The sequence below is a fragment of the Melanotaenia boesemani genome, chromosome 15, assembly GCF_017639745.1.
Source record: "Melanotaenia boesemani isolate fMelBoe1 chromosome 15, fMelBoe1.pri, whole genome shotgun sequence".
Taxonomy (NCBI): Eukaryota; Metazoa; Chordata; class Actinopteri; order Atheriniformes; family Melanotaeniidae; genus Melanotaenia; species Melanotaenia boesemani.
In genome coordinates, this window is record NC_055696.1 from 15,108,673 (window position 1) to 15,245,832 (window position 137,160).

The window sequence follows — 137,160 nt, forward strand, 5'->3', positions numbered from 1 at the left end:
CCAACCTCCACAATGTTGGAAAAACTCTCCCTTGAAAAGTGTACTTGCAAACATACATAATGTTGCTGTATTGCAGTCCAGAGACCATCCTGTCATCTGCAGCCACTGCCATAAAAACTATACCTCATTTAAACCAGTGGTGTGGAATTTATATAACTTACTTACAAATGACCCTTACTCTAAGGTCAGAGAAATGAGGCCCAAACACAAACACCTCCTTCCACCATCTTTATTCACACATTCTCACATACAGCTGCAGCAGCTGACAAAGGTGACAAATAAAGACAAATAATATTGTTTACATCTCCTAAAACATATTTTAGAATGAAAAAGGGAATGGGTATTTATTTTCTTTTTCCAGGTTAAAAGTGAAATAAACTTAAATATATTTGGGTTTTCAAAGAATTCTGATCTCTTTGGATTATTTTGATTAGATCTCAGTGGAATCAGAAAATATTTTATGGAACAAAATACATCAATATCTTAATTTCCACACTGGTAGTATAAGTATGCTATGATTTGAACATTTTCTTTTTCTTTTCTTTTCTTTTCTTTTAATCTCCTCTTGATAAATGGTTGCCCAGTTGTTCCCATTACAACTGTCAGACATCAGGTCAATGATAACTCCCTCAAGGCAGACTTTATTTTCTGCAGGAATGAAGTGGGGACGCATGCTGCAGAGCTGCTCCCCTTTTCCAGAACTTATCGTTGACATTTCTAATTCATGTACCTTGCTCCAGCCTCCCTCAGGACATCTTTCTTTCTCTCTTTTTATTGATATTTATTGTGTGATGCTGTCTGGGTGCGAGAACTGTGACAGCTCACTCTCTAAAACAGCACTTGGATTGTTTGCTGCTGTGCGCAAAGCAATAATGTATTTGTCACCCACTGCCAAATGCCATACGCTCCACTGTTCATCTTTTTGTGTTCCATTTTCTGTACAACAAAGCAAAAATATGTGGTACTTTCCAATGGTAGGTAAGGAGAATATGAGGATGTGAAAACTGAAGTGTTTCGTATAAGCGTGCAAATAATTAAATCAATATTTCGCTTTGCATTTTCATTAAATGATGTGCAAGAAAAGATATTAAACTATCAAAATGACATGAGATTGGAGAGAAAAGTGGGTCAACACTCCTATGCAATGAAGAATAATTCAATTTGTCACGTCAGCTTTCTTTTCATTGTTTCTGGGTCTTATTGTCAGTTCCTGCGGGTAACAATAACATTGTTAGGCTCTGTTCATATAGCGCATGTTTGGATGTGTCGTGCAAAGGACTAGAAGTCTTGTAAGTATTACTTGAAAATGTGCTCTTTTATATGCTTAAATATTTCTTCTGGAATTATTTAAACAGGAGGTAAAGATTTACGTGCAACTATCTTGCATGTAACAAATAAACATCTTGAAACATGAATAACTGTGAGAAGAGTTGACTGACGTGTTGGTAATGTCAGTAGCATACCTTGAAGAAACAAAATGTCTTCACAATGAGACAAACGACTAGGCATGCAAGGGCAAGCAAACTTTAATCCTCGTGTCTTGAAAAACGTGACTGGAGAGTCAGAAAAAATGTCTAAACAGAATCCAACCTTAAGACAGGAAGTAGAATAGCATTGGTTTAAATTACAAAATTGAAAGTTGACAAATTGAAGTTTGACAAAAAAAAAAAAAAAAAAAAAAAAAGCTCAAATTGTACAATTGCTATATTTTTCTTGTTCTTTCCCTCTTCCAAATTCAGCTTAAAGGTAGGGTAGAAGATTATAAAAAACAGTACAAACATACACAATTCAAAAGTCCAAAACCCTTTTTTCAGACTTGCCCCTGAAGCCACGCCTTCTACGCACTTGTACCTGGGCAGCACTATTCACTTTGCCGACATTTTCCTCATGTAGACATGTGTATTTTAATTGCATTTTAATTTGAATAAAATTTTAAATTTTTTAACTGCACACACTATGAGATACCTTGAAAAATTGAGAGAAGTTTGAAATACTGTGACTGCAGTCGGGAATGGTCTGTTCACCCCACACATTTGCCAATTTGAGTCTGAATCCCATCACACACTAACAGATTTCTGCGACATTTTGTCATACCGACAGCCCGCAACTAGCGCCAACTAGAGCTGACAACGCACAACTAGAAATTGAGGAGAAATATGGCAAAAAGTGGTATAGTCCGTCCACAGCGTTACTTTACAAAGCAAACTTCCATCCATTATCTATACCGCTTAGTCCAATAAAGGGTAGTGGGGCAACTGGAGCCTGACCCAACATTTAGCAGGTGAGAGGCAGGGTACACCCTGGACAGGTCACCAGTCCATCGCAGTAGCAAACTTAGCCCAGTAAAAACAAATACTACGGTATTACTAACAGTGCAGTTTGTCCAATTTGTTTTCAAATTCAAATTCAAATTCAAATTCAAATTTTATTCGTCACGCACAAATTATACACAGTACAAAATGCAGTGAAATGCTTAGTACGACTGTCCAAGATGTAAGAAAGATGTAAGAAATATACTATTAATAATGAGTAAAAACTTTGAAGGATTTTAGATTACGGGGGGGGGGGGTGGTAGAAATAGTAAAATAAAATAAAATATGCATATAGCAAAAATATAGGATTCCAAAAAAATAAATAAAATAAAATAAAATATATAAAAATATATAATGTATATGAAATGTAAAGAAAAAATGTAAACCATGTATAAACATATCTGCAACGTAGAGAATGTAAAACATGTCAAATATAAAGTATAAATGTGCAAGGCTTGAGAGTCCGAAAGTGTCTGTGTGCAGAGGAAAAGTGACAATGTCTGTAAAAATGCCAACGTGTTGTGTGCAACAGTCAGCCGAGGTAGATGTTGTGTGAATGGAGTCTACAGTGTCCAGGTACTGGCGTTCTGGTTCAGGGCCCGAACCGCCTGCGGGAAGAAGCTCCTCCTCATTCGCTCAGTGCTTACTTTCAAGGAACGGAAACGTTTCCCTGACCGCAACAGAGAGAAGAGTCCATTGTTGGGATGGCTGAGGTCCTTCACTATCTTCCTGGCTCTGGTCCAGCACCGCTTGCTGTATACAGTGTCTAGGTCAGGAAGCTCCATACGGATGGTACGCTCTGCTGATCGTACCACCCTCTGGAGAGCTCGCCTGTCCTGTTTGGTGCTGTTCCCGAACCAGGCTGTGATATTTCCCGCCAGGGTGCTCTCAATGGTGCAGGTGTAGAAAGTCCTTAGCACCCTTGAAGGCAGTTTAAAGTCCTTCAGGCGTCTGAGATGAAAGAGACGCTGTCGGGCCTTCTTCACCACGGTGTTAACATGACAGGACCATGTCAGATCCTGCGTGATGTGAACACCTAAGTACCGGAAACTGTCCACTCTCTCCACTGGGGTCCCGTTGATGTTCAGGGGCTGGTAATTCCTCTCCTGCTTAGTACTGAAGTCCACTATCAGTTTTACCCTCTAACTGGCTGGATGCTTAAAATGACAATACCAAAAATCACAGAATATTCTTCAAAAGTCATAAAGACATAATCTTATCTTACCTATCAAGAAGTAGAGCTCTTGCTCAGTTCTCCTTCAGCTTTTTGTCTTGGAAGTAGCCCTTTCTGACTTATAGGCACCTTCTTTGCCACAAAGTCCAGTATGTTTAAGTGTGTATTGTAATTTGATCTAGTAAGCTTGCCAAGCTCTGCCACTCACTTTGTTGCCTCTAAAAGAAAGTCAAGCCTCTGAGACTATGTAATAAATGCACAAAGAGGGGTATGCATAGAGGGGCTTAGGGGGGAGGGACAAATGGCAGTTGCATTTGATAGACATGTCACAATCCATTTTTTTATTTATTTATTTTTTGTGTTAGAGCATTTAATTAATTGGCTTCAATCGGGGTGTGAAGAGGATAGCAATATAGTAAAAAAATGGTCCTGGAAAACATCTCTATACACTACCTTTAAATTTTGATTCCTCAGCATGCTGACATCCGTCATCCCCATCATTAATTCTTTTGTAATGACGCCCACTTTTCAGGTATTTTTATTTTGGCTACAAATTCCTATTAAGAGGAAAATAGGGATGGTGAAATACATTAATCCATTGTGCTAACCCTTATGCAAGATGGTCTAAACAATGTTTTATACTTTCTTTCCACTTTTATGCTTCTCCTCCCATTACCATTCCTTACTTTTCTACTGTGTGATTCCTGTCATATCACATGGATGGTAACAGAAAGAATCAGCTTAAGAATGCTTTGATATCTCACAATCTACAGCTATGGACTGTGAAATTAATATATTTTGGACCAGCAAGCAAACATACCTGTTTTTTTTTTTTCTTCTTCTTTTAGGAAGCCTGGACTGCAAAAGAAGACCCACAACAATTTCCATCGATTTTTAGATAAAACAGTCCAAAAGATACAGTGCATGCCACACACCACCAGTCTATAAACAGATTTGCTTAGAATTTGAGGAACTTTAGATCAAACATTTATTTTGGTTTAAGATCAGGATTTGATTTGACTGTTCCAAAATTTCAAAGTAATTCTTTTAATTTTCTTTTGACAGACGCGTCCTGGTATTTTTGTTTACAATCTCGATCTGTAGATGTGCAGAAATGTTCTTTCTGTAAAATGAAATAGAAAAATACTGTATTAATAAAATAAAGCTGAATCTTTCTTCTTGCAGCCCAGTCATGTACACCACCGATGTTCATTAAGGTTTTGAAATGCTCTTGAATTCGCTGTATTTGTGTCTTTCTGAAACTTGTTTGGGGATGAATTGCATCTTACTTTAAGACAACAGCTCCTGGTTGTTGCCCCGTGATTTTACCAAAAAGGTGATTTTAATATGGCTGAAACTGTCAGATTCATTTACTTTGGGTGCATGTGTGCACTTTTCACAGCCGGATGTAATTAATGTGGTTGAAAGTAGATTTCTACTCTACTTAATCAATGAAATCTTGGATAGACTGAGCAGGAGTCTATTTATAGTGCAGTATTAGAAGGGGCTATTCTTCGTGCGGCATGGTGCATTGGTCTGAACAATAGTTGAAAAGAGATGATTTGCTGGAGCAGAAAGATTGAAATTTCCTCTATGATGGCTTGAAATTGTAACCGTAACAATGATGTCATGGCAGTGGGGACTCGGGCATTTGGATGGAGATCATGGGGTAAGCTTAATTAGAATGAGGTCAACAAAATGTGTCTCATTCATTCCTGTCTCTTCAGGGTATGGGCCTAATCACTGAATATATTAAATATGATTGGCTGAATTTTATGTGGATGCATCTAACCTCTCATTCCTGACTGAGCCAATTTAATTGGGTGGATGAAAGGAAGAGTTTTCCACAGTATCCTAATAGTTAACGTTATTATGTCTGGTTTGTCACCCACCGGCAGCAAGAAAGGGTCACATGTTAAACATGCCGGGTTGTTTTTTCTATTAAAAAAAAAAAGAAAAAAGGCTTCCTTTGTTTGAGGTTTTATGTATGTGCCTCTGTAAGTCCATACATATGCATTTTTAAATAAATCTTATCACAGATAATTGCAACACTTGCTCATTTTAATTTAATTTTTGTTAAACACTTTAACAACTCTCATGGCACTTTTTTTCTACTCAAAACAATTGTCTGTTTTCAAGTGTTTTTTTCAGTCTGGGTGGCCTTGGGATTTTATGTGACATTTTACAGTCCGAATATTATATTATATTGTGTAAAAGATGTTTCTTTATTGTTTGCCATTTCTTCGTTGCCTGGTAGGGCTTTTTTGGTGCTGAAAGGATTTGATTGCCTTTTGCAACTACTGCACTCTTAGCACAGATTTTGTCTTAGTTAAAGGGGAAAATGCAAGATCGTTTTACCACAAGGTTTGCTGTTGTGCACTGCCTGTAGACCAAAACAAAGTGTGCCATGAGCCACACATCCATCTATCTCCTCCCCCACTCACCTCGTCTGCAAACGAATGTGCAAAGTGCAAACACACCTAGCAAAACAATATCACTATTTTGTAGAACATGTCAAAGTAAAAACATTTATGTTTTTTGTTACTGGCCAGGAGAAGAGCTAGTGCCGAATCAAATTGTAGCTTCTTTTGCTCTCGCAGTGCTCGCCACTTTGGAAATATCAGGCCATTCTTAATCCAGGTTATGTCCTTACCAAATAATGGTATTGTTTTTTAGAGGTAATGTCGGATCCAGGTGGTCAGTAGGTGACCACTTTGTTCCACTCGCCATTACCGAGCTGCCATTACTCGTTTGCTGTAGCCTTTTATAGGGAAGAGGGCAAAGGGATGCGAGAGGAGAGAGGAGATGGAGATTGACATGAACGTGGGCCGGACCAACTGGTAAGTGAAGTAAGTAAAGTGAAGTTTATTTATAGAGCACTTTTCACGGATAAAAATCACAGTGCTGTACATAAAATGGGGGCAATAAAAGAACATAATAATTGCATTAAATAAATAACAAGCATAAACCAAAGACTTTCCTGAATAAAATAGTCTTCAACTGCTTTTTAAAAGAGTCCATGGAGTCGACCACGTGTAAAGACACGGGCAAGTTATTTCAAAATCTGAGGGCTACAGACTGAAAAGCCAGGTCCCCCCAAGTTTTAAATCCGATTTAAATCAGATTTGTATGAACGATTCAAATGCCCTGTGTGCTCCAAGTTTAATGATAATGCAAATTAAATTAATAAGTAAATTTATGCCTCCACCACTCTGTTGAGTGGTTTCCCCAGAGTGGTGGGGAAAAATCAGTCTACAAAAGACTACTGTTTATCTTTCTACAAAGTTTTTATATATATATTTCTAGATCTTTTCATTTCCTCTCTCCTGTTCTCATTTGCCTTCTTCAATCCTTTCATATTTTCTCTTCATCGGTAACCTTTTTAAAACTCATAAACCTCATTTCTCAGTAACTTTGAACATCTTTTAGCTATTTTTTCTCCTTTCCTTTGCACTTTATTTTTTAGTTTTTCTTTCTCTTTTGCTCATAAATATAACAGATATTATCTTTTTTCTGTTCTGTCCTGCTCCTTAAATCTCTTTCAGGTATTTACTTCTCCATGTTTTCACCTTATTCCCCATTTTGATATATATTTTTTCTTTTCTAACATCCTTCTTTTCACTTCTTTCATTTTGTCTAGTCTTTGTACTTTCTAGTCATTTTGAGAGATGATCCTTAGACTCTATTCAAGATTCTCCCCTCCCCCACAGTTTAAAAAAATTCTGGAGGAAACCCTGCCCTTCTTTCATTTCTGTACTTGTTTGTTCCAGAGCACAGAGGGCTGGAGTCCATCCCAGCAGCTACAGACTAGGCCCAGAGATAAATCTTCATTCACACAGAAAGGGGGAGGCTCAAACCAGGACATATCCATGATACCCTGAACTTGTATCTTGTAATGATATTGCAATGTAAATTTTGAATTGTTCTTAATAAATAAGATGATTTTCAAGGGTTATTTGAATTCTCTAATACAGACTTCATTGACTACATGGTGGTGGGGTGGTTAGCACTGTTGTCTCACTGCAAGTTTTCACTGTTGGTCTTTCTGTGTGGAGTTTGCGTGTGTGAGCATGAATGAGTGTTTGTCTCACTAAGACTTGAGACTACTATTCAAATAATACAATTAAGTTGGGGCATCCTGTGAACATAAGTCGCCTCAACTTTTAAAGCGATATTTCCAACTTAACAACATTCCTCCCACTATCTGAAGACATGCATGTTAGGTGGTCACTCTAAATTCTCCCTATAGGAGGGATTGTGAGGGAATGGTTGTTTATCTCTCTGTGATGGCCCTGTGATGGACTGACCAGGCTGTACACCACTTCTCACAGATACTGGGATAGGCTTCAGCTGCCCCGTGACCCTAAATTGGACTATGTGGTATTGAAAATGGATGGATGGATGGACATGAGCAGACCTTAATACACACAACACCCTTTGTTGAGTTTACTCAAAAAAGCTTTGCAGCTAGTTGCTTAATTTTCTTTTAGCGCAATGTTTTTTTGTAAAGTGTTACTGTCAAGCATGCTCTACCTCCCAGTGGCAGAGCAAGACTTGCAATTGAATTAACTTGATTAACTTGTAACTTTATGTAAAACTTGGACTCTTCCAGTCAGTTTTTTATCATCTTATCCATGACCTAACTTCTTTTGTTGCTGCCCCAAGGAACCTAGCATTTTAAAAGATGTCCAACCAGTTAATGCTCACCTTGGTTGTGGATAAAACTATGTGGATAAGAATCTGTTCACTCTCTTCTTATTTCATTGTCAACACTGATAAATTTAACACATTACTTCTCAATATTTTCTGTAACCTATTTAAAGAAAGAAGAGTGGAAGCTAAATAAGAGCTGCATATTTGTAAAGTGCAACAAAGAATTAATAAACTGATTAAATTTGCTGAATAATGCAGACATGGAAAGTGGAAAACTATGAAATAGCTCTTGAATGACATTAACATAAAAAAAAATACACACAATCTAATCTCCTGAACAAAGAAACTCCAATATCAAAAAGCATCCTTCCTTTTAAATCTTTAAAATACTTTGATTTAAACCAGTATGTGCAACAAGCATTCATGCTGTGAATATAATTTGTAAGGATTTGAACTGACATTAATTTTAGATTTTATGTTGCTGTATTATGGGTTATGGAAAAAAAACTGGACTAATAAACTCTGTGCATTAAAAAGCATCTCATTTATCTGCTTGCACCTGCTTGCCCTGAGCTGCTGACCCTCGTTTGATGCTCGGGGAGTTGAGTGTCTCTTAATCTCAACAGCATTCACCTTGCCAACCTAACACAGACCCCTAACGCTTTTCACAGAGCCACACTCACCCTTCAGGTTTCACACACCTAAATAATTGAACTGCTATATTGGCAGTTACTATTGTTCCTCACCATCAAAATCCCTGCTGGCCTCTTTGGTGGCAGTTATCAGGCATCCACATAAAGAACAGGCTGTTTCCAGTTCTCTCCAACAATCAGACTCTCCCTTTTTTTTGGTTAAATGCCGGCTTTCAGGCTTTAGACTTTGTAATCATTGCCTAGGCCTAAATTTAATGTTCCTGTCACTCTGCCCAGAAATGAGAAAATGGGCTATTTCAGAGTTTTGGACCTTTTTTTTTTTTTTTTTTTTGCGTCCTCCGGAACTGGGAACAATGCAATGTGACTTTAGGCCCAGTAATTATTTGGGTACCAATATATCTTTCATAACGACGTTAACTGTAGGTATTTTAAATTTAGTATTCAAATTTAATTTTAAAGCCTATGTAGTCACAAGTATTTGTAAATGGCATTTTTTGAATGTTTATTTAGCTATCAGTTGTAGTCCTAGCATCTATGATCTTGCTCCCTGATAATATTTACTATTATAGCAGAGCAGCCTGGCCAATACATTAACAAAGTGCAACAAAACTGGGCCATTCAGCATAGAAAAAACTGAAGCAGCTGGTAGTAAATCTATATTGCATATAATTACTATAAGTCGGTCCACACAGAACAAATGGAGAGTTTCAGATCCTCTCATTTTTATCAGGTTTTTTTCTTTCAGACTTTTCTTATAATGGGTTAGTTTATTTTACTTCTTATCAAGCTATACAAAACACTGCACAGTGAGGAAAAGCTTTCTTTGCTGGAGTGTCAAAGATATGGCTGAAATAAAAATTAAATAAGCTTTCAGACACCCTTTATCCTGACATTTACGATTGGGCTCAAGTACATCCTGCTTTAATGAATGGTCCTTGAGATATTTCAACAACCTGTGTGGAGTCCACATGTACCTAACTGAATTTATTGTGCCTAATTAAAAATGCACTCATCTGTCTATTTAAAGTTTCATAAGTTATAAATGTCAGACCAAGTTAGGAGGTTGAAAAAAGAAAAAAAAAAACACTCCTGTAAAATAGAAATACTTTGTAACCTAAACTTTTTTTTATTTTTTAGATCTGGCAGTTTAGTCACACTAAGCAGTCCGGGATGAAGGTCGTTGATCAAACAGGTAGCCAGTGTGGTCACGGGCACAAATAACATCTATTTAGAAAATGGATAACGGATAACGGATATGTGATTTTTAAACCATGTAAACCATTTTGCAGATAACATTGGGTACAAATGTGTTTTCTAAAGCAAACACACATATCGAGACATTACCACAAAATAAAATGTACACATACACACAAATTACAAAAATGGGCAAACATTAACATTATATATATATTTATGTTCAACCTCAAAAATCAAAGTTTTGTGCTCAAAAACGCTCATATGCATACAAATCATTAAATACATGTGCACAAATCCCCTGATATGCACAGACAAAACCGTGTTTTTAAGGGACTTGCTGAGGGACACAGAGTGAATCACCTCCAGACCTCTAAATCCATCCATTCATCCATCCATCCATCCATCCATCCATTCGTCTGATTGATCAAGTGTCCTTTCAACTTTGAAATAACTATAGAAGAAAATCCAGATGACCCAGTTTCTCACAAGCACTTAAATGCACCATGTATGCACAAAAATACTGATGCTCCAGGAAGTTTGGAATAACTTTAAAATCCTTTTTCACTTGTAAACTGATCTGTGCACAAACTGTATTTTCTTTTTTTCTTTTTTTTTTCTTGTGTGTATGAGGTGATTCATTAACACACATTTAAGGACTTGTATGCATAAGAGCCTGTTTGAACAGAAAACTATCAGCTTTATGAGGTTAAAGGTATGTGTGTGTGAAACATTGTTTGTGGATCCATTGATCCATCAGTACAGCACTATGCTGCCTCAGCTTTTATAGTAGATAAGAGAAACAGAAGCCCATTCCTTACTATAACACGTGACCGCCCACTGATAATTCACAAAAGTTGCCTGAATGACTCGCAGATCATAAGCTCCAGAATCCTGTGACCAACCATTTAATATTCTGCCAACAATTCTCATTCAAATTTATGAATGAAAGCACAATAGACATTGAGCATTACCTCATTAGTACCATTTCCAAGATCAAACATTTTGATGGCAACATATGCTTTGCTTAAACTGGGAGTGTTAAACCAGTCCAAATAGAGGGAAAGATAGATGCAGAAAAATACAGAGGAAACAAGAGTAAAAGCCTTTTCCAGAACAGTAAAGAGCTCAAGCTGAGCCAGAGGCTTACAGTCAACAAGACAACAACCTACAGCATAACGCCAAAGATCAAAGGAGAGACTTGGGAAACACTCAGCCAAAATCTGTAGATAGATGGATGAGCATCGATGCTCATTAAACCTGGCTGACTGAATAATTCTGACAAGCATCCAAAGGAAAGGTGTCACAAACTGGTTTCTGGTAGCACTGAGGTTGCTGTTGCTGCCAAAGGTGCTTTAACCACTAGCTAAGGGTCTTAATACTTTCTCAAACTGGACATTTCCCTTTATATTACTAACAACATAAAACTAATCATTTCCCTTCTTGATTTTCTTTGTCAATGTATTAAACCTAATGCAGTCTGCTAAGTAAAACTATCCATCTGCTCTCTATGGGCCACACTACAGACCCATGAGGTCAGTAGATATGCTCAGTGGACTGAAAATTACCAAAAATCCAGTAACCCCACAATAAAAAAATAACTAGATCAGTTACAGTATGTTTTCAGTTATGTTTCATTTATTGTTTTTACTCATTTTAACACAGAACATGTTTTAGATTAGAATAAAAATACTACATTAAAGGTAGTTTCATAAAACATCAGACTATGCAGGTTAAATGGAAAATATATAAGCTTCAGCAACACAAATATAACATGATTTATTGAGCAAAACAAGCCTGCATGTTATGTGTGATACAGTATTTGTTTTCCAGCTATGCCATGCATAGCACAATTAATTACCTTCCTTGTATTAATAAGCATTCTTTATTAAGTCAAGGAGTTGTAACATAAATAGTCACAGCCTTTTAGCGTAGCTCACAGGGTGTGATCCCAATGTGTAAAACTAACACTGGATTTATCATTCAATAATGCACGTACACTATGACTGTCACACATGCTCCTAAAGGCAAGCGTGCACGGACCGTGTTAAGAGATGGTGATTTTGCACCAAGTTGATGAAGCATGCAAGATTCTTGTCCCACAGGGCATTTTAATTAACACATTAAGTATTACAACATGGTGCAATAATAATGTCTCACACATTGTGCTGCCCCCTTTCCTTTCTTTGTGCTAGTAAAAAAGGCTTTAACTGCGTGTGTGTGTGTGTTTTTGCATGCATACGGTATGTGTTTAGGTGCGTACCCAAGTGCTTTTGAAGCTTTCTTTTAAAGATAGAACTAATAAAATGTTGGCTATTTAGTTAGAGCCAACTGCCAAAAGTGCTAAAGATATGGTGGCAGATTTTTGTTTTCACTTCTGTTTTGGCACTTGTATAGATTGGCCTTCTTTCTTGGGACTGAATAATAGGCACGTCTGGAACTCACTCTGTGGAATAACAATTCTCTCCAGTTATCCAAGACCTTCAAACAGCTCTGATGACACATTTTTTCTGATTGAGCAGATTGGCTTCATTGCTCTGGTATCATCTGCAAAGCTACACAAGCTGTTGACATCATAGGCAGCCACATATTGTGAGTCAACATATCTAAAAATATAATCAGGTCAACAATGGGACAAAAATAGATACTAGTTTGAAATATGAAAATGACTGTACTCTCATTTTTTTTTTTTTTTTTCATTTCTGTGGCAGTGATTGATTAATTTCTTTGGTTAACTTTTTCTTTAATTTAAGAAACACAATTAAACCTGAATTCCACTGTTATGGAGATGACAGTTATATGTAAAAGTTATATGAAATGCTGTATTAATTTTGTTGAAGCATTACAACAGTCTAGATTTTCATGGGGATTGTATTTTGTGTTTAGTTTGAAAGTGGCGCAACATGAATAAGTGAATTTACTCAAATGGACCTGGTATACAAATTGTGCCTATTTTATTGAAAAGTTATATTTTTACTTTGAAATTCACAGAAGTAAATATTTTTCTTCATTCCACTGAACTTGTTTTGGGAATTAGTTACAGTGGCATTGTCAAGTTTACAAAGTGATTTAGTGCAACCTGTTGTCAAAAAGTAGAACGTGATGTCGGAGGTGAAATCAATCTTTGTTTTTACTATTACGATAAAATAATAAAAAAAATTGATAAAATACAAAATTTTCATTTTCTACACCATATACAAATTTCAGTATGCTTACTGTTTACAGCAGTTGTTATAGAGTGGTGACTAAGCAAACTAACGTGGTGTCAGCAGTTTGTTGAACCACCATTTGGAGCAATAACTTGAAGAAATTGTTTTCTTTATGATTTTCTTTTTCAGTTTCATAAATATCTGTAAAGGGATTCCTGCTCACTCTTCATTACAACATTGCTACACTTTAATGAGGCTTGCAAGCAGCTTACACACCTCTCTCTTGTGTTCTTATGCTGTACAGAGGAGTTGACTCTCAATTCAATGATAGCAAGGTGACTTGAGATTCCAAAACAAGCCCAAATCACTACCCCTCCACCATCATGTTTGACAACTGGTGAGGCATTTGTGCTGGTGGCCTGCAGTTTCTTGCCAAATGTGTTGCCGTGTGTTCTCACCAAACATCTCCACTTTGATTTAATCTCAACAAATAAACACTTATATGTCCTTTGGACCAAAGAGATGTTCTTTTACTTTACCATGTAACCTCTTCATCTGTCACTTGTACATCAGTCTAAGTCTAAGGTTGTGCTTCCTGTTACGGAAATTGCATTCCTTTTATTTCAGAGAACATGCAAACACTTTACAGTTAATGTTCTAGCTGACAGTCTAAAGTATTCCTCCTGAACCTGCACACGGACCTTTTGATTTTCATAAATGTGCTAATTGATTAAAATTACATATTAATCACAGATCAACTCCAACTAAAACTCGCATCCACAGTGTCCCGACTAAAAATTAAACCTCCAGTCTGCAACAATATGTTGCTTTTATGTGTTTATTCACTTCATTGGCTTTTTTGTATTTCCATGTGTTCCTATAAGATATATCCTAATAGCAAGCAAGAGGTAGTCAGGGATGAGAGAAAACCAGCAAATAAAACAAAACATATCTGATTTTTCAGGCTCCATGAAATTATCTCTGCCTTCAAAGGCAGGATTTTACCCCACACTAAAAATACTTGTGAAATGTTCATATAATAGATTGTTTCTTTCAGTGTCTGTGCCCTCAAATGTTTGGGCAATATGGAGCACCAGAGGTACATAGCATACATAATTAACTTTAGTCCCACAGTAGACATAAAAGTCATATGAATGGTTCTCTGTGGACTTACCCTGTAAACAAACTCTGTTTTTGCATTAAAGTTTTACATTATGCATTGTGGGTTAACAACAAAACTTAATGTATTTTCTCTGTGGTGAAATGTTTTCAACACCCCTTTATTAAGAAACTTATTTTTACTCTGCCTTTTAAAGTTCTAACAACGATATACAATCATTCTTAACTGATGGATGTCATGTGTTTATTTGTTTGTATTTTGTTCATAAAGTGTTTTATTTATTTATTTTTCCATCTTCCAAAGATAACACGAGCTCAAAAAGTCCAGCACAAACAGCATGTACTCATCTCTCTGTCGATTAATAAAATGTACTACAATAGTAAAAAACAGGAAAAAAACATTTCTGTTAAGAAGTGGATGTGGTTCTGTGGCAGATAATATAAATTCTAATTTTCTCTGTGGGCCTGTGAATTGGTTTGTTGGCATTTTTAATTTGTCATATATATTGCCACTACACTTTGTTAACGTGCATTCACAATGGTGCCATCTGGGCCGCTTTAAACACACCTTGGTCCTGCTGCTCGCTGGGCAGCTTCCTGTAACACCAAAGGAAAAAAAAAAAAAAAAACAAGACTGTTAAAATTTGGTCTTATTTTATAGTTTTCTTCTGGATTAGGGCCTGGCTGAAGGTGAAGGATTTTCGTGTTCAGTCCTATAAGCTAGGCTTTTTTTTCTTCATTTAAGTTTTTGTTTTGTTGACCAGTAAGTGCTGTGGCCAATACTGCCCCAAATAAGCAGTTGTTATAACTGTCTGACGGTTTGGTCAGCATGTGTAGTATGAAATGTGCAAGCCAACCAAAATATAGTGTGACATTACTTGGCATTCACTGCCGAATCCACAGGCTGCGTGAAAGCACCCTTGGTGTTGGAGCATGTTCTTGATCCTTTCAATACTCAGCAAGAAGAAGTCAGTACAGCACTATGCTTATTTTGCAAAATGGTATTGGAATGGTTACCTCGTTCGTCTTCTTATATTGCTTCTTTGTGTTACACATTTTAAGAATGTTATGTGTTCATGTAATGCAATATGCAGGTGGCAGGAAGGGTCAGTAAAAGGGCAAATGTGGCTTAATTTAAATTCCTTAAGTATTGTGTTTTTTTCTGTCTTTGTTTTAACATCAATCGAATACTAACTTCCATTGTCACAATTTTTTTATTCTATACATCCTGCAAATCTGAAAGGTATAAAAATGTTAGGAGTGCATTCTAATAAATAATTTTCTTCATTTAAGTTTTTTAAAGTGCAGAATACTTATAGTAGGTACATCATTTCAGTTACATCTATGATATCTCAAAGATTACTAAAATGCTCCTTATATCTTGTAAATCTACATGTTATCAGTACTGTTCTTTTCCCTTTGCCAAATGCCTGCTCTAAAGCATATTAATAAGTGCACTTGCTTGTGTGATTTTCAAGTAATCTTAGGCTTGGTTCAGTTCACAAAGAAAAGGAGATAAGGGATTAAATGTGCTTTTACTAATCTTGTCAGTGTGATTGTGGCTGCAGGACACAGCTGAAGCTGGATCAGCCGTTTGTGCACAAAGGCTTGTTCCATTGTTTGCTCCACAAGGCCTTGCAATGCGTGCACCATTCAGCAGCGTTGCTGAGAAAATCAGCCCGACTAGTCACAACAATAGCAATACACAGAGCTGATCTGATTGCAGTGCGAGAGCACATGCTTTCATCTCTAATGCAGGAAAACAGATCATGTAGCAGCAGCTCTTATCTTGGAGATGGATGCTGACAGCCAGCACGGGCTTGTAGTGCTACCTTCAGTTTTTTTTCTCCTACCATGTAATCCCTTCTTTCCTTATGCTTTTTCCCCTCAGTACTGCATTTGCTCTCTACTTTCCTAACTCTTTCCTCCACCTGTCTCAACGCCAGTATTCTCTCAAGTTTATGCAAATGAATTTTTTTCTTAGTTATTTCTTTCATTTTCCTTCCCTTGTCAATACAATTCCTTCAATCTGCCCAGCCTTCTTTTAATTTTTTCCATCCCATAACCTCCCCCTCCGTCTACCCTTTACCTTGGCCTCATTTTCCACCCTTTCTCACCTTTCATCCTAATTCAATACCTTCCCTCTTTCAGCACCCTTTATCACCTCTCCCTTACACTTTTATCCCCTCATCCAGCCATTTCTCTCTTTATCAGACTCTTCATTGCAGGCTCCAGCCAGCTCTGAGAACCACATGCAGCCTCCTCATTTGCTGATCTTGAGAAGATAGCTGATCCCACTGATGCTATTTTAAGCCTGTCATGCATACTCTCCCTCTGCTTCCCTTCCATGGAGAGCTGGCAGCCACAAAGAGAGACATGAAACATGCATTCTTCCCTCACAACCAGACTTTCTCCTTCTGATTGTGACTTTGAAATTCGTATAATTAACAGTATTGTCCAGGGATGAACGAGTCTGGCAGCAGATTTCTCTCCATATGCCGATGCTAAATAGATGATTTAATAGCCTTGAAGTTTTTTTTTCTTTCAGAGGACTTGCAGAAGGTAAAGACAAGCTTGTTATAATTTGCCCATTTTTTTTTTTTCAAACCTGTATATATGCGTCATTCACTGGATGGTAAAGGTCACCCTCATTCATGTGCAGTTCTCATTTAATTTCTGCTAAGGTCCCCGTAGTCACTAAAAGAATGGATTCCTCATAGACTTTAATAGTATCATATGCATAAACAGCAAAACTTTCTAAAATGGAAGAAGTCTCTGTGAAGACTAAGGCATTTTGACAGTTTTGTATAAATGAGGACAGAAGTGTTTCTCAGGCCTGTTTTGTACACATTTTCCATTATTCAGTGCTGTAGCACAGGTTAATAATAGTAAATGATTCAACAAATAATTAAATATCTAATTTTATTAATCGTTTATAAGAACTGTAACCCTAATTTATCATTTATAAAATTATTTAATATAAATAAATGAATAAAAAGGGACGTGGGGTGGGAGGCAACACCTGAGGCCTTACAAGATAATAACTGTTAAATCAGTCTTCATGGTAGTTTTTGGCCAACATGTGTCAGATTTGTGTGGCACCACAGAACAAGAAGTGGATTCAGGAACTGATCAGTAATGATGAGATGTACTGTGCTGAAGCTTCACAGCATGCATTGAGTAATCCAGAAAGTACTCCTAAAATGTGCATATTGAGGCTTGAAACAGATGTTACTGATTACATCTGAAGCTTCATTGACCAGCTGTACTACATAACTGGTTCAGGAAGTGGTTCAAATCCTGGTGTGTGCCTCTTCTGTGCCATGTGAAAGGGGGAGCCCACAGAATATGCTGGAGAAATTTTATCTGGAGAAAAATACACACTAGTTATACAGATAGTGACATGGAACATAGGGGCAGCATATATTTCATACACCATGAAAAGTAGATTTATTTAATTCAATTAAAGTATGCAGAAACCCCATCATGTCAACTTAACAGCTTAATACACTACCAGTCAAAAGTTTAAGACTGGATACAATGGAAAACTGTGTGCAAACTTTTGACTAGTAGTGTATATTTAATCAATCTGTCCAGTAGATGGCTCTGTAGAGCAAACGAAGACTCAAGAAGGTTTGCACATGAGTGAACCAATTTGATGAAAAGCTTCAATGCTTCATAAGATTTCACTACATGTTACACCATAAAAAAGACAAAAAAAGACAAAGAAGACAAAGTTCTGCTTTTGTGAAAAGATAAAACAAAAGAACAAGAAATGTTAAAAGCAATTATGATTGGCCAGTGCAGCTATTGCTGTTGTTCTTCTTCTGTGTTGCGTCATTATTTACTGATTTTCACAATTTTCCCTCATGACATTTGTTGTTGCCACCACAATTCCAGCTCCAGTTAACTTTAAACCGATCAGCACACAATGTATGTGTTGTTTTATCTCTGCTGGCTACACTTTAGCTGCATGCTAGCATGTTTCATTTTACTGTATATCAAAAGCATTGGGATGAGACATCCCAGTGCTGTAAATTATGCATTTGGGGTGAAATGGAGTGAAGGTTCTGGGATCTTTCAAGTTCTGGGATTTGGTGGGTCTGAATAGTCCTTATATTGGCATTTATGCTGCATGTAGCCGGTTTCTTTTAGAATCCAAAACATTTTGATAAATGTGCAGTTCATGTCTATACCAGCAAGCTGAGGGACTGAAAATGAAGGCTGAACTGATTTTAAATAAAAGACAGGCAAACAGTGTACCTCCTGCTAGTGGCAAAGTGGCTGTGGAGCCAGTAAGGTGAACGGTGCAGGGATTATAACCTGGCTGAGGTCCATACATCAGGGGTGAAGCCCTGGAGAGTCAGGCTCCTTTTCCAATGGAAAAACAATGTTTTGGCTTCTTGCAGCTTCACACAGATATAAAGTGCAAAGCCTTCTGGGACTTGATGGCCCACCTCCAGTTTCTTTGTTTAAGGGCATGCGATGAGGCTTCAGGAATCCCACGCAGGACCCTCACTGTCTCATATGCATAGTCTGCCATAGCAGGAGATTGCATGATTCATATTTCAATATTTGCTAATCTGCTGAATTTAGTCTTTTTTAATGTTAAAAATAAATAGAATTACATTTTAGAATGAATATGGCATCCAGTAGCTATGTATAATAGATTCTTCTAATTTGTCTTTAATTTCCAAAGAGCACAGGGACTCTTAACAAACAGGTATTTTATATAAAGAAGAGTGAAAAAGTGACACTAGAATGACACCAAAGCAGAATAATCCAAGGTCTAGACAGTCTGAGCAACATTGGGCCTGTCCCTCTGTGTCTTTATCCAATATGACATCCTGTAGAGCACTCATTTTAATTATTTTAGTCACATTCTGAGTTTATGATGTGTTCAAAGTAGAAAAGAAAGAAAAAAAGAAAGAAACAAACAAAAGAAATCAGTAAAGAGGGCCAAAACTGCTAATTAAAAAAATACAGAAATATAAGAATGGCCCAAAAAACAATTGATATCCAGATAACTTATACAATAAATAATAAAAATAATTTGTCTATTAAGAAACTTATAGAATTTGAAAAAAATGCATTTTCTAATGGCATTTTAAAGAGTTTAATGTAACTTTGTATTAATCCTCATTTTTTATTTCAGCCCTCATATGTTTTTATGCCTATATTGACTTCTGTATATGTAAAACATAAAAAAGGCTAAATTCAGCAGACAAGCAAATACTGAAACATGAACCATGCAATTTTTTTGCTATGGGAAACTATACACACACACACAGACATATATATATATATATATACACTACTGTTCAAAAGTTTGGGGTCACTTCCCTATTGAATCCCATGGCAAAGTGACCCCAAACTTTTGAACAGTAGTGTATATATATATATATATATATAGTGTATATAGTGTATATATAAATGACCAAAATAAGGTCACTTCTGACGGCAAAGGACCAAGATGCTGATGTTGTCTAAATGCAAACTTAAGGTTTCAAAACTGATAAGGCTACGATGGCTTCATCCACTTTATATTTAGTTATATAACCAGTGATGAGTGGAGAACATAAAAGTGTGACTCCAAGGCAGCAGAATATGTGGAGAATTCAAAAGATCTTTTTAGCTTAGCTGATATTTGCAGTGAAGCAAAATATTACAACAGTGGTGAGCTTGATCCATGTTTTTTAGGTAAAAGGTCAAGGTTGTAAACTTTGCAAGATTATTTTATTATTTTTTTGGTATATGTACATTTATATATTTTTTTATTTTTAAGAGCATAATATAAAGCCTCATATTACTGGACTCACCCTAACCAGCTGTCATGAAGTACTGTAGACAGCAGTGGAAAGCAGTGTGCATACTGCGTTTATGGGTAGTGTGGGTATTTATTTTTTACATTAATAATAGTAAAATGCCTCATTACATATGACAACCAATAACTGATGTATTGCTTTATTATTTTTTTTCATTAGAAAATTAGGAAAACCTGATGAAACTTGTTCTTTCTTTTAGTGCACCATTCTCATTGTTTTTCTCGTTTCCAGTAGACGTCACCCCAGGCCCATAAAGATGCAGCACACTATTTAATTAACTTCTCATCATTTATACAAGTTGTCTGCTTATTGTTAAAAAAACTTACTTTAGTGTTTTAGCTGCCAACTTTTCCCTGTGATTACCTCACCGTGTCTTATCTTTGGTCTTTGAGGTGGTAACTGTCAGATTATTGGTTACCACTTTTATCTGAACTTTTCATAGATTATTCAACTTACATAGTTTCTTGTCCTTCCAGATGTTTTATCATGTTTGAATGCATTAAAAACAGGCTGACAGGAAGCTTATATGCCATGGGGACTTACAATTTTATTTTTATTCAATTATTTCTGAGACTGTCCGAGTTAATAACAATATCATGAATAGGAAACAGTGGTTTCTAATTGATGCAATTATGACTGTAAAGTTATTTCACATTATTAAACTCTGGAGTTCCACCTTCAGTATCCAAAACATGAGGACTACGGCCACAACAACCAATCAGTTGGCCTTGTTTTCTTTTTCCATAATATTGGTTTATCACAGACAAAGCTCTACATACAGGTAACAGATGGACAACAAAGTCAACATCAGGAGAACATAGGGGTGGTAGAATGAGTTTTTCAGTTTTGAAACCTGGTCTTGCTTTCTGTTTAAGATTTTGTTTCACCCTTAGAAACTGTCATTCTAGTCCCTCTGAGTCCTTGCTAATACCTACTGATAGGCTATTTCTAGACTCTAAAACTAATTCGATGTGAAATAAACACCAGTGGGATTTTTTTCACTAAACTATTTGGTTAGGTTTAGGAAAAGAACATGGTTTAGTTTTAAACACACTTTTTCATGCATACAAACACACATACATATCATATATGGAACATTAATGCGACACATGGGTCAATGTACAGAATGTCTTGTTTATTGGTTGTACTCATACATTTTCAAAATGACTATATGCCTTGTATCTAAAGACTCTCAGAGGAATTATACTGTCTCTAAAGGCAGACATAGAAACAGGACGTCACACCTTAAAATACAGAGCAACTCTCACCACTGATGTCAAGCTCTTGGGAATTCAGATTCAGTTTGATTAGTCATATTTCCATGTATGATCCATTAGTGGTAAGGTCCTGATGAGAGTTGCTTTGTTTTACAGGAGTTTGGTCACATTGAAGAGCTGATTTTGTAATTTATAATGTAACACACCTGTGGAGAAACAGCAACTGTTGACATAATTGTGCTTATCTTTTTTTCTCAAGTTTTCTTTTTTTTCTGTCAAATATCAATTTTTAACATAATCTTTTATCACAAGAACAGACTAAGTTAAATCTGTTATAAGTTTTATACCAACATGCTCACAATGTTTTTGTTGTTTTTTTTTTTTTACTTTTTCTTTTTTTTTCTTTGTGTGTATGTGTGTCACATCAACATACATCAAACAGTCACCCTTTGTCTCTAACAGCAAGTTTTCAGTCTGCCATGGTGTGATCAGAATAATCAGATTTTCTTTGTGGTTTTGCAGACTCCTCAAAGACAGGAGGAAAATAACAAGGGCTCCAGTTATGTACATTAGTTTTACTTGAAGGCCATGTATATAACTCCTGGACAGAAAATCAGTCACAGACTGTAAGAGGGGCACTCCAAAATAACAAAAACTTAACATCAGTTTAGTCTCTCTTCCTTTTAAAACATCACATTGGACTTAAAACAAAATTACAGCCATTCACTGAGAACATTTACATCATCTGTTGTTCATTTCAGGCCAAAAGAACTGAAAGTCATCTTGTGTGCTTTGTGGGAGAAAACTGGTCAGCTCAGTCCACAATACAACATATGTAGACATGTAGACAAACACATTATTTGTTGCTGAGCTGTGCATGTAAAGTGACTGATAAATTTATTTAATTTTTTCAAATACTTCCTTGTTTGTATATCTTTAACTTTATACATTGTGCAAAAGCAGCTGTAGTCTACTCTAGAAGGCCACCAGGTGTCTTGGTTTTTATCTTCCTATTTCTGTTCAACAGCCTCTTTGAAAATGCTTCTAGATAGATTGGAGTGATCAAGCATATGATGAATCTGCTGACTCTTTCTGAAGTAAACAAACCCAATACATTTTAAAAATGGCAAGCACAGTAAAGCAAACACGATCCACAGTATTAGCTTATGTCCCTGCCTAAACTGAGCTTTAAAAGAGCAGCATGACACTGAAAAATCACTTCACAATATGATAACAAATGCAACAGTTCTCTCTAAGACAGAGAGCTTCACCCAACATGTGAGTCATGTTTGGAGACATATTTTTCTCAGATATTTAATGTAGAAGTAACAGAAAACACATATTTTTGGGGTTAAAGGAAAAAATATTAATATAGTCTAAAATAAAGAAAAAAAAAATATTTGAAAGCAAATGGTTATCTGGCTATATTTGCAGTATTTTAACAGGTTCAGACCAAACCAACTCATTGGAAATTTATCTCCACCTCTACAAAGATTGTTTTATAGTACAGTCATGTTTTTCTGGCTTTACACTGAACCAGTTAAGTGACGTGAAATAAGAGACTGACATTAGCTCTGATGTAAATCTCAGCTTCAATTGAAAAGGTATTGAAATGAGCACTGTTAGAAATGTGTTTCTCCACTTTGTGCATGTTACATGTCCGTGCAAAGGATTTGCAGCCAGTGTTGTATTCTTTTCTGGATATTTATATGGGTAATGTTCGCCTCATTCTAGTCCTCAGTCTCGTTTTTATGAGTGACTAGAACATCATCATCAGTTGGATTTAGCACAAATGGCGAAAGATTTATCAAGAGTTTTAAGGTGTTTGTTTGAAAGGGACAACTTTGAGCTGTAAAGTCAGAATCAATGCTTCCATAAAGATGGACAGATAAATACTGCCCAGCAAATATGGATGTGGACACTTTCAAACAAGTTTTAAGTCTGTGCTTTGAACTTATTGTTGATGTTTCAAGTCCAAATTCTGAGGTACAGAGTCAAAGTAATAAAAACAATAGGTTCAACAATCACAGTTTCACAATTTCCATTTATTTAATCTGGATTTTTTTTTCTTTCTTTTCATTGTTTTGATCTTTTCTTCTACAGAGTTCCATGTTTTGGTTGTCCTCAGTTTGTTATAAATATGTATGGTCTTCCTATTGTGTCTCAGGGGTATTCTTGTATCGTTAAATATTATTTAAATATATACACTACTGTTCAAAAGTTTGGGGTCACTTCCCTATTGAATCGCATGGCAAAGTGACCCCAAACTTTTGAACGGTAGTGTATTTTGTCATTTAAGTGTGCTTAAGCCGAGAGACTCCTCAGCATTTTGTTATGCTTCTGTAATTACAAGAAAGATCTTGAATCTCGTTGTGAGGCTAGCATTTTCTCTCCAATTTACAGTTTTGATTTAGCCGAATTGCAGAAATCTATGAAAAGTCTTTCATATAATGCCCAGTGTTGGATGTATAGTTTAGCTTTACAGTTTACAATATTTTTCGGGTCAAAATTTAAATTGGATACTTTAGGATTTAAGGCCTTTAAGCTCTGATTGGCTGTGATTAGGCTTGCCATCAGTGGCTGCTTCAGCAGTACTGTGACACAAATGTGTTGTCCATTTATGACTGTTATCTCAAAAAAATCACAGATATGCATATGAAATATGTGTGTGTTGTATTTACTTTCATCTCTGATGGCCTCATAAGAAATCATAAAACAAGACAGGGCTTAAGACACTAGCATAGAACTACTGGGTAGCAGCAATGCCTCAAGGATTTGCATCTTATATACACAGAATATAATACATGTTTCTGTTTGATTTTTGCTGTTTATTTACATATGATATGTAGATTTGATTAACGTAATTGAGTTTCAACTAATATGACACATGACTTAAAAGTGAAAATGTAATATGCCAACCATTTAGAAAAATAAGTATTGTCACGAGGAAAACAGTTGGTTTATATCTAGCACCTAAAGCAACCATTTCATTCTACACCATAACAAACCATAATAGACAATTGGATTTTAATGAATTTAACTGTCTATTAAAATATTTTAAAGAAAATACATTATGGACAACATAAGGGCTTTTGATAATATATTAGACTAAAGGTTTTTGGATAGAAAAATAACTATAATAAAATTGTTTAATCATCCTTTTTATTCACATATGGATTTGTTAAATAGATGGTTCTTTGAATAATATATGCAGATTTCCTTCTTATATGGGTGTGCTTATAAATTTAACTTGGCAAAAACCTGTGGTTGTTTAAAAACTGTACTTTTCTGTATTTTTAGTCATATTTTTTTTAATTACAAAGGGAATTTTCTATTTTAGCACAAGTATATTTGAAGTTATATACACATGCTGCGGTTTTTACCTGAAGTTGGGTTCAAAGTACACATAACTGAAAGCAGAGAAAGTTACCAGTCTTCCAACTTCTAACAGCACCTACATCATCTGCACTTTGTCTACAGTGCTTGTAGTATTACCTTCCATTGCTTTTGCAAGAGTTCATTTTTTTTCTATTTTTAATTTTTGTTTGTTTTGCTGTTGAAATATTTTGTTTTTTTTGTTTTTTTTATTTTCTATAACAGTTTTAGGTGGCTTGTTAAATTCTTCTCTATGAAAAAAAACATTTGCTTTACCTTTGTAACTTTTTAATCGTCACTCCCTAAAGTACAGTATGTGGGATTTAATGACACCTAGTGGCAAAGATGTATAATGCATCTAAATGAATGCAGTTATTAACCAAGTGTATTGTGAATGGTTTCTTCTAAGGTATTGGAACCGAAATTCTAATTTTTATTGGGATTTACATGAATGAAAATAGATTTATAAATATTTAATATATCTGGCAATACATTGCCTTTACTGTTAAACAAGGGAACAATTAAAGTATCTAATTTGGCAACAATGTCTTTTTTAAATGTTCCCTATCATGAAAAGGAATTTGTTATGATTCATATATCAGTGGTTTTGTTTTGTATTTTTGCTATTATAACATTTTAATTTGCACCATGGAATAATTTGAAACTCTTTTGTCACTGATATATTTTACAGCAATCACCTCAAAGTAATAACAATTTACCTACTGAGAAAATAAAACTGTGTACTTAAAGTGTGCTCCCATAAAATATGTTTTCCACCTTAGTTTCTGCACCCACAGTGTAAAACATCACTTTGACTCTGACAAATAAATTACACAATATATAAACATATGTGGATACTGCCTAATTCACTAAATACATAAACTTGTCTTCTTTGGCAAGCCACGTGCTTTATTAGTAACTGTAAACAAGAACTACATAAATCAGCTCTATCACCAGACCCATGATCAGTAACTATGGATTAGTTGGCCAATGTTAAGTACAGAAAGCATCCGTCTGTGCTGACAGCAAATGCAACAATCCTGCCTCATTTTGACTTAAATGACCTTTTTACTGATCACAATGTGAGCTTGTATGTGTGAAAGAATGTTGGTGAGAGTTCTGTTAAGGTGAATAGGAGAAAATGTTGATGATTTTCAGCGGATAAAAGGGTGTATGCATCTTTGTGCTTTATCTTTGTCAAAGTTTATTGAGCCCACTCATTTCCCTATAGTTTGACAATTTCTTTAAGCGAAACCTCACACCTGGGTGTTGCTCCATATCTAGTCAGCAGAATAAAAATCAAAGCTATGCACAGCAGTTTGACACTCACGGGCCACATTTTCAACATAAGCAAAAGCTGACAAATGGAATTAATAGAGATGTCCCGGAAATGATACTTTGTCCTGCCTCAGAAGTTGTCATTTTACCAAAAAGTAGAATAATCAACCCAGCTGTTTATGCCTCAGTGGCAGGAGAGATCTCTGAGTGTAGTTATGGTGAGAGCACTGTTGGAACTGCATGAATTATTAATGGGTCCTGATGCAGATTCATCTGTAACCTCCAAGCCACCTGGGCGCAAACACACACACACACACACACACACACACACACACACACACACACACACACAAACACACATACGAACACACATTCACATAATAAATATATATTTTCCTTTTTGGACACAAAATGTGGCATGTGTAAGGTTTTTCTCATTGAGGTGATGGCAGTCCATTAGCCATCAGCAACAAGAAGTGCAGTCATCGACATGCCTTCAGTTGATTGATCAGTTAGCCCACTTGCATTGGTCCAATGGGATAAATTATTCAAAGCTCTGAAGCATTCAGCATATTACAGCACATACTTACAGATTGCAGTAGGTCTAAACTACACACACACACACACACACACACACACACACACACACATACTACATAAACCAGTAGGAGAATTATCAGTGTTTATATGATTATTTCTAGCTTCTGTGAAGACATTCAGCTTCCTGGCATGAGTTTTCTCCAAGAAACATGACTTTGTTGCAAAAGTCACACTAAAAACAAAAACGAAAACAAACAAACAAAAAAGGAAAACACATAAATTCATCCTTGGCCTTGTTTTTGCTCCATCCTTCCTTCTAATTTCCATGCTCAAAGCCGGTATTTTCTCAGCAGGTCGGCCTGCCACATGTACTTCCTCTCAGGAAATCTCTCTGGGATCTTGATCTTTCGGAAGTCTTGAATGCATTTTTCTAGCTCCTCCTCAACTGTTAGCTTCTCTTTTACAGGCCTTTTCTTGCACATGCTAGTGTCGCGGGAGCTGGCCGTAAGAGTGCGCAGCAAGTCACTCTTCCGTCGCTGATCAGACTGTTGGAGCATGGGAACCGGGCCCTTTTTTGGTGGCCTGTCCAGTGTTTGGACCTTGGCATGGGGGTGTGACTGACGGCTTACTGGACCACAGATCACTGTTCCCTGCGGAGAGCTGGCCTCTGAATGGCTCTCTGAGCTGGAGGTGGAGAGCTCGTTGAAAGAGGTGCCGCTCTCGCCTTCACCATCACCCTTGTGATTCTTGCAGCAGCAATCACATGGAGGGGAGGACCAACGTGATGGACCACCTGGGGAGAGAGAGACAAGCAGGGAGTTAATTTTAGATTCTACGCAGAGCTCCATTTTCTACCTTTTCTTTAATTTTCCAGTCATTGTGAAAAAGAAAACTTGAAGGCAGCACAAAGAGAAGCACAAATTAACCAGACAGGAGAACAGAGGCAAAATAAGAAGCACTTAAAGAAAGACAAAAAGAGAAAGTCACTCATAGCCAAGTGGCTATCATCTAGAACAAAGTGACATGACATTAGGAATAACTGGCTTGCCTCCAGCCTAATCATAAAGGTGAGCTGGGTGAGTGTGTGACAAGCCTGCATTGTTCAGAGAACAACCCTCATACATCCATACTGTCACATGAGACAATTGGAAGAGCTGAAACCTTTTGGAAAAGGACAGTGGGAGTTCAGCTTTACACTCTGCACATAAATTTACAAAAAAAAAAAAAACAAAAAAAAAAAAAAAAACACCAGATGCAATTATGTCTGAATGTAATAGAAGGGAGGTCAAAGCAGAGTTTCTCTAGCATTTTAAAATATTTTCAGCAATAATATTATGAGGGTTTTATCTATAATGCATTTAAAAGCTCATTCAAGATATATTTTAATGCTTTGTGCCTCCATGCCAGTGAGACTGCAGTGTTTCATGCCTATAAGCTTTGCTATAAGATTTAAAGCTGGATTATAAAGGTTTTCTGTGGTGAATCTGTTGGGGCAAACAAACCAGCAGAAAAAGGCACACTTAAAAAAAATCCTGCTGTGGAACTTTATTGATCCACGGACTTTACAGTCAAAGATTAAACAGATGACCCGAGGATTTGGTGGTTCTCAGTGTGGAATATATAACTGCTAGTAAATCATTGATTGGAGTGGTGGAGTTTAAGTCCACTTAAGAAATAATATCTCTGAGAAACACACTTGATCCACAAATCTGTCAATGAAGCAATTCGCAACCATGTCCCAACTCAGAGCACAATGTATCACGCTATAACCTGAGGATCAACTACTGCTGTGGGAGTCTTTGATTTTTGACTGTGAGACTGCACTCTTTTCCCCAAAACCAACTCTAACATATCAGCTCCTGCAGGCATTTGGAGCCTACATCCTCATCTTTGGCTGGCAATTGACAGTTGCCAGACATCTCCTATAATCCTTATCCCAGTCTGCTTCCCACACTCAGTTTAGATGAGCTTTTAAATACTAAAACAGTGGCCTTTGGAATTAACCAAACTGGTGGGGTTGATTTCTAGATTTGTGGATAAAAAAAGTCTACACTGAGTCAGGTTTGATTTAAGATGGTAAAAGTCATAGTACATGATTGTTTTTTTTAGCTTTTATGTTTATTCCAGTTTATTTGCTGCTGTTTTGGGCTTTTTTGATTTACTCCTTTTAGTTTTACCTTTTGCCCTTTATACTCTTCGTTTAGCATCTGTCAAACATGTCTTTGTTATTCAGTCAGCATCAGATTTATCTGTGTTGATTGCTCTCTTGTTGCTGGGACATATAAGTTGTGGGAAATTATGAGACAGCCCGAATATATTTCTTTACATGAAATTTAGAGCCTTTAATAATGCTTTCTTCAAACGAGGTAAATATTATGAAGAATAAGTCTGAAAAAGTTAAGTTTTTTCTTTAGTCCACGGCATGTGGTACATAGTACTATAAGACAAATGCTTAGCAGTGTTTATGTGTGACTGGAGCTGAGAATGGGCAATTATTGTCAGGAGAGATGAATTTACACAAATTTAATTTTCCCTAAAATCTCTAGCTCTAATAATCTTACATCTATGTTACATAATAGTAGGATTTTACATGAAGTTTTCAGTTTATTGAGATTTGTATCATTTGCTACTTTTATAAATACCTCAAATCTTATAGAACTTGATTATTTTTTTCAGCTTGTCATGTTACAAATATCTTGGCTTTTCTTAAAAGAAAAGAAATTTAAACAAATAAATCTGTGAATTTGATTAGTTGATGCACAAATTAATTTAAAAACATGTGTTAATGACATCACAAAACTTTCCTCAACTCTCAACTCAACTTTATTTATAAAGCCCTTTAAAACAACTACAGCTGAAACAAAGTGCAGTACATAAATGTCGAATAACACAAAAAACACGAGAATCAACAGGGAAATAAATAATATAGTAAAATAATTATTCATTGTTTTTAAAACAGTTTAAAAACAAGAAGCAATTTTAAAAGAATTAAAAACAATTAAAACCCATAAATAAAACAAAGCATAGCACACTAATACAGGAACATGCTCATACTGGGCTGAAAGCCAAAGAATAAAAATGGGTTTTAAGATGAGTTTTAAAAATGGACAATGAGCTTAAAACTCTGCTTTCCAGACAAGTTTGATAGCACAGTAACATTTATTATGAGCATTTCTGAAGCAGTTGCATATACTTTTACATCTGCCACGTGATGTTGCAGCTGAGTTTCACTTTACAAACAGACATAAATACACAGGCCATTTTTAATGCTCACCATGGCTGATTCAACAAAGAAACACAAGAACACATTATGGAGGAAGAGAGGAAAAAAGAAAATCTGTGAAAGTTCTGTAGTGCATCTTTAAAGTGTTGCCTTCAGGAACAAACTCACTTGTATCCTAAGAAACATTTACTTGGAAAACAAGTTGATGTAATCGTGCAACACTTAAAACCCTTTTCTTTTTTAACATGTTAAAGTGCTTCCTGTTAACCTCTAAAATGTTTCCTTTGAAATTCTGTGAACTGAAGTGGTACAGATTGACTCTCCGCCGAGGCGGAGGTTGTGTTTTCAGCCGCATATGTCTGTTTGTTAGCAACATGACTCAAAAAGTTAAGGACAGATTTTGATCAAATTTTCAGGAAATCTCCAAAATGCAATAAGGAGCAAGTGATTACATTTTGGGGGTGATCTGGATGACTGCCTGGATCCAGGAATTTTTTTGAGGATTCTTTACTGTTGGGAGATGGGGATAAATTTGAAATTACAGTTTCTAATTCAACAGATAATGCCCAGAATCATTGGCAAAAAAAAACACCATGGTAGATGCTATAATACAACATTGTTTCACCCAGATTATGTTGATATTCTAGATTGGGTCTTTTGGTATTTTTCTCAGGTGAGTGACCCTATTATTGGAGGTTACAATACTGCTGAGCGGAAGCAGTTGCCCAGCCTGACATCTGTGCGATCACACACTAACCTGAAAGACTCAGGAAGTGGAGCAGGCCCACATATCACCACAGGAAGCAGCCATTTATTTTTTATACTAACCTCTTGAATAATTGAGGGGGTATCTGTTGCTGATGGACTCCTCTGTGTTTAGTGAGGAGAGAAATCAAAACCATTGAGGCAAGCACAACGATGCCTCACCCTACTCTCCGCTTTTGAGACCCACCTCTCTCCAACTACATTTCCACACATTTGCTAATAAGCACTTAGTTTTCCATGCATCTTACGTTCATCAAGTTCAAAAGTACTGTACAATTGTTTCTTGTCATGTGCTCCTGAGCAGTTTACTTCAAACAAGATTATAAATAACCTGCTTAAACAAAAGTCTGTCTGCATTTAATTCCCTTTATCCTCAGCAGCATATTTGGCTTGTTCATGTAGAGACAGCACAATAAACCAACATTTTCTTCCACGCAGTTTCCTTACTAAACAGCTACCACACATCATAACTACATTTATGTGTGTTTATAAATAGTAGATCTGTTTTGTGGACAGCTTGACACCAACTTCATATCACATGCTCATACACACACCCTGCTGCCTTCAGCATACGAAGTAAACCTCACCCTTCAAAGGTATTGACAGAAATGGAACGCCACTCCCTTTTTCATCCATACCAGCTCTGGATCTCTTTAATTACCGCTGGCATTTACACTTCTGAGCTTCTACATGCACTGATTCCCAGTCAGGGGCCCAATGCTCCTCACGAGGGGGACCAAAGATCACAAGGGGATATAGAAGTCTTTGACTGACCTGAATTCTGAGGTTGAGACAGTAAATGGATACAGGGTCCTAATTCAAGAAGAACATCGTGGAAAAACATGTAGGTTTTTTGTAGATAAAAGAAAAACTATTACGATACACTGAGAAAACAATTGAAATGTCTTCTGCAGCCCCACACTTACTTGCAAATGTATACTAAGAAAGATGCACTCATACAGTTTCAAGATGCAATCGCTAATCACTTCATTTTTGTGGCTTGAAGGAATAGTGGGACCCTTGATTGATGAGGTGCACACTCATTACTGGTGGTTTGAAAAATGGACCCAGACTCTGGACAACAGTTTGAAGACAATCTGCTTGTCCACACAAAATCAACACAATGTGTATCTCTTTTATAATAAATGTCTTAAACAGCCTTGTCAAATGCTTAAAGAGTGTACCCGGCTTTGCGTCTGTACGTTTGATAGATGATTTTCTGATGAAACTTTGACATTAAGTAATTATAATCACCTTGTCGTAGTTCTTCATCCTGTAAGCTGTGACAGTAGTACGCTACTTTAATTTGCAGGCAGTGTGAGTGGTTATTAGCTTTGCTAGCTTTAAGAAATATACACCAAGAAGGGGTTTTGATTTATTATTTTGACCTGTTCCTTTACATGTCAAACCTTGAGCCCCATGACAAATTAGTAGGAAAAAAAAGAACACTTCTTGTTGGAACTGTGAAAAGCAAGGACTAAGATCTGTAGCATTAGTGAATGGTTCCTCCATAATTTTCACACTGATACTGTAATTATGTTCCCAAAAGGATATTTCAGAATGCAGTGTTGATGAGTTGAAGCACACCAAGTCATGGTAGTTGTAAAACCATTTCTTCTTGCTAACTGAAGTAAAAAGTGTAAATGTGTAGACTAGCATGTACTTATTAGTGCCCACACTCTGAAGTTATAATTTCATGCTAATTAAGGTGATAATTAAACTGATGTTTATGCTATTTTTCATTTAATTTTCTTATGCATGAATTCATTTCTCTTTAAAGCTGCTTTTTCTATCAATACTGTTGCCTATACAAGATTCATTTACCTGCATGAAAACACAAAAAAAACTGATTGAGGCCTAAGGTGAGGCTGAATTCATTTATGACAGGAAACATTGAAAAAAGACCTCTAATTTTATTTTCACAACAATGCATTATTTTTTCACAGCTAGCTTAAGTGACATTTAAGGGTCACGATACATTTGCTTCAGACTTTGTGACTCAAACAAGCCTTGTCCAATTTTCCCATGCAGAGATGAATGATGCATTTTGACAGTGTGTTGTGGAGCATCAAATTTGACGCTGATGGAGGTGCCATCATTAAAGGTCAAGGTATCAGAAAAGCTACACAAATTATTAGATTTGAACCCTTTAGGCACTGGAGTCTTTTTATTTTTTTAAAGGAATCCTGTAAATGAGGAAAAAATATTGAATATGAGCCAGAGTTTATGATGGCAGGACTTATTGTGATGCATTTCTTCATTGTTCAAATACGCCCAACCATCATCATGGATATTAATAGCACTATTTGGACTTATGCTGCTCTTCCAGAATTTTTAGTGCTTCGTTTTCCACATCCAGAAACTTGTCTAAATATTTAAAGTCGGGCTTATTAAGGTAAAGACTTACTGTGTGTCATCTCCCACATGTGCTGCTTCAGGTATTTATTGATATAATGGAAGGACTCACCACAATTTTCAACAAAAGCAACTTCACTGTTCCTAGATGACTCATCGTCATTCTCAGGAGGCAAATATTCTCCTCCAGAATCAGAGATGGCTAATAGCTGAGAAAGTCCTTCATCAACAGTGATATCGAACGTGCATTTCGATATGTTGCATGGTTTCTCTGTAATCCATTCTGCATCACCAGCTATGAGGGCTTCCTCATTACCTCTGCATGGTGTCTTTCAAACACAATTTCTTCGTAAACTTTGAATAGACCCTCTCCCTTTCCTCCCCTCCCTTGTCTACCACTTGTTTTCCACTGAAGATTTACATATCTGCCATCCAGCAGTGGAAAGTGGTAACAGGTTTAAGCTCTCTTTCTAGAGATATGGCCTAGTGCTTGACCCAATTTTACGACTTTGGACTAGGGTTAATTATACTGGAGAAGAACGGTGCACGTTGCGACTGATCACCCAGGAGGAAATTTGTAACGCAAGGCTAATATTCATGTGCAGCATCTCTTTTTCTTCCCATGGAAAAGACATACGCAATTACTACGCAGTCATTTTCTACTTGATGTGTGATTGATTGTGATCCTAGTTAACGAAAATGACAACTGCAACTCTTAAATAACTCTTGCTATCTTTAAAACATCATGATTAATGATCCCAGTCAGGACACTCTCATATCAATACAGTCTCACACCAGAATGCATCGTTCCTACATTTCTTCCATGGTTAAAGAAACATGGTTATGCATATATATCGCCCCTTGAAATCATGCCTTTGTTTTTATAACATGAGTCTGCTGTATGTGCTCAAAAATATTAATCCAGTTTCAAGGTTCTAAACAATAAACTGAATGTTTATGCTCTCCTTTACATATTGTTATTGGTTACATTTTGGATTATGTCAAACTGTCACTGTCAGAAACGTTTACAATAATAATATGCTCAAAGTACATAGTAACATGTAGCTGTTGATTAAAAATATATGGTTAGAATCAGGGATATTGAAAAAACAAACAAAATAATGGTACAGATGATTAGACTCAAACATTAAGAAAGGAAGGAAATTGGTGGATATTTTCTTTGGTGTAACAATGCTTTCTGGCAAAAAATTATATCTTGAAAACCTTTATTATTTCTCTTTTAAATAGTGCCACATTTGAAAGTAAATTGCATTTGTGGGATGAGCAGTAGAGTTGACTATGTTGGTTGCATCCATGAAACACTTGCCAAATATTCTGTCATTGTCAAACAGCTTATTCTACTATTGACTCCTGATTGGTGTTGTTTATTGGACTGGAAGGCTGAAGTCAATGGAAACAATTGTTAATTTAATGATGTATTAACCTAAGAAACAGGGACCTCAGTGGCACATGAAAGAATCATACACAGTCACAGCAGCCTGGCACCTCTTCCCTATACTGGTCACCAGTTTGGTCACACACTGCCTTCCATTGCAATCCCAAGTAACACTGTACATTGAAGTGTAATCCATTTAAAATATATGTTAATTTAAAATCACGTACCGTTTTGCGTTTTCAGCTAGTAAACCTTTCTACATGAATTATCAGGTGAACAAATTCATCTGCTCGCTCATCATCCTGTTCATCTAGCTGATACTTTCTAAATGCAGCCATTTTTACTTCTGCACACATAAAATCCAGACTGTTCTTTATATCCAAACCACATCCTGCCAGAAGCTCATCAAGTTTCTGCAGAAGTTAACTGTTTTTTGGGATGTCTCCAAGACAGAAACAGAGAATGAAAATCTGCTGGTTAATTTCCTTTTTGTGTGCTGTTCACAAAGCTGCTTCTGCAGCTGAGGACACAAAAAATGATAAATGAAATATTCAGAATAAGACAGATATTAAGAATGCGCGTTTCACTAAAATGGCAAATCAATCCTGCAGTTCTGTGCATTGGTGGCGTTGCTGCACATTCTCTATGAGTTTGACGTATCTCTCTATCATCTCTTTAAGGTATTGATATTTCTCTGCATCTAAAATGGATTTTCATAAGTATAAAACTTCTTGCCAAGAAGCATTGTTTCAACAAAGAAATAATCTGCCAAACACAAATTTCTTTAATTTTCATGCTAAGTTTCAATAATTATTTACAGTTTACTTCATGCTGTCTGAATACTTCCTTATACAAAAGAACAGGCAATAAAATACATTATCATCTCACAATATATGTGGCTTCATTGCAACACTACTACATTTTTTACATGTAAATAAATGCAGCTGCATGTTTTCTTATCAGACTGGGCTGCCTGTATGCATGACGGCACTTTTAGAAAGAAAAAAAAAATTTCTCTAATCTAGTCTCATACATGATCATAAAAAATATCATCTTTGAAACATGGTCTCCCTGACTTTGTAAGGTAAATGACATAGATAGTGCTTTGTGTTACATCTCCCAAATGTTAATATCTGTTATGTATTTATGTATGTGTGACATGATCTGCTGTAATGTGAGTGCAGGGTCATGGTTTTCTTCAGGGCTGAGTGCATGGCTGCATGGGTGTCTGTGTAAGAGAACACATTTGTGCACATTCTCAAGTACAACACGTGAGAACCTGATAGAATAGAATAGAAATACTTTATTAATCCCTTCGGAGAGCCCTCGGGGAAATTTGGGATGATGTGGTATAGTTTGTTTGCGTCACTGAAACGCTTTTGCTTCCATATATCATACATAATAACTGTGTACAAATGAGTATGTGTATGAAAGAAAGATGTGCAGCAATATGCTGTGTGCATGCCTTTAGTGCTCCGTCAGTGTGTAAGTGACATTGGCCTTGGAACTATTTGTATGCTGCTGAGCAGAAAGAGGGATTCTGGTGTCAGGTGGGGTTCCCATTAATGTCATCAGAGATGTCAAACTGTGGACCATGCCTCTGGTCAGCATCATTCAGCACACGCACCTTTGCTTTGTGTGACTTTGTGTGAAATGTATAATTTGTGCCGCAGATGATTCATGTGAACTCGTGTCTTTTTCAGGCAGGTGGGCAGGAGGTCTGACTGAAGCCTAATGACTGTCACATGATATTACACACACACGTAAACACACACAGCCACTTGACAGGTGCTCCCTGCACTAATGCATTGATCTTAGCAGGGGCTTCCACAACTTCTGTCAGCTTTGGTCAAATAAACTGATTCACACCACACTCAGTAAAGTAAATGAAATACGATTCACACATACACACAGTTAATTTTCTTTTCACATACCTAATCAGTTTATTATCAAAGATCTGCTTATTTTTTGCCTTTGCATTCTCAACCAATTCATTGTATTGCCTATTTCAGTTAAACATTCAAAACGGTATTTTGTGAATTACAGTCCATATTCGAAACATCACATCATGTCTATTATGTAAGGCATCAGACATTTTGCAGAACTGTGAATTCTCAATGGTAAATTTCATTCACTAACCACAAAATTAGAGGACAACAAAACTGCTGTATTACAAGGCTGCTTCACATCCTGTTTCCTTGTTGTTGTAGGAAAATGAGTCATGCCTCTGGGATGGATTCAGTTTATACTTTTATGTAACAATAACTGACAAAGTCTGATAAATAACTGACTATGTTAACAGGCAAAACATTCACTCAGCTGGTCAAGTTGTTCCTCACATCCATAGAGGAGACAATTCAGACATCTGGTATTACGAAGATGACAAGCTTTTCTCCTCTGGCAGAAAACAGTTCACTATAAACTCACTTGTTTTAAAATCTCCATTGTTCTTTCCTCCATTCAACTTCTGAATAAAACTGAGAGAAAAGGAATTGTACAATAATTTAGCAACATTTAATAGTATTTTAATATTTAGTATGAGCAAAATGTTTAAAATTGTAATAGCTATGTGAGATTCTGCATGTACACAGGGAGTTGTAAGTTTCCACACATGATCATGTTCTACTGCAAATGTAAAGAAATCTATGTGTGCAGCATTTGAGTCCAGAACAAATTTTTCTACCAGGTCAATTGTCTATCAAATCATGTATATAATTTTGCATTGTGTCATACCATACCGTAATGCATCATACTGCCGTACCATATCGTATCGTATCGTATCACATCGTATCGTATCGTATCACATTGTATCGTATCGTATCACGTTGTATCGTATTTCCGCAAAGTTGGTGCAACTGCCTCAACAGAGAACTTTAATATGGAGGCAGCATTCTTCATACTTATGTTTTGTAAAGGATGTAACAGAAAAATTAGATTTCCAAGTTTGACATTTGGAGTTTTCAATTGGTTTCTTTAATTACACAATTATTTAATGAACTAACTCATATGAACGTGATTATTGTAAATTGGCCTTATGTGAAACATAATTTTTTTTTTTGGATTATTAATGGATTACAACAAATTGTATTGACTTGGACTATGTCTACAAAAGTGCCTTAAGATGACTTCATTGTGAACTGGCCCTATACAAAAAAAGCTGAAGTGAATTGTAATGAAGTGAATAGACACCAGTCAGCAGCTTCTGAAAGCCTTTCTGTGCAGTCTTCTTTAGCTTTCTCAGTTATGGGATCATTCTGCGGCTTTAGTGAGATTAAAAAGAAAAAAAGAATCAACAGATTTGTACAAATACTTGTTTGCAAGTGAAATCCCTGCATATTTTAAAGTTGTAATAAATCAGTCTAAGCAGGGTTTAAAAAATCAATTTAAAATTCTTTCAGGAGGCATATTTACGACTTTAATGGCCACAGACTCTAGAACCTCTAGAACTTCGTACAGCCAATGCAGACATTTATTGCTGTTTTATTTAACTTTTGTGGAGAGAAATGTCAGTGAAAATGTTAAATATTTTCAAACACGACGTTTTGCTGTCCATGGCATAAAAGGTGAGTGATGTTATTTGTTTACTATGCTCTCAGAATCATAAAGCAAATAATTATGTTTTAGTATTACATATAAGTAGTCTTAAAAGTTCATTAGCAGCTGTCTGCTATTATTGGTCATTCAATTTTTCATCTACCAAACACAATGGAGGGTAAATAATTGAACAAGTGGACAATCCAAATGCAGCATCAATTACAATTGGTTGTTTATCATCCTGATCTTGGACAGTTATTAAGCTTTGTATATATTCTGGCTTTTTGACAAAAATAAGGAGGTCCACAACTTCTACTCTGATACTTCTTCATGGTAGCTTTGACTAACTTTTATTGTCTCCACTTGAATGCCCAGTTTGGGAAATCAAAGCAGACAGCACTACAAAAGCTCATTAAAATCTATTAAATGTCTTTAAACAACTCATGTGGCATGATTCAACTTTGCTCTTTCAAAAATAGTACATCGGGAGACCAAATGGATTCAGTTATTAACCTCATTAGGTTTGTTTGTTTCAGAGAAAAAGAAAAATCCAGTTTTTCGAAATAGAGATGTAAGTAAAGAAAGTCTAAAGCATCTGTTAGAGTTTTTTGTGGTCATAGAAACATGAAAGGGCTTTTTAATGAGTCATGAATGAGTTGATAACAACATGCCCACCATTTGTTCTGATTAATTTAATTGTTCAATTTATCTGTTTTTGCCTTCATTTTAGAAGGAATTTTTAATGCAATATTTACTATATAGTATATTAACTAATATGCAAACATATGAAAAGAGTAAAACTAAATATATATGACTACATTTCAATATTTATATGTTGGAGATGATGGAAAGACATCTAACAGAAAAGTAGGAGTCTGTAATGAACAAAATCTCCAAAACATTGTTAAATGTCCCTGTTTAAAGCTGCTGTAGAAACATAGCAGACAACTGTCGAGAGAAGAGCATATACAAATCTTTCAAGGATTACCAACAATATTCTGGATGAGTCCTCACCTATGTTACGACCTGGCTTGGCTAGGGAAAGAGAATTAAATTAAAATCTCCAGATGTAAGGTGGAGTAACGGTGAGTATGTCCCAAGTGGCAGGTGGAATTCAGTCAAACAGAAACAAACAGAAGAGATGAGCAGGTGTCTCTGCTCATATTACAAAAACTGAATGAGACTAAATGGAAAGAAATTATTCTAATTAACTAATTAAAGTTTTAATTAATTAATTAATTAATTAAAACATTAAAGTTCAATGCAAGAAAACAAAACCTGGCTGATTGCACTGAATACAAACAAAACAAACAAGAAGCAGTACAGCAAACTAATAATTCAACAAAGAAAACTAATGTGATGTGGTAGCAAATCTAAAACTGCTCCCAATCTTCACACAACAACAGTTAACAATTCAAAGCAACACAAAACACAGCCTTAAAGCTGCAAGCTAAGACCTCAGCAAGACTTAGAGGTAGGTACAATACAACACGTTTCAAATAATAAACAACTGGAGTCTCTAGAAAGTGGGGCATGCTGTCTAACAAAGGAACATGACTGTGCCTTTTATTCCTGGACTGCAGCAGCTCCAGCAATGATTGGTGTAGCAAGGTGGAGTCAACCCGAACCAGGTGATGGAACATGTTAATTTACATACAAGATAAGAGGCAAATATTAGACCAACGTTTAACAGAACTATCAAAATAATGTATAATCCATTTTTTTTTCTCTCTCTGTTGGTTTTGTTCTTGTGGTTCTTTTGATTGTACCCGTGAGTGTCCTGTTACCCCATTTACCCCAAGTTACATGTTTCAGCATTTTTCCTTTCTCAGTGTTTGGTTTCCTCATTTCAGTCTTTGAGTGTTCAAAAACTGAACCATGTTTTATCAATAATAATTCTTTAGAATGTCAAGATTTAAAAGATGAGTTCAATGTGCAACAAACACCTTTACTTTTATACAAATAGCATATTTTGCTCCTAATATTTACATACTTGGCTGAGATCGATAATGTATGTTAGGACTGTTATTTGTAACTGAGTATTTTGAATATAGGGTAGTGGTAGGGAAACCCCGGTCACTGGTCCCACAAACCTGCAGGTTTTTAGATTTATTTTACTACACAAGACATCAGAGCAATTCTTTCACCTTTCTCTCTTCCTCTTCCCAAATCCCTGTCCTCTACTCTGCCTGTATCGATGGGTTGGCACATTAGTGGCCGTGAATGGACGATTGGCTTCTGACTGATTTCTGTTATACAGCCTCTCTGCACTCACAGGCTGTTCCGCAGAGATAAATGATGTTCTTTCTACCTCCTTCTCAGTCTTTCTTTTACAACTCTTGTTCTTTCTGAGTTGTTTCCCTTCTTTTTCCATCCAATTTTTTCCATTGTTTACTCACTCCTACTTGTTTTCCTCGTTTTGAGTCAGGCATCTTCATTGTGTCTCATTTTAGAGATTTTGATGCAGCACTTCAGTGCACTGTCACAGTGAAATTACTAAGCAGAGACCAGATCAGTTATTTATAATATAAAAAAGGTAAAAAAAAAAAAAAGAAAAAGAAAAAAAAAACATAACAAAGCCAGAGCAGTTCTTAACAAAATATACAGACAGACTTGCAGAGTGGAACAAATTAGTCCTTTCTGCATTTGGTTTGACAGCTTTTCACATGTGGACTTAGATAAAGCTTTTTCTTTTCTAATGAAAAAAAAAGTGAGCCAACCAGTTAAAAATGTCATCAATTAATCCTTTAATTCTCTGTCATTATGGACTATGTTTAAGTTGGATGCTGGTTCCAAAAAGGAGGCAATGTCAATTTTGCAACCAGTTCAATTTTTAGATATTTTTTCTATTTCCAACCAGTATTTTTACTGAAAATAAAATATTGTTATTATTATTATTGTAATTGTATTAAATACTAGTTTGAATATGTGCAGAACTGGACATCAGGCTGTTACACTCCTTAGATTTGAATCAGGTATGTTGTAGCGAGAAAGTTCATAAAGACTGCCGAGCAGTGGCCCTCAAGGACCGGAGTTTGAGATCCCTGGTTTACAAGTTTAAAATGGCATGGTTAATCATAAAGGAAAACAATATTGCTTACCTTTAAAGTAAGCAACATTGTTTTCCTTTATGCATTACCTAACTTTCTGATCTTAAAACTCTGCGTTTCGGACTCGTTTCATGGCACAGTGATGTGTATTATGTGCATGTTGCTGCCCAGTGGCAAAGAGCACTATAGAACTTTTTCATCAAGGATGCCACATGACGTTGCAGCCCCGCAAACGGGCATTTTGAATGTGCACCGTGACTAATTCAGCAAAGAAACACAAGAAAGACATCAGAGAAAGAGAGGAAAGGAGCCAGGAAAAGAAATAAGTCAAGATTCAAGATTATACTCTTATATAAGATTTTACTTATAGATTACTTACTTCCAACTCTGGCCTCCATGTGGCCAATCGGCATGCACCTCATTAACATTAGTCAAAAGCTTGCTTGAACTCTCACGAGACAAAGTTGTGGTATGAGCAAAGTGTCAGAACAAGCTCTATGTTTGATTGTTTTTTTTTTTTGTTTTTTTTTAATTAAAGACACTTAGAGGACAGTGGATACATGAAAAGACAAGGTGACGATATCTTTAATAATTCTGAGATTTGCAGTGTCTACTGTACTTCACTATATAAAGACAAATAGTTAAAAATGATGCTATTACACAAGACACTACAGCTTAAATCTGAATTACATGTCTTATCTAAAATGCTGTATTACCTGTAAAGTTGAGATTTATCAACATTATAAAAAAGAGAATTTGGTAATCAGATTTGATCCCTTTCTGCCTTTGCTTTGTAGTCCAGTTCCAATGCTCACATGATCATTTTAGCTTCGTTTTAGTCTGGGCACGGGTCAGATTGTCACTTTCCTATCAAAACCACCATTAGCTTTATCAGCTATCTAAGCTACTGTAATATTTCTTTTGGATCAGACTACATTGACCAACCTTCCCTCCCCCATGTGCATCATTTACTGTCTTTCTATTACCCAAAGAATTCTGCAAAACCTAAATATTGCAATAAAAAACTGGTAATGGAAACACTTTGAAAAACCTTCCTAATATCACTTATAAGTTTTCCCACTCTTATGAGGTCGTTTTTCAGACGTGTCGATATAGAAGTAGATTGCAAAAGTGTAATGGAAATATTTTTTTTTGCATTTACATGTCACTGGATGTGACATAGTGGGACACGTGACCAGTTCATTTCAAGTAAAGATGAATGCTGGAGGAGATGAAAATCTGTTTACAAATAATTAAAGAAAAAAACATAACTGCCATCCTTGATAGCAAACAACAGCAAAATGCAGAGTTTTACAAAGAATTAGAAACCTCCATCCTCCTCAAAGTGAAGTCTCGCGGGACGAGATGTTGCGTAAATAACGTTTATGCGTTACAACACCGGTTCAATTATTACCACAGTTTGGCCTTTGACAAAGTGACTCATATCTCTACAACTGCCCACTTTTTTCTGTTTCTAACATCAGCTACAAAGAAAGAAAGTTTACTGGCTGCCTAACATAACTGTCAGGTAAATTTATAACAAGATAATCAGTTCTTTTCACTTGAGCTGTCAGTGGTGATAATGTTACGGCATTTTGGCAAATTTTAAACAGATTCGCTAAGTTTCACTGTGTGCTACATCTTTCTTTCTCATTCCCTCTTTCATTCAGAGGTCAACAGAAGAGCAATTAAAGTTGACAGTGATTTAGCATCTTACCCAAGGACACTTTAGAGCGACACATGTTGTTCAAGTTGGGAGTGAGAACCAGCAGAAGCCTGCTTCACATCTTGGCTGTCTAGAATTTAGCTGTTGGAAGAAAAGCTTGGTTGGTCAGATATTGATTAAACTGTCCATGGCCCTGTAATGGAGTTCTGGGCAAAGATCTCAGCTGTCAAATGAAAATGCAGCTTATTCAGAATGCAGGACGTGTTTATTTCTAGCAGATTCTTGGTTTAAACTATTTTTTGCAAGGTTGGGATAATAGATGGCAAAAATATGGTATTCCCCTCCCCTTCCGTCTTTCCTCCTCTGCCTGGCTTTCTTGTAATGTTAAATTAGTCCCATGCAAAGCACTGTGAAATGATGCATTTCATTTCTTTCATGCCAGCGTTTTCTCACCTCTGCATTTAGAGACTCTGCATTTGTATTTTCTGAACTCTTGCATGTTTTGTTTCCTTCATCTTCTGAGTGAAAGTGCCCGTCTTGTCTACAAGCAGGTGTTACATTTGGTGGAGAGAGTGACACTGCATGGAGACAGGAGTTTTTATATCCAGCTGCACTTTTTGTTTCACCCTACGGTTTCTTTTTTTCTGTTTCAGTCTTACAGTTGAGTTTGGCTTTTTTCTTCTTTTAAACTGCCACAGTAATTTGAGCATTATGCTTTAGAACATATGTAACATATGCAGGTGCATGTCCTTTATAATTCACTTTGTTAGATGAGCATACAGACAGGCTTTTTGTTTTTAAGATTCAATAAGCACTTTTGCAAAATGGTGCAACTTTTCTTATATTGTTGATCTCTTTTATTTAGCTTTCTAGTTGGATTTCTAATAAATAATACAAAGCTATGGAAAGGAAAGTGAAGGACATACTAATGTATTGGAGGAAGGGGATAACAATACATGGAGAATTGGTAATTTTTTTAATCAATGGTGGTTTTGCATAGTTAACATGACTGAAAGTTATCAACACAGACCAGCAGTGCCCTGTCCTTAAATTCTGAAAACCTAATCTTCATAATGGGGTGGTTTAAAATGCGCCAAAGTGGACACAGTGGATCCATCTCTTGAAGACCATTCTGATTATTCATCAGTCCTCCTCTCCAAATGTTAATATGTCCCATCTCCCTTTTAGAGTTATTTCTGACAGATACCAGCATCTGTTAGCATTCATTAATAATCCTTGTTTAAATTAGCACTTTCACACTGTCAAATCCAGACTGCTTGCTTCAACATTCATCATAATGCAAATGAAAGATTATTTTCTCAAACTACTAAATTGAGCTGTCTTTCTCAGCTCACACTGGCCGCCAGAAATACTTCCTTTTTCACCTACTCTTCCTGCAATCATCTTCCAGGTGTATGATGTTCTTGAAAAAACTAAGACCCACTGCTCTTCTGAGGTCTGTCAGAGTACATTGCGTATGTTTGGATGCCTCGTTAAGCAGCAGATTTCTTTCATTTAAAAAAACAAACAAACAAACAAACCAAAAAAAAAAAAAAAGATAATATGCTGTTTGCTTCTAGAATTTGGTGGCATTTAAATGATAACCGCTATCCCCATTCCACTGGGATATTTCTTCTGGAAGTAGCTGCAACACTAGACAAACACTTCATCAATCCTCCTTCATGTTTAATGTTTCAAGAGGTTTAAATCACCCTTCAAACCATGCTGAACTACCTGAAGCATCCTGGCAACTATGCAAGATCACTCTTCATAGACTATAGCTCAGTGTTCAATACCATCACACCGGACATTCTGATAGCAAAACTACTGAACCTAGACCTTCCATCTTCCACCTGTGCCCGGATTAAAGACTTCCTCACAAACAGATGTGTGAAGCTCAGCCGTCTCTCCTCCCCCTTCTTGCTCAGCACAAGCTCTCCACAGGGCTGTACACCCATGACTGCATCCCCCATCACTCCACAAACAGTATAATCAGGTTAATGGACGACTCTGCAGTGACTGGACTCATCTCAAGGGGAGATGAGACTGCCCGCAGAGAGGAGGTTCAATACCTGTCAGAGTGGTGTCAAGCCAACAACCTGCTGCTGTACACCACTAAGACAAAAGAGGCCATTATAGACTTCAAGAGTAGGCAGATGGACTATACCCCTCTCTACATAAACGAAGACCTAGTGGAGATGGTGTCGTCCTTCAGGCTTCTGGGAGTCCACATCCAAGAACAGCTCTCCTGGCTGTGGTAAAAACAAAAGGCCCAGCAACGGCTGCACTTTCTAAGGATCCTGAGGAAGAAGAGACTACAGCAAAAGCTGCTGGTGTCCTTCTATCGCGCTGCCATCGAGAGCGTAATGATATACTGGGTCGGACAGAAAGGCTTTACAGCGGGTGATCAATACTGCCCAAAAAAATCATCGGCTGCTCCCTGCCCTACCTTGAGGATATAGCCTTAGTTTACCTGGAAAAATTTACTACACCATAATCTGTGGAAGTAGCTCCCTGAAAACACTTTGTTACCCTGCTTTGGTCAACTATTACTGTAATTTTCAGTGTTAGGCAGCTGCTTAGAACAGCTGATGACATTTTTTTATTTATTTATTTTTTTTAAAAAGTCATTAGGAGCTGACACTTAAAGACCCACTCCAATTCTTATTTGGAACTATTTAAAATGTTCTCAGTGGACTTTAAATTGTGATTATGGAGTTTTTGGCAAAAATCACAAAACTTGTGTCCTTTTCCAGGACTCTGCTTCTGAGTAGTAGTTCAGAGAACCAGCAGCTTATTATCAATTTGCCTCTGAGTTGTGGGCGGAGTCAGTGTAACATGGGAGCAACGCTGACCCATGTCTTCCTTGAAGTGTTGACTGCAAACCAACGTGTGGTTTGTTATATTGTGATGACTGAGAAACCTAATCCATTGCTCTCTCACAGCAAAGTTCTTCAGTAAATAATGAAAGCTAACATGATTAGCAACCCGATACTGCACATACGTGTCGATCCGTCATCACTTCTCAGAGTCAGAACGGGCGGAGAGGGCGGGGTAGGAGCTTGTGGCCTCGCCATGTGGGGTTATGACGTGTAAATGAGGGTCTGTCTAAGCTCGCCTTTTTCTGCTCGCCATTGATTCACAATAACTTAAATGCATAAATATTCATTAAAGCCATTTTGATCAAATTTTTCAGAAGATATGTCCTCTATGTGAACAACATGAAAAAGCATGATTTTCCTTGGAGTGGGTCTTTAACACTTACCTTTAGGCTCAGATTTCCAAGGATATCCCAAATTTTACCACAATACTCTTTTCTGTTTCTTCCTACTTAATTGAAAAATCTTACAAAATAAAAATGTTAAGAACATTTTATATCTTTATACACATGTTCAGCTTTATGTGTATATATTTATATTTGCACAGTAAAAAAAACATACCAAAAGGATATTTGATTGAGATTGTTTTATAGTGTAAAGGAAGCGACTCATTTCTCTTATTAACTTTCTTAATCAGTAGTTCTAACAGCCCATTTGATAAGTTGTCACTTCTTTATAATACCAACAGCAACAAAAACCAAGGAAAATTGGTGTCAGTTTTTCCACAGCATCACTTTAAGTTGTGCTTTATGTACTTGTGTGTGGTTGTGTGTGTGTGAGTAAGGGGTGCCTGCCTATTAAAAAAGCATAAATCTCACAATGTGATGGGTAGATGAAGTAGAAACTGAGAGACACCATATGGAGCTTTGTCAGTGAGCTGTGGAAGAGTTAAATGTAGGGTGTCGAAACACAGCCTGCCTCTGGTATATACAGACACACACACAATCATATTCAAAAGCATATGCACAATCACGTGTATACTGAGCAATACACACGCTCCGCAGCTTTGTGAGAAGACAAGTGCCTTAATGACACTTAGCTTGAGATTGACACTGGCGACACTCTAAAAGTCACTATGAGCCAAAGCTGTTATAGCTAATGACCCAACACACTTACAAATCCATACACGTGATGCAAAAAGGAAATCAATTAACTAAACTGACAAAATAGCAACAGAACACTGTTTTCTTTCTTTTTCCCTCCACCTGGCACAATAGGGTTGTCAAGGAAAATCACATATGAATCAACATAACCATTGAGTATCTAAATAGAGATAAATTTCCAACAGCATCAATATGTTGCCATCATCTATGGTTGACAGGCAGCTTCTAGCAACTTCAGATTGCAACTACTAAGTCATATTTGGTAACATGGTGGCCATATTGAAGAAAATGCAACATGTCTGGAAATATGCATTTTTTTCATAATTATACATCTTATGAGACACAAGGAAGGAAAGAGGATCTGTTTGAGTGTCTTGTGTAAGTGGGACACAAGACAGTTTCTCTGAGTCGTCATCAAAAAATGGACTGCTGATCTCATTTGACTCAGCTCCTTAAACTACAGCAATATTTTCAAAGAAACTAGCATTCAGATCCTCATGGAACACAGCAGTAATGGTAAGGATGTGATCGAACTTGCAGCAGGTGGAACCAGCAGACTGAAACCTCTGCCTGACATGAAATGATGATGCAGTTTATTGGGTCAGTACACTGCAAAGAAAGAAATACTTTGCATTTCTTAAACTGCTATTGTTGTGGCTCAATGTTTGAAGAGAAAATTTGTTTTCAGGTTTGACTTCAAACTTTAAACATGGATCACTGGTGAAGTGCTGACGAGCAGAATGGTGAACTGAAGCAGGTCTGTCAGCAGCAGTTTAAAGGCAGGAATCAACTAATCAGTCTGCAAGAGAGCCTGAAATAAAAATATAATTCAGAACACCCAAACACATTGTAAAGGAAGCTCTGCAGTATTTTACATTTATAATTATTTGAAATTCAATTCAGCTCACTTGAAGTGATATTTCAACTAAATAGTGTCATTAAATTCACAAATCCATGTTAATATCACTACTATTAGATAGTTTAGTAATTATCGAACTGTTTAAACCACAAGATACCGAAATGATGTTAATATATTTGTTGTTTCTTTGATATAAAAGCTGCCTTTGTTTTTTCCTTAGCTTTTCTCCGCCACCCCCTGCACACTCAGGACAGAGGATTGAATCGAAGAAAAAATATCATGCAATCAAATGGTTTTACTTAGCTAAGAATTGGCTTGTATGAACATATTTATTATAAACTGGACTAATGCAGATTTGTTTTAATTGGAACACAATGAATTGGCATGAATTGATTATGTCTATAAAAGACCTGAAATGACTTTGTTGTAAATTTGCGCTAAACAAATAAAGCTCAGTCGCACTAAATGTTTTATAAACTATGAATTTACTTGCATTTTTCTATTAAATTGACACAAGAATTTGGTCATTTCTGTACGTTGCCAATTTATGAATGAATGATTTATTAGACATGCAGTTAAATTTGAGAAAGAGAAAATCAAAGTAAAGTTAAAATGCGGTTTTCCTAAATTTTGTGTTGGTGCTGGTATTTTCAGGTAGGAGAACCTTTGCTGCAGGTGTTTTAAAAGCATTTAATGTTGCTTTAATTGTATTTTTCTCCCTCCGCAGTATCAAAAATGGCATTGAATGGAGTTTTTTTTTTTTTTTTTACCAGTTTGGTATATTTTTAGTATTAGAAATGTTAGTATTGAGTTTGAAGTTCTCACATTATGACAAGCCGAGTCCTGACGCATCACTTTACTGCCAATTACTTTTGTGCTCTGTCAAGCCGTCTCAGGTCTTCTTGGGCTGCCCACATGTATGAATGTGTGTGGGGGTAAAAGAGAGAGAGATGTGATTTTGTGCTGTCTCTATGTGTTTGGCTGCTGTGTCCTACTTCCTCCACCAACCCATCATACATGGTCCCTAATGAGGCCCCTGGGAAGCTGTCCAGAGCTTGTGCTTCTTCAAAACAGCCCCAGCTCCAAATCTATATCAAAGCTGCTGCCTTAAAGGCAGCACAGCCTTTGAACTGCCATGTTTGGTAACCGGCAGTCCAGTTTGTCACCGTCCTTACAGACATTAACACCAGATTTGGCCTGTACACCCGGATGATATTTGAAATAACATTGAGCATCCATTTGTTCGCACACATTTGCACAAACCGACAAACAGCCCTGACAGGCAACCCAACACTCACACACCATCTGGTTACAAGCCCTTGCATGATGTGGGCTGTTTCACATTTGTGTGTCTCTCTTTTCTTGTCAGCTTGTCAGTGTCATCATGACTGGCATTAGAATCAGTGGTTACTTGAAATAAAGTTGCCACACACAGAGAAAAATAAAGCTTCCACCTCCAATAAAATGTGTGAAAATGAGCATCACAGTGGATAACTTGACCAGAGCCCAAAAGGAAAAGCTGAAAAGAAAAATAACATGAGTGGACATTCAGGGATTTACAGTAGGTTATGTTAAAATAAATAAATAAAAGTTATGTCCCCTGAGGGAAAATCTGATTCCTTTTGGTTCACCAGCCATGCTTTTTATTGCACATCCTGCCTTGTGCTGTTTTCCTGAAATCCTCCCTGCTGAGAATACTCCAGATGAAATGGAGCCACTGTGATGAGCCATTTAAAGATGATGCTCCAGAGTGCGGCTCTTAACATGGAATAGATGCTTGAAGTGGAGTGTAAAGAGGGAAAAGCAATTCTCAAGTTCATGTAGTGTTTTGTTTTCAGAGAATTTGTGGAGATAAAATGTTGAACTCTCATAAACATGCACTCTTGTGGCCACCTGTGTGGATGTCTGACACAAAAGGGTGATATTCATAACACTTTAAGATAGTGTTACAGTAAAGCCCGGCTTAAATGGCTAGATTGAAAATGACTTTTGCTGGTCTCAATACAAAATCTCCCCCAGCGATAATCACATCTCCTTCTTCTTTTATCTCTATAAAGAAAAATAATTCTGGACCATGTGGCTGCCTGCTTAAAAAAAGTCAAACAAATCGAGTAAAATAGAAGGCAGAATGATGGAGTGAAAGATTAAGAGGTCTGAAGGAACGTGAAAGGATTTAACAGCACGGATGTATTGATCAGTCGGTGTACCTTTCAGAGCCAACAACAGACTTTCTAAATCTTTCAATTTCTCTAGTTTAGTTGAGAAATTGATTGCTTTAGCCATTTATCCTGAAGCCCCACACTGATACCGAAATACATCATTGCTTATATTCATTTTAATCTCTGGTCTTTGGATTATTTGTCATTCAGAGATGTGACAGGAGTGTTTTTGGATTTTGTTTGCTGAACTTGTTTCAACAAAAAATTGCAGATATTTTGTATTTTAATTCTGCAGGATTAGTCAGCTGTGATTGTTCCTGACAGTTCACCACTTCACACACATTCACGCACATTTTTAACCACAAAATGAACAACACATTTGCAACCTTAACATTTCAAATGTCTGTCTGCACACTGCTTAGGGAAAGTCAGTGCCAGTTCCAGGAATTCTTAAATCCAAATGATAAAGCGGGTGCTCACTAGCACATAACAGAAATATTTTAACACAAAACATGCCTTTACTAGCACAAAAACATACTTTCATAAATATAATGCCTGGCTTTATTTGAAGGAGTGCTAACATGTTTGACCAGTTAACTGCATACATGAAAGTAAAGCTTCACCAAGTCTTTATCTGCCACATCTGACATTGTCAAGACTTTCTGTTGCATTTCAGCAGACAAGATGTGTGACTTAATTGACTCAGCATCGTATCATTGCTGCTAAGGAACAGCCAGCACCTTGGGATCTACCCACACTAGAGTGTCTTCAACCTCCTGAGACTGACAATAAACAAAGACAGCTGCAGTCGGTGGCAGGCTTGGGGATAAAAACATCTTAAGAATGAGAAATGTCAGACTGGGAAGTCATGATTATAGCAGAATATTTCCTGCACACTGATGAATCAAAGCTGCAGAAAGTGCTGTGGGTTAAAAAAAAATGGCCCATCTTTAACCAAATGGGCACAGCTGATGTACACGGGAAAAGACATGACTGTTTTATAAAGTGAGGTGGGTTGGTATGTAACTAACGTGTTGCATAGTGTATTGACTCTATTGGACACTTTCGCATTGGTCTTGAGGGGCGGGCAAAGGCTGATGCTCATTATTGTGGACACCCAAAGGGACTGTCACACTGCTGCATCCAGCATCGCAGCAAAACTGCCACTGACACACTATCATCACAGAGAACAGTTAGACTTATCAGGCCAAATACAAGCGAAGCAAGTGACAGTGAAATACAGAAACAATGCTAAAAAAAAAGATTTTAAGAAAAAAGGGGGAACTTTTTGACAGAAAAATGACACAGAATGATACTATTATTCCGATTTAAAAAAAAAAGAAAATCATAAGGGTCAGTTGATAGATTTATGAAGTAGGAGACAGAATAAGAACACATGAAACAAGCGGATAGAATCTCAGGATCAAAACACATGATTTGACGTTGCTAACGATAATTAAAAATTAAAATGAATCTTTAATGTGATGAAAAATGAGAAATCATTCTTGCAAATGGGGATACTAGTGGAAATAAAATGCAATGAAGCATCTTTTAACTGTCAGTTTACCAGCAGAGTTGTCCAGATTTAACTAAAACAATCAGTTTATTGTCAGGATCACTGGCGACATGATGAAACACTGACTAATCCACAAATAAATAGATTTTAAAAGTAACCTTTTCAACCTCTCTCTCTCTCTCTCTCTCTGTGTGTGTGTGTGTGTGTGTGTTAGAAAGAGTTTAACAGATATATAATGAGAGAATGTGTGTGACAGAGCTACACAGATTGTGGGCTGCTGAGTGCTCTGCTGAGCTGTGATAATGCTCATGCAGCTGTTTGCAGATTACAGCCAGTTTGTTTGTCCTGACATCATCTGCAGATAATTCATCACCGGACATTTCTGTTTGTCAGCAGAGGTATGCAGAGTGCACTTTTATTTCCCCCAAAAAATGTTTAATCAGACAGTACACAGCATAAGAGTTGTTTATTGTGTCCACACAATACGTTTGTTGTTTCCCACATACCCAAACACATTTTTGTTTGATTTAATTATCACTTCTGAGACAGATTAAGTGAACTGGGTTGATTTGCTTTGTCTCTCGTAACATTGGCTCATTGGACCCATTCACTGTAGACTTTTTATTCCCAGATTAGTCATTTTGTGTATTGTTAGCGCAGAACTCAGCTGTACTGACTCCGTTCCTCTATGCTCTGTGTTTGCTGCAACATTTTCTGCTGCTTCAGGCTGCTTACTTGGATACTTTCAGATCAAAACACATTTTTTTTCATAGGCTCCCATTTATCACCTGCATTGCAGAAGGCCATCAGGGACCTTAAAGTCACAATCATATAGGAAAATATGCTCAGTGGGGAGTGGGATGGACCTGGAGGTAACCTTTATCTGATTTTGAGGGATGCGCCTACATTGTGTATTCATTGTTTTGTTTACAATATTTGTTTTTTTTAGGACTGGTTTTACAGAAATATTTGAAATGGGTCTTAGAATGATGTGGAGGAATGTAAAGTGGTAGATTGATGAGGAGGTAGATGAAGAAAAGCAGCTTGGTTTTTCTTCATAGACCATATGATCAGAAGAACCGGTGCTGATTTTACACATAGAGGAAAACCTTTTTGGTTACCAAGGTGACAAGCAAAACATCAGATTATGAGACCCCAGACCACCACTTTATTAAAAAAGAAAGATATTCATTCATTCATTCATTCATTCATTCATTCATTCATTTATTCATTACTGATATATTATTATTATTTCTGATTTTGTATATCTGATTTTGTTGGGAAAGAAGGACAAGAATTCCTCACAAAACTACTGTGGAGGACTTAAATTCACTGGAGGGAGCAATTATACTTCAGGTAATAATGCCAAGGAGCAGCTGAATTCTCTTGATAATGTTATAGTTTGCTTAAGAATTATTGCTTTTTTTGCTAAGTTGTTGCATCTTTAGACATTGAAGGTGTGTATTTATTCATCATCCATTTGCATTTTAAGTTTAGATGGCATCTTCTTAGTGAATGGATATTGGAAGGGCTTAGAAGCTCTTTTAGGCTAAATTAGCTTAAGAGGCATAATTCTGTCCACGATGATGGAACAGGTGCTGTTAAAGACATTTAACCATGTCACCGGTACCCTCTGAAGAGCATAGCTTGGGATAAGAAGATGCTAAATCTGCCAAAATTGTTTCTATGAAGCCAACATGCAGTTTTGAGACATTATTCCACCATCAAGTAATGTGTTTTTTAAAGTAATGTAAGTACATAAAATGAGACTGATGGATAATTTGATGACAAATTTATGCATCAACCTAAGGTACAGTACTGATGAAAAATGATAAATAAAGGGTTGACAGATAACTGTGCATTTGGGAATAAATCTAGAGATTATATAAATGCCCTTCAGAAATGCAATAATCTAAGTGGGAGTATTTCACATATGGCATGTTCCAACACTGTACAGCAACTCCGGTCCTTGTGAGCTACTGTCCTGCAGGTTTTGGATGTCTCCTACTACAACAACCCTGTGCACAAGCCTGTTAATGACCTCAGTGAATTGAGTCAGGTGTGTTACATCAGGGTAAAATCCAAAACCTACAGGACAGTAGCTCACGGGGAGTTGGAGAGCCCTGCTGTAAAGTAATAGAATAATAACATGGATGTCAAAGTCTTCATATTCTTTTAATGTGTGACCTTCATGTGGGAAGCAAGAGGGCACTGATTTATCTTTTTATGTGACTGAAAGAAATTTACCATCCGTCCTTTAAATATTTCATCCTTGACAGTTTACTGCATGTATAAGCTACATTAAAAAAAAAACTTGCTATAGTCTGTGAACTTTCACATTCTTTTTTTAAGCTCTAAAACAATGAAATAGAAATGAAATGTTTGACCTAATATGAAAGAAATGTGCAATGCTGAAATATATGCCTTGTGCAAGTTAGATAATCTTTATAAATCAGATTTTCTTAGTGAAAAATGAGTTGCTTAGATTCTTGTAAACTGCCTGATGTTTGACAGTGCCCAATATTTCCATTGCTCCCTTAAAACACTGTGAAGAATGAATGTTGAAAATGGTTTTTCTAAGCAGACTGTGATGAGAGAAAATAGCACAGAGGTAATTCATTCCTTTAAGCTACTTATGTAGCTAGAAAAAAATGTTGCATCAAATCAGATCTGCACTGTAAATGCACTCACATGTGTATTTTGTATGTGTAAATAATGCAACACATATATACAACAGTCGTTTTCAGCACAAAACACACACATCACTGGATTTGTTTGTCCGTGTCCCTGCTGTTCAACCACATATAAAAAGTGTCATTCAGCCAGAAAGGCACAATAGGACTATTCTTTGAATTCCCATCAGGAGTAAAGGCATTTACAGTATGTCATGCTTGCCCTGATATGTTGGCAGTGACAGCATACTCTTCACGAAGTAGAGAAGCAAAACAGCTTTTCTCTGTTTATATAAAATGGAAGTAATGACACATGACAGACACTGACATTTTTGACTAGCTCTCTGTTAAATAGATGATTTTACTAAACCATGTTCTTCTTCAATGATTTCGTAACACCAGAAAGGAAAATTAAAGCTAAAGACTGTTTATCTTATTGCAGACCAAGGGCTTATAATTACATTGAAGTAGAAGTCAGAAATGTTTCATTTTCTGTCTATTTATCTGTTGCCTATTTTCTGGAAATTCATGTCATGTTTGCTGTTCAAGCTCCCTGCAGTGTCATGTCCACCTCCAGTTAACTTCACTTTTTCAGTCTGTCTCACCTGCATATTGTCAGTGCCTTTCATCACCCCTTCCTGTCATTGGAGACCCTCCAACTCCTATTTCTTCTGCAGTTAACTCAGCATTCCTGCCACCTCTTGCCCTCATACACCAGGACAGTCAGTGTCTAATTAATCCAGCATATAAGCACTGTTGCACTTGTCATTTGGCAAACTGCCTTAGACAAAATCTTAGTGCTCCAACCTGAATTAATTTTGTAACCCTAAGGCTGACTTCTTATTATTTGACTTGGGTGCTACCTGTCTGACTCACCAGGCCTGATCATAGAAAACATGCTAAAGTAATTGCATGTTTGAGGAGCCTCATATGGCTGATGTGGGGTTTGGGGTAAAAATTCTAAAACTAGTTTTTGTTCATTAAATATATTTAAAGGAGAGAAATATGTGCAAAAGGTCAGATATCGAGATCATAAAAATTCCCAATTCTTTTGGTCAAAATTGGTTAAATGAATGGATTTAGTATAATTTCAGTCTGTTCAAGTCATATTTAAAATATTAAATAACCAGATAACATTCAGAAAATAGTCACTGAGGAACGGGGTTGTAATTTAAAGGCCAAAGAAAACATCAAATCTTTCCCAAAACAAGGTTTTTTCAGTTTGTGGAATTACACTGTGAAATGAATGTGGACTTAAAAGAATACACAAACCCTCGAACAGTTTAAAGTAAAATATAAAGATTTTTTTTTAATCAAATTGTTATCTTTGATAATTGTTGCCTTCTAAATGTTAATGCATGTATGCATGCGCATGTGTATCTGTATGTTTATGTGTAATATGGGAATGGTGGGTGGGAATAAATAAGACTCCCATTTCTTTTCAAACAGGACATGAAATGAGACATATGATGTTAGTTATCATTATTACTGATATTTGCATGTGGTGGAATGTCCATCTGGTAGTTTTCTTTTGCCTGTTGCTGTTTTTGTTTTTATTTCTTTACATTTTTTTAATAGTGTAAATCATGAATAGACGTCTACAAATATATCAAACTCCAAATCACAGTGATTACAAACAACACACATACTCTACCTCTTGTTGATGCTGCCAGCTTAAAAAATGAATCAAAGTTAAAGTGGTAGCAGCTACTGGAAGGCTTTGTGTATTCTTATATGTAGCACAAAGTCCATAAAAGTGAATCCGTTTTTCAAACAATGTCATAAATCCAGTGGAGGGAAATGAAGCCATTTGGCAAATGAGAATAATGATGAGTAAGTGTTGGAAATCAAAATGGGCCACATGCACATTCCAGCAGGTGTTCAGGGTATAAAAAAAAACTGAGCCAGACATGAGCAATTAAATGGACAGATAATTTTATTAGTCCCTCTTATGAGGATTTATTCATTTTGTGTTTATTATACAAACAACTCAGCTCTGGTCTCAAGCAAATCAACATTTTCTTTTTACTTAATCTACTGTTATAACTCTTGTTTAAAGTTTTAACTGTTTCTCAATATTTAATGCTCTGTTGCCATCAAATCTTCAGCCTTGCTTGTAAAAATACAACAAACACACACACTTTTATTAGACAAACATTCAAATTTTTATAATTCTAAGATATGTTGAGGGTGTTTGAAGTCACATACTTCTTTGTCACATACTAAAATGTACAATTTTAAGTGACTGCATTGCCGGATTATTTCTAAATCTGAATTTACTGTGTCCAAAAAATAAATAAATAAATAAATAAATTATGTCTGTTTAGATTTACTCTCTGTCTCACCCCTTCTCTGAATTGGCAGTGGATTAGATGATTTAAAATCCACTCCTTTTGCAATTTCTCTGCAATGTAACTATAAGCCCTTTAAGAGAAAACTGCAGCCCAAGGCTCATCAAAGAAATGCAGCATGAATGTTGATTTTCAGAAGCAGTTGTTGGTGGATTTGTTTGCATGTGTGCTTAAAGACGGGGACGGAGCTCCCTGTGGCAATACTCAGCAAGTCAACGCAGAGAACAACTATCTCTCTGATTCACTCGTCTTTAACTATTACGCTCTGTTAACCATGTGCTGCTTTTCATGTATTATTGGATTTTAAAGACTCTCTCACAGCTCTCCCTCTGTCCCACTCCATCAATCCAGCTGCCCTTGTGAGATATAGCACAACCCTAATCTTCTAATTGGTAAGTAGTCCTCTCAGCAATGACAGGGGGGGATCGATAAGAGGCACAAAGCTAAACGATGTGTCCTGCTGTTTTTTCTCTTTATTCCTCTCAGACTCTTTCTCAGTCCTGGCCCGTCATTGCGTTCACTGTCACCCTTTCTGTTTAAATTCCCAGTATCCAAGGCAACAGCCATCAATCTCAACACAGCAGTGAAATGAACACTGCTTTAATTTGTCTTTATTACCACCCCTTTTTTTCCATATTTTGCACAGGCTCAAAATGAAATAGTGAACATGTTTCTCCATGCTTCGTCAGCTTAAAGCTAATCAATGAAAACCTGGTTCTCAATCAGTGCCAATAATGTACCCACAGCAGCCCCCTCTCTGAAATGACAGTTTTATCACCAAACGATGAAGGAGCATCTTTAATGATCAGACTTTGATGACTGGTGTAAATATAGGGAACATCATATTTGAAAAAGGGTGAGGAAGGTCAGAAACTTCTTGCCTATTTGGCAAAATGAGGATTTTGGGGTTTATTATTAAATGGAGAGGTCACAGAGTCTCAACATCTACACCCCCCACCCTCTCTCTTTCTCTTTCTCTGTGTAAACAAATTAGTATCATCATCATCACTGTCATCACCAGACAGTTCATTGGCATTCATTTTGAAGCAAATGGAAACACACTCACAGCAGCACCACAAACATGTATCTGACTTTTAAGGAATGCACCTACATTTTAAGTGCGTGGACCATTATCACGTCTGAGCTTCTGGAAGATGTGCATGCATACAGAGCAGAAAATGAATAAATTCCAGAGGGAGAATTGTGTTGGGATGAAAATTTTATTTGAAGCCTGCAGTGAGCGACGTCTCCAGATTATTCTTCTAAGCAGAGGCAGAAAATGGTAACAATCTGTGATTTCTAGAGCAACGCAAAACTTCATAAAGCTCCGTCACAGTCAGCCAAATTCCAGTAAACAAAAAACACAAAAGAAAAAAAAAAAGGGGGAGATGATGGATGTTCTCTTTCACAGCAGAAAATGAAAAATACAGATTAAGTCATGCACAGAAAAAAGAGGTTGATAGCTAGAGTGAATTTCAGTTTATCAAATGTTTTTTATCTCTTGATCAATATCAGTTGATGCCATCTGTCCATCTGTCTGTAACCTCTAATGTTTAACACAGAAAAAAACATCCTCTTTATCCAGGGATGACTTTCACTTCTATAAGTTTTATCTGACAAATTGTCATTTAAATGTCAGAAGTGACACGGAAATAAAGGTAGACAGGTCCAAGCCTCTGAGCCTCAGAACAGGAATCAATATAATGCTCCCAGCTTACTGAACACAAGAGTTTGTCAATCAGTCTCCTGCATGAAACAGTGCCAAATCCTTGAATATAGATTGTACTCTCTCCTCTGAGAAGGAAAGGTCAAAAACAGTGTAATGTTCCTTGCTTCCAAAAAAGAGAACAAATAAATAAATAAATAAATAAAAAAAGAGAGGTTACAACAAAAGAATAATGGGTAGATTTCTCCCTCATTTAAACCACCTGTAGTATCTTTGAAAGCTAATAATAGACGCTCTTTATCTGGAGCAAGCTGCTGATACTCCAGCTTGTATGTTGTCTTTTAATTAGGGCATTGTCTGAGATTTAGCCTGGTAATCTGTGAATATTCCTGAAAAGCTCTCACTGTTCTCTAGACCAATTAAAATACACTGTACAAAACAGCCTCAAAAGGCTCTTTGAATACTTCTCGCCTTGTGCTTGACAGGCTCTTTGTCAAAACTTGTCAGACAAATGGTATTTGCATAAAAAGCCACATTGAGGAGTGTGGATGATAAATTGATGACTGAAATTTGATCAGTTATGGTAACCAACAAAAGCCCGCTGCTCCATTTCCAAAGCAATGCCAGTTTTTACCAGTAGTGCACAGGCGGGGTTTTTTTTTTTTTAGTTTCAGAGCAGACAGGAACTGATGTTCAGTCATGAAGACTTGCGTTAATTGAGCTTTAATCATCTTGTCAAAACTTATAGATGTTGAGCTGGGTGGTGAACTGGCACGTACACTGTAGTACAGTCTGCTTTTGTACATTAAGAATTCAAGCTTTGATCATTTCTGGTCTAAATCACTTATGCTGTTATCTTCATTTTACAGTCTCCAGCAATAAGACGGCATAAATTCAGTAATGAATATTCTACATTGTGTTTTGAAAGGCTTTTTTTTTTTAACAAATATCAATATTTGGCATTTAATCGTGTGTCTGTCAATCATCTCTGTGAATGCTGTAAAGTTAAGGTTAATTTTTAGCATTATTGTACTATATTGCATAATAGTTTAAATTATAGTTAAATATCCCACTTTTGCACATTTTTTAACTGTTATTGTGGGTAACCAATAACAATGAACAACTGTCATTTTTCAGCATAAGACACCATTTCCTGTCAGGCTGCGCCCTGATAAACACACATACTCAAACTCTCTCTCTTTCACTTTCTCTCTCTCTCTCTCTTTTACTGACACCTGGAGTGCAGTAGGTTGCTGGATTGATGACATTCCCCTTTTCAACACAGATGGGTGTATGTAAAGTGGTTCGTTGCTCCTGAGTGAATGATGGGTTGTGAAGCAGAACAGAACCTGCTGAGCAAACTTAATTCAGTGGGAGACTTTACTTCTGCAACACTGACTGTAAGCAAGAGAACTATAATGCTGTAGTTTTGATTGCAATATTTTTTAAAAAAATGAAGTGACTAGATTGCTCATTGCTAACCAAAGCAGTGGTGTTAGATCAGAAGTTTGTTTTTAGTGTGTTATTGTCAAAACAGTCTTCATCTTTTATTTTAGAATAACTTAATTGAGGTGGTTTGCATTGATCAATGGAAAATGTGAAAGCAAATAAACAGTAACATGTTTGTAAATACTGTAAATTTACATGAAAACTGTACTTCAATGTATAAAATTATACTGTTAAAATATAGACAATAGAGATTGCAACGATAGTACAACATGTGCATATATACCTGTGTTTATTGTACTGTTATTTTTACAGTGCATTTCAAACCAGAGATGATTCCCACAAGGTCTAATCCAGCCCAGGTATTACAGACAGGAAGGGGTTGAGAGTTGTGATGTAGAATATGTAAACAGGCCATCTACACACAATCAGGCTTTCCATGCTGATGGATGAAATGACTTACAGAGGACACAAGCTCTGTGACACTGATGGACAGTCTGATATCGCCTCCCTAATCTTGCCTTCTCTCAGGCACACACACACACATTTCTCAGCATCACTCTCATTGCTTCATCTCACTCATTTCTTTCAGTTTTCTCCTCTTGCTCTGACTCACACTTTTCCTCTCTACTTTTTCTGTTGCTTCTGTTTTCTCTTCCTATTATTTTGCTCGCTCATCTCTTCTTTCATTGCGTCCTGATGGGCTCTGATCTTGTCTAATTTCTTTGTTTTCTGACTGAGCCGCATCTCCATCAGACTGTCTTGCTCTGCCTCTCACTGTCACTCTGTTGCTGCTCTCTCTGTCCTTGTTTGTGCACAGTAACATTCAAATTCCTATAATCTTTCAAGAAAGTCAAACAACCACTACATTGAGTAAAGGACACAGGGGGGATATGAAACCTAAAAATCCAACACAAGACCTAAAATTGCTGCTGTAGAAGTAACTGATTGTTCCTTTATTTAATCGACGATGCAGCACCAGATGACAGGCGTGAACAGTCATGTGGCTGTTGTGCATAAAATCATGTCTCTCCTGTCTGTCTTCCATCCCAGCTGTCTTTTTTCTTTGCTTATCATCTTGCTATGTCAATGCATTAATTTTAAGTGATAATATACTTAATCTGGAAGACATCACTTCCATCCCATTTCCATGAATTGCATTTGCTAGTATTGTTTTGCAACATACTATATTTATATGTATTTGATGTATACAATGAATATGAGCAAACACCAGCCAGTTGCTCCAAATGAAATGGCAAGAGATAGAAGAGATGAGTGAGATGCAGTCAGTAATTGTTACCTAATCTTTTTAGTCCAAAGGAAAAAGTAACTGTGAGCACAGATTTTTGAGACACTTATATATATATAAAAAACAACCTAAAAAATGGGTGCATCCTGCACACCACATGTACTGTTTCAAACGAAGCTATCTGCAAACAAAACATAATGATATTTACAGTATATTACATTAAACACATGTTGTTTTTATTAATATAGGCATGAAAAAAATGAATACTTCAGATTTTACTGTGTTCATGAATTTATTTTTGCCACATTTTTGGGGTCATCATTATTATTGCATGGAAGAGTACTGTTTGTTCCCCTTTACTAGATAAAGGCAGCAAAAAAGCCCTTCGTTTTCCTAAACATAACCAAATATCTTTGTATTTTCATAGTTTTAAAAATGTGCCAAAGATGTCTGTCTGCTGCTAAGCACCTTGCAGATTTTTAATCCCTGTCTGTTGCCTGTCTGCTTCCTTGCCTCTTTCCCAGCCAGTTAACACTGTCACCTGATTCTTCACACAAGTAAATAATCTTTCTTGTTTTCTAAGAAGATGCATCATTACATTATGTGGTTGGGTGAAATAAGTACTTCTGTCATTTCGTCCATGCCCCTGATATACTCAAGCACTATTTTAGCAGTATTTTTTTTCTGTTTTCACAACATAAATGGTGTGTCTTTTTTTTGTTTGCCTTTGTTTTCCCTCTTACCTGTGACCCTTTTTTCTGTATGAACTGCTAGTACGGAAATTGGGAATATTCCTTCCCCTCGATCTGTTAGGGAAGTGGAAAATAGTGTGGCACTCTCTCATATAACCTAACTGACTTCCACTGTTTGATCACAGCAATCAATCCAGAAACTGAGGAGAAGGGAGTGTGCATTCATGTGTAGGCCTGGAGATATAGGTCTGACAAAGCAGAACAGACAATTGCAGAGAACCCTCAAGCACACTTTACTCTTGTTCTCATCTTAAGAAAGTGTAGGATGAATAGCATGAAAAACTCTGGATTTTCTCAAAAGAAGTTAAAAAGAATTAACCATAAACATGGATCACAGTCTGTGTCCCTGATTTTTGGTTTCTTCTCGTTTGGAGGTCAGTCGGTGTGGGTGGTTTTGGTCTAAACTTAATATGCTCCAGTTCTCTCTGCTGGGATATGTGAGGTTCCCAGTGATCCATGGCTGTCCCACTCCAATAACAGCTAAAATCTGGAGCACAGGTCAGGTTAACCACCTAGATATTTGAATCACACCCAGTATTAAGATGCCAGAGTGTACAACATGCATGTCTGTGTTTGTGTTTACAATTTTTAAAAAAGGAAAAACATGAATTAATTAATGACATACCCTCTATATAAACATTTCAAAAATCAGATCCATGCCTCCCATCCCAACGGTTGCCAAAGTCCAAGGCTGGATATTACCCAAGAGTTTTTTCAAAGGCAGCCCTAGTATCTCTACAGCCAGCTGAAAATAAATCAACAGACTTATTTAAAATGCACTGATTCAACTAAATGACTTTGTGAAGCGTAATGATGCAACTCGAGTTTTAGAGGTGAGATACGCTACACATGTGTGCTAGAAATAGTCTTTCTGGAATCAGCCCCAGAATCCCAATGACTGGATAATGATCTCAGAGACAGAGAGATTGATCCAGTCTTCCATCATTGTAATGAGAGATTATAAGACACCCGAAACACTCTGATTGGGCTCCCTGAAGAACTGGCAGCAAACACAGAGCAATCCTTCCTGCTGACTGTAACGGAGATTTTTAAGGCTCCCAGCAGAGGTTTTGAAATGAAGGGGCCCATCACATTAAACAACAAATATTGGCATAATTTCTTCTCATCTTCTGAGAAGCAGCAGTTGGCTGTGAGGAAGGAACAGGGTTTTTCAAGTCAAACAGCTGGATCATCAGGGATGTAGATTAAACCTGTAAACACAGACAGGCAACGTTGTAAAAAGATAAGCTGCAGATGATTCAAACAACAACCTTTATCATTATTGATGTAGCTATTGCTAGATATATATTTTAATCAATATTAAACTAATGATTTCAAAAGTCAGTCTCCATGAGAACATTAGTAATGCTTAATACAGCAGCACAAAGTTACTGTATTTGTTCTGTGCAGATATGCAGCCACTCTCCCTTTGCGCATCTCCTAATCTGTGCTCATGTGTGCTCTGTTGTGGCAAGCCGTCCGGCTGTGCTTGCAGATTAGTTCATGTGAGCATTCAGTTGAAACCTCCAGATTTGTCATCAATGCATTAACTACATGCTTGGGCTAAAAAGTCTTTCACAAAGAGGGAGAAGAGTCCACATTGCTCTGATTTCCCTACAATAGGGAAAATCTATGAGCTACTTCAAGGGCTCAAAGTTACAGTCTGCTTTATGTATTGGTTTGGATTGTTTAGGACTAAGACTTGAAATGAAATGAAACAGCCAGATTTCACATCAACCTGAAGTATGTTAATAACATCACACTAATATTTCACAGTAGACTGGTGAGTACTTATTTAAAAGGTAGTTTGCTTACCCTGTGTAACCATGAGCCATTCTATTTGCATGGATCGCCTTCCTCTCTTACCTTTCAGCATAGTTAGCATCTAGATTATAAATAAGTTCCTCATAAATGACCTTTTGTAAGAGACGGCAAAGTGATGCATTGTATTTTACATTTAAACTCAGCAATGAATATCAATGTGATACATTAGCATTGCATTATTTGTAAAAAGTCTCATGTTTGTTTGCAAAGACAGGTCTCCCTGTCAAAGGTAGAAAAGCTACAACTTTTGAAACATTGACTATTTACAGTTTCTGTAAAAAAAACTGTCATCAACCCCATGAAATAACATTTAGTCTAAAGGCCAAGATGACTGTAACCTCAATAAATTTTCAGCACTCATGTCTTTGGTTTATCACAGCAAATGCTCAAACCTCTATTGACTGGAGACTGAATAGAAAATTCTCACTGGGGCATCTATTTGCCTTACAGCAAACTGTGTACTTTTCTTTTCTGTGTTTGGGTTGAAATCATGGCAGTCTTGCACTTCTCCCATCTGCCATTATGTTGGGGTTGATTTGCAATGTAAATTACTGTAGAGTTCAAGGACTCAATCAGACATCAAAGACATGTCCAAAGTGCTCTCTTCTGGGAAAGATGAAGGTGCATTTGCCCTCCACATTCTCTTGTAATCAATACCTTTCATTAGATACTTCGCAGCAACAAAGGTAAGTGGTCTCCATATCCATCTCCATCTTGTCCTGCATTTATTGTTTTTATGTTATCCCTTGACAATGTTAGATGTTCATGAGGGCATCTGCATTATTAGTTCACATCAGTCTGGCGATGAAGGCCTGGCATCAATCTAAAGTGGTCACAACCTTTTAATGTTTAAAACCCAAATTGTTAATTTTATTTATTTATTAGGGGGCAGGTAGGAATTGTTGATTGCCTCATAACGGGCATATTTTGTGTTATATATTCCAGTTATAAACCCATGTTTTGGGTGCAGGGTGTGCATTTGCAATGTGCCGCTGCAAACATCACACAGAAACAAATGTTTTGGCAGAATTAAAAGAATTGATTCTAACATGTTTATACATTCATTCACTAAGGCTGCAGTATAGTCATAAAAATAAAAAATAAGTTGATGTTTATATAAATATCTATATCTTTAATGAATATTATACTTGTCCTAAAAATTTCAGAGTATGATTGCTTTATCCCATCTTCTATTAAACATCTCTACCAAGAAGATACTGTATTGACTTCTTATTTTTCATTAAAGTATATTGTGGGTTAGAGTGAACATTCCTAATTCCTGCTTTTAATTTTATATATTTGACTAGAAACAAAGAGAGGAATACTGAACACTCATCCAAATGACTAAACCTTGTTTACCATCCATCTATCCATTCAGTCTTTTCTACTATTTATTAAGGGCATGGTGCACCAGTCCGAATACTTATTCTCAAAGATCCCTCATCAACACCTCCTGTGATGCAGCGGAATTTCCAGTCAGTTTAGAGACATGATCTGTCCAGTGAACCTAGAGTCTGCCCTCAGGTGTCCCCCAAACCAGAGAGCCTCACCTTGAGATATCCTGGAGGTATTCTAGACCAAGACCCAAACTTCTGAACTGTTTTTTTTTTAATGCAAAGAAAAGTAGCTTTACTAGGACTTTTTGGTAACCCTGATAACTTATTATCTATATATGAAGTCCAACCATGAAAGCAATCCAGTTACTCTGGAATTTGATGCAAAATCAATAACTCAAAAGATAAACTGCATTTGAAAGTTGAACAAACAGCCTTATTGAGCCTCCTTCTTTTCTTATTCTAACCTTCATCCATCCCTCTACTGTATCTCCACATAGCATTTTCTATTCCTCCCCGTTCCCATTCCTCTCTATCACTACAAGCCTACACATTGCCTATCCCTGATTCCCCTGGACTGCAGTTTATTCAAAGGGAACCCTATAAATCATTTCCACCTGACCAGCATGTGATTTCTTCTGAAGAAAGGAGAAAATAAGCATAAATGTAAAAGAAATTGCTCCAGCACTGACACCTGGGCTCTTAGCTTCAATGTTGAGTTAACGAATGCTGAAAAGCAAGAGGGCCAATATAAAAGTTGTGGGATTTGTACAATGCATACTGATGACACAAGGCTGCTCATTTTTATGTACAGTAAGGGATGCAAAGATGTCTTAGACCGTATATTGATTTAAAATATTGTATTTACTATAATAAAGTAGACAAAAGAAAAGGTGAGAAAAGGAGATGAAAAGGCAAAGAGGAAGATTTAATTTAAATCTGCTTTAGAAAAGCAAAAATATTAGACAATGAATTTTTAATCAAAGATGCAAGTGTTTGATAATTAAAGGACTACATCAATCAAAATCAGAACTGAAAACAAACGCACCACGCCAGTGTCCGTTTTAAGTCTTGTATGCAACAGCAGCAAGAAAACAGCCCCTGTGCTCAGGTGGGGTTACTTTATTTATTGCAATGATGAGATTTTACTTAGATTTAGCTTTTACTTTAACTCAGGATGCTGCAGTGAACTGCTGTCCATCAGTCATAAATTACAAATTACTTGTTCTTGGACATTTAATTCATTTTTAATAAATTATTTCATATTTTAATAAATTTAAATATTATTTTGGGTAGAATTTCACTGCTGATTAAATTGTATCATCATCATCATCATCATCATCATCAATGTATTTATAAATCACTTCCACACCAGCCACAGCTAAATAAAATGTAATTCTAAGGTACATTAAATAAAGCATAAAAATGCATAGAAATAACAACATAAAACAATTAAAATGAATGAAATACAATAAAAGTAAAATATAAAAATATTAAATCCAGATATTTGTATGTGTATTTCAATTGCTAACGTATCTATTAAGGTAAATTTGTAATTATATAAATAGTTAGCTTTTTTTTTTTTTTTTGTTTGGTTGGTATTTTTTTACATTGTGGTATATTTAAGCTATAGCAGCAGGTTTGGTTCACCCAATGTAAAATGTAATCTCATTCACACACAAATACATGGAAAACAATACTTAAGCTACATCCACACAGAGACAGAACATATTTTGTTTAAAAAAAAAAAAGTTTTCTGAAAAGACAAAATTGTTTCAAGAGGTGCATCCACACAAAACCACTAGAACTCTGTAGTATGTATGTATGTATGTATGTATGTATGTATGTATGTATGTATGTATGTATGTATGCATGCATGCATGTATGTATGTATGTATGTATGTATATTTTCCTTCTTCAGCCATGGTGCCTGTAAAGAAATGGCCAGTGTAGTGATAGTGACATGGATCTATTAAGCAAATCACAGCTGTCACAAATGAGGTTTTGCCTGCAACTCAAGCTGCTGATGCATCCCATGTCATGTGCCTCAAATGTTCGTATCAAACATATCAATCCAAGCTTGGTGGCAGTGTTGGGATAGTAAGGCATTACTGTAACACCATTACTTTTGTCAATAACTAATTACTCTTTAAATAAAGTACCTCAATCACCGTATGGTTCGCTCCTCGATTACTAGCTAAATAATACATGCTCCCAGCATCTGGGAGCTTCTTCCTGTTTACAGCATGATGCAGCTTGATATGGACAGTGCTGCAAAGTCCACTTGTAAGGCTTATTTTTCTGTGAAGTTTTTTCTAAATATCGTCAGTCACAGGTTGAGGCTTCCTCTACTCCGGGTGTGCCCAAGTCCGGACCTCGGGATCTACTATCCTGCAACTTTTAAATACAACCCTTCTCTAACACACCTAAATCAAATAAATGGCTCGTTAACAGGTGTCTGCAGAGCTGAATGACATGAGGATGAAAGAATTCAGCCATTTGATTCAGGTGTGTTAGAGAAGGTTGCATCTAAAAGTTGCAGGGTAGTAGATTATGAGGACTGGACTTGGGTGTGCCTGCTCTGCTCTCTCCTGATTCGCTCACAGTAGTCCACAAAGCAATAACCAATGAAGGCGAAACGGAAACATAAACGCGACAGTCTGTTTTTTCAGGAGCTATGTGTCCACAGCCACGTTTCTAGTTTCTAGTAACTTGGTTTCCACGGACGTCCGAACTGGCTCACCACTACACCAGGCCTGTAAGTGGTGTTCTAGCACCACCAGTAATCTTCCAAAGGCAGAGAATAATACACAGGAACACACACATAAACTTGTCGATGTAAACAAATGTAAGAAAATGGAGGAGAATCAAGCTAAAGAGGAGACATTTGTGTGGACTGAAGGGGCGAAGAAGATTTTGCTGTAAAAGCCATATCATGCTCAGTATCTTCTGCAGTACCAGTGCATGTCTGCAGCCCACCATTGTTGTAGACTAGTTGTTGTTGAGAATTACACATGAAGGTTAAGGAATACATATGAATACATATACAGACATGGACAAAATTGCTGGTACCCTTCGGTTAATGAAAGAAAAATTCACAATGGTCACAGAAATAACTTGAATCTAACAAAAGTAATAATAAATAAAAATTCTATGAAATTTAACCAATGAAAATCAGACATTGCTTTTCACCCATGCTTCAACAGAATTATTTAAAAAAATAAATTCATGAAACAGGCCTGGACAAAAATGATGGTACCCCTAGAAAAGATTGAAAATAATGTGACCAAAGGAACATGTTAACCCAAGGTGTGTCCACTAATTAGCATCACAGGTGTGTACAATCTTGTAATCAGTCAGTGGGCCTATATATAGGGCTACAGGTAGTCACTGTGCTGTTCGGTGACATGGTGTGTATCACACTCAACATGGACCAGAGGAAGCAAAGGAAAGAGTTGTCTCCGGAGATTAGAAAGAAAATTATAGACAAGCATGTTAAAGGTAAAGGCTATAAGAACATTTCCAAGCAGTTCATGTTCCTGAGACTACAGTTGCACATATTATTCAGAAATTTAAGATCCTTGGGACTGTAGCCAACCTCCCTGGACGTGGCCGCAGGAGGAAAATTGATGACAAATTAAAGAGACGGATAATAAGAATGGTAACAAAAGAGCCCAGAAAAACTTCTAAAGAGATTAAAGGTGAACTTCAAGCTAAAGGAACATCAGTGTCAGATCGCATCATCCGTCGTTGTTTGAGCCAAAGTGAACTTAATGGGAGACGACCAAGGAGGACACCATTGTTGAAAACAAATCATAAAAAAGCCAAACTACATGTTGACAAGCCACAAAGGTTCTGGGAGAATGTCCTATGGACAGATGAGACAAAAATGGAACTTTTTGCCAAGGCACATCAGCTCTGTGTTTACAGATGGAAAAATGAAGCATATCAAGAAAAGAAGACTGTCCTTACTGTGAAACATGGAGGAGGCTCTGTTATGTTCTGGGGCTGCTTTGCTGCATCTGGCACAGGGTGTCTGGAGTCTGTGCCGGTACAATAAAATCTCAAGACTATCAAGGGATTCTAGAGAGAAATGTGCTGGCCAGTGTCAGAAAGCTTGGTCTCTGTTGCAGGTCATAGGTCTTGCAACAGGACAATGACCCAAAACACAGCTAAAACACCCAAGAATGGCTAAGAGGAAAACACTGGACTATTCTAAAGTGGCTTTCTATGAGCCCTGACCTAAATCCTATTGAGCATCTTTGGAAGGAGCTGAAACATGCCGTTTGGAAAAGGCACCCTTCAAACCTGCGACAACTGAAGCAGTTTGCTTATGAGGAGTGGGCCAAATTACCTGCTGAGAGGTGCAGAAGCCTCATTGACAGGCATCGTTTGATTACAGTGATTGCCTCAAAAGGTTGTGCAACAAAATATTAAGTTAAAGGTACCATCATTTTTGTCCAGGCCTGTTTCATGAGTTTATTTTTTTAAATATTTCTGTTAAAGCGTGGTTAAAAAGCAATGTCTGGCTTTCATTGGTTAAATTTAATAGAATTTTTATTTATTATTACTTTTGTCAGACTGAAGTTATTTTTGTGAACATTGTGAATTTTTCTTTCATTTATTAAAGGGTACCAACAATTTTATCCACATCTGTAAATACAGATGACTGAAACAAAACAGATGTTTCAGATTTATTTACGCCGCTTCCTTGAGGATGAAATGTCTAAATAATATTTTGTAGCTGTGTAGTTTTCAAAGTTAAAATAAAAACAACCTTTTTTCAGAATAATTGTATCTAGATTTTTCTACCAAATTGTTTTTTAAAGTTTTGAACAAGCACAGCAGAGATGTCAAACACTCAGCCAGGTCATGAATTATGTCAGTGCATGTTTCATCTGATTAGTGACGCGCGCTTGGGATATTTTTCACTGCAGTGGCAATGTGTGTCAGCGTGGCTATAGCAAAAATGAGATAACATAGATCCCCCCTCCTCACTTGTCTGCACAGACAGAGATGGTAAAACAGACTGATAGGGATGTAGACAAAGTAAGAAATGGAAAGACTGGCTATATAGGGATAAGGTTGTTTTCTTTCAAAGTGAGTTATTCATAAATAAAAAATAATAATAAAAAAAAGACAGTGAAGGAGGCAGAGCGATAGAAAGGGGAGTGACTTTGAACAAATAAGAACCTTGCATACAAATATAAATAAACACATATATATATATATATATATATATATAGAGAGAGAGAGAGAGAGAGAGAGAGAGAGAGAGAGAGAGAGAGAGAGAGAGAGACATTGCAGTCATTATTATCATTAGTCATGTAGTCAGATACACTTGGCTCACATATATTCCCCACAGTCTTGCCAGCCTTCACAATACCCCTAAAATAGGCCTGTTTTAAATTATGCATGCTGAAAGAACATTCTCTTCCTTCTCGCTGGTAGACTGCGGCTTAAAAAGTTTGAAAATTGTTAAGGAAAAATAAGGGATCTTTTTTTTAGATTAAACATTCTTATAACAATATCTACACACAAGAAAATAACAGGGGTGATCTACATACAGACCATTATCAGACTCATTCAGTGGAAGACATATTTTATTTACTGCAATTAAAGGAGTTCTGTATGGGCAAATGAAAGAAAAACTCTTGACTTTTTCTTCTTCAGTAATTTATTGTGCAGCTGATGAGGACTGGAATATGTTATTTATTAGGAATTGCTCGTTTGACCAGAAGAATGTCGCAATCCTCAACTAAACCAAATCCCCACTCATACCAGTGGTCAATGCACCTGAAGACCAGTAAGGGGCGTATGTTGCTCCAGTACAGCACCCAGTTTGTTATTGATGTTGCACTGTAGCAATTCAAGTTTAAAATTGTAGGTAACTCATAAATGAGATTCTAAAAAGGTTTTGTCAGAATCCAGGTTGTCATATAAAATCTCTTTTTATGAGAATCTATCATTAGAAAAAAAAACAAAAAAACATGGACAACAAAAACAAATTACAAATACAACTTTACCTTTTTCAGTTCTGATTTTATAAACAAATCTGAATAGTGATGTTTCATGTTGGCTGGGTTTCTTGATATTAAGAGGTTAGACTAGTGGGCAGTAAAACTTAAGATGGATTAATAATATATATGTATATGTATTTTGAAATCATACCAATGCTAAGGAAAAATAGCTAGTGAAATAAAAATGACTTGCTCATGGCGCAATGGTTAGCTGTTGGACTTTGAGGATTTTTTTCACAAAACCCAAGCCACAAGATAGTGGAACTGCAGAGTCGACTAGAATGACTGTAATAAAGAAAGATTACAGCTTAACAATGAGGAAATGACCCAAATCTACAAGAAAGGTAACAAGGAGTTACACTAATTATTTTTGGGAAAGGACTGTGGTCAGATTTTTAACACTAACATTCATCTTACATTCCAAATGGCAATATAGCATTTTACATAATGTAACCATATATGGATAATGATGCATTGAGGAAACACAAAGACTGTGCAAAAACTTGATTTTAGGTTTAACGATTAGAATAAAAATATATAAAGCATTTATTCTCTTTCTCTCTGTATTGTGTCGTCCAATCACCCTAATGAACTAGCCGCCTATGTGAGTGACACTAAAGGCAATCTTCAGTACTTGTTATCCATGCTAGGGGGGATGATGCCATCGGTGTGAAAAAGAGTTGGGTCTTGTGCTGAAGTTGAATCAGATATTTTTTCTCTCTCTAATCATCTCCTCTAGCTGGCTGCCAAGACCCATCTTCATATTTCTTTTAATAATTCAGATTAATGTACGACATCTGTTAAATAATTCTTTCCAAGAAATTTATGATGGTGACTGAGATACAGATAAGCTTTGAAGGAAGATAAATTGAGATCTTAGAATGTTGTTTACCACTCAGTGAGGTGTATGTTGTCTGCTCTTGCATATGACTCACACGGTTTTCTTTGCTAGGGGTTTCCCCGAGGACAATGCAAACATTTTTCATATTGCGTTTTCCAAGTTCATCATTTCACCCTCTCCAGCTCTCTCTGCAAAGGGTATTCCACTATAAATAAAGGGTTTGGATATTGTTATGGGGGAAAAATGAACTGAGATTATATTAAGTGCACTTTTTCAATAAGTGATTTGCATTATTAATCAAGCATGAGCATCTTGGAGCAGCTGCTTCCTTCACTGACTTGCTATCTCATTTTAGATGACTTTCTTTCAAAGACCGACCTATGTATGTTTTTGTTTATATTGTATTTTTATTGCCTCGGCCTGTGCTAGTTGCATTAGAGTGCCTTTCAAAGAGCACTTATTAAGAATGCAAATGATGTTAGGTTCACTTTAGTAGCTGCAGAGGCCAGAGAATTAGAGTGGGGGAGGGTGGCGAGGTTTTTGTATTCACTCAAAACAGAGGGGTGTGCAGAAATTGAAAGACAGAAGGAAAGAACAGGAGAAAATGTGCAAACTGAAATAGAAAAGGGAGAGGGATAAAAGAGGGAAACAATCAAATAAAGAAAAAAAGGGCTGCCCACACAGACACCATTCAATTTGTTCACTGAAAAGGGAAGTGGCTCGGAGGCAGAGAGTAGATATTATGTTCGTTAAAAAATGCAGCGGTACTATTATGATGCTTAAGCTAATTTCCATTTAGATTGTAAATTCATGTGTTCTGTCTAGCTGTCAGTTCTATAAGTCTGTTCGTTCTTCTCTGAGGTTTTGTGCATTCTCGCAATCATATGATTTTATGATGACTGTTGTTTCATTAGTGCTGCTTCAAAGAACAATTAGGTCCTCATATACTGAAAGCATTAAAGGATGTTAGTAGGCATCCCATGTTTTAGTGGCATGATGTAACCACTCAACCAGACTGGCCATGGCTCCACCGCACAATAATAACTGAGTCAACGTTCATGGCATTTATGTGTTCCTTTAAAGATAATTGTGATGTGTATCATTAAAATCCATTTCTAAAAAGTAATTGTCATTCCCAAAAATAAGTTTATTTCACTGCTGAAAGTTTGTATTTGTCTGAGAATTAGATTATCTGATTTAAAAAGAGAAGAAAGATGATTTCCAAAAATTCTGTTTGTCATTTAATAACAAAAGATTATCTTCAGTTTTCTTTTGGGGACAGTCTGAACTGCTAAATGAATCCTGTGTTGTCTAGTTTTAAAACAGCATCTATGTTTTATTTGCTTTAAACAAGCCCCATCGATTATAGAACTGCATCTGATGGATCCGCATGTAGATATGGTCAAGCTGCTGATTAGATGGCACAGTGAAAAGATGAAAGCTATTCTTCAAGCAGATCCTTGGATAAGTGTTGATCACATTTGTCACCAGCATAACAGTCCATCTCCTGCCTTGCAGAACACCTGAATTAGATCATCTCTGCAGGTAGTAGTTAAATTCTGCAAGCTGGACATAGCCATGTTAATTGTTTGAAAGAAGCATTTAAACCAAACCAAAGCAATGTGGGGATTGACATCCTTTTACTTTGCTGCATTTCTTATCACAGTGATGTCTTCCTGTCATTTACCATTTGCTTTGTGATCCAACTACATGAATGTTTAATCTACAGTATTTTTCAATCCTTCCTAATTTTTAAATACAACTACAAATATTGACCATTCATTGACACATAGTACTATTCTTTGCATTCAACCTGTTTTTTCAGAGAATAATTGTTGTTTGTCTTGTGTCCTTTGTCTTCCCTGAGCTTCCTGCAGGCAGTAAAAGTCAGTCCATTGTTGACTCTTGTCTTATCTCTTATGGCCACGTTTACATGAGAGTTTAAATTTCTCTTTAATTCTGAATAAAATTAAATGCTGAGAATCCTGAAAATTACCTAATTAAGTGGCTGGTTTATTCAGATTTCAAATTCGACCCTCAATCATATATATGTTCATTCCACTTTAACCCATAAGAGCCCAATGTGACATATTTGTTACATACAGTTTCTAAGACATTTTGCTTCGATTTATGGTATAAACTTTGCTTAAAATCCTGCTGAACACAATCTGATACTTGTCTTCTGTCCCCTAATAGATACCCAGAAGCAGAAAACCACATTATAATATTTTTAAATTATCACATGGTAATAAATGGTAGATTACCCCCCCCCCCCCCCAAAAAAAAAAGAAATTTTGATTTTTTTTTTTTTTTTTTAACATTTTATTAAAGGGCCGAATAAAGACCTCAAATCAAAAAAAATTTACTTTTCTTACCATTTTTTCATGGGTTGGGCCTTTATTGATTAAATTAATTCCAGTCATTGTGCACATCCTCGTTCTCTTGTCCTGTCACGATGACACACATATGGTATTCTATCTCCCTTCTTCAGCCATGGTGCATGTAAAGAAATGGCCAGTGTGGTGATAGTGACGTGGTTCCATTAAGCAAATCACAGCTGTCACAAATGAAGCTTTGCCTGCAACTCAAGCTGCTGATCAATCCCATGTCATGTGCCTCAAATGTTCATATCAAACATTTCAATCCAAGCTTGGTGGCAGTGTTGGGATAGTAAGGCGTTACTGTAACACCATTACTTTTGTCACTAATTAATTACTCTTTCAATTGAGTAACTCAGTTACCGTTACTCTATGGTTCATTCCTCCATTACTAGCTAAATTAATACATATTGGCCAGCATCTGTGAGCTTCTTCCTGTTTACAGCAGTGATGCAGCTTGATATAAGCAATGCTGCAAAGTCCACTTGTTGGGCTTATTTTTCTGTGAAGTTGTGAAGTTGAATATCGTCAGTCGCAGGTTGAGGCTTCCTCTGTTCCCTTTGTGAAGCCCTCCTGATTCTCTCACAGCTGTCCACAAAGCAATAACCAATGGAAGCGAAACAGAAACATGAACGCATCAGTCTCTTTTTCAGAAACTAGTGTCCACAGCCACTTTTCTAGTTTCTAGTAACTTGGTGACCACGGGCTTCCGAACAGGCTCGCCACCACCCACACACACGCTCAAGACAGTAATAATGCCCCAAATAACTAAGGAAATATGTCAGTATAATAGATATAACAAAGAGTAGGAGAAAAATGCATTAGAGGGCTCAAAATGAAGCACAGATTTGATTTTTAAGCAGCTGTTAAATTACTTTTTATTTCTTTGTTTTAAATAGGCTAATCTGCTGGCTTGACTTATTTACATTAATGTTGAAATATTATTTTGTGTTTGAGTTTGTTTTATATTTCATACAACCCTGTAATTAAGTTATAAGGAGCCTATTGGGGGAATATTTAAGAATGTTCTTTTACAAAAGTAACTAAAAAATTACTTTTAACAATAATGCATTACTTTTTGGTGTAAGTAATCAGCAAAGTAATTGAGTTACTTTTACTGTAACTAGTTACTTTGTTTCAGTAACTAGCACAACACTGCTTGGTGGTCTATTAAAACTGCACATTTCGGCCCTGGGTGTTTGCTTCATGCTTGCTGTCACTACCATCATTGGCCTTCACCTCAGCATCCACCTGCAGGCTCCAGTTAAAAGAGAAAATATTGTTCAGCAGCTCAGCAATATGAAATTGATTAAAGCACATGCATATGTAAGGAGTGATGGAGTCTGAGCCTTCCTGCCATGCTACTATGCTCGATAAATGTTTTATCCATCAATTTGGGAATTGTCTGACTGAAATCTGTGTTTTATGCTGGGACGCTGCAGGAGATGACGGCTCCAGGGATGTGTTTTATGAATGCCAGTGTGCCATCAAAATGAATCAGAAGCACTTGTAATGCTGGAAACTTCCGTAGTATTGCTTTAAAAAATAAGGTCAATATCAGATGCTAAATGTTTGTGTAAAAAACACAAATTTATGGAGGACAAATGGAGGTTTTTTTTATATGTTGCTGTTTTACAATTGCAATATATTGACTTTCAATAAACTGTTCTTCCAGTACTTGACTACATTCTGTAGCTGAAAGGAGCTTAACGTGTGCATTTTGTGTGTGTGTGTAAACACAGAGGCCATTTATCAAAATGTAGACAAAACCAAGATCAATAATAAGAACTATTAGGAAATGGAGTGAGATGCTCCTTCACAAGCTTAAATGAGAAATGTTTTTTTTTGTTTTTTTTACTGCAGTAAAGAAGTATAGAAACTGTGTTTGTGTGCACGTGTGTGTGTGTGTGTGTGTGTGTGAGAGAGAGAGAGAGAGAGAGAGAGCGAGAGAGAGAGAGAGAGAGAAAGCAAGGCCACTGCTTAAAACTGCCACAGAGAACTCGTTTTTCTGAGTCGTCTTCTACTTTACCTCTCCAAAGCCCTGCCAAGTACTGGGCCCAGGGCTCATCTGTAACACAGAGCACCTGGAGTGTGGCCATAAATGCAAACTCCACTGCAAGCACAACATCCGCCTTGACCTCAATATGCTGCCCTCAAGAAGCTATCAGCGTGCCTAGGGAAGCTGGGTTGCTGCGATAATAGTAAGTCTTCAGATGTCACACCTGCAGGTTTGCTGGTGGCGATTCAACGAGGCATGTAGGATTTTTAGTGCCTTTGTGTCTCCCTCTGTCTTTTTATCATTCTCATGTTTTGCCATCTTTTAGTTCACTGTCAGTCTTCCATGTCTCTTTTGCTCCCCCGGTTGTCTCTTTAATTTGAATCTTTGACCTTCTCTTTTTTTCTTATTTTCCTTCTGGTCCTGCATATCAATACAAGATACAGAATTTTAAAAATGAATTTATGAGATACTTGACCTTCTTCATTTCCTGTTTTTTTTTTGGAATGCAACATATGAGGAGGTACATAAAACAACTACAGTGAGCATATTCAGCTGCTCCTGCTAAGCTAGATACCAGTGTTCATAATTGGAAGTGTGTTTCTTTGTCATTGGGTTGCTTTTCATGGAATATTTGAAGGAAAAAAAAAGTGACATACAAAGAGAAAGTAATTGGACTGTTCCTATTAATTATATTTTCGTGTAACAAATGCATTTTATGACTTTAATGTATGTACAGAATTTGCCGCTATTATCCAATACAATCTATCCACAGTTTATTATCAGCGCAAAAAGTCTTAAAGAAATCATTGTTAAGAAAAATATATTTATAAAGAAATATTGATAAGTTTGCATGGGTCCAGACAAAACAATAACTTAAGTTTATTTACTGGGCCACAGAGGAGGACCCCGGTTATGAGTTGCAGGAATAATTTAGCTACTTTACAGTTATACTTTGTTGAATTTCAGTTTAAAGAGAAAGAAAATTGTGGGCTTTGCAAGCTCTCATTGAACCATTAGAGTCACACTCAGAGTCTGTAAAAAGGCCTCTGTTACAAACTTGGCTCATCTTTGTAACAACAAACCAAGATGAGTCTAAACAATAAAATTCTCGTGTACAATTTCTTTTATTTATATAGCAAGAAAAATAAAGTGTGGAAGTGCTGTATAAAGATGTAAAAACAAATGAAACAAGTTGTGGTTGCCACTTAGAGGAAAGAAGGCTGAGACAAAGTGAGAGTGAGACCAACTTCTCAGGTGCAGCATACTCAGTTCAGATCCACCCAAACAATTTTGGGACAACAAGACCAAAGAAAATCCAAGTGGTGGACCATTAAAAGCAACTACAATAATATTGTATTTATTGTGCTTATAGTTGCAAAAGTTATTGAACCCCTTATATTGCTTATATCATGAAGGTAGGCATACATTTGGGTGGGGGGTTGGAGGGGGGCAGTGTTGAAAACGTAAAAATAATAAACACCATATGGAATTCTTATCCTGGGTGGTATCAGATGCCTCAGTTCACCTTATGTGCTTCATCTTTGCTCTCTATACACGAAAAGCTGCTGAGTCCTTTGGTGTGCATTAGCATTCAGATATCCACCTTTCACCTTATCTGTTGTCAAAACAGCCACCTCTAACTTCCACAAACACTTTGACAACGCATCAATAACAAGTGCTCTTATGAATGGCCTAAACAAGCTCAGTGCACATCAAATTCAAAGACAGCAAGAGCTGCAAGAAAAGGAATGGGAAATATGCCTCTGCAGAGAAGTAGACAAACACACTGAAGAGAAAGCAGTGAGCGTGTCTGACACAGTGCTGGTATTTTGCTGAGCGACACCTTAAGGGAGAGGAATTGGAGAAGACTCCCATCTCTCTTTAACATTTGTTTTGGGCATCTTTGCAGTGACTTGCTTGGACCAGTAAAGCATGTAGAGGGGTGAGGACTTGTCATAAAATGGCCCAGAAATGCAGACTGAGCAAGACAGAAAAGAAAATGTGAAAAGGAAGGAGATAAAAGACAAAACAAGTTATGGCAGAACTATTTTAAAGGTCAAAAGGCTTGTCATGATGATCCATATATCACACATTGCTGCAGGAGGTACTACCAGGGTTGGAAGATTTGCATCCCTGCCACTGATAGACAATAAACTTTGTTGAAGGAAACTTAGAGAAGTAGTTTGAACACTGTGTCATTACAAGATGCCTCACAGCATAACACACTGGCTGTAAAAACGAGCAAGGAGTCCTCTTCTGCTGTGTGACCGGCTATTCTCCAATGTTCTACTAAAATATTTTTTTAATTTTAAATATTTTTGTTGTCCTTTGAACCCCAGGATTTTTAAGCATCATTCAGCATCTTTACCAAAGTAGGTAGTAATGCAACAACTCCAAAACAGGATATCCTGACAGTGTCACGCTGTCTCGCCGATCTTGTAATAATGCCACTATGAAAATATTATTGCTACAGCAAAACCGAAAACACTCTGTAATAATCCACTTGATACACTAGAAATCAAATATTGTCTTTGTGTAGAGGAAACTTGGGGACTTCTGATTAAAATGGTATAAGAATCTCTGAAGAATTTATTTTGAGCACGTCAGCTTTGTTTCATAAGATTTTACTGAGGGAACTGTAAACAAGTGCAGCAGCTCAGCTGCTTTCTGTCTAAAAACCATTTAGTTTAATTATACTGACTCAATCAAATGTGATGATCAAGCTCCAACAACACTGGATCCTACATTTCTTTATTGCTAATTTCTATTCATTAATTTATTTTTTGTTAGAAGTTGTCAAGGAACATAAAATAAAATACCTCCTTTTGGTGATGCAGACTTACTGTATTAATTTGTAGACTACCCAGTCAAGCTTTTATTTATCCTCTATGTTAAATTCACATATGCATACAGATGCATAAGCTTTCTGTCCTTCTTCTGCATCCTCTATGTCTGTATTTCAGCCCATTTTTAGAGAGTTATTGGATGTGTATCCAGACATAGTAAATAGAGTAGTACCACCAGAAACCATGCGGGCCATGTTTCCCAGTATAGTTCACGTGTGACCAGCAGAAGCGAAGAAGAGGAAGAAGCTATGATGTGTTTATTGGCCGCACGGACTGCTGCCATCTACTGCGCTGCCTCTTTTTATGTATCTTTCCTGTCACCATGATTGCTAGTCTGAAAATGATGTCGGAGGTGAAGTTGGAACTCTGTACTGCCCCCTACTGGATGTATTGGCTTACAACCATGCCAAAGTAAAGACCACATGGAAGTTTACAGACAGTGACATTTGAAAATGTTTGAAATGAACATGCCTGTTTAGTTTTGCAAAAGGGAGCATAAATGAGACCTAAGCAAAACCATATGAAACCAAACTGTTTTTTCCCAACGGATTTCTACCACAATCCTCTTGTTTTCTGGATGCAAATGTTTAGCTACATGTGGTCTATTAATCTGAAACTTTACATTGCCCTGTACCCTGCTGTATCTACATCTAAATGTTTGTGCTTTTCAGACCAGTTATGGAGAATAGAGAACAAATACAGGTGGAGCAAGAAAGTTTTCATGTTTCAGTTTAAATTGAAAAAAAAAATGTTACTGCCTTGACAACGACATGTGCAATAGGGAACTTAGAGCAGTTCTAGATAAGTTAAATCATTAAGACCTCCTGGAGCCGTCACTGCCCTGCAGCCCCCAAAGGGTGAGAAACTGCAGTTTTCAGCTTGGTTTTCTAGCTTGGAGCATCACGTGACAGCTGCATTTTGCTTTACTGCACTGTGTCACAGACCATCAACTGGATATCAATACACTCGCCATTTTGACTACACACCATGGCGGATTCAGCAAACAAAGGCTAGAAGACATTATCAGAAGAAGCGAGGAAAAGAAAAAAGAGAGAAAGTGAGTTTCAACATCAGACTGACTTTTGTCAGTCAGTAGGTGCCAAATTAGCCAAAGATCAGTAGTACCCCTTTAATATAAAATCAGCTGAAAACAAACTGATTAAAACTATTTTTTAAAAAAGCATGAAAACAGAACTTATGTTGACAATCCTGTACTTGAACATTTTGTTTTACAAGTTTTATTTCTATTGCTGCTTAGTTGACATACTATCATATCAACAAACTGCTGACAGTGATAACTTGGTGTGACATGAAATTGCCCTTACCAAACCTTTGCCACCCACCCTTCTTTTTATTTCTATACTTACTTCCACTCTGTCTGTATATTTGTTCTATCAGCAGAATAAATATGCCAGTGGTGACTGAGAGTGTAAAGGTCATGTACAGGCCTCAGAGAGACAGGGGTGGGCAACTGAGGGCTAAATGTCATTCTCAGTCTGGCCAATGTAGTTCACTGCCAGAGGGGAGGTCACAAGGTCTGATGAAAACAAATCCATCACTTTGCTGTCCAGGTAACAGATCAGAGAGCTGAAGGCTTACAGGGACACACTAGAGCCCTACATTTTAGAAGCAGGGAGAATGTTGGATGGGAATAAATGGGAGTTGTGTCTGTTTTCGCTGTAGAGAGATAACACTGAACAACATGATGCTGAGCTGATGATGGCTGAAGTAGGAGATGGAGAGAGAAGGATATTTACCCTCCTCTTATTGTATTTATGGCTCTTTGTGATAATTATGATGATGATGATTACTTTTTAATTAGATGTCTAACTCTATAAAGTATATCTTGTCATTTTTTAACATAGTCTAAGATATAATATGAACGTTAATCATAAATACTGTAAGTAAGTCATAGTGTTTTGCATTTTTCAGAATTACAATCACATATAAACTCATTTTTTGATTCTTTACACCTCAACAGACACCATAGAATTACAAACAGAATAGGCATCCATAAAGCCTACTTCCCAAGATTTTAGAGCCTGTTTCCCTTTCACAGACAAAATGTTGAAAGTTGCAGATAATTAGCCAAGATCTGAGACAAGTGGGCAGTTCAATCAGCGGTCACTAACTGCTTTGTGTGACCGCTTCAAAGATGTGAATTGAGAGGCTGGCTGACTTTTACCGGCCTCTGGCTGAAAACAAGATGTTTGTTGTTTGATATTTTGGAGAAGCTGGAGAAGCAAGGAGCTGACCAATGAAAGTTCAAGAGACAGGGTCAGATGACATGAGGTCAGGGAAAACATGGAAAAGAAAAAAAAAACAAAACACAACAATATGAAAGACAGTATGATAAAATAAACTTTGCTCGGGAAATTTAGCGGAGTGTGGCTATATGTGGGTCAGAAAGCTTGTGGTTAAGTGTAGTGAAAAATCCTGAACCGTGTATGGCCTTGCAAAAAAAACCAAACAATTGGAACAATAGCACAATTTGATGGGGATGAAAATGTCATAGTCAAAACTTAGCTTTATGAGGTGCATCCTAATGTCTGTCTCCTGAACCAAAACCCAAACAGTTTAGTACTTTTGCAGCATAGATGATTGATTAAATTGCAGCTGACATAAAATAAGCTATGTCTCAAACCCCTGTGGTGCAATCATTCCAGAAATTTTGAGTTGAACAGGTTAATGCAAATGGCGTTGAGCATGGCGTTAAAAATTGTATGTTATTTTCATTCCTTGCAGCTTTAATTGGAAATGAAGGGGAATATTTAGAAGTGGATGCTTGCATGCTTGCATTACCCCTGTCTCTGACCTTGCTAAAGGATGCCATTGAGAGCCCCTAAGGTATTCATCAAGGTTTCATGTTGGATTATGTCTTGTTTTATTAGCTTTTTAAATGTCCATTCTTCCTTATTCTACCTAAAATTCTACTCAACATCTGCAATTTATGTGGAAATGCTGTCCAACCATCTACCTACTATCCTTTTTGTTAGGCTACAATGGGAGCCAAAATCTGTACCATCTAAGGAATGGCTAGAGTCAAGGTTTGATCTGTATTTTCCAAGTCCTTGAAATCTCTAAAGAGATTTATTGAAAAAAAAAAAAAAAAGGAAAATGGCACAGGCACAAGCTAACAAAAATTTTTAAAAAGCAATGATAAGCAGTAAGAAATGTGTACACATATTAACTGGAGAGGAATATACTTGTTGGGACAAAACATCACATTTAGCAAAGAATGGCTCTTTCAGAAATATCCAGGTAGGCTTTATTATTACTTTAATCCTTCATGGCAAAACAATCTATGGGGGAAAAAAAAGTATAATACAGGGAATCATCTGACTGTTAATGCACATACTGGCACGCAGTGCCTTGGAAGTTATTGCAGCAGCATACAACAGTTTGCAATATAAGGAGGTTTAGATGATGTAATGATATTCTAATTATAAAGCATAGTCTCTTTTGCTCTGTGAGTTATGAGCTCACAAGCTTATGAGTTCAATTCAATTCCTTTGCAGGTTCAGCTGTGAATGGCAGTGCAGGGTGTCCTTTAGAAAACACTCTGCAGTCCAGCATACCCTTAAAATTGGAATCTGGCCAAATTAAACATTTCTCCTGTTTTCCTTCAATAGAGACCCTTACAAGTTGCTTCAATGGACCCAAATTAGGCTCCACTTCTGATTTAGGCTCCTTTTAATTTGGAGTGAGTCTACTGCACTACAGCAGACCAGATCACATCATTGCTAGCATGCTGTGTTTGTGTCAGCCAAATGAGGTGGCTTTACACATTGCTCTCTCCTCCTTAGTTTAGCATCAGATGAGACTGCTGCTATCATCACAGTCTGCTTCATGCAGGTAATTCAGAGCTGTAAATTAATATAAAATTCCTATCGTTGTAGGCGCTGGTGAACTCACAGAGAGCAAAAGTTAGTATACTTCACACCTAAGTGTCCCGGCTGCCTGGTGAATTCAAACCTGGAATGCTCTTTCTGATTAAACTACTACATTTAATGTGTTTTTAAGTGTGTGAAGTTTGTACATTCATTTTGCTCCTCTTCAATTAGAAAACTGTGCATTTCTTCAGAGAAATTATGATTTGTATTTACTGTAAAAGAAACAATTCTGTCTAAGATGTACGCCTACACTTAGCTTTCAAACAAGGTAATGTCTAACATCAAATTATTCTCCTAAGGGGAAAATATCTTCATTCTTATATCTGGTAGAAAAAGACTGCTGACTCCATCTACTCCCAGGAAGTTTAGCCAGACAGGGTAATTGCTAATCGTTGAAGCCTGAGACACACCTAACAAGGCATGCTGGAACCCTCGCCTTCAGTGCACGCCATTCTCTGCGGCTCTCCGTGTGAAAGTGATAGGCTGTCCCTTAAGACCAGAATAATGTACATTTTGCTGCAGCATCTAATGGGCTAATGGGGTGCGCGTGGAAAAGAAAGGAGCACAGCTTCCACTTTGGCTGTTGTGGATAAAGAGAAGAGGAGGTGGTGAGGAGAAAAAGATGGAGAAGACTGGTAGTAAATTTAAGAAACAAAGAAATAAAGGGTAAAGAAAGAGAGTATGAGCCCCATGAGGTGGCATAAAATTGAAAACTTCTGAAGGAAAAAGTAAGTGAGACGAGCTGCAGTATCAGTCAGTATAGTTGTAGTAAGCGAGTGAGATGGATAAGCAGAGGAAAGGAAAGACACAGAAAGACTAACAGTAATTATAAAGATTGAAGATGAGGCAGACAGAAAAGAAAAATGGTGTAAGGAAACTAAGATATGGTGTTAGGGCAGACTGAAACTGTTAAAGCACTAAGAGGTTCAGCGGAAAAGCAATTTAGAGCTCTAATCAGATTGCAATTGAATGTGGGGGAATTAGACTTTGGCCCCAAAGCTGTCTTGGCTGCAAGCAGACACACTCAGCATCCTGTGCTCTTTAACCTCTGTGAGCCAGAGACACCAGATAAAAACCACACAACTCTGTCAGTGGGTATGAAGATGTAACTTATATGTAGGAATAAATGAAATCATGACAGATTAAATTACAGTATTGAACTGAGCTGTGAATTTTTATAATGCTTGGAGAACAATATTGTCCATAAATATACATTAAATCACTACAGTTACATAGAATTTTATTTGTTTTATTACTATCACTTTATTAATATTACAGAAATATTGACTAATTAAAAAATATGCAGGTCCAAATATGTCTGGATACTGACTTATATTTAGGTTTTTTAGCCGTTTGTCCAAACACATTTAAATCTTATAATCAATAGTTTTAAACTGAGTAGTTACAGCTTTGTTTCAGAGTATTTCTACCTGCATCAGAGAATGGCTTTATGTGTAGCTGCTTAATATGTAGACCATTCTTCTACAGGGGCTCCTATTAATTGGAGAAGTTAACTAAAGCATGAAGCTAATAAGAAAATGTCCAGTTTTGATACTTCACTGTATTTTTTTCACAGACAATGACTTCCTGATGTCTGAACTGGTTTTCCCCCGTGTGATACTTTGTCAGGCTCTTATAGTAGCTGTCTTACAATAAGTTGTGGTTTATTCATGGGTTTTGTCTGCCTATGCTTTTGTAAAATGCAGCTCAGTCAGTTTGAGCGCATGTGATCCACTCATCCATTGCAGAAGGTTCCACCTTTTATCCTCAAAAACTCCCGGGTGGCATCCCCAACTTGTTGTGAATCATTATCCATCTGCAGTGTGATGTGCTATATCTGAGCAGACTGTACATCTCTATAAACTTCAGAATGAATCCAGCTATTTCAGTCTTCTGTCACATCATCAAGAACCATTTAGCCGTTTGTTTTTGCTTTTGCAATGATTTGTTTTACATGCACTAAGAGCACTTTCAACGGCACATTGTGGGTTCACAGCTTTTGAATTAAATAATTATGCTTGGAATAATTTATCAATCCATTTGTCCACCCACCCATCCATCAGAGGCTCAGTACACCCTGGACAGGTCATTAGTCCATCACAGAGCTACAAATAACTAAAATAACAAATTTCTTTAGCATCCAAATCCAGTATTAAGCCTTATAACCTTCACCAAGCTATATATATATATATATATATATATATATATATATATATATATATATATATATATATATATATATATAAATCTAAAATTTTATTTAGGTCCATAACTTGGTTGGCCATTGCTTCACTTGATATAAAAATGAAACTCGTGCATTGTAAGACCCCTTTAACTGAAGATGTGCTGGTCTCTGTGTTTTTCCAATGACCACACATTTCAGTTCTGACAGCCTTCCTAATCATGTTCTAGCTTACTGAACCTTCAGAATAGGCTGCTTACCAAAGGGAATAATTTTCTACACAAATTGCTGTCAGGGCAAATTGGTGCAGTGGGCTGAACTTGAGTATTGTAGGTGATGGAGACAGAGAAATGATAACGAGGAAGGAGATAGAGAAAAAGCCAGGCCAAGAAAAGTATACAGGGAAGATGATGGGGCAACAGGGAGCTAGCTGGGATGGATGAGGTAATGCAGGTAGCAATGAAGGATATGCAGATGGATAGGGAGCAAAAAATAAATGAATGTTGAATGTGTGAAAGTAAAAGACAAATAATTGCAGGTGAGTCTGCAGCTGGTTTGCAGGATTATCTTAATAGGTAAAAATCCCTTTAGCCAGATGAAAATGCAACCTCTCACTCAACCATCGTTCCACAACTCTCCTGATACAGTGACATTCTTTTATATAATTGTGCCATTGTGTATAGGTGTAATCATGTGTGTGGAATGAAGAGGCGGTGCACAATGCCTCTGAATTTAAGTGAAAGTGGAAACTGAAATATATCCAACTGAAAACTACACACACACACACACAAAAAAAACTCTCTTACCTTCTTTCCGTTACTGTTTTTTTTTTTTTTTTTTACTCAGACGTCTTCTGTCTTTGTGTAACCTGACTATTTTGATGTGCATGAGACTTCTTTCCAAAGGCCCCAAACAGAGGAGGAAGCATTTGAAGAGAGAAGCAAACTTCCTTAATGGTATGTGGGTGGGTGGAAAGCACAGATCATCGCTATACCAGTGCAATGAATTTTATTCTGTAATATAAACGGAGTGAACTCCATAATATAATTCGATGGTACATGTGAAGCCCAGTTTTATTTCATGTTTAGATAGATAGATAGATAGATAGATAGATAGATAGATAGATAGATAGATAGATAGATAGATAGATAGATAGATAGATAGATAGATAGATAGATAGATAGATAGATAGATAGATAGATAGATAGATAGAGTATGTGTATATGATCAAATGTGAGAAGACTACATTTAAACATTTCAGCAGCACAGAGACAGACTGAATATTTCAGAAATATGGAGAAAGGCAGACAGAGACAAAGACCCAATTCCAAATTCATTTCAAATAGGGTTTTAGAGCAAGTAGTAAAACTTAGTTATAAACTATCTGGTGAAGTAACATAACCCACCTTCAAGCAGATTCATCTGATATTACCAGAAGTCTCTCTAATGTAATTAATAACAAGGCGACAAGTAGCGATTGTTCTGACATTTTTATTTAGCATGTACGAACTTCTACAAAATACACTGATGGCCAAAAACATATAATTCATTTCAAAGCTATTGGCCTAGTCAGCTTTTTTTCCACCAAAGAAAGCACTGTCCAAGTTGCTATCCTTTCACTCAGTCTTTTTATTCTATAATATCATCATAGTAACCAGCAACTCAGAGGGCTCTTGGGCGATCGTAGGCTCCCTCTTCTCTGTCCAGAAACAATAATCATTGCCTTCATGGGTCATTTCAACTGTCCTTTTTGAGCATTACATATTGTAGCAGCAGCACTTTTGTTCAAAACTTGTTTTCAATTTATTATATTCTATTGATGTAGTGAAGTACCATCAGATACTTCTCTTCTCTTCTCTTACATGTTCAAATTTTCAATTTAGGGACTGATTGAAGAGTTAACATGCATTTCAGTATTAGTAAAGCATATTTAATCACGTAGGTCTAGTCTAGTATTAAAGAGGTCTAGTACCTCAAAAGTTGACCCCAGCCAAGCGCTGAAACATGAATAAACAGCAAAGGAAAGCCGTTGTGATCGAACTATTCCAAACAATGGCAATATCAAGATAAAGGAACACTAGAACATGGAGAACATGGATGGTTCAAGAAAGAGCTGGCAAAAGCCTGGAACATGGAGATAACAGTTGTACCCGTAGTCATTGCATCACTGGGGTCCATGTCCCCCACACTGGAGAAGTGGCTCCTACAGATACCTGGAGAAACATCAGACATCTCCATCCAGAAGAGCACAGGCCTAGGAACAGCTAAGATACTGTGATGGACCCTCAAGCCCCAGGTTTCTGGTAGAGGACCCAAGCTCGAGATGAACAGCCGCCCACACTACCCAAGGGAGATGGGGGGTGGCTGAGGGAAGAAGGTTTTGTTTGTTTGTTTGTTTGTTTTAATGCATATTTATAATTTTAATACAAATATATTATTTATGATAAAATATTTCATATTAAAATCTCTACAAAGACAATAGGAAACACAGTAATGTAAACCAAGACTTACTTTTACAACTCCAGAAAGACTTTAGTGAACGCAACAAGAATACGTCACTATCCAAAGACAGAATGAACCTGTTCTGGTATATAGTAAATTAGGCATATCTCTGGACGTAGCACGCAGTTTCCCCATACAATGACAAATATGGTTTATAGTCCATGTTTTCACCACAAACAGCTCCACGCTTTCATAGATCCTCTTCAACTGACTTATCCCTTATTTTCTTCCTACTTAACTAGTTCAGAACTTTCCCATAGAAGTTGTTCTATGTTTTACCTGTTCATACATGTTTTCGGTAATTTATTAATTTATTCTGGACATGTCTGTATCTTGTCCCTGTGGGGATTAAACATACTTTTCTATTGTTTGGGTTTGCTTAGTAATACTTGTGTTATCATCCAATCTCCTTTGGCTCAGTTGACATCTGCTTAGAGGCAGCATCCCACAGAGCTCTGAACTGTCAGAGAAATGCTTTGCATAATCTGCATCCCTGTCGATCAGTATGGGACTCTGAACCCCTCAAAACCACTTCAGTTAATCACCCTGGCAACTCACCATGGCAACATACTCCAGACATTTACTAGTGGCCTAAAAGAGGTTGTAATCCAACGACATATATTGACTTGAGATCCATAAGCATGATACACAGAGACCCTTCAATGGGCTTGTGATCGCTTTTACTTAAGAAAAGATGATCAAAGATTTTATTAAACAAATCAAAAATTCCAAGAAGCAAATTCAAAATTTGTGATACCTATTTCATAATATGGGAATTATAGAAAATGTAAGGAGCTACAGTAGCAATTCAGAAGTTATTGTGGGAACCTGCGTTTGCCGCCTTCTTTTTATGTGCAGGCATGTTTCGCTTAAACCAGACAAGAAACAAAAATGTGAGTTAATGTTTAGTAAGCATACACTAATAAATAAAATGACTTGTACTCTACCCTTTCTGTTTATTTATGCATTTCTCTTTGATCCTTCGACAATGACTCATTCCACTTTAGATGGAAAAATTATTTTTTAATGTACACATTCACACGCATGCAAATGTAAATTATTCATAGTAGCTATATAACTTTCTTACTTTCTTTCTTTGATTATCATAGCAAAATATTAAAAGTTCCATTAACTGGAAATACATAGATTCTTCCTTGAATCATAATTATGCTCTTTCTTTTCACAGTGAGTATTGCTTTGTATTTGTTGGCCCTGAGATGTTAAATATGTTGAATAACAACAAAACCAAAACATCGATATTTTAAACTAAGAGAAAAAAAAATACGCCAAGAAACAAAGAAACATTTTAGTGTAAAACAAAATAGAAAATATGAACATATTACCAAGTACGACAACAAAACAGAAAATGTACTATTTTAGAAAACCAAACATTAAAACACACAACCTGACAAAAAACAACTAAATACTGTGTTTTCTGATCTGTACTGTTTTCAGTGTTAAAGCACTGACATCATCGTTGTTTTAGTCCAGCCAATTCCTCACAAAGCATGGCCAACAAAGGATAGAAAAGTTCATTCACCCACAATATATTATTCCACATCCAACTGCAACTATTTCTTCTGGGTTGTAAGTTTGACACAAACACATCCAAAGATGTGTTACATATCAAATTAAACCTCAAGTCTTTCAAGTCATTTTCTTTGATGTTTTCTCATTTTGATTTTGTGACAAAGACAAGTTAATGTAAAAAGACTTTCCTGTCATCCAAGAAAAAGAGGTGACTGGCCTTGGTCAAAACTGGAAGAAATTCAGTAACATGAATCTTCTTTTCTCCACCACTCTGCTCATACTTTTCTTAACAGATTATCACTTGGTTTAACTTTTCTGTGACCACATTGACACCCAACCGGTTGGCATTTATCAAACAGTTTGCATCTTCTGGTCTGTGAGATACTTTTGTGTAAAACACAGAGCTTCCAATTGCTCTGGTGAAGCTGTTCAGCAGTGACTTGTTGTTCTGAAACCCTCCCTGAGGTGGTGACATGAATATAAATTATATTGCTTTAAAGAGCATGCCTGAGGAGGCAAATTAAGATTAATTTCCTGGATAGCTGATTATAAAAGGACAACAGCCTCACTCAGTCTAGAGAGAGGATTCACCCTCCAGGCACAAAGGCTATCAGTGGCATTTTACTTTGAAAAAAAAAAAATAAAAGAAAGCTTACTTTCACTCTCTGCCATTGTGTGTCTCTCTCCTTTTCACTGAGGACAGCCTCTAATTAATTAATAGCCTGCAACTGTAAAATTACCTCCGCCCAGAGTTCTCCATTATGTGAAGAAGCCAAGTAAATGTTCTGTGGGATTGTCAAAGAAATTCATGAGCTTTAGCTACATCGTTATTAGGTTATCTTCACAGCATTCAAATTGTATTATGCAATGCACTAAGAGTCCCTGCATGCATATATTTGGATGCATAACACAACATGCATATGTGAATGTCTGTGCTGTAGAGATCCATGCTTGTCATGTCATTGTTTAATAAAGTTAACAGAGTGAAGCTGTTCAACATATTACTTTAGATCTATTAGCTGTTGTTGTCTCTAAATGAGAGATGTAGTTCCAGGGTCCACTGTTTTCTACCCACTCCTAAAGAAAAAGCTCTAAAGCGGCTAAATTCTTATGCTCTTCTTGTTTTGATTACTTGATTCATTTTTATATAGGTTTATTATTCTGAAGATCACAATGAGTTTATCACAGATGTTTTCCTAAAAGTAGCTGCAGAAAACTGAATGAATAGATGAGACTTGACAAAAACTTTGCTGGTAGTAAAGCAACAAGTTGAAAGATCCATAAAATCTCAGTGTAACCAACAGGTGATTTCACATAGTCATAGTGTTGACATAATACAAGACGTTAAAATGTTCCAATGGATCACCTGTATAGTAAAATAAATGCAGTTTAAATATATTTCCATATTCCAAGTTACATTTAATACTGATGACACCCAGCTCTATATAACTGTCTCACCAGGGGACTCAGGTAAAGCTTGAGTGTGTGCCTTAGTCAAATCAATACATGGTTGTACTAGAATTTTTTTTTTTTCATTTAAATCAAAACTGATCTTAAATCATTTTGTTTGAAACCAAAGAAGGGCCTCAGAGGGTCAGTGCCCTGCTTCATTTAGCAATAATTAAAAAAAAACAAAAAAAAAAAACAGATCAAGCTAGAACAATCTGTGTTACTTTGGATTTGAAGAATGTGTCTATAATAAGGGGGCTGGTGGCTCACATGATTTAGAAAAACCTATTCAATCATGTGTTTTCAACAGGCTTACAGACAACTGTGTTTTTTCCACGTCACTAAAAATTTGCTAAAATACTGCAACTAATCCAGACTGCTGCTGCTTGTGTCTTTGGGTCTGAAAAGGTTTCACACAGCTTTTAATTAGGATTTCTTCTGTAATCTATTTTCTTTTAATATGAACACTGATGATGATGATGATGATGATGATGATGATTATGATTATGATGATGATAGTAATGATGATGATGATCACAATGGTCACAATAATATATTTTTCACTGGCATTTGTTTGTTGCCTGTAACTCACTGTATGTATTTTCTTGTCTGTTCCTTTTGACAACATACAGCACATTGGGTGGCTTTGGTTACTAAATGTGCTTTATAAATAAATGTCCCTTCCCTGTAATGTAAATACTGTATACAGATGCTGCATGGCTGCTCTACTGTATTGTCAGTCTGAGAACCTAATAAAAATTAACCTTGTAAAATACAATGAGTTGATATAATATATATTAAATTAAGTTACCTGAATGAAAATGTACAAAATCACCTCATCAGTTGCAATATTAAAACCTACTTTTATGCTTATGTGTTCTTATTTTTATATTCATCTTATTCAATTTACATCTAGTTTATTAACGGTAAATTACCTGCAGATGTGATTTGGGGGACTAATGAATACTTTTTGTACATTTTGCTAATAATTTCTTTCAAGTTAGTCCACAAATGTTGGACTTTTGGGTGTAACCATGTGTATGTTGCTAATATTTGTTACTTAAGTAATTCATAGGTGGACACACGAAAAGTCAGCTGGATCAGTTAAAATTAAACTTCCACTCAACTTCATTGTTTATAAGGCTCAGATTTTTTTCCCTTTAGAAACACATTTGTGTGGATCATGAACAAATGAGTCAATAAACATAACATTATAAAATGATATATTAACTACATCAGGGAATATGATACTTCCAGTTGTTCAGATGTTAATGTAGAGCTTAGCTTTCACTTGTATTTCACCTGACTATGTCTGTCAGCTCTGCCCCCATAGGAGTGATCTCAAGAGCTTTTACTGAGACATCTGCCAATTTTTGGGAAATTGATATTGAACTTCTTTTTTCCAGACCAAATGTACCCCTAAATGTCTTTGACAAGTTCTTTGATTATTTTTTTTTTTTTTTTTTTTTGCTGCAGAGTGCAGAAGAAAGGCAGATCAGATTGTGATCAATGATTTACTCGGCCAGCAGCCACGAGTTAGATATTTTTATTTGTCTGGAAGTTCATGTCAGATTTATATTTGTAGCCTGAGAATATAAAAAGATAAGAAGCAAAGCTAATCTGAAAAAGAAAAAAAGAAAGTAAAAGACATGAGAGACAGCCCTGCAAAAAGCATGATGACAGAGTGCACCTTTGAGATTGAGTTTCTCCCGTAATGTTTTTTTTTTTTTTTTTTTTTTTTTTCTAGCATGGCTAGACAGCAATTTAAGGGACTTTGAAGCCCTTTTTTACTGAGCTACAGACCAACATGCTCAAGTAATTGCAGAAGAAGTCTGAGTCATACCCTTTGACCTAACCTACATTCTGAACAAACATTCACCAAACATTACCTTTCAGACACTTGACACCAGGCTTAAGGCCGGTGGACCATAAATCATTTATGTACATGCATACTAGTTTGTGCACTGGTGGGATTCGATTGTGTAATTGTGGGCTTTGATGCAAATATACTAAGCATACATTCATGAATTAAACCAAATTAAGCCAAACGTTTCACGCAAACATTACATGACTACCAACCAGTTAGAAGTGCAAACAGCTTGACTAAATCTTTTGCAAATTCCACATAAAAAATTATGTTAAAAGATAAAGGAATTATAAGAGCACACCCATGAAAACATCTGATTTTACCCTTACTACAACTGTATATTTTAGGATTAAGTTGCTCTTTTACTAGGTTTTAAAATGGATCAAAGCCATTTTCATCTTGATGTGTGATTTATTGACTAGCCGGAAACCATGCTGTGAAACTCCTGCAGCAGATGGTTCATGTTGAGCAACAGTATTTGTTTACTTTAAATGTACAACCACTTTGACTTTGTAGTAGTTTATGTCTTTTCTCATAGTTTTTATGGTGGTATTTGTTTCAAATAAGGATGATTTTGAATAAGTAAAATAAGAATTGATACGTTTTAGGATCTGCACTTCAAGCACTCAAAGTCAAGTAATGGATCAGTGGAGATTCAGTGGAGTGTATTAAGTATTAATTCAAATGCATCAATTTCATCAAAATTACATCAAAAGTCATCCTAATAAATTGTAGTGTTTTTATTTCAAGGGCCACACTTTCTATTCCAATCGTCTTCTAAACTCTCCCAAATGATCTACAAGACAAGTCAGCCTAATATTAATATAGTGTGTTTACAGCTCAAACATCCCATTACACAGTCATGGACACACTGGTGCTTCCTTCCTTTCACTGGCAACCCCGTATGTTTTAGACTTGATTTTAAAGTTTTGCTCTCGGCTCATAAAGCACTCTAACCAACATGTGTGCCTACATGGACACTCAGGACAAATGACCTTTGCTTTAAGATGGCTGAGCCTTTGTAGTTGTCCACATAAGTGCGGCAGGCTCAAAATCTGCTTGGTTTCAAGTACAGGTCTTTTTATTCATTTGCTTTTAATCATTATAAGAACCTTTGTCAATAGTGTAACTTTATAACTTTAAATTTGGTCTTTTATATGTTTTTGCTGTACAGTGGTCCCTCATTAATTGCGGGAGTTACTTTCTAAAAACAACCCACAATGGGCGAAATCCGCAAAGTAGTCAGCTTTATTTTTTTACAATTTTTATAAATGTTTTAAGGCTGTAAAACTACACACCCAATACACTTTTCTTAGACCAGCATTAACATTTTCACACTTTTCTCTCTTGTTTTAACTCCCTCAAAGTTCAAACCTTCGTAGAAAAATAAGTCCAGTATTATAGAATGAACACAGAACACAATGCGCTGTAAAGAAAAGCATGCAAAACTGCATTAAAACAAATCTGTGAAACTGGTGAAAAGGTGAAGCGATTAGTCTGATTTACTTGTTTTAAATGTGTGTTGTACATAAATTTGACTTGAAAACAAGTAATGTGTTTTCAAGTCAAATTTATATTCACCCATAATCAGGCACAATCATAATCCTGTGTGATCTGACCACTGAGACACTCTGAAATTAGTAAAAGTTGGATTTGCCCAGTAACTCTGTGATTATTTTGTTTCCAAAATTACATATGTAGCCTTCAGGCAGGACTGCCCTCTCCAAGTACCCCTATATTAATATAGAAAACCATTTACTTGAATTAGTAATCTCCATAAATTACACATAACCTTGAGGAAAATGTTTTTTTCAAGCTGGTGTGTATCCATAACATGGTACTTGTGTGTAAAATGATCACAATTAATACTACAGGAATAAAAAAAAGTTTAAATTACATTTAAAATCTCCATCTCTAGCTGTTTCTAACAACCTACTTCTTTTTGTTTACAAAGATCCAGGGCTCTTCTAGCTGGGCATTTCCAAAATCAGGATGAATAATCCATGCACATTTAATTTTCTACTGTATGCTGTGAAGTTTGTATTCCCCGAAGCATGCTGGCAGATATATGAACTGAATTCAATAGAGCATCCCATTTGAGACCAGACATTTCCCGAAGCCATCAGCATTGGTATCTTAATCTACAAGACATGGTACACATTTCATTAGAACAATCACAACTTCAAAGGCCTCCATCCTGGATGTCACTGTAAGAAATTTTTAGGGAAAACCTTACAGTCATGTTATTGTAAGATGTTCTACACAGCAGAGTTTCTTTTGGTTTTTCTCAGGCTGCCGCAAAATGAACACCGATGAAAATTGGGATAATTTGCTCTTTCATCTTGCCTTTTCACAATGTCTCGCTGGATTTCTGATCATGTGGCAAGTCCTCGGAGAGTTAGAAGGAGAGACACATTTTAGTTGCCTTTAGGGGCTTTGTGATGGTGTGTGGTGTATGAAATGATACTGTAATTTTCAAGCTTTGTGAGTTTCCCTTCAGTTAATCCGGTTGTTTCCAGTCAGATGTTGTACAGTAAATTTTTGACTAAATTTAATTTTTCGGGATGCTTGGCATGCACATGAATTACTATATACACTACATATATATATATATATAAGTTTGGGGTCACTTCCCTATGGAATCCCATGGCAAAGTGACCCCAAACTTATATATATATATATATATATATATATATATAAACAAAAACAAACCAATAAATGAATATAGCTTCTCTGCTTTTTATTAGATTTTTATCAGTCACTAAAAGAGATGATACATCTTTTCAAAGGGAAGCAAAGCTCTATATTACTGTCTCACCATTGCAAATATATACTGCAGCGTTGATCATTGAGCAATTAAGTTATTTTCAGTATTAAGAAAGAGTGTGCAAAAGCACTAGATGTGGATATATGTGAGATGTGTTGCTGCACAGCACAATAATTGTCATCTTCAGCTTTACTAAAAGAGATGGTCCAGTTCTGTTCTGTAATTTAAGTAATTTTCTATACTTATTGAGTATTTTCTTTTTATTTAAGCCTAAATATTGTCTTTGTTTTCTTAGAAGGGATAATGATCGTAAATATTTTAATTGACTTTGTGAATCTTTTGTTGACTACTTAAATATTGGGGATTTTCACTGTATCGAGTTTGTCCGATGCCACCTTGTTTGACCACCCCCATGTAAAATGTTCAAGATCTGCCAGTGTGTTGGCATAAAAGGGTATGTATATGGTATGCATGCCATTTTGCTGGCAGTGGGAGCTGTGGATTCTCTCGAGGCCCACGACTGCTAACGGCTTCCCTGTCAGAGCGCCGCTTTATCTGATGATCCAGGAGCAAGTGAAGCAATGGTGAAACCTAGCCCACAGAGTAGAAATATCACTTGATAATACTAGATCACACACCTCTTTTATAGCACATGACCTTACAATTTATGGTGCATATAATATGGGTGATACACATGGGAAACTTCCAAGGGAGACAGAGATTATGGTCTAGCTTGGATAAATTTGTGACAGTTGGAAAACAAACTAAGGGATATGAGTGAATGAGTAATTTGCTCTCCCACAGCTGAGGTGCCTTTGAGAAATGTTTTCAACTTAAACAGTTATTGCTCTGATGGATTTCTTTAGACAAAAGCAACAGAAGACTGTTTGCTCTCAAGAGCTGATAAAACAAGGCAATCCTGAAAAAAGCTGGTCTTAGTGAAAAAAGAAAATCAAAGAAAGTAAAACAAGCATAACAATCCCTTTTTTTAAAATCTCATTGCAGATCCTGATTAACCATTCATCTGTTTCTTGGAATTTTGGCATCACTCACCAACCCCTCCCTCAGTCAAAGTGGGGATCTATAGATATATAACTGAGCTCTATCCACCATCCAGTCTCTCAGCACTTTCTTGAAGTCTCCTTTAACCCTGCAAAAATGTACTTTGCTTCACTCATTTACTCATTTACTATCTACTTTTCACTATAGTGAAAAGTAGATATGGTAATATGTTAATAGTCTAAGCTGCTAGCTCACTTAGTAAGCATCATGCCCCTTTCAAATAAGATGCAGCAACCACTTGCACTTAGATCATTTTCAAGCATGCATCAGCACGACTGCACAGGACTCATTGACTTTCTGCCGGGGATTCATTGCTTAAGGGGTGACTGTGTGCAAAGTCAAACAGGGTGCAGCCACGGCTGTGAAAACCCTGCTTCCACAGAGGCAATGGCTGTCTGGACAAAACAGCACAGTGAAAATTTAGAAAGATTCAAAAATCAAGAAAAGAATATAAGGATAAATTAAGCAATATTTATTTAATTAATCTTTTTCTCATTTGTTTTTTCAAATTTTAACAGATAATTTCTCCTTTCACATGCAAATCCTGTCTAGTGTTTAATTGGGACCTATTACATGAGTGGGTATGAATAAAGCATTTAATGGGGCTTTCCTACCCTAACAACCAACTGAGAGTAATTTAGTGGTGCTTCTTGAGAAAGGCTTCAATTCTTCAAAGTTGGAATGAACAAGGACTTGAAGACCCTGGCATTTCTTTGAGTGTTTCTCCAGAGACACGCAGTCACCTGAACTTAACCGAGAAACAACTGAACTACTGCCTGTAGCAGAAACCTGCATCTACTCAGTTGCTCTAAACTGTTATTCAAAGATGGAGTCATGATATCCTGCACCATAGGTCTCCAGCACCTTGCTTCCCCCAAAATGAAGTCGTTGTGACTCACATTCATCACACCATAACCAAGTTGATCACAGGAAGCCCTCCGCTCAGCATGAATGCACAAAGTCATCACTTCAGTTGACTGGTAGCTACGTGCAATATATGAGAGGCATCCATTCACATTAACACCCCATCCACTCACACCACATCACTCACTCTCTCTGGGTTGCTCCATATTGATAATGGATTCCTGTTTTACCATCAGCATCACAGTGAGAGAGTGTTGCTGTTTGTCTGTAGTGTAAAAATGTGTGAAAAAAATCCCTGTCTCATTTTCTGGATGTTTAGAAGACAGTGCTTTGATTTCATTATCTAAATGACACTAACTTACATTTCAGTCATTCAGAGTCTGGCAGGGATGAACAGACATATGAACACACCCAAGCATGGAGACAGATATAAAGTGCAAATGGGGTGAATATGAACAGAAAGGCTTGAAACATGACTGACATAAACCCCGAGCACTGACTTAATTAATGTGACAGGCAAAGTTTGATGATTTCATTAAAGTTAAAGCTTAAAGTTAAGTTAAAACTCATAATGTGAAGTATTTTTGTTAGCAATAGGAAAGGAATTAATCAATGCAGAGAGAGGACAAATAAATAGTCTTTTAAAGAGAAGCAATCCGAAAGTCACATGAGTCATTTTTAAAACAAAATGGAAAAATTGAACCCAGAAATACGAATTTGTTCACCAGAAAAAAAGAAAAATACAAAGAGGGGTAAATTGTTCCAGAGCCACCCAGTGTTTTCAATATGATAATCAAAGTTGAAATGTTTTTGCATTCTTTCTGATTAATCAAGTGCACTCATGTAAAAAGGTATCACCTTGACTGCAACTACACCTGAAAAACAGTTGAAATGAACAGTGATTACCCACTAAGTTCAACAGCCAGCATGTTTACATGGCACTGCAAAACAATGATAATATTGTGTTATTCCAGCTAATATTGAACTGTGAAAATGCATGTGAACAAAATCAGATCAAATTATGGCTAACATAGCCAGAAACTGGGGTGAAGGTTAATTAACTCCTGCTTGTATGTGCTCAACTAGACTCAGATGGGCCTGGGCACAGCACATCTACTCCAGACCTTGTTTTTGCATCCCTTTGTAAAAAAACAGTAAAGAGTAATTGTCCCAGTATAGTTGCTCTCATTCATAGTGTCCTGTTTATTTTTCCAGATGGAGAGACATGTCAGAAAATTCAGACTGAAAAGCAACTTTTCAAGGGTCCATGTCTTTCTGTTCCTACTTTAGTCTTCATTTGTTTATGTTAAAATGCAAAGATGACTATTTAAGTAATCTTGTTGTTTAGTATTGAAAAACAAAATACCAAATAAAGTCTTTTTTCACCAAACCAATGAAAATAGCAAATTGTTTTACATTAATTTTAGGAATTTTTTTAATATAAATAAAATAACATATTAAGGATATGTATTGTTTATTCTGCACCGATTACATCCAAAAGTGCCCTGCTGCAACCTCTTACCACTGCTTTGCCCCCACCCCTGTAAAAATTTCCTTGATCCACCACTGTCTGAAACATTTCAGTGAAAAATTTAATTCTGCTTCCATGCTTGTATGCCTGGACAAGGACAGAGGTCCAGTTTTATGGCCAGTTCAAACTATAGTTTGACTTAACTGCATGTTACTGCACTGAATGAATAAAAGTTTTTATGGTATAGTGACTAAATGATTAAATGAATGGGGCATCATTAAATTAAACATCACATATTTTTGCATTATTTATTCATGGTATTAATTTACATTGCCTCACATTACTGATTTTGAGTCATGTATTTTTCATCTCTTAACCTCCACTGTCAGCAGTCTGTCAACAACCTTATTCTCAATGAAAGTGGCTTACAGTAACATGGTGTAGACTAGTAAACATGGAAAAACAAGTCTTTAGAGAAACCTGAATGGAAAAAAACAATAGAAGGAGAGGGAATGTGGACATTTGCATAAATATTCTCTTATTTATTGTTATTAAAATAGGACTTGCACTAGATGAGAAAAAATATGTCATGTACAGGTCGATTATTTGTCTTTTTCAGAAATTAAATATTCTTATTTTTAAATGAATTCTCATACAAGCAATTCTGCATTTTTCGACTTTAAGCTTTTATGTGCCTAAGTATGCCAAATAAGTGAAAATGGCATAAAGATTTGGTTGGTGTTAAAATATTTGATCATGAAAAGCTTTAAAATTCAATGTAAAAAGAGCCATAGTCAAAGCCATAACCCACAATGTTAAACAACCACTGGTTGTTTGGCCAGAGATTTGGGTGTTTGGGGTATGTTATGCTAATAGCAGCTAATGCAGCCAAGTACCTATAGCCACAGGCAGGGATATGTGGAGGCAGGCTATAGAGCTCTGGTAAGCTCACTGCTTTCTGACCAATCTATCAACCAACCTGTTCTCATCACAGTAGGGGTAGGTTTTTCAATCTCTGTGCCAAGGCCAGCTGCATTTGAGACATGCATGATTACTATCCTGGGCCATAACTCAACAGGTGCAACAATATTAGACACAACAAGCAAAATGTTGAAGTGTCTCCATAGTGCAAACACCCACATTAGGAGGTTGGAGTTGATGGATTCATGAGACTTATTTTCAGGACCACTCTATTTTGAAGAATTATATTCCTCCCATTCTTTTGCTTTTCCTTTTAAGTTGCTATTTACTTTTTATTCAAATCGTTCGTAAGACTTTATCAACATATTTGTACATTTCTAGCATACTCTGCTACAGCAAATATTCCCTTTAAACTAAAGCTCTCAGAATAAATGTGTTAATACAAAGAAATGCATTTGTGGAATTAAAGAATTTATTTTTTTTTACGCATTAATGCATGCTCATGATGAACCATGAAATATATCCCACAAATAACCACTTAGTCTTCACATATGACATTCTGGTCCAAACTCCTTACCAGTTGGTTGCAGTATTGCACCAAATCCTTGCATGCCCACCGTCAAGAGAAGAAGAAGAAGAAGAAGATGTCGAACGTAATGGCTAATTGTATTTAGAGCAAGATGAAAGAATCCAAAAAAGACATGACGGCCCTTTAGAGAGGAGGTTTAAAATAATTTAAAAAAAAGGAGACAATACAATCTATATAAATGCTATAATTTGCAGAAGGAGCAGAAACGAGTTTTCATTACACTGAAGCACCTTCATCTCAACAAGCAAGTATTTGTTGAGGCTGCAGTTTCATCTTTAACACCTAGTTTTCGGCAGACCTCAAGGTATTTATATTTTAAAATGTGATTAGTCATGGTTAATCCACAGCTATCCTGTGATTTGTCAGATTAAAAATTTCAGTCGTTTGACAGCTCTGCTTTAAACCCTTAAAATAAGATGTTGAACAAATCCAAAGTCATTTACTTATGTAAAGAATCTATACATGCATGCTTTGTTTCATGATGTAACATTTAGTTCTTCACTGGTTGTGCAACATTGCTTTGAATGCATGAATTTTGTCACTGAACAAGAAATCAATGCTGGGAACATCTGTTGCATAACACCCGGGCAGCATGACAAGCACATACATATTTTTTAGAGTGTCTGATCTTGCTTTTAAAGACACATGTCTGAGATGTGAGATGTGATATTAGAGGCAAACATTCACTAGTCTTTTGCATTGCAAGGTTGGCTTGTTGTCAAGGTATTCTAAGCAAGGAAATATGAGAGAAGACCCTGAGGCAAACACATAACATGATGCTGGGATTAAATAGCTCATTTGGCCTGAAAACACCTAGGGAACGTGGGCAGGAAAAGTCCATCAAGGCCACAGTTTAAAATCAACTGCACTCAATGCATTAATAAGTCTTATGAGATAAATCTTTGGTCAGTTTGTTTAGTATTAATTAAGCAGGCAGTTCTAACAAACTAGCAACCCAGCTTGACTTAAGACATAGTTACCTCTGCTGTTAAGGGGAGATCATATTTTTTCAGCTCATACAACCTCAAAACCGCCCCAAAAGACCTCAAAGTTTCCTCAAAAGGCCATTTTTTTCCACCAGCTTTTCTCCTTTCATATAGATTGGCAGAATAACAGCTAACAAGAAACCCAGTCTCACTTATAAGTTACTCCGAGTCCCCTTCATCCTTTGTGTTCTAACCAAGAGAAGCTCATTTCACAATCTCATGGACAGCTGAACACATGGTTTGTTATGTGAAATAGGTTTACTGTAAGAGTGGCAAACTGCCAATAGTTGCATCTTGTGTGCTGATATTTAACTCTGCATCCATCTCCCTGGTGAAGAAAAAGAGTACAAACTAAGTCAAAGTGTGTCAGAGAGTGAGAGGAGTCGAACAGTAAGAAGGAGGATAATAAAAATGTTTTGGCTGCAGCTGATTTTTACTCCTCAGGCACTTGGAGCGAAACAGAGAGCCAGGGATGAAGACAGAGCATCGAAAGCAACAACCCTCACAGATAAACAGAGCCAAATAACAGATACACCTCACTCTTGCAGGCCAAAGAAAATGTAGAAGTGAGGCAACAACAGAGGACAGTCAGAATGAGACAGAAGAGGAAGCAGTGAAGAGAGCACCTACCAAACACTCCACTTCAACTGCCAGTAGAGTACATATGGGGAAGGAAAGAGAGGGAGAGGAGGGTTAATTAGCGATAAAACTGTCGTGTGAGACAAAATCTGAGAGCAGTTAAGCCTAGCGAAAGAGACAACAATGAAAAGCATTTCCCTGGCAGCTTTGCCGCTCCAGATGTGGTGTTTGACTCAGTAATACTCCAGCCAGAGATTGTTTATGGGAGACAGAAGGCTGTGCTCTCAGCGTAACACCTTTACACTTTAAATCCCTGAGAGGAAAATACAAAATATGTGATCCGCTCATCTGGATGACGATCAAATGCTTGAGGTTGCAGATACAAAACAGGAAAGTGTGATCTAAGGAAAAAAACAGATCAAACTGAAAAAAATATGCTTGTAGTATACATACGTGATACTGACTGTAAATTTCAATGTAAAGCAAATGTGTAAAGTCAGTTCAGGTATCTACTGGTACTTTTGTTTACCTATTCCCCATTCTTAAAATTCTGTGTACTATGTGCCACTGTGTTAGAAACCATTTTTTCTTGTTTTCTGCTCATGTTGCACCCATTCCTCTTGTATTCATTCCTTCAAATATTCATCCAGTCTGACTGCATCATGTGTCATTTGGTCACATAATATATTACACAGTGAATGTTGGACACTGTATGAACAAATGCCCAGATGGCCCATGTGGTCTAGCTAACAGCATTATGATGCTCTAAGTGTTACAACAAGAACACAAACCACCTGATCAGTGAAGGCAATCCAAACAAGTCATAGCCCTCTTATGCCCTTCAGGAAGTATTGAGCTATGAGCCAAAACATACTTGCAAAGGATTAGATTTGCAAAGCAATCTGTCTTTAAGAAAACACAGAATATTTATTCAGGATCTTTAGTTTTGGCTCATTGGTTGACTAACTCCATATGCATATATTTTCTTTGACTTTGTCTGTTTTTAAGCCTATTTTTGGTTTGTTTGTCTGAGCAATCTGGCGTGTCTCTCCAACTGTACAATCTCCTGCTGAAGAAAGAAACAAAACCGAGCCATTAGTGCATCCATGCGTAACAGAGAGGCGAAGTTGGGTGAAGTTAAGAAGACGAGCTGCTCCAAAGGGTGAGTGATGTTTGAAGATGGCATGCTAGAGTGATGCTTGTTATTAGAAATTACATGAAAACTGCCAAGCAAATCCAAAATAAGCAGTGCCCTAAGATTATACAATTTAACATATACATAGGATTAGTAGAGATAAATGACATTTCTTCTTAGATGAGAACATGCCATAATATGACATACATCACTGCTTTCATCCCACCATCTGAATACTGAATAAGGAAGCTTTGTGCTTATAGGGGATCACTGTGCCTAAATGTCTGCCTGTAATACTTTTAACACGCTAAATGAGCTTCTGATTTCATGGACATTCATAATTATCTGCTCCATTTGCTTGTTTCTCACCCCAGCAAACGTGAGTATGTTCATGTCCAAATGAGAATCATTACACTCGAGAGATCTGATCGAGACTTTCAATCTATAGTGTGGCTGGAGTGTACAGATTTAACCATTGGCTTGTGTTGGTGCATTAGTTTTGTTGATTTAGGAGGACACACACTGCCTACTAATCTCACTAAAGCTTTTGCCAGGTTAATCTTGCAGTAAACAATGTGTCTCTGGGCTGGACTGCAGTCTGATCTCATCGATATAATGTGTGAGAGAGTGTGCATGTATGTATGCGAGTGTGTATTTGTGAATATATGCTGTCTGATGTTTACAACCTAATATGTTTTTTTGCTGTTATTGTTGTTGTCCTGCAAAACAAATTTAGAGACAGACCCCTTGTCTGCTGACCTTAATCGCACTCAGTCACAGCCGGCAAATCATTACCCACACACAACTAACACTGTCTTGTAGTTAGGAGACCATTACACAGGTAGTATGTGTGCACAGGACCCATTATTTTTGCAAACAAACAGCCAAAGCCTCTTTTGGGTTGCTGCAGACTGCACAGTCTTCTGTGAACAGCACTCAATAATTCATTACAGCGTGAATAATAAACAGCAGTGTGGGTTGGATGAGATGATAATCGAGGCTTCTTTTTTTTTTTTTCTTTTTTTTTTTCATACATCATCAATGCAGTGAGACAGAAAATATATTTAACCACAAATAATTCAAATCCACTAAATCTTTGATCAAGTAAAGCAAAAATTAGCATAATGTCATATTTCCCTTTTTATTTGTAATGGTTCTTACTACTTTGGTGACAAGAAAACAATAGGCGGTCTTTTAGTGTCAGAGGTGGCTGTCCATTAAAGCAGGTGAAGCATTGTTAAAAAATATTCTCAAAAGCATAAAAAGGAGCAGTTCTGGATTCAAACTGTTATTTAACGAAGGGTTGCCTGCTTGTGTTGCTGTGTGTTGTTCAAGCCATCTAACAGGAGCTCTAATTACAAAATTCAAATTACAAGTAAGACTAAAGTGGGAACTTTAGTCTGTTTTTGTGAATTACAAATTATTAAACCTTTTAACAAAGGTAACAGAGTAACTAATACAAAGATTATTGACAGCAGAGGCCTGTACTACCAAGCTGGATTTTCTTTTATCGAGATACGTTCAGGGTTAACCCTGGGTTTTCGGTTCTGTGACGCTGGTTCGCTATGCTAACCTAAGCTGAATTGTTTAATCAACAAGTATAAAAGCGCCACCTTCTGACCAATCAATTCTTTTGGAAAATGGCCTGTCCATTCATATAACAATCTGTCAAGAGACAGGAACGCTTAGGAGAAAAAGTGTTTTTAGGGATAAATGCAATCCTTTTTGATGTCCCTGATGACACATTATACGAACAGTACATACTTTTATCGGATGAACCGCGTTACTTTTGTCAACTGATGGGCTGCAAACATTAAATAAATTTTGTTGATTTCATCCATACAAGTACCAGAATTACGCCCTGATGAGTACAAAACCATCAACTGCAATATTATCTGATGACTTTAAGTACATTCATTTAAGTATTCACTTTGATGATACGTACTTTCCTCTCAAAAGGTTAGGAGCTATTTTGCTTCTCAGAGCAAACCAACAGGAAAATTATAACCAAAGCATCGATGTGTCAAGCTGTTTCATATTTTAAACTGCTCCCCTGTGGGTGTGGAAACCTAAAGCATGTTTGTGGGAGCTGATAAGAAGCATTTCAGCCCTTAGACTGATAACTGATTGTTTTTAGAAGAAATGGTTTAAGACTTTATTTACGTAAAGGTATTTTAACATAGTACAACTTTTCCATTAAAAGTAACTCCTGCAATAAGCGGCAGCTCTTTAATCAAAGCAAACAGAGCATATGGTCATACCCTGAAATACAACTTATAGATGGTTCCTCTGAACTGTTCTGAATAAAAAGCATGAGTATTCATATTAAAGCAACCACTATTTTCCTTTAAGGACGTCCAAAATTTTATGAAAAGGAATGAGAGCTGAAAGACACGTAACACATTGGTTTGAAGCAAAGGATGCAAGTGATACATCAGATACATCAACAGACAAAACACTTTTCTTATGTTCTGGCTGAGTTTACTCATTAACATAGTTTCTATGCTCAAGAGTCACAAATATTTGGTTAGGGTTTAAAGACCATAATGGTTAGGACTTTTTTATTCTCATATTAATAGACAAGTTTTGACACGCTACTGGAGATGGAGTTGCTGAACATTTCTCTAAACAATCATGTCAGTATTGCCAGCACATATAAGTGACCCCATTGAGTTGTTTTGGAGCGAAGGGCCATCTCCCAATGACAGTCATATGTCAAGAAAATTATGTAAATATAATCACAGAAGTGTTCTTGAAATGAAATGAAGACTAGGGTCCCTTTAACATTATGTGAAATGCTACTACTGATTTTCTACCAGTCACTGGTGACTAGCAGTGGTCTACTAGGTAGGAAACAGTATAAAGAGGGACACAACAAGACTAAATCGATTGCAGCGTGTGGGGCTGCCTCGCAGCATATGGTGAGTTAGACTCACTGGTGACAGTGGAAGAGAAAAACCTGGATAAACTGCTATTCATCCTACACAACAACCATCATCCTCTGTGCAGCAGTGTCACCATAGGCAGGAATGTTTTTAATGGCAGCATTCTTTCCCAATCCTGTTCAGCAGAAAGACTCAGAAACACTTTAGTCCCCCTGGCCATAGTACTCTATAATTCCTCTCAGCTATAGTAGGGGGTGAACACAACAACGCAAACATAAAAGCAATCACAATCGCAGTTTGCTGTTCCTTAACATAGACAATGTCATTTTCAATTGTATATATTGCCTAACTCTGTTTTCTGTTTAGTTTAAATGTTTGCTGAGTGTCAATTTGTTGCAACAGAGTGGTTGAAATGAAGAATCTATATAAAAATATATAAAACTTTCATAAGTACTTGGATGATATTTTTGCTGTGGTTTGTAAATAGTGTAAATTAGAAATAAATAGTGCTGAAATGTTGTTTTAATTACTGCATTGCAACAAGATCTCAAGATAAATTGTTAAACACCCATTGTTGGTCCACAGGGAAATACATTGCAGTTTCCCAAAAATAGAAAAAGGTCTCAAAAATGGTCCAGTACCTATTGTATATGTATGTATATATATATATACACTACCATTCAAAAGTTTGGGGTCACTTTGCCATGGGATTCAATAGGGAAGTGACCCCAAACTTTTGAAAAGTAGTGTATATATATATATATATATTTATATATGCACCATGCCACACACACCAGCAACTGGATGTCAGCACACACACACACACACACACACACACACACACACACACACACACTGTGGCTGATTCAGCAAAGAAATCTAAGAGGACATTATCGTTGAAAGAAAGAGGAAAACGTGACCGAGCAAGAGATGACAAGTGTCAGTCTGGAAGAACTTAGAGAGGAGACAGGATGCAAGGCGGTTGTCGTATTAACTTCTGGTTCCTTCGTTCTGCATGTGGAAAAACCATGAAACCATGAGACACCAATGAAAAGCAAAGCCCAGCTGGTTGCATGTGTAGTATTTCCTGTGTTAGTTTTAGTTTGATTTTTCTGAGACAGTGACAGCCATAGCAGATGTTCGATTTCAACAAATCCACAAAATTGTAGTCTGCACACATGGAGCAGGCTTGAGGCAGTCCACCATTTCTGAGCTGTGCTTTCTAGGGAGATGAGAGAACTGAACTCATGGGTTATGGTGAGAACTCTGTTCTCACTCGGATATATTTGTAAATCCTGTTCAGTCTTAAAAGGTGGCTGCAGCTGAAAGCAAAGGAAGTCGATCTAAGCAGAAGTCTCAGGTCATGGGATGGCTTGAGTTGCAGCTCAGTAAGGATGCAATATGAGTAATATTTTGTGTTTGCTGTGAATCATTTTGTCGTGAATTCAGAGGTATTCATCTAAATCTAACCTGTTTCACATTAATCAGTAAAAAGGAGGCAACATAATAGTGAGGAGATTGCAGATATTTAAGTGTGTTTAAGTGAGCAGTGAATTATAATCTTTCTTCTAATGAGAGCCATTATTCATCTGTGAGCTGTTCGTATATGTTAACCTCCACATGTGTGCTTGTGTGCATATGCCCACACTGTAATATAGAGTGCGGTTTAATGGACAGAGAGCTCCACAGCTACTTAGGATTGAAACGGCTATGACAGTACATTCTAGCAAGTAGATGAGCTCTCTGAGATGACTCAGAAAGATAAGACACAATGTTTGAGTTTTTGCTCATTTTTTACAGTACCTTAATTTCTGGTATTACCAGGTAAAGAAGTAGAGCATATTTTATATATTACACTCCTTTTTAATTATCAACACATGTTGTATTGTGAATCAATGACAGTGATGAGTAGCAATTAGTATCAGATACCTGTTTAAGATGCAGCATCCTGACATCAGTAATATGTTTTCGCAATTCTATCTCCAATGCCTCCACTCTCTTTCGAACAGCCATCCATCCATCTTTTTTCTTTACCCATTTACCAATGCAGGGTCGCAGGGTGCTGGATATCCCAGGAGCTACTAGTCGAGAGGCAGGACACAACCTGAGACCTGTACAATGAAGCTGGATTTTCTCTTATCCAGGTAACTTCAGTGTTAACCCTATACTACGTAGCTGGTTTACTTCTTATCAGGGTCAATCACCATGGTAACTTATGATGAATGGCTAACCTCCAGAGCAGGTTATGTTCTGGAGAAGAGATCAACGAGTATAAAAGCACCACCTCCTGACCAATCAGTTCTCTTGGATTATGGCCTGCCCATTTTAGAAGAGCCCGTCGATGTTGGCGTGCAGTTCATGAGAGGAGTTGTTAGGGATAGATGCCTTGTCACTGACTGTGTTGAAGTATATTTTTTTACTTTTTTTCCCCAAGTCCATTTACCTCTGCTAGGGTTGCATCTAAAATAATGAGGTAATAATAATAATAATAATAATATTAATGGACACACATGAAGACCAATATAGAATCATGAATTTATGGAATGCATTTGTGCCTTCATGGTGAGGAATTAATAATTAACACAAATCGTGCTCACACGGGGTGCTGAGCCTCAGAAAACTGAATGAAAAATGTAAAGGAAAGGAAGGGCACTGAGAAAGCTCTCCCCAAAACATCTGGGCCTTAACAAAGTGAAATTAAGTGATCAGAGTGCTGTCCGTTTATATTGTACCATTCGTGAGATTATATTCTATAATCTCACAAATTTACACATTAACAGAGTTGGCAATTTTCTGCCAGCATTCCTTCTTGGCTTTTGCTGCATCAACAGTGTTCCTTTTGGCCTGGATGATGTGTTTAATTCTTTGTCTTTCTGAAGAATAATTGTCTGCTCCTCCATGGTGAAGTATGCTGCTCTGAGGGTTTCTACATGTCTGTGATTGGTCAGATGCTGCAAACTCCGCCCCTTTTATATGAGTGGGCACTAATCAAGATGGGAAAACACTGGGTTAAATTATTGAGTTGATAACCACCTTTGTAGTACCACTTATCTAGAACCTGGATGTTATGGTAAGTCAACCCAGGAAACAGAGAGATATCTGGGTATGTTATTCCTGCTTCGTAGTACAGGCCTCTGGACAGGTCCCCAGTCCATTGCAGGGCTGACTACCAAACACAGTAATGTTATTTTTATGTTTATTTTCATCTTTTCCCAACACAAAATAAAAGAGAGGAAAATACTTTTGAGACTAATGTTCCTTCCTTTGCCAGTCAAAATGTAGTTTTATGAAAGAAAAGGACACATAAGGCTTGTTAGCATTGCAATTTCTGTCTGAGTTAATTTCCCTGGAGTTTCTACATTAGTGCCTCTGGCCTTCTTAATGTACATGAAGACTCCACTGCTGCTTACAAATGAAATGCCACTGACATTATACCCTCGGAAGATACAAAACACCATGGAATGGAATTAAAGTGATAGGACCATATGCTCAATCAAGCTGCAGACCACTGCTGAGTGAGCGAAAACGTGTGATTCTAATGAGGAACAGAGGTGCAAGAAATGATCCCAACATAATCAAACTGTGAAGTTTTGAGGACTGATGTCTGAATATTGACCTTCTGCTTATCTATAACCCTGTGATGGACTGCACACTGTCCAGGGTGTCCACTTTTTCCCAGCCTATACCAGCTGTGTTCCAGCTCCCCTGACCCTGAAAAGGGTAAACAGGTAAAAGAAAAATAGATGCACTGATGGATGTTTCATTTGTGATAAATCTACAGATTGATCAAGACTGTAAAAGGTACATTAAGAGCTTAGATAGCCAAGAAGAGAAACAAAAAATTCAAAAAACAAAGACCTGAGGACTTATATAAAAATTTGTCCTTAAAACTTTTGTAGATTATTAATTTGTGTTTACATCATGAATCTTGCCATATTAATGATAAGTTCTGATGGCTCTAGGTTAGAGAGATTTTTCTATTCAGAATTTATTGGTGGGTTTTTGACATTACAACATGGACAAAGTCACAATAAGGAAAAGTGGATTAAACGTTACCATGCCAGTGAAAATGAGTTGCATGTGACGCTACCCTGTGATCTCTATGTGAGAAGGAAAAGATCAAAAACCATAAATTTATTTATTTAAAAAAGTGACTTGACAGCAGAAACCATTTCTTTCTCTCTCACAGTGGTGGGGGTTATGTTTGCACTTTACTCTGGTGGACCATGGACAACATTATGCAGTTACAACAACTGCTCACTAGAAGCAAAACTGTCTGAAACGACTTCTGACCAAGAAGAAAAAAGCAAGGGGAAGAAGAAAATTTGACTCATCGGTTGGCCAGGACCAAAAACAACTCATTCACCACAAGAAAACAATGGAGCAACAATAGATTTATGCAGTCTTGGGGTTTCTGTTTTTACTTTGGTTCAAACCTAATAGGTTTAACGCTGACCAAACAGTGCCAGTGTAAATGTGCCTTCATTCTTCACCTACCTCTCTTTGTATTAATGTTTGGACTGTTAATGTTTGATTACTTATTCTATCTTCTGTTTTATTCATTGTTTGGATTTTTGTTTTTGGATTATATCTGAACTTTTCCAAGATATTGTGGCTCAGCAGCATTGTAATAAGTTTAATATATTATTTTGTTAATTTTCAATGCTGCGTCTTGCTTCTGTCTGGGTTTGGGTTTCTCCTTGAAGTGGCCTGTTGTAGCAAAGGAAACCTCTTATCCATCAGATCTATTGAACAATGTCTCAGTTTGTTATGTTATTCGTCAGAATTGGATTTGGGAATATCTTTTGTCCTAAAGACACATGTGGAAATGTGTTTAATTATGAAGAGCCATGTGTTAGAATCAATTAGGTTCACATAAAAATTATTATAAAAATTTATTTAAGAGGCAATAAACACTTCTGAGTGGAAGGGATTCTGGGAGCCCAAAACTCCAAGTGATTTGGGTGCAACAGAAGTTTCAATATGGGTTCAATTGCCAAGTTAAAACAAGTGTAGATGGACCACAGACAAAATGGAAATGTTTAAATCCTCACTGGGTCATATTCTATAGCAACATTACAGTTGAGGGTTAGGTAAATGTGTATGAACTTGGCCATTATCAATATCACCTCGTGCAGGACAAAGATCCAAACTGCAGCAGACATTAATCTAAAGTGCGACAAGCACTCCCCCAGTTGAAACAGATGCTGGTATGATTAGATGATGCAATTACAAATGCAATAGAACTTCTGTGTACCCTTTACATTGTGTTTCCAGCCAACCAGGATTCGCAAATAGCGAGGCCATGAAAGCATTGAAGCATTGCAGCAGCTGGTGAGCTGAGCTGGTGAAGAGTCTCTCCAGCTGCAGTTTCTGTCATTATGGCAACGCTCCACACCTCGTCGCACCACAGAGCACTTATTCCAACACAACAGGGGAAGAGCATCAGCATTATATCAGCTGTGAGCACCAATGGAGAAAGAACAGAGTGTCAAGAGTCACAGGAAGAGAAAATGGACTGGTAGACGTCAAAGAGAAGAGGGAGTCACAAAGGACTACATGAAGCCTGTTTTTGTCTTTGTGTTCACTTCTTCTTTTTCTATTTCTCGCTTTCCACCTCTCTCTCTCTCTGTGTGTGTGTGTGTGTGTGTGTATGTGTACATCAGAACTTGGTAGTCCTCCCTAGCCTTCAGGGAATGGGGATTATGTGAGTCTACGTTACGTGGCTACAATAAGCTTCCAGGGGAGAAGGTCAAGGGGAGGCAAGACAAACAAAGTCTTTCTTCACTCCATGTGTGACCCACTTTATCTTTTCTTCTGTCTCTGCAGTTGTCCCCTAATTTCCTGCAACCTCACCTGCATTTCCCTCTGTTCAGTCTTAGACAAAATAAAAATAGATTAAAAAATGCTAAATTAATTTAAATAAATAAGCTGTTCCGGGTTATTTTGATTATATATTTTTCTTTATTTTTAAACATGAGTAAATTTTCATAAATGAAAACTGGGTTGATTTTCTGCCAACTGAAAAACCCATTCAAGGTTCGCTTTCACTCAGTCTGTCATTCCACTGCTCCAGTCCTGTCACCAGAAAAATACTTAACAGAAAAAGTTATGTTTCAAAATAACCACACATGTGTAAGATCGCCGATCTCAGTCTTACTCCCAACTCATCATACAATGATGCATCGTTAGGAGTCTGCAGTGGTATGAAAGGCTGTATTTTAAGCCAAATATTTTCTAATCCAAACTGAAAACAGGAGGCATTGTATTTTTTTTTTTTTTTTTATTATTACTCTGATAGCAGATGAAGATTCTCTGTAATGATGACTGTTTTAGAGTTGACATTTTACTACATGTATTTGGGTTTAACTGGAATATGAATAAATGAGATAAAAACACTATGTAGGCAAGTGAAAAATAAGTTTGAAGCAGAAAGCATTATCAGCACACATGTTCACCCTCCACAAATTCTCATGAGCTGATGGCTGGACTTGCAAACAAACAAACAAACAAACAAACAGTGGTATGTGACGTTGTGTAAAACATCTCAGGGCAGTAATGCATGGGTGCAGCGTAGTTGCACTGTAGCCCTATGATAAATAACTGTCATCTAAGTTGTTTTCATGTTCAGTCAGGAAGGCTGAAGCCATATTGTTTTTTAATCTTTACTGGCTGATGTTTAGACCTTTTGCTTATGTAAGCTACTTCAAATGATTTTTTTTCTAGTGGGAGAGGATGGTGTATTCCAGACAAATTGGAAATCAGAGAACTAACTTCTGACTATGAAAAAAGTTTAAACAGACCAATGCCCTATAAAATATTAAACAAAGTCCCGAAAGAGCATTTTTACATTTGTCTTTTTTGTGTGTTTGTTTGTTTTTGTTTGTTTTTGTTTGTTTTTGTCTTTTTTTGTGACCTATATATCTGCTGATGAGAAATTCCTATTAACTGAAAAACAAAATGAAAAAGAAAAGTTGTTTAAACTTCCTACTCTACAGCTAATGCAGCATGTGGAAGCTGAGATCAGGAGGAGATATAGATGAGGACACTCAGCATTTGAACTCTGAGCTCGGACTGTGATGTATGTGTCATATCCAAATAGCAATGTCACACTTAACAAAATACAAAATTTTCAGATGTAGAGGGTACCAGAAAAGAGCATCGGTGTATATTTTTTATTTAAGTATTTGAGTTGGAAGTAGCTGCTGACACCCAAATATACCCCCTCAAGCACAGAAAAAGTTAATTATTCCCTTTAGAAGATGGAAATTAAATTAGAGAAGTAGTGATTGTGGTGGCAGGATTGCAGCTATTGGTATAACTGTACAGTTAATGTCATTGTAGTTCTTGTCTTAGTGTTGCCAGTGCTCAAAAATATTGCAGCATTTGAATGAATGAAAACAACAACCTGGACTATTTTGCAATACACTGAACAGGTATCACACAACTGTAGCACTAGTAGCTGTGTTGTACTGTTAGCCAAAGCACAGAAGAATAATAGTATTTGCTCTTCTCTCATAGATCAAACAATGTTTTGCAGCTGCTTCCTCTCACCTTCCATTCTTCCTCAGACTAAATAATACACAATTTAGGTGTATGGTCGAGGACTCCCCTGTGGAGCTGAGGCCGGGGTAGCAGCTGTCCCTATCAAGACTCTCCTCCGAGCTGTCATGGCCTGTCTGCTCCTCAGCTAATCACTTCCTACAGGCCTGCAGCACTAATGTCATCACCGACAGGCCTGAGAAGCTTGCAAGATGAGCATGATGAAGTTTCATATGGTGATGAGCGCACTTGTCTGCCGTCGGCTGCATGCACATGACAATGTGGATCTGCGTGAACGTGCATCTGTGTGCGAGGGGTTGGTGGAAGGCAGGTGTGTTTCGCTGGTGGCTCAACGGGTGTGCAAATGCCTCAGGTAGTGCAACATGGGTCACGCATTAAGGCACACACACTCCATAACCGCTGCCACCTGCCAAAACACATTATCCACACAAGGAGTTACTCATCTGTGTGTAACCCACTAATGGCACAGTGCAGCACACACCAGCATACATGAAAGTGCCTTTTTGTGATGGCACACAATTCCCTCGCTGGATTGTTGTTGATGTAAAAATAAAGCTAAAGAAAGTGTATCCTGAGCCAAAAATAGTGGTTTTTCAGTCTCCTCACCAGACTTCAAAAAGGTTTCAGGATTTTGTGTTTTCCTGGTTTTGTTTGCGGGCTGCTCCATCTCTTCCTAATGTGGATTCACTTAAGCAACAGTTAACAAAGATGATTAATTATTAGTCACTCCAAAGACACAGCAAAATGATAAATACATTTTGTCATCTAGACCCTCAGAAGCTATTGAGAATTCAAATAGCCACAAACAGAAAAGAGACTGATTACTATAATCAAATGAGTGAATCTGTTGAACAGAAAACATGTCAAATAAAATAGGGCACTGCAGGGTAGATACAGAGAAAATACTGTTTGTCAATAAATCTACTATACTCTCAGTCATGATGATCCCAGATCATAATGATAATAATAATCATACTAACTGCCTCAGCTGCTAATGACTGCTTGTTCAACCTGCCAGCATGTGATGCATTTTCTAATATTATTGAACGCAAGAGGAAACAAATACATTAACAGTCTGATACTTTCACTTGCGACTTCAGTTGCAGTAGCAGATGTTAGAAGCTGCTTAGATAACTTCTCCTTTTAACTCAGCTTCCTTCTTATTTCATTAGTTCCTCACTATGCAAGCACTTTAACTGTGCGGCTACACCCAGCAACAACTCAGCTGGGTTCTCCAATCTTCTCTGTAGAACATAAGACCTCTGATCTTGCATTTCTGTGACTGCACTGTAGGTGGTACCCTATAGATTGTAAACAGAAATTGACAGTCATGGCACTCATAGCTGATTTTGTTCATGATATGTGTCCTATATGGGTTTTTGTTAGCACCCTCGTGCTAATTTGACCAGCAGATGAATCTGCCTTGAATGAGGTTCTCTGAATAGTATTAAAAACAGGGTTGGCCACAGGGACAATAAACACTTCTGTTGCAGACTTAAGATAGCTTCTTATACGACCCTCCACACAACTGTTAAACCTTAATCATTTTTTTCAGGAGAATGATGTCAGAGAATGATGATCAAACAAAGCTACAAGATATTATTTCCACTAAAGAGGAGGTAATAGCTTCTCAGGCCAAGGCTGCAGTTACCTTTTCTACTGAAGAATCTTTCCATATTCATGATAAATAAAATACTGAAAATGCTCATTTGTCTTATGATGTTGTTCAGCTGCTTCTCAAAGTGTAAAATTGTGTAGGATTGTGTAGTGTGAAAGTGATTGTTAAAATTGGACTTCTAGGCAGATTAGCTTATCAAAAGAAGCTCAGATGTACAAAACAAGCTATTTGTTAATTTTATCTCAATCTAACTTTCTTGAGGGAAGCTTAGCAAAGCTAATAGTGCAGTAGCTGATATTTAACCAGCAACACCAGTGTCCATGTGATGGGCAGATGCAGTGCAAATTCAAAACTACAGAAACAGTTCTACATTATACACCACCAACAGATGTAGCTTTGCACATTTCATCACAAAGCTGTTGGCATTAACTTCATGCAAACTTATAACTTTTAATAAGATTTTGGAACCTGACAGAAGGGACTTGAATCCATTCAGCTGCATCAGCATTTAAATAGTGAAGCAGGGAAGATCTGGCCCACAGCTGATGTTGCATTTTATCCAAAAGATGATCAATAAGGTTAAGAGCAGGACTGCATACAGGGTAGTCAGGTTTTTCCAAACCAAGCTAAGAAAAGTATTTCTTTTTGAACAGTTAAATTAAAAGACAATTTCTAAACAAAATGTTAAAAGTCCAGCGCTGCGTGTTGAAATAAGAACATCTGACCAAAATGATACAGCTGAAGATGAAGGTTAATCCAAAATCATGGCTGTAGACAGACAGAAGCACAGAGACATGAATAAGAAGCGAGACAGGCAGCGTGACGGTGCAGTGAGGCATGTAAAGGCAACTGGTGCCACCACAGTGCTCCTTGCCCCTGCGGCGCAAAGAGCAAAAACTAAGCTGGGGAGAGGGAAGAACTGAGATAGAGAAAAAAAGACAGCTATGACTGACTAGAGCAAAATTGGAAGACATGAAAGGAGAAGACGATTAGGGAGGTGTTGGGGGGCAAATAAACAAGAGACAGTACATTCAATCCACTGGATGACTGCAGTAATTAAACTCACTGCATGATTTTTAGAGTGCATGTTTGCATACCATGCTAACCTGTGTGTCTTTGTGTGTCATTGTGTGCATGCTTGGTTATCTGCATAGGTGTGCAAACTCTTGCCTCTTTGTGTGCTTTCCAGTGTACTCTGAGTGCAGATAATGCTCATCCCACCACCTTACATGCCTTTGATTTTAAGTGTGTAGCAAGCTGAGCATTTGTCACCAAAACAAGAAATTGTTGCTATTTGAAAGCAAGCAAGAAATGTTTTTTGAGGTGGTTCGCATACATACCGACTGATGTTGCATAAGCAAAGTGTGCGGTGTGCATATATGCGTGTGTGTCTACAGAATGTGTGTCAGCAGCTCTCACTGCCACTTGATTTGGCTTGTTAGTGCTACTTCTGGGAGCTGTGAGAGCCAAGAGCCATCCAGTCATTGTGCTTCATGTAGGCCATTAATGCAGAGCTCATTTAGCCTGGACCCAGCCCAGCAGATAATTCTCATGTGTTCCTCAGCTCCTGTTCGCTCTGCGTCCATGTGACCATTTGATGTTTGTGATTTATTATCCTGGTGGCAAAATATTTTAGATACAAAGATAAGAACGTGTGTGAGTTGTACAGTTTGTTTGATTTATCACAACTGAGCTCTGTTTTAGTCAAATAATGTAAAATTTAAAAGGAAAAGAACAAAATGCCTCTTAAGAATGTTTCCAAATCTGTTTTTCTTTGCCAGACATTTGTAGGATTATATGCAAAACACTTTGTTTGTTGTCTGTCCTCTGGAGCTAAAAATGTTAATAATGTTATGAATATAAAAAAGGTTTCATTTTAGTGGCCACAAGTATGAGGGTGATCTGCTTGGTATATACAAATTACTTGGAAATGAAGGATAGAACAGGAAACTCCAACCAAAGCTGTGATGCACAGACTGATTTGCTGACTTGTTCAGTTTTCTGGGATAAGATTGCCTACAAGGGTAAAATAAAGGCTAAATAAAGTGCTCTATATGTTAAAAAAAAATCCAACATCTCTTCACTTCTATTCCCTTAGAAAGCTGGTTAGAAAATGTACTCATAAATTTAGAAAATATCACAACAGCTGCCTTCACACTATGCAGTAGTTCTGAGCATATTGTTTACTAACTTGCATCTTTTGGGACTTTTACTTTGAAATATACAGTTATTTCCTACACAGGGGAGACCAAACATATTATTATCACTAACATTTGCAGCTAGAACAGCAGCACCTTAATCTTTCTGAATTTTTTTAATCACAACCATCTTATTTAGGCTTTTATATTTCAGGACTTCCCATGACCTCTAAAACATGCTCACTGCTTCCAGTTTAGGGAAAAATGTGTTAAAAACCATTTTATTCTGGTATCAAAGATTTAGACACAGGTTTATGAATAATTGTGCACTGCTACATTAAAGAATATGGATTAAAATGTGGCATTATAAAATCTTATGAGGGCCAGTATAAAAGTCATGATGAGTTCTTCACAGCCTCTGTGCCAGACTCCTTCATTGTAGCTAGCAAGTGGCACAGATGGAGAAATGGAAGAAAGACATAGCAAAGCCAGAAGGAAATGCAAGAAGTTAAAAGGATGGGCTGGATGAAAGAGAGAGGAGGTGGAGTAGCAAATTGCTCCGTGATGGGAAATGGCCAGGCTTTGACGAATCATTGCTCTGACAGCTGCCGTGGCTCTGAGTGAAATTATTAAAATCTGGTTGAATCTTCTGAAATATAAACTGCAGGAGCATACTGAATACTGCAACATACCGTAATAAGCTTGAACACATTGAGATCAAAATATGAATTAGCCTCTCAGTTAAGTGTTTGCTGCAAAGGTTCCATTGCTTCCATGGAGAGATAACAACACCTTGGTTTAACCCTAATTAAGAAAGGTGATCTCTAATTGGTTTTGTTCCACAGGGCTCAGACAAAACCTTATACTCCACCTGAGCATGAGTGTAGTGGTACCTGAATATCAACTATGGATGCTGGTCACAAATAAATGGAACATTTTTATGTGATTCCTATGTCTGTCGTGAAAATCTACCATGCTGTTGACAAGGTTTTTGACCTTGTCAAAGCAAATGAGACTGATAAAATGTGAATAAATGCACTGCAGTACAATAGAAATGACATCACACTGCCTCTGGAAGTCACCACCCACATCTGTAAGAGAGAAGTTCTTCCCTGCCGGAAGACCCACCCGTTACCACACTACCAGATGTTTTTCCTCACACACTGACACAACAAGTGCGCCGTCTAGTGGCTGTATGTTTGTGCGTGCATGCGCGTGTACGTTCAACTTCTGCAGTATAAAACCAAAGGTGTGACTTACGGTAGAAAACGTATTCTGTGTAGCTGGACCAGATCTTGTCCTCGGTGTTCTGGTTGACAAACGAGGCTGTGACAGACGAGTTGCAGGCCACCATTTGGAAACCACACTCCGACAGCATGTCAAAAGCTCTCTCCAGGTGCTTGAACTTGAGATAAAACCTGGAGGTGTACCGTTCCGGGGTCCTGTCTGGGTCCCGGCTCTCGTTCAGAGTCTCCCCAAACACTTCTTTAGCGAGTGCCACCCTGCCGCAAATTAGTATCCGAGGTACCCTCCTGAACTTGGCGTCAGTCTGGCTCTCTCGACCCATGGTGCACGACCCCCGGTACCCAACCGTGATGAAGCCGCTCTTTCTATCCGCGGGGACAAGGGAGGGTGGCGGGCATTGCCTCTGGTCACTGCCCTGAGACCCATCTTCAAAGTCGCTGTGGAAATAGTCGTCCGGGCTTTGCTTGATATCATCAGGGGTCAATAGCTTTACCAGGTCCGGCAGCTGGAAGTACTCTGCCTCTTTTCTCAGCCGCCCTTTCTCGGGAAAGTGGTCTGGGAGGACCACTTGCTTGTCTCGGAGGTAGTCCAATACATATCGAAATAAAAACCCGTCCCTGTCGATGAAATAACGACCTTTGGGGTCTCTTGCTAAATCGTTTGTGGCGTCCTTTTTAGAGGAGAATAGCTTACCAAGTAATGAATTTGGGGTGCTCACCAAAGTTGAGTGACGTGTGTAATAAACCTGACCCCCCACGTTTAATTCAACAACATCTGGAAAACTGTTTTGGACTAATGCCGGGTCTTTTAGGTTAGTCCTACAGTTTCCACTCAGCGCCATTGTTTCCGTCATGAACAGCTTCACACAGGTTACACACCTCTCTCAACGGCAAGTCTCAAAATAATGAATGAAGAAAAAGAGAAAAAACTATGGATCAGCATCAGAAGTTGCGCAAACTGTGTCCGCTGTTCTTTTGAGTCTCCAACTTCATCTCGCAGCAATCTGAATAAGCATTTTCTTTTATTTCCCCCTTCAATCCATTTATATCAACCGACCAGTAGTTTATTAGGCAGCTGCTTAAAATGCGGTGAACAAGAGTGATGGGAAACTGGGAGGAGGGAAGAATCAGTGCTGCGAGAGAGGGAAAATGTATCGCATCAAAGACTTACATTAGTGGCTGTAGGACTCTCACCGCCTGTGGGAAAACAGCTTTACATGGGAACGATGGAGGTTGAAAGAATCTTAATGCATCGGAGGAAAAAGAAACTTGCCTTACATGCTGTTTTTGCTCCCGGGGAGTATTTTCCAACAGATATATGGGTTAAATTGTCCTCCACACACACTCGAAAGCACACAAAAACCCGAAAAAAGTCAAGGAAATGATATTAGGATATAGTCCAAACGGATAGGTGCTGATGCGGTTTTCTCACTTTTGTTTGCTCTTCAACTTCCTTTGAACACTAGAAGAAATTTTTCGGGCTAAATTCCTTTTAGTGACGAGAAACTTCAGGGAAAATTGAACACACGTCGTCCTCTGGTGATTTTAGATGTAGTCAGTCATTACATACATGAATGGTTCACGCAAACGCCTTTCTGGGGGGAAATAAAAATTACTCTTTGCTGTTGTGAAACGACGTTTAAATCCCAATTCACGTTCTCTCTCTCTCTCTCTCTCTCTCTCTCTCTCTCTCTCTCTCTCTCTCTCTCTCTCTCTCTCACTCTCCCTCTCTCTCTCCTTGCAAAGCATCACAAGGAGCCAACTCGCTGCTGATGGCTGCTCTTACCGGGAGCTGTCCGCGGTGCTGAAACGACAAACACTACCCACATGTCCTCACCCTCGCATGCACGCACTAGCACCTCCTCCCCTTCCCGACAGAGTTGGGTGGTGTCTTCACTTCACTGTTGCCTCCCCCAACCACCCCCTCCTTCTTACACATAACACACATAAATGTTTTACTTATTCCAATATTCATCACACAACAGTTCCTTATTATGATCTGTGTGTGTAAGAACCTCCAGATGAGTACTTGGTTCTGTCAGAGGTCAAGTTTGAAACTTCCACGGCTGCCTGTAGGGCATTGTGATGATAGTGCATCCATCTTTATGCTATTATTATAATAAGAGTCACAATGATGCCTTATGACCTGCAGCTTGAATCAATTTGCATAACATTTTTAAATGCATGACATATTTAGATACCCACAGTGTGTCTTCATTATAATATGTCAGAATTTTACAACTTTGGCGTGTATCTTATAAAGAAAATTTCATAATGACAGTCTAAATGAATGATGTTTTTAAGTGCCACTTACTTTTAACTGAGTGGGATTTCTGTCTTGGCCTGGTGAAATGAGCAAAAGCGCCCCCTTCTGTTAGTCTTGATGCTTTTCTCTCGCTCTCTCTCTCTCTCTCTCTCTCTCTCTCTCTCTCTCTCTCTCTCTCTCTCTTGCAAAATAGATGAATCCCCCAGTTCAAGCTGTTTCGAATGCAAGAATGCACAAATAGGTGCTTTCATTACAATTTTCTCAGTATATAACATTTTTTTTCTCAGACGTTTTCAAGTGATTTCATCTAAATTTAACATGAGAGACTAATAATAAAGTAAAAAAAAGCAAAAGATTCTGTCCAGATTTGATTCAGTTAATGTTGGACATGTAATATACATCACAAACAGCTGCTGCACAGGTTAAGGCTGCAGGAGAAAATTAGGACTCAAATGCAAATACTGCTTGACAAAGTTTTAAAATATACATCTATAACAACAGAAGCTGTTTTATTTATTTATTTCCTTTGGCTTTTCTCTGCATATTCCAAATAAACCTTGCCTTGAGCAAAACTGCTTTCTTAGGCATCTCTTCCCTATTGTACTTGTTCTAAAGGCTGTTCTTCTTTTTAACTGTACTTTAGTTAAAAGCAGAGGCATGGAAACTGTACCAAAAGAGAGACATGAAAGTAATCAACTTTAAAATGCTGAACAGTTATACAATCACCTGGCATCAAATTGGTGTTGGTTGACCATCTGAGCTCATGTTCTGTTCCTTAAACGTTATCACGTGGTGTGATGGGTGAAATTTTAATCAAGGACTGAAAGCTATAACATTATCTGTTAAGGTTCAATATGGCATCCACCAACCAGGCACTGAATTAAACAAAACTGTATTTTTAGACCATGCCTTGCATACAAAATAATAAATAAATTAGCACAAATGTAGTCTACAGCACTGACTAAATGTCCAGGCTGCACCCTTCCTCCAGCCTGACGGTAGCTGGAATGGGCTCCAGCCTAGGTTGAAGGGCAGGTATAGAAATCTGGATCTGATGGATGGATGGATGGATGGATGGATGGATGGATGGATGGATGGATGGATGGATGGATGAATGAATGGATGAATGGATGGGTGAATGAATGGATGAATGGATGGATGGATGACTGGATGGGTGGATGAATGAATGGATGAATGGATAGATGGATGGGTGAATGAATGGATGGATGGATGAATGGATGGGTGGATGAATGAATGGATGAATGGATAGATGGATGAATGGATGGGTGGATGAATGAATGGATGAATGGATGGATGGATGGATGAATGGATGGATGGATGAATGGATGGGTGAATGAATGAATGGATGAATGGATGGATGGATGAATGGATGGGTGGATGAATGAATGGATGAATGGATAGATGGATAGATGGATGAATGGATGGATGGATGAATGAATGGATGAATGGATGGATGGATGAATGGATGGGTGAATAAATGAATGGATGAATGGATGGATGGATGAATGGATGGATGGGTGGATGAATGAATGGATGAATGAATCGATGGATGAATGGATGGGTGGATGAATGAATGGATGAATGGATGGATGGATGGATGAATGGATGGATGGGGTATGTGCAGTTTACAATTTTGTTTACAATTTTGTTCTAAACTTACATTAAATAGTTGCCAGCCTTTTCAGAAGATGTGTCAATGTATTGTGTACTGCATGTAGTAAGGAAGATTTTTTTTATTCAGAAAATAAATGGAATAAGAAAACAAGTGATTAAATCAAAATGAGCAGCAAACAAAGGAAGAGATGGAGACAAAAGAAGGAGAGGTAAGCCCAGCTGGGACCTGAGCTGTCACCCAGAAGTAGGCCATGTCGACTACTTATCATAAATACATGTGCCCACTACAACACTCCATGCTGTGCTGCTAGTTAAATAGCAGATGATTATCCACCTGTAAGGAGGTAAACCTGTTTGGGCTTATGCATTTATTTAATTTCAGCTCTCTTGGTCTCCAAAGGGCATTTGGTTCAATGGCATGCAAAACTCAGGGCGAGACTATCAAAGCAGATGATGCAAACATTCAAAATTTCTCTCTTTCACATCAAAACAACATACAAATCATAGTTCAGAGCTGTTTAATAAAGGAGTCACATAACAGTTTGATAATTCCCATTTATTTACATGAAAAGAATAACACCAGATATTTTCAGGATTCTCCACTTATTAAAGATTCCTGTTTATGGTGTTTTTTGTTTTGTTTTGTTTTTTTTCAAACCAAAAAAATATTCTACATTTATGTAAATAAATACAGAATATATGATAAATTATTTACAACAGGAAGCACAGCAACAACATTCATAATTTATCATCTTTCTGAGATGGACAACATAAAAGAGAGCTTTTTAATTTTTCACTTGAAAGACAAACTGACTTCTTATTGTCGTGAGCGAAAACATGAGCACTTCACTTCTTTGTCACAGATCTTATCACAGAACAGTCATTTTCTTCCTGCATGGCACACAGTAAACTGTTAAAGAGAATTTTCAGGCCAATCACAGATGGTTGAAATAAACAACATACTGCTCCCACTTCCATCTCTTATTACAGCCATACACTGCATGATGCCAGGCTTTAGATGGGAAATTTGCAAGACAAGCAGGCAGACATTCAGTGCACAATTCACCTGATGTAAAGAGAATGAGTTTTACCAAAATTGCTGTCTATGGATGTTTTAACTTACCTAACATAAGTAGGTTTATTTTATTTTTGTGTAAACAAAGTTAAAAACTTTTTTTTTTATTTAAAAAAGTATATATTAATCAGATTAATGGGTTAATCCTTTTTTATGAGGTCTTATACATGTAAATGTTTAAATAAAGCAGCTTATACTGTATATTGATGCAGCACCTTCTTGCCATGTTCGTTCTGTTTAAACCCTATTTTTTAAAGACCCCTAAGCAATACGCTGTTCAGACTATTCAATAATGTTCCAGCACAAAACAGATGCACATTCTTTGTTCAAAGTGTACTAAGCTAGTCCCTATGCTGCCATCATATAAATGTGTTTCTTATGGTAACTTAAGTAATAGAAACAAGTTCTGCATGACTAACAAGGCATTTCATGCAGTTCAGTAGCAGCCTCTTCTGTTAGATAAACTTCTTTTAGTGTCGACATTGTAACTCTGTCCCTCCCGGACGAGCCCCCATTATGTTACATCCCGTTATAGGGGTGTGAGAGGGACGTAACACAAAAGACAGTCGAGGACAGTTGTAAAGTTGGAACGTATCATTTTAATATGGTGAGAATAGAATAAAAGGGGTAAAACAGGAAGTTAACCTGAATCCAAGTGTTGGGATAAGCGGAACTGCTGAAAGAAAACAAAAGTTAAATCAGAAACAATACACGAAACCTGCCAAGTAAACCATATCAAATATAACAAACAAGAGGGTGCCCCTAACTTGGCGTGATAACTCAATACCAAAAGTGCAGTAGTTCCAATAATCTAAGTGAAAACCAAATACTCTAAACTAGCCCAACACATCCGACCAATGTCTTCTAATGTTTAAACACCAAGGATAAATCAAAAGGCAGAACACAAACTAACATAAAGCGATGCCAAAAACAAGCTGTGTGTTACGGAGGTAAAGCCCAACCAAAACGAGACTACAAATTACTCCCACAAGGGGAAAGCACAAACAGCCAGTGTTTAGCCCTGCTGGAACCTCAAAGTAGTCTGCAACACAAAAGGCTACCATTTATGCACAGTAAACACACAGACTGGCTACGCCACCAGAATTCTGCCAAACTGAGGGGAAGCTGTCTGTGCTATTCGGCTTCTCCTTTCTAAGGTGCGGGGAAGCAGCCTGAGCTGTCCAGCCTCTCCCCCTCCCGAATGATCTCAGCAGCAGTCTTTTATTTCCGGGATTCCGGCAAGCTGCAACATGATTGGCTGGGTGTTGAGCCAATCAGTGGGGAGGAGACTGGGGCGCGTCTGAATCACAAGTAAATATATCTGTGTAAGTCAGTGTCCTGACAGGTAAACCTAATAAAAATATTGAAATAAATTAATTATGTCCTAGCAGACACATTTGGGCCTAATCTGGGCCACTTTTTGCACTAATGCCTCAGTTACAGCATTTGAAAGTCTTGTGTGCCAGAAGTGTTCAAATATAAGGAGCTAGCTTGGATACAGATTCCTTGTGGGTCATATGTGGTGATTATGTGACTGAGTTTTGGCAGCCACACCTATATGGAATTGACATCATAAGTCAAGGCCAAATATGGGCCAAACAAAATTGCAGATAAGGGTCATTTTTGGGCAGACATTGTTTGGTGTCTGGGAATTGTCAGTCTACAAAGCGGATTGTTGCAGTTTAAAAAATAAATATAAGCTGTCATTGCGTAAGGATCTTAAAGTGGGCAGAAATAATTGCCTGTGTAAATTCTTATTTTCACAGAGATTTTGAAATTATTAGTATGTAGTAGTTTTTTGAACTATTTGTATCATTAATACACTAAACAACCAATTTTCCAACAACACTTACTCATTTTAAAAGTCAAAATTGCAAAAACTATATAAACACACATTATTCATCATATATTAGTATTCAGCTTTTGTGTTTATTGTGTGGGAGAAACAAACAAAGCCGGTGATTTGAACTTTGGTCTGGCATGAAAACTCTAGGTGGGAAAACAGAACTACACTTGAGGAAAGCCCCTTTACTCCACCTGCCGCTGTACAGAGCAGCTTCCATATGTAAATCTGTATAAGTGTGATTGGTTTCTGTAAGGCTGAGCATTTTTCTCCTGGAAACTTCCTTTTTTTCCTTAAGAAAAGAGCAGATGCTCATACACCTGTATGGAGTTAGGCCTGTTTGGGCGTATGCATTCATTTAAACTCTGCTGGCACACAAATTACATATCCCAACAGTAATTTTTTTCTGTGTTCCTGTGAGTTTCTATGAGATCTCTGAATTTAGACCAAACTGAGTTCCTGTTGTCCTACTTTTGATGTGCACTCTGACACATCCAGCAGCTAAAGCAATGACTCATCAGTCTCAGACGTTTCCTTATTAACTGCTCAGCAAGCTTTTCAGCTTGTGTTAGAAGTATGCCACAAATTCATAATTAGTACAGCATGTCTTTTCTATACAGTATTGATCTTTAAAAATAAACTGCATTTTGTTCTTGAGGGAATCAGCAACAAGTCCCAAAGTCCCAGATTTGGTATCAAAGTAAGGTATTTTTAGCATTTTCCAGCAATCAGATCAGATTTGGTGCTATGCCCCTCAAACTTCTCTTTTTCCACTTTATGCACAACATATGCAGCTTTCCCTGCAAAAGCAGATCGACTGCCCTCTCTTGGGGACAAAGCTATTAAACAGCAAGCCCTCTAAACATGGAGGTCTCTGGCAGCCAGAGCACAGCAGGCTGAAGGACACATAAGTGACTCCTGGAGCCAGGATGAGTAGAAGCCAGCAAGAGACCACTGAGAGCTGGAACGCTGAATGTCTGAACTTGTTTCTTTGCCTGCAGCAGAGCAGCAGAGCTGTCATCCCTCTTACTAAGAGTGACTGAGCAGGTGTCTGTGTTTGTATGTGTGTCTTTTACAGAGTACAGGAGACAACATCAAGCAAGACAGTGTGTTTTTACAGCCAACAGCCAAGTTTAAAAGAGCAGGGAGTGTGGATCCAAAGCTATTTTAGACTTAACCAGCAATATCCAGAGTTACCCTTCTGTTTTCTTTTGCTTTTCATTTGTTGACGTAGGGATGATGCTGGATGACACTGCTAAATTAAGCATGGACAATTCTGATATTTGTTTTTTTAATGTGGGTTTCATCCACACAGACTCTTAGCTTTACAGCACTGCATCGCACAGGCCAGGATCTCACACTGGTCATTTTGGACACGCACCATGACTGATTCAGCAATGAAACCCAAGACGACATTAACAGAGGAAGTGAGGAAAATAAAGATAGAAATTGACAGAGCAAGAGATAAGACAAGATTCAACATCGGACTGACTTTCACTGGCTGGAGAGAGCTCATAGAGACAGGATGCAACATGAAATTAGCCTTTGTTAAGGGGGGTGAAAATCTGCCAAATCACTTTAAGATAAAACAGCTTTAGATAATCTTCTTCCACAAGGATGGTGTACAAAAAGTTTACAGATAAAACTGCCAAGTTTCAGTGTCTAGAATTTGCATGGCCTCTTCATGGCTCTGTGGTGATAAAAAATAGAAATAAGAAAAAAAATTGCTCAATGCAACTCTGTATCCCTTGAAGAATATTGGGTGGATTTGGTCTCAGTTGCTTACATAAGCACTGTAAAAGAACAGAAAACTTGGCAAAACCTGGCCTATGGTGAAATGCTTTCACTTGTCAAAAATAATGCCACAATGTGGGTGGTCACAAAAATACAAGAACCCACATTTTTTTTGCCGTCATTCCTTCGAATACTAAGAACCATAACCTGTATTTGTTTGTTTGTTTGTGTTTTTTGTTTGTTTGTTTGTTTGTTTTTTTTTGTTTGTTTTGTTTTGTTCCACAGAAGGTTGAGTTGTGAGATCTGAGGCTATGCTCCTGCTGCTGTAATAAATCTGCAAAAATCTTTAGCTATAGCCACACCTTTTCTGAATGAAATGTAATCTTCTATTTCACCATATTCTATTAATTGATTTGTTGTTGTGGTCTCTGATCGTTTGTCCAGGACTTTTATAAAGAATAAGACAAGATGAGCTAAAAGGTGAATGCATAAGACATTTATTTTAAAATATAAAGCAGGCAGTCTATTTCTTAAGGAGGATGGTGTCATAGCATTACACAACTTGTAGACAAGTTGACTAAGGGCTCAAGTTTTGATAATTCATCTTCTAAGGTTCAAGTTATCAGTCTTTCACAACTTATAAATAGTCATTTACTGGATACGTTTTATCTTATTACACACACAAAGCCTCATTTTATGTTACAGGCATGTTTTATATATCCTGCAGCAGGTTTAAAAGATGTCAGGGACAGCCAGTGACTGTGTGAAATGGTATTAAGAAGATAAGTTAGAAAATTATAACAGACAGTCTTCATATTCTCATTCACATCTTGGTAAACAAAAATCCCACTCATAGATATAGTCAAAATAGTATGCAGTGTAAAAACTTGGAGTTCTGTGAGTATCACACAATAGCTGGCGTTGAATTGTATTTGCACCATGTTGGACTCAGAGAGCAGCTGGCTGGGATCAAGTGTGGGAGTAGCAAAAGGATGGGAGGGGAGTGGAGGATCTGACAGCTCAGCAGTGAGGAAGAAATCCAAGTTCTTAAAACAAAATAAATAAATAAAAATCATTCATCCACAGAGTTAGACTGTAAGCCAGAGTCTACTTACTCATCAATCTATGCAGACAGAAATCCAACGCAGATGAGCTGTCAAATCAATTACACTAGAGTCGACACTGAGGACATGAATTCCGGCAAAAATAAAAACCATCCAGGGCATTTTATGGTGTCTTTATTTGCATGTTACCGGCTCAAAAAATAAACAAAATACAAGACAGAATTTTCTGCTTTTTATAACGTCAAAAGATAATTAGAAGACCTTGAAAGGTTATTTTGATTTATTTTGCATTTCTAAATTAAATTGAAGTGTCTACTTTTACTCGGATATCACAAAAATCTACGTGAAGTTTGGTTGATCTGCTTATGTTTGTTGCATCTTTGCACAGTAATTTTTCTACTCTGAGTTATGTTTGATCTAAGTTAAGAACTAACTTTAAAGTGACTTATGAAGAGTAAGTCATAAAAACATGTCTCAATCAATTATGTGCTCTCTACTTTAATTTCAGTAACCAGTTCTTTAAAATACTGTTTCCAATAAAACTTACCTACACAAAAGAAGAGTAAAATGTTTGGATGAACATAACTAAATAATTTGTAGTTAGTAGAAACACTTTGCTCAATTTATATCACTGTACAAAGACATGTTAAATGTTGAAACTGAGATTTTTTTTTTTTTTTTATGAAAGCTGAACTTGATATAATAAAATATTTTGGTTTTGTCTTTCATCTTCAAGACGGCCCGAGTTGAAATGGAAAATTCTCCTCTAGGGTGAAAGAACAAAACTTTTAATAATCAGTAATCATGGATGCTGCACTTTTAGGCTAAAAAGGAGAAGGACCTTCCAACTTCTAATCACAGATGCAGATAAATGATGCATTTGCACATGTTTAGTATAAATAGATTTTGGAGCAATATGTGCTGCCATCCACTTTCTGTCTGATTAAGGGAAGGCCCTACTTATTTTATACAGGTGCCAGATGAGCTATGTTCTTCACTTGCAATTCAAATGTCATGAGTGTCTCCTAAATGACTTCACTGAAAACCGCGTTTTGCATGTAAAGCTAGAAAAGGCTAATTAATAAAGCACATTTTATACATAAGGCAACCCAATGTGCTGTAGATGATCAGAACAACAGACAAGAAAATACGTACATACCATATGATACAAACTGACATCAACAGAAAATACTTCATTGTCTTTATTGTTATCCCCTCCAGATCATCATCACCACCAGTGTACATGTTCAAGAAAATCGTTTAAAAAAAGGAAAGGTAGGAAGGGGGTAGAAGGATGGGATAGTGGTGGAGGTGTGGAACTGGAACATTGGGATGGGTGGTGGCCCATGCTGGGTGGTTGTCTGTGCGGGCCTGGTCCTTCTGGGCATGGTGCAGGCCCTCTGCCTTGGGATGGGGTGGCTTCCTCTGGGCTTTTGGGGCTCAGGGCCCTTTGCTCTGGCCGCCCTGGATGGCCGGTGCCTGCCGATCTTGACCATGCCCCATGACCACAGGGGGGTTCTGGCTGGGGCTTTCCTCTGCCACCCTCGGGGTGGTTCCAGGGTCATCTTCATGGTGGGGTGGCTTGGGTTCATACTCCGGGATTGCTGCTGATCGCTTGGGTCTCTGGGCTTCCCTAGTCTGCCTCTAGCCTCACGTGGTCGCATTTGCACGATCACACTAATCTCTGCTCAATCCTGACTCCTCATACTCGGCATGCTGACACAAGTCATTAAGTTGTTCAGTGGTTTTATACATTAAGAGCTTTTTTGTTTGGTTTTTGTGTGTTTCTGTTACTTTGGCTGTTGTTGTGATACATGTTGTTGTTGTCTTGGTTATTTTTCCAGGAACTCCTGATGCCTGTCAGTTTAGTTTACCTGCAAAAGCTGTGGGAAATTCTCTGTTGTACTTCTGTACAGGAGTAACAGTTGGTTGTCTTGTGTTGGACTGAAGGGTTGTTGCCTTCTATGTACTGCATCTTTGTCCCCTCTCTCTTTTTTATACTTTCCTTTTTAATACTCATCATTACTCTTCTTTTTTTACTTCTGTTCCATCTGGTCAGGTCCAGCAAAATTACATAAATTCAATAATTCAAAATAAATAAACAAATTTTAAAAAATCAGATTATCAAGAGGAGCCTTATACCCATAAAGCTCCCCTTGGCAAAACAAATTTGTTCGGCACAACACAGCAGCCATCATTCTGCCTGCTGCCGTCCTCGACATGACAAGTTTAAAAAGAAGAAGAAGAAGCTTGTGGCTCATATGATATGACGTCAGCAGATCAAATATATATTTTGGTATGCACTTAAGCTTTGTATGGGACCAGAGGCCCCTGGTAAAACAGTAACATATAGCTGAACGTCATCAGTATGATTATGATCAGATATTTTGTGATGTAATGGGGTAATACCCTGTCCTCATTTTGTTGTATTGTGTCTGGTATAAAATTCTTGCATAAAAAAAAATTAAACAGCATTATTGACCATTTTAAGTATTGTATTTATACAATTTTAAATTAAACACAGGATTTAAATTATTTTAATGTTGTATTATACTTATTCTTGAGAGTAACAGCAGCAAAGATTAAAATAGTTAATGAGAGCTCCTGAAAGAAGAGCACATACAGATAAAATGAGCATAACCTTTATTTTGATAAGAAGAAATCCTAGCAGTAAACCTCTGTCCTTCCAAGTCTCAGCACCTCTGAGGCTCCTCATTGGCGGTGCACAGCTCAGCAGAGATCAACCAGGCCTAAAGGGATCCTGACCCTGTTGATGTGGCAAACCATGTAGATGAGATGTTGCTAAGCGTCGGCTCTCCCTCTGCCAGCATAAAGGCCATGTGGGAACACTGCGGAGGGGTAGATAGCTGTGCTAGTTTACTGCCACAGTCAGCTCTCCTGCAGTGCATAATTCTGCCAGTGTGTAGGAGAGTGCTAGTGTGTGATTGTCACAGCACAACATATCTCCCTCTGCAGGTTTTCTAATGCTGTACGTTCAGGCTCTTGGGATTAAAGAACAGTTTCCACAGGCCTTCACCGTGTAACAAATCTTTTGATGGGAAAAATCTAAAGTCCTTGGAACTGTAAAACCTCTTTAAAGGTATAGTATCCAGCTTTAATCTTTAGCTAGTTCTATTATCAATTTGATGTGTATGATTTAAAGGATAATTAGTATTGTAATTCATGCCTCAAATTTATTGCTGAATTAGAGGAAATAAAATCTATTAATCTTCCTCATCTTATACACATTCACAGAACGTACATAGTTTTTAATTTGCTATATGACTGCCAAACCTAGATACAACACAGCATAAAGTATGATAAATCAGATGAGCAGTTAAGAGCTACATGAGTCCCTCTGCATACACCCCAAAAAATGAATAACATCTGGGGGTCTGAGAAAGTGAAGGTGACAGATGGTGACTAGAAAATATATAATTGAACATGCGGTGGGTCTCTCCTGTCATCATTAATTTCCTCAGGACAGCAGATCATGCAGTGGGGGGTCATCACACACAAAGAACAAGAGTTGACAGGAATTACAGGTCTTGGGGATGTTTGTAGCTGCAGTGGAATTTTAGGATACTCTTCTCCCACTGTGCCTGTCAGGAGTCACAGTGCACCTCTGCCTGTCTTTGTCACCTCATCCCAAAAAGAAAAAAACAGACCACCATAACTGTGTTTGTGTAATCGTGGGCTTATTTTCTTCACATGTGTAGCTCCTGTTAATAGTGTTGGACAAAATTAATGAAAATACAAATTCTCAAAACACCTTTAGCTTTTCAGGTAGTCCAATTTCCATTTTTGAAGTTCCCTCATCTTGAAATGATGGTTGTAGCAGAAATCTTTTATACATCCTGCTGTAAAAAGTGACATTTATATGCAGTATATTTGAATTAATCAGCCCATGGGCGAAAGAGTGTGGAATAAAACCACTCTGGAGATAAAGCAAAGAGCAAATATAAAGTAACTGTCTTAGTCTCCTGCACCCTGAGGTAGGAACCAATATATTGAGTGTAGATCAGTGGGCTGATGCTGATTAATTAACATTAAACGTTAAAAGCAAATTCCATTTCATAGTTAACATCTAAGGATGATTTTACAAGTGATCTTGGCAACAAATATTTCTATTATTGGCTTACTGTGTGCGTCAAACTTTTTCATTTCTTTTTCAGCTTTATGAAAATAGTTCTTAGTTTTGTGTCAGACACTGAATATGTTCATGGACTATAGTGCCAATTTTCTAGAGACAGAGAAAAAGTTTAGTTTGGGACAGATGCTTATCTCTCTTTTGACAGTAGTTTTAATTAGGCATCACTGTGATGAAGTTTTGCATGAAGCCAAGTGGAAAAGGGTGACATTGAGATAAACAAGACAGCTGAAGACAAAACAAAAGCTCATACCTGTTTTCAAAGTCATGAGGCAGACATGTTTGATGTGAGAAAAATATAAAATTTTAGTGATAGCTTATTTTAGATGTCCTACACTGGTTATATAAACCATGTGGGAGTTGTTTCTGGCCATGAGATTCCACACTAATGATTTTGTCGTGAACCAGTTTATTATTATATCAAATAATTTATCTAAATAAGGAAACATACTCAAGAAAAGAATTTGAGTAGGGAGGGTTTTGGTATTACATGAATGACTTTGGCATTTACAGTGTGATCTCAGAATTTAGGTTTCTGAGAAAATTTAAGTGAATGGAAAATGAACTCATCTGCAAAAACCATACAATTAAAAATAAACTTCTCCTATAAACATTTGAGAAGAGATCGCTATAACTATTACCTCAAGATGTAGTGTAATTAGAAAATGATAATTAACAGAAACAGTGGAGGTCAAGCTGAGGTCTGCATGATTACAATACCTTTATCAGAGATAGTTAGAACTATCATAAAGGTCAATCAAAACATTTTTTAACTGCCAAAGACATTCAGGAGGCAGATTCTAGTGCTGTTCAACTGATTAACAACACCAGCTCAAATAAGTCCTTCATGCAAAAGTCATCTGAAAAATCCTTTTTTGCATCCTCACCACATAATTCAGCCTTGGATGTCTGCAAAGGAACATTTAAATAAACAAGATGTTTTGGTTGCAGTGAACAATGTTACATTTTGAGGGAAACAGATGCATAAGTTCAAGAAAAGAATATATTTCCAACTATAAAGTATAGGGTTAGACAGGTGTTGTACTGTCTCAGAGACACAGAGAAAATGTCATCAGTAGAGGGAATGATAGATTTAAATAAATTACTTCTAACTCTACAGGAATTAAATTAATCTGTAACACGGGGCTCTTCAAAAACATGAACCAAAATCCACAATGGGCCACCTTCAGACGCACAAGGCACCAAAAGTCCATGATTGACTTTAAAATATAGCCCACAAGGTTTACAAAATAAAAAATAAATAAATAAGTAAATAAGTAAATAACTGTACTGATCACATTGGATACTGCTCATTTTTAAGCTGTTATATTAGTCTGGTTATATTGACTTAATATCAATCTATATGATAATGCAAACATGAAAATTAGCCGTACAAACTTGAAATTTTGGTTCAGTGGATTATTTGTTTGTTGTAACAATTCTATGAAATAAGTGATATTGTTATTTTATAATGTTGGAAAGCCTGTTTATTTCCCTTAAAATAAGCCACATTAGTAATGAAAATGCATTTCTAGGATGAGCAACAGAGCTGAAATCTGAAGAAACAAGACATTTTGGCAGTTTAAGAATTTATCCATTTAACAAAAAGGGGCTTTAGTAGCATGTGGAAGAACCATACACGGCCACAACAATCTGGCCCCTAGTACATCGAAGAAATGATCCACCAAACTAAAGTTTACTTACTAAGATGGATCTTAATGATGTATTTGTGGAACAGAAACCTGAAAATTAGCTGGACAGCTTTCTCTTTGGACTTTTTTCCCCATCCACACCATATAGTTCTCATCCTCAAACAAACTGATCTTGGCATGAGACTTATAGTGCTGAGACTGGTCTTTGATCCTTGCATCAGCAACATAAGAACTTGAATGACATGGTATTTTTAATGTATAAAAATGCTTCTGAAAAAAAAGAAAAAAATAAGAAAGAAATTTCCTTTTGATAGGCTGAAACGAAATACTGCAGTGTGTACTTTAAGGTTTAAGTACGTGGAAGGCGAAACTTAGAGAGAAAGACTGAAACTGAGGAAAAAGAGAGCAACATAACAGTTTTAACATGAGGCTTTTAGAAACCTCTAAATTTGTTTTGGCGGGTTAATTGCCAAAAGGTGGAGTGGTGCCAACCAGAGTGCTTTATTTTCACTACATGAGCAGAGATATTGTCATATTTATTGTAAATTCTTAAATCTCAAGTGACTGGATGGTCCCCATTTTTGGAACAAACAAATCTCACAAGCTTGTCGTCTGTGGATTGTTAGTTTATGGCTCATGTCGCTCATTCACAGAGAGAAAAAGAGGCTTCTGAGAAAGGAGTAGTAGGAGAAGTACCAGATGCCTACAAATTTCTGATCTGTGCTGCAATCACATCAGTATGGTGGCAGGAACCTGAATTAGATTAATTAAAGGATGTTAATCTTATAAATATTTTAAAAATGTATCTATCTATTCTTAGCTAGAAATAGTACTGTGTGGGGGGGATTCACTATATTTTCACTTATATTAGCTTTACTTAAAGGTGACCAATTTTTGTATACATCTACATTTGTTTTGTTTGTTTTTTTTTTTGTTTGTTTTTTTTGTTGTTGTTGTTTGTTTGTTTTTTACACTGGCCCATTCTCCTTGCACATGGAGGCAGAGAGAGAAATCTTCAATTGAGGATACAGTAGGTGGTTGCAGATGTGAGTTTGCTGCAATAGAGGAAATTATATGGTTTTAATCCACTCATCCACCCAGACAGTGACAGCAGGATTACAGCTGAGACTATATTAAAGAAGGCAATTATGACTGTATATGGAAATACACTGCCCTAAATTCAATTACCCTCTCTGGTGCTTTTCAATTTTCTTTAATTAAGTGGATTAAGAAGAAAGACGTGTTCTTCAAGTATAAGAATGATTAAAAGTCTAAAGAAAGATGAGAGGCAATGGAGAGAAAGCAACTCATTTCTACTCATGATTAGTCATGAGTCTTTGCTGTTAGTATTCATGTTTCATGCATCAAATTAAATTTGTGTATCCTGAGACAGAAATTATCCACGTCAAGGCTGCACAGTTAAGAGGTTTTTGTAAAGCTTCCTTCTTCTTCTTCTTCTTCTTCTTCTTCTTCTTCTTCTTCTTCTTCTTCTTCTTCTTCTTCTTCTTCTTAGTGGTTCTGCTTGTTGTGTTTTAATGGATGCTGCTATTATTATTTGACCCACCTGTGTTTTTAGAGTTGTCTTTGTCTGTCTTTGCTTAAGAAGACACCTGATCCTGAGTATCTTTGAGCTGCAAAAGACCAGGTTATTTAAACATTTATGAATCTATATGAATCCTGTGAACAACTAATCCATCACCAGCAGAATCACACTTGCAAATCACACTTGTTATCACCATTCCTGGTACTTAAAAGAGATAAAGGATTTAATCTATTTGCAGTTGTTGCTTCAAACAAGATTTAAGAAGATCTTACCTGGCATTCAAATTTTCTCTTATTGTTTATTGTGTAATTTTGCCCCAAGACCCAGAACATGTTGGCAAGGACTTTCTGTCAGTGATGGAGGACATTCAGTATATATGTTGTGAATGAATAGAAAATCATTCTTCATGCATGTATCTGCTTGTGATTCCAGGCAAAGACAAAGAAAAGCCTCAGTTTCCTTTCATACAGTTGAAGCTAGTTTATAGTTAATGTATTTGTCTTTTCTGTTTTATGGAGTGTTTCTGAAGGTGTGAGAAATTCTAGTTTTAATGAGATTTGAGTGTGAGATTCATTCAGTACTTTTAACAGAGCTTGTGGGATAATGATTACTGCAAATTATCACCTATATTTCTACTCAGTTTGCAAATTTTATTTCAATTCTCTCTTGAAGCCATATTCCCATATTCTTTTGACTTTTAGCAATAACAGTGACAGCTGGAGGGGGATCTTCAGTGACTTGTATCATCTTTCACCTACCTTTATTCCTTTGTAGTTTTCCACATCTCACAGCTCCAACCCACGTGTGATCCTGCCTCTGATTCTCATTTCGTGCTGTCCCTGCTTCCTGTCAGCAGACCTCATGGGCCCATTACTTTGCATTATCTGTCTCATCAAAGAGGCTTTAACCACCTGCAGCATTTGGTGCAGTTCTCCTGCACATGGAGAGTGATTGATCTCCTTCTTTGCTTCCTCTTGAAAGAGACTACTTTTGTTCTTCCCAGGAGACTGATACTTGTCCTGCCATACTATCTTCATTATAGGCTCTCTTCTGTCTCAATTTGCAACCACAAGCCCTTTGTCGTTAAAAATTACTCTGAACCCAAAAGACTGGCAAAGGAGCAAATATATTCCAGCTATTTTTATGTATTGGCTTTTAAGGTTTTAATTGCAGCTTTTTTTTTATTATTTATTTTCTTTTTTAACAATGTTTCCAAATGAGGTAAAGGGGATGCACAGATCAATTTAAGCAATGCAATATCGCTATTCGTCTACAGAGAGCGTCGCATTTTCTGCACCGACTTATGAATTAGGTCCTTGATGACTTCCCGTTAGCTGCGTATCATCCCGGAAGTTTTACCTTTCTCCTGACACGTAGCAACCACAGTCAAGTTGGCAGGGCTTTGACTAAGGTTGTCCAGCGTCACAGGTACGAGTTTGAGTCATGATGCTTGCGTAGTGTAAAAGTAATTATTATGTATAAAAACTTAGATTAAACGTTTAAGCCACCTCTGGTATTATGAGGACAATTTTAGATCCTCGCGACTGTTATAGCTAGCATTAGCTGAGCAACTAGCTGCAGAATGAACGCTGCGTTATCCTCACAAAGATTAGTGTCTGTTGCTCTATTTTGACCATATAAGTTATCTTTTTAAGTGTTATTGGTCTTTAGTACATGCCATAGCGGGCACACGTAACAATATTTAACAACATACATGATTTGTCTTGGCTTTGTGTGTGAAGCTGATACCTTTTGAGGTTGCTAACGTTATCCATAATTAATCAGCCCAGTTAGTAGTGCTACTCTCAACCTCCTTAACGAAAGCAATGTAAACATTGGCGTTCAAAAGGTTTTATACTGCTTAATAACTTAGTTCAGCTAATTATTCGGACAGTTTTCATGCACCTGACAGTTATAACTTGTTTTGTTGTCTAGAACAACTCATAGTGTACTAAGCAATCTAAGTCTAAGTGGAAAAATTGGTTTGAAGATACATGGGGAAGATCCGTCTATATTTTGTCTTTATTTTAAATTTATACCTTTAAAATGCTGACTTTGTTATTTTGGTGGTAGTCACGTCCAAACAACAGGAAGGAACTAGAAGTTTCAGGTCTTTAATCTCTATTGCCTTCTATTTCAGGGTTTCAAATGTAACATAATAAATTTAATGATCATTACTTTGTTGAAAATCCTCTCAAGGTAGTGATACCCAGATATTTGGGACTAATGCATATTACCAAAGACTTGGTTTCCTCTATGTCAGGTCTTCACAGCGTGTATAATCGTCTCTGTTTTTTTTTTTGTTTTGTTTTTGTTTTTTTTTTTTGTTTGTTTGTTTTGTTTTAAAACACTTCAACTGTGGAGACTTTCCACATTGGGACCATTATTTGCTTGGTCTGCAGGATTGTTGAAATGGGGATGGCTGTAGTCTGGGTGGCTAGGTGCCCTGCACCACAGCCAAATGGATGTGGTGTGGGCCCCGGCCTGCCCGGACCTGGGCTGTCCCCGTGGCGGCAGCCTCTGTGGTCATGGTGGCTCCTGGTGTGGACAGATCCCCAAAATATAGTTTCCTCACAGTAGT

General features: G+C 37.2%; 2 protein-coding genes across 3 annotated transcripts in view; one reads left to right on the forward strand and one right to left on the reverse strand.

Annotated features, from left to right (window-relative positions):
- Window positions 1–23,585: 23,585 nt before the first annotated feature.
- kctd16b (potassium channel tetramerization domain containing 16b) lies at window positions 23,586–119,211 on the reverse strand. Of its 2 annotated transcripts, XM_042009040.1 has the most exons (3): window positions 117,634–119,211; window positions 101,086–101,102; window positions 27,042–27,282 (listed from the first exon to the last, which is right to left on the reverse strand). In XM_042009040.1, the coding sequence occupies exons 1-3, from the start codon at window positions 118,469–118,471 to the stop codon at window positions 27,130–27,132; spliced, it is 1,008 nt and encodes a 335-aa protein (XP_041864974.1). In that variant the 5' UTR covers window positions 118,472–119,211; the 3' UTR covers window positions 27,042–27,129. The 2 variants fall into 2 exon arrangements, with proteins under 2 accessions (XP_041864973.1, XP_041864974.1); XM_042009039.1 differs by lacking the exon at window positions 101,086–101,102 and having other exon boundaries at window positions 23,586–27,282.
- Window positions 119,212–135,906: 16,695 nt separating this feature from the next.
- yipf5 (Yip1 domain family, member 5) overlaps window positions 135,907–137,160 on the forward strand; it is a 5,980-nt gene continuing 4,726 nt past the window's right edge. Inside the window, exon 1 of the mRNA XM_042008881.1 lies at window positions 135,907–136,007. The gene's annotated coding sequence lies outside the window, so the exon portion shown is untranslated. The remainder of the gene's footprint in view (window positions 136,008–137,160) is intronic.

Coding starts and splice junctions, on each gene's coding strand:
- kctd16b (XM_042009039.1), bottom strand. CDS start 118,471: ATGACGGAAACAATGGCGCTGAGTGGAAACTGTAGGACTAACCTAAAA. Junction 27,283..117,633: donor CACAGAATACGTTTTCTACC/GTAAGTCACACC, acceptor CTCTCTCCCCAG/GTGGTCCATCACGTTGGTCC.